At 47.0% G+C, this 140,987-nt stretch overlaps 7 protein-coding genes and 1 long non-coding RNA gene across 12 annotated transcripts; 6 read left to right on the top strand and 2 right to left on the bottom strand.

Moving 5' to 3' along the window:
• Nucleotides 1-9,742: 9,742 nt before the first annotated feature.
• LOC115078568 (olfactory receptor 5V1-like) lies at nucleotides 9,743-10,690 on the top strand. Its single transcript, XM_029581497.1, has one exon. The coding sequence runs from the start codon at nucleotides 9,743-9,745 to the stop codon at nucleotides 10,688-10,690; it is 948 nt and encodes a 315-aa protein (XP_029437357.1).
• Nucleotides 10,691-21,321: 10,631 nt separating this feature from the next.
• On the top strand, nucleotides 21,322-33,414 carry LOC115078239 (dnaJ homolog subfamily A member 4-like). Of its 3 annotated transcripts, none has more exons than XM_029581029.1 (8): nucleotides 21,322-21,468; nucleotides 25,931-26,074; nucleotides 26,297-26,477; nucleotides 26,576-26,680; nucleotides 30,088-30,315; nucleotides 31,204-31,434; nucleotides 32,307-32,407; nucleotides 33,024-33,414. In XM_029581029.1, the coding sequence occupies exons 2-8, from the start codon at nucleotides 25,943-25,945 to the stop codon at nucleotides 33,237-33,239; spliced, it is 1,194 nt and encodes a 397-aa protein (XP_029436889.1). In that variant the 5' UTR covers nucleotides 21,322-21,468; nucleotides 25,931-25,942; the 3' UTR covers nucleotides 33,240-33,414. The 3 variants fall into 3 exon arrangements, with proteins under 3 accessions (XP_029436889.1, XP_029436887.1, XP_029436888.1); XM_029581027.1 differs by lacking the exon at nucleotides 21,322-21,468 and adding an exon at nucleotides 21,596-22,256; XM_029581028.1 differs by lacking the exon at nucleotides 21,322-21,468 and adding an exon at nucleotides 22,265-22,708.
• A 3,317-nt stretch (nucleotides 33,415-36,731) lies between these two features.
• On the bottom strand, nucleotides 36,732-41,352 carry LOC115078755. Of its 2 annotated transcripts, none has more exons than XR_003853141.1 (3): nucleotides 40,685-41,352; nucleotides 38,501-39,549; nucleotides 36,732-37,116 (listed from the first exon to the last, which is right to left on the bottom strand). It is a non-coding gene; the product is annotated as an uncharacterized LOC115078755 (long non-coding RNA). The 2 variants fall into 2 exon arrangements; XR_003853140.1 differs by having other exon boundaries at nucleotides 39,459-39,549; nucleotides 40,685-41,344.
• A 127-nt stretch (nucleotides 41,353-41,479) lies between these two features.
• CCNB1IP1 (cyclin B1 interacting protein 1) lies at nucleotides 41,480-53,190 on the top strand. The gene is made up of 3 exons (XM_029581559.1): nucleotides 41,480-42,699; nucleotides 50,632-50,965; nucleotides 52,149-53,190. The coding sequence occupies exons 1-3, from the start codon at nucleotides 42,403-42,405 to the stop codon at nucleotides 52,340-52,342; spliced, it is 825 nt and encodes a 274-aa protein (XP_029437419.1). The 5' UTR covers nucleotides 41,480-42,402; the 3' UTR covers nucleotides 52,343-53,190.
• Nucleotides 53,191-55,269: 2,079 nt separating this feature from the next.
• Nucleotides 55,270-67,086, top strand: TTC5 (tetratricopeptide repeat domain 5). Of its 2 annotated transcripts, XM_029581161.1 has the most exons (10): nucleotides 55,276-55,472; nucleotides 56,122-56,254; nucleotides 56,838-57,049; nucleotides 57,320-57,470; nucleotides 57,633-57,724; nucleotides 58,129-58,185; nucleotides 61,601-61,747; nucleotides 62,227-62,441; nucleotides 62,994-63,135; nucleotides 66,180-67,086. In XM_029581161.1, the coding sequence occupies exons 1-10, from the start codon at nucleotides 55,431-55,433 to the stop codon at nucleotides 66,297-66,299; spliced, it is 1,311 nt and encodes a 436-aa protein (XP_029437021.1). In that variant the 5' UTR covers nucleotides 55,276-55,430; the 3' UTR covers nucleotides 66,300-67,086. The 2 variants fall into 2 exon arrangements, with proteins under 2 accessions (XP_029437023.1, XP_029437021.1); XM_029581163.1 differs by lacking the exon at nucleotides 66,180-67,086 and having other exon boundaries at nucleotides 55,270-55,472; nucleotides 62,227-62,480; nucleotides 62,994-63,127.
• Nucleotides 67,087-70,087: 3,001 nt separating this feature from the next.
• Nucleotides 70,088-105,027, bottom strand: LOC115078567 (olfactory receptor 1052-like). Its single transcript, XM_029581496.1, has 3 exons — nucleotides 104,854-105,027; nucleotides 94,532-94,719; nucleotides 70,088-71,081 (listed from the first exon to the last, which is right to left on the bottom strand). The coding sequence occupies exon 3, from the start codon at nucleotides 71,048-71,050 to the stop codon at nucleotides 70,088-70,090; it is 963 nt and encodes a 320-aa protein (XP_029437356.1). The 5' UTR covers nucleotides 71,051-71,081; nucleotides 94,532-94,719; nucleotides 104,854-105,027.
• Nucleotides 92,903-93,844, top strand: LOC115078566 (olfactory receptor 5V1-like). Its single transcript, XM_029581494.1, has one exon. It carries the CDS (start codon nucleotides 92,903-92,905, stop codon nucleotides 93,842-93,844), a length of 942 nt encoding a protein of 313 aa, XP_029437354.1.
• On the top strand, nucleotides 105,017-130,681 carry LPCAT4 (lysophosphatidylcholine acyltransferase 4). The gene is made up of 14 exons (XM_029581160.1): nucleotides 105,017-105,298; nucleotides 112,956-113,098; nucleotides 113,859-114,076; nucleotides 114,697-114,809; nucleotides 115,085-115,145; nucleotides 115,452-115,510; nucleotides 116,147-116,181; nucleotides 118,576-118,630; nucleotides 118,751-118,833; nucleotides 118,921-119,046; nucleotides 125,923-126,064; nucleotides 126,526-126,624; nucleotides 126,731-126,896; nucleotides 127,337-130,681. The coding sequence occupies exons 1-14, from the start codon at nucleotides 105,188-105,190 to the stop codon at nucleotides 127,549-127,551; spliced, it is 1,626 nt and encodes a 541-aa protein (XP_029437020.1). The 5' UTR covers nucleotides 105,017-105,187; the 3' UTR covers nucleotides 127,552-130,681.
• The last annotated feature ends 10,306 nt before the right edge of the window (nucleotides 130,682-140,987 follow it).

Below are 140,987 nucleotides of genomic sequence, written 5' to 3'. Positions count from 1 at the left end.
GATCACATTCTGATAGTGCTTCTGTTATTATATGTTAAAGCCCCTTTCATGGATTTTGTATCCTTGGGGACATGATTTCATTTCATGATTTGTGGCTAATGAGTTGCTTACTTCCATGGTTTGGGTTGTCTCTTCTCTGGGCTTCTCCCATATTAACCAGGATGATAAGATCTGCCAGTGACACCCATGAACAAACACAGGTGAGAAGGATAAAATAATAAGAACTGGAGCTAAGGAGGCCAGGGGGAAAAAAATGGAATTTTGTCATTGGCACAGCTTTTTTACTTTCCATGTGCAGAGAGGTCTGGCGGATATGTTAAGGTCCATGGGAGGAGATTAAGGAGTAGACTCAGCCAGTGCCAGGCAGACATCACTCAATTTGTGCCAAGGAGGATGAGGGGGGTTCCCCCATGTGGTGCTGGGACCCTGAGCAAATTGCCCCACTTGCCACCCCTCCCTCCCCTCCAAAAAATGGACCTTTCTCATGAAGAGCCAGAAAAGGCTGCTGATTTCTCCAGAAAAATAACCTGGAATTGGACACCGGATGGTTTTATAGGTTACTTGGGGTTCAGTGGTGAAAAATTAAGAAAATCTAGTGTTTGAAGTGAACTCACTTTGCCAGGCTGAACGCTCCACTTCCTGTCCTTCAGGTAAAAAGCTGGGGTTTTATTCTTTATCTTGAAGGTGATATTCTTGGCAATGATTCTGCAGCAAGATATTTTGCATGGAAGGAAAACACACAGTCGCCGATTATTCAAAAGCTTTTGTGTGCTTAACTTTGGAGTTTCACACACAAAAGCTGAGTTGCGAATATTCTCCACCTCCCCCCCCCCCCCCCGACAAACAGATACATTTAAGGTGAATTTTAAAAGCCTGGCGCATGCCACAACCAGGAGATATGCGCACAAATCTGGCTGGCGCGCGTGGAGCGGATTTTAAAAGCTGCCCGCTATGCGCACAAATGAAAAGTTGCAAAAAAAAGGCGGGGAATCAGCGTTCTTGGATTTCACCTTGAAATTAGCATGTAAATACTTAGACGCACAGGCACGCTCTAGGGTCCCCGCCACGTGACTTTACTTCTGCTATGATGGTGTGTAAGTCATAAAACAAAAAATTATTACAAACAATATACCCGTGTATTTCAATGAAATTTGTGTTCAATTTTTATTCTTTAACAAACTTTTAAAAACATAAAACATCATCTATTTATATCAACCATACACACCACATTCACTCATACAACAATAAACTATTAAAATCTGACAATACAAACTTGTTACACTTTAACAATACTATTGCAACATTCCCTAATTTACAATGTAAGCATACTCCTCATTTATTGAATACCCCAATTTCTACCTCTGTTACATTTAACACAAGTTTCCTTTACTATTGTAAACAATCATTTGTAATTGGAATTCCTCATTAAATTACCATTATTATTTTCATGTTTCATAAATTGCATTCCAACACAATCAATATTACAATTTCTTTACTTGCATCCCATTTGAGTTCCTTATTAAGTTGCTGTTCTCATTTTCATGAAATTCATAACTTATATCCCAACATAATCGATATTACAATTTCTTTGATTTCAAAGAAATTGTTGGGATACAATTTCTTTGATTTTGTTGGGATACAATTTCTTTGATTTCACCCGGACCCGTACATCCTTTAATTGACACATTTCATAAGTTGGTTTTGAGAGACGTACAATCATTGGAGCATGACAACAACAAATTTTGCAATAATTTAAATCAAAAAGCACGCTCTGCTCTCCATTCGATGGCCAAAAATCATGATTACATTATTAAACAGGCTGACAAGGGTGGCTCAGTGGTTATATTAAATAGAGAGGACTACATCAATGAAATCAAAAGACAAATACAAGATGAAACTACATACATCAAATTGACAGTTAATCCAGCAATCCAGTTACAGAGACACATCAAAAAATTAATTGATTTAGGTAAACAAACAGGTTTTTTGACAGACAAAGAGTACAATTTTTTGAATGTAAAACACCCTAGAACACCCACAATATATGTACTGCCAAAAGTACATAAAACATTAATCAATCCGCCAGGAAGGCCAATAATTTCATCTAACGAATCTTTATTAGAACCGCTTTCACAATTCACTGACTGTTTTTTGAGAGATTTTGTATCTAATAGTGCATCTTACATTAGAGACACATCTCATTTCTTGAATTTGATTCAAAATCTGTCTGTTAACATTACAGATCTATGGTTTGTTACCTTAGACATTAAATCATTATACACTTCAATTCCGCAAGAAGAAGCCTTAAGAGTAATCAAATTATATCTTGATAAACGTTTCAGACCTCATCGGGTACCCAGCGATTTTTTGTTACAACTGGCTTCCATAGCTCTCAAAAAGAATTTTTTCATATTTCAGGGAAGATATTACCAACAAATCTCCGGAACGGCCATGGGTGCAACAATGGCCCCTACCATTGCAAATCTTTTCATGACAGAATTCGAACAAGAGTGGATTTACCATTCACCGTTTGGTTCCAAAATTGTATTTTACAAACGTTACATAGACGATATTTTCATTTTGTGGAGCGGTATTGAACAAGAACTACACTCCTTTGAGAAATGGATCAACACTTGTGACGAGAACATACAATTTGTATTAAATTACAACTTTGTTGAAATTTCCTTTTTGGATGTTTTATTGAAAAAAACGGAAGATGGTGGAATCATCACCAGTGTATTCAAAAAATCTACCAATCGCAACACCATGTTGCACTTTGACAGTGCACATCCCATGCCATTGAAGAATAGCCTTCCTTTTTCTCAATTTTTGAGATACAAAAGGAACTGTTCAAATACTGCATTATATAGACAACAATCAGAAAAGCTCAAATTGGATTTGAAGAACAGAGGCTATCCTAACAAATGTATTAAAACAGGATTTAAACGTGCACTGTATTATGATCGAGATGCGCTACTCACACCACAATCTAGATCCCAAGATGAGAATATGATCACGTGTGTAACCCAATACTCTCCTTGGTCACGCAAAATCATACAAGCTATGCGTCATCATTGGTTCCTGATTAAAATGATACCAGGCATGCAAAACATGGAATTTCGAGCAGCTTATTCAAGATCACAAAATTTGAGGGAAATTTTAAGTCCGTCCACGTTGAAAGATATTGAACATTCTCAAACAATAGATGGCACAATACCATCGGGCCATTTCAAATGTGGACACTGCAAAATTTGTGATCAAACACTAGAAATGAAGGAGTATATCTGTACACGTACACAATACAGATACAAAATGTACAATTTCACCACATGTCAGACAGATCATGTAATATATATCATAAGATGTCCATGTAACAAAATGTACGTGGGACAGACAACGAGACCATTTAAATTAAGGATAGGTGAACACAAAAGCTGTCTGAAGAACAAAAAAACATCTGCTCCAATAGTGATGCATTGCATGCAGGAAAACCATGATATTAAAGAGCTGAGATGGTTTGTATTAGAACACATCAAACGTGACACAAGGGGAGGTGATAGAGAGAGATTATTGTACAAAAAAGAGCAAGAATGGATTTTCAAATTAAGATCTGAAGAACCCGATGGCTTGAATTCTAAAATAGAATGGAATAGTCTCATCCATTGAATCATCTTTAACTGTCAAATCCATTACCAAACAATTCATTTTTTCACAACAAAAAAGTTAACATATGACGGAGTGTATTGAGTATACTATTTAAGATCTTTATTGACAAGCAGCAAGTGTAACATTGCAACAATACGTATGGCATTGATAGCATAGCACAACGTCAGCACGTTGGCAGCTTGCATTTGAGAACACCTATTGGTGATTTTCTAAGCCAATCAGTAGCTTAAATCTAGCGCGGCCATTTTTGAAAACAATTTCAGTCTGAACCCGACCACAGTAGAAGGAGTTTTTCTCTAAAAATCGTAAGTGACTTTAAATCTGTTTTCATGCAACATTCGCTTTCTAAACAGGCAAATAATTTTTAATCATTTGTTGCTTAACTTTAGAGTCCGCCCTGAAGCAGCGTTTTTTGCGAAACGCCGGCCGCGTTGGCGGCGGTTGTCAGACCCTTCGGGTCCCATTCACGGCAGAACAAAGTGAATAAACTGCAAGCGTCTGCGATCATCAAATCTTCTAATACAAGATAAGTGTTCTGCCGTCCATAAACATTGTCGGGACACAAAATTTCATGAGAGACGGAGTGAATCATACCGTCCGTCCCGCAAATTAATTGTAAGACTGAAATTTCATAGTTGAAGTCGCATTACTCATATGGTTGTAGAAAATTTCGCACCAAAAAATTTTTTGGCATGAAGCCATTGAATCAGTCTGAAACAGTTTCATCAGTGAACATTGTGGTTCACTCATACAAAATCATTGAGTGGTCTATTGAATGTTGCCAACTTATTTGAATATCAACATTGTTACTTTTTGAGACAATTGTCTGGCTGAGTGAAAGTTCAGTCACTTGGTTTCATTTACGTTATCAATTTGCTGAACAGCAACACTATGTTTGCCTCTAGGAGACATGTTTGTCCACATAAATAGCTCTTCAGACAAGAGGCAATATAACATAACAGACTCTCAATAATTAAAGTGAATTTAGTCAAATTTTATTATCAATTTAAAACATCTAATTGATGTAGAATCACAATGTTGCTAGACTGGTGCTAACAGACATCAATTTTATAAAATATTTAATAATAAAAAACAAAAAGTGTATAGTTACAATAAAAGCAATTTTAAATAAAATAGATAAAATTAAAAATAGAGAATATAAGACCGATGATTGGACCAATTGGCCTTCAGAAGTTTCTGTTAATTCAGATCTCTTGCCAATACTGAGGTCTTATCTCTATAGTTAAATCAAATTACGTAATTTTTAGTTTATTCTCTGATAATATCATACCATTTTTTGCGGCTTACATTACATAGCCAGTTATTGTATTGCCTTGATTGTTTACTAGCTATATCCCTATTTTGTTGTTTGTTTCAGGTTATTTTATAACATGCACGCATATACGCATGTATGTTATAAAATGGCCACATCTCTGGGTGCGGGCCGACGAATGCACACACATGTGCGCCTGTGTGCCTCAAAGTTATGTGCGTAACTTTATCTGAGTATATTCAGCGGGGGCTGGTGCACGTCCTGCCAAATACCTGGGTCAGGTTCTGTGCATAACTTTCCCTGGATAATGCCACTCGCCTTGTCACTGATGATTTATTTTTCCCTTTCATGCCAGATTCAAAGTCCTATCTGTGGGTTAACAGCACCACCAGGTGACCACTGCCAAGACTGCAGCTCGTCTTTACTCTGGATTATACCTTCTGAAAGATGCAATGGGAACTTTAATTTTCCTTGTTTAAAAACAAAACAAAACACAAAAACATCAAATCGAAGGTAATGGATACTGTCTTGGAAGCAAAGATACTAAAACCTAGATGTTCATTTTATTATGTGCTATTTGTTAGACTGACACATTTTTTTCAGATGGTGTATGCTTTTTCCTCCACATTTTATTTATTTATTTATTTATTTATTTATTTAAGGTTTTTATATACCGGCAATCATGAGGACATATCTTGCTGGTTTACATGAAACGGGGTGCATTAAATAAATACATCAAACTAAAACTGTGGTGATCGAAGGAAACAGTTACAATTAACAAGGGTCACAGAACTTGGAGAAGAAGGAAGAGATAGGAAAGAATAACTGGTTAGACAAAATACAAATTAAATTAATTAAATACTATGTACAAATGGTATTGTTAATGGTTGAATGTTTTGGGGAGTCCTTGGATTGTGTCATTAGATTGTGTCTGGGAAAGCTTGCTTGAATAACCAAGTCTTAAGTCCTTTCCTAAAAGTTAGGAGGCATGGTTCTAGTCTGAGATCTGTAGGAATGGAATTCCATAGAGAAGGGCCAGCTGTGGAGGTGGCCCGATCTCTGAGGGTAATGTGTCTGGTCGTTTTCGTGGGAGGAACTTGGAGGGCACCTCTGTAAACTTCTCTGGTAGGTCTTGTCGAATTGTATGCTTGGAGGGGGATTTGAAGATCGAGGGAGATGCGTTGATGTATAGTTTTGAAGATGACACACATGGCTTTATACATGATACGGAAGTATACGGGTAGCCAATGTAGCTCTTTCAGGATGGGAGTTATGTGGTCTCTCTTTTTTGCGCCTGTTAGTAGTCGGGCTGCTGAATTTTGAACCATCTGTAATGGTTTGGAATAGGATGAGGGCAGACCTAGCAATAGGGAATTGCAATAGTCTAATTTTGAGAAGATGACTGCTTGGATGATCGTTCTGAAGTCTTGAGCATGGAAGAGAGGTCTTATCCTTTTCAGGACATGGAGTTTATAGAAACAGTCTTTGGTTGTTTTGTTGATATGTGCTTTGAAGTTTAGCCGGTTGTCTATTATCACTCCTAAGTCTCTAACTTGTGAGGTAGGTAGGTTGGTAGGAAGAGAAGAGTTAGAGCTATTGTTCTCAGGAGAGATGAGTAGGATTTCTGTCTTGGAGGAGTTTAAGATGAGGTGAAGGCTGTTGAGTAGTTGTTTGATTTTCAGGTGGCATGATTCCCAGAAGTCAAGAGTTTTAGAGTATGTGTCTTTGATGGGGATGATGATTTGAATATCATCTGCGTATAGGAAATACTTTAGATTGAGGTCGGTGAGAAGTTGGCAGAGAGGAAGAAGGTAAATATTGAAAAGAGTCGGAGATAATGAAGAACCTTGCGGGACTCCTATGACGGCGTCAAATCTTGAAGATTCCTTGTTTTGGAGTCTAACTTTGTAGCCTCTGTTGTTGAGGAAGGTTTTGAACCAGGATAGGACAGTGCCGCTGATTCCTATGGACGACAGCTGGTTTAGGAGGATGGCGTGGTTGACCGTGTCAAACGCTGCGGATAGGTCTAATAAGATCAATAGGAAAGAGTTTCCTTTGTCGAGGCCCAATAAGATAAGGTCTGTCAACGAGGTGAGGAGGGATTCTGTGCCTCGATTTTTTCGGAAGCCGTGTTGTGGGGTGAAGAGAAGATTGTTGTCTTCGATGAAATCTGAAAGTTGAGAGTTCACTAGTTTTTCCATGATCTTGGCAATGAATGGGAGGTTAGCGATGGGGCGGAAGTTGTTGGGGTCCTTCGGGTCAAGGTTAGGTTTCTTTAGGAGCGGTGAGATTGAGGCCATTTTGAGATCATCTGGGAAGGTTCCTTGGGCTAGGGAGCAATTGATGATATTTGTCAATGATGTGGCTATTGTGTCTGGAATAGATAGAAGTAGTTTGGAGGGGATGTGGTCTGCAGGATGAGACGAGGGTTTCATTCTTTTCAGGATGGCTTGTATCTCAATGGAAGAGATGGGTTCAACGGTGTTTAAGCTGACATTTTTGTAGGCAGGTTGTTGATATGTCTGGAGGGCGGCGGTGTCGGGAGGCAGTTGTGTTAGGAGATTGGTGATTTTATTTTGGAAAAACTGAGCAAGTTCTTCAGCTTTGGATTGAGCCATGTTGCCGGGGATTTCTCGCGGTAAGGCTTGGGTGAGGCTGGAGACATAAGTGAAGAGGGCTTTGGCGTCAAAGACCAGGTTGTGAATCTTAGATGCATAATAGTCTTTTTTTGACTTTGAGGTGAGGGATTTGTACTGGTATAGAATAGATTTGTATGAGGAGATAGTGGAGTCGCAAGGGGTTTTACGCCAGATTGCTTCTTTTTTTCTTAAACTTTGTTTTAGTTTTCTGAGTTCAATGGTGAACCAAGGTTGTCTGCTGACGGCATTGGTGTGAGATTTTTTTGTTGTTGAAGGACAGAGCTTATTAGCTATATTTTCTGTTATGTTGTTCCAGGAGCGAATGGCAGTGTTCGGGTCGGTGAAGTCTAATAATGGGAGCTGTGAGACCAACTGGGTGTTAAGGTCTTCTAGGGAGCATCGCCTCTTGTAGTGGAATGAAGGTGAGGGGATGTTAGGAGTGTTGGATTCTTTCAGCGCGAAGGAGGTAGAGATGAGAGTGTGGTCTGACCATGGAACCTTTTTGTTCTTCAGATTGGATGTAGTCGTAATGCCTTTATTGACGAAAATCAAGTCCAGAGTGTGACCCGCTTTGTGTGTGGGTTCGTTGACTAGTTGTTGGAATCCCATAGCAGACAGGGCTGAGAGGAGGGTTACGCAGCTGTTAGATGGAGAAGGAATGTCTATGTGCAGATTGAAATCACCTAAGATGATTGCTGGAGTATCCAAGTTGATGAGCATGGTGGTGATTTCAAGAATGGGGGAGACATCGGATTCTAGGAGCCCTGGGGGGGCGTAGACAAGAAGGATTTGAAGATTTTGTGAGGTAAAGAAGCCGACTTCCAGTTTTGAGTTAGAGCTGTACGGATGTTGGGAGAAGTTAAGGCTTTTTTTGGTGGCCAGAAGGATTCCACCTCCTCTTTTTTTCAGTCTCGGGAGTGAGAAGACATCATAGGTCTGTGTAGGTAATTGGTTTATTAAAGCCGTATCTGAGGGCTTAAGCCATGTTTCGGTTACTGCGCAAATATCTGGTTTGGCGTCGGTGAGGTAATCATTGAAAATTAGGGATTTTTTTTGTTAGGGATTGTGCATTGAAAAGAGAGAGTGAGAAGAGGGAGAGGCCTAAAAGCTGGGTGATAGGTGTAATCAAGATGGGGGTGAGGGTTTTTAAGTTATTGTGAAGGGCTCGTCTGGTAGATATTCTCTTAGATGGGAGGCGGTGTTGTAAAATTGGTATTGGAAGAACTAGAGACATTGTGGGTTGTTGGATAGCTGGCGCAGTGGGTGGGCGGATGGTAGAAGGGAGGAAAGCCTGGAATTAGGAGATAAATAATTAGTTGGTTAGGGCTCTGGATGAGTACAGATATGAGTACAGATATGAGTACACATATGCCCTGTTTTTAAAAATGTCCTCTCCAGAGTTCTCAAAAGGTTCCACATTTTCAGGGCAGGTTTATCCAGGCTTGACTTCAACCCCATTGCATTCGGAATTTGTAGTTTGGTTTCCCTGTTGAGTTCCTTAAGAAAAAGTGGTCTATTTTAGACTGATATGAACTAAACCCACCTAGCGGTGGGACCAGTTTTCAATACAAGCTTACTTCCTGCTTCAAAAGAGAATCAAGAACAAAGACCTAACAAAACCAAGACTACAAGTCTATGAATGAAGGTGATACAACCAGTCTGTTGTGAAAAACATGGAGTCTGTTGAAAACCCTGTATGTCTTAGTCTCCTCTTCAACTGTCTGTCTTGTATCCATGCTTTACATGTATCAGTGTGATACTTGCATGGGGCTCTGAGGAAGATCCACTCTTCAACTCTCTGTGCTGTATTCATGCTGTAGGTGAAGCCATGCAATGCTGTGGAAGCAATCAGCACAGCAGCTCCTCCCCTGATTTTCTTGCTATAGGTTCATAAAGATGGGCATGGCTTAGCAAGAGGTGCCTTCAAACACTTTATAAATACTAACATATCCTCCTCTGGAAATGAAATGTATATAATGGAATTGGAAAAAAATAAAGGCTCTGAAAATGATTTTGTCTAGCAATGACTCTTGCTTAAGAGGAACTGAAGTCAGTTTTGCTTTTTTTTTTTTTTAATTGGTATTCACCATATCATGGCCTGTTGCTCTCATTCTTGTGAATGTCTTTCTTTCTCCAGCAACCAGAGAGTGTGAACATCAAGTCTATGGCCAACACCAACCTCACTGTTGTGACTGAGTTCATCATGGCAGGCTTTGATGACATTCCCGCCCCATCAATGTTTCTCTTTGTGCTCTTGCTGGTCATCTACACAGTGACCCTGGGGGGGAATCTGTTCATCTTCATCATCATCAGGACAGATCAACATCTCCATACCCCCATGTGCTTCTTTCTGAGCCACTTGTCCTTCCTGGATATCTGCTACATCTCTGCTACAGTGCCAAAAATGTTAGAGGTCCTCGTCTCTAAGCAGAAGGCCATTTCCTACATTGGCTGTGCTCTCCAGCTCTACTTCATAATTTTGTTTGAAAGCACAGAGTGCTACCTACTTGCTGTGATGGCCTACGATCGCTACATCGCCATCTCTGACCCTCTGCGCTACTCAACCATCATGAGCCCTCGGCTGTGCCATCAGCTGACGATGTTTTCCTGGATAGTGGGGGTTATTAATGCTTTCATCCAAACCAGACTCACCTTCCAGATACCTTTCTGTGGCCCCAACCATGTCAACCACTTCTTCTGTGACATCCCGCCCTTGCTGCAACTGTCCTGTTCCGACACCTCCCTCAATGAACTGGTGCTCTATGCTGTGGGAGGTGTATTTGTGGGCCTGGGTCCCTTCCTCTTCATCTTAGTCTCCTATGGCTTCATCCTGGCTACCATCTTGAGGATGAGCTCAGCCAAGGGCAGGCAGAAGGCCTTCTCCACTTGTGCTTCCCACGTCATAGTGTTAACTGTCTTTTACGGTGTTGGGAGCTTCACCTATATGAGGCCCAGAGCCAGCTACTCCCTGGACAGGGACAAATTGGTGTCAGCCTTCTATAACATCATTACACCCATGCTCAACCCCATCATTTATAGCTTGAGGAATGGGGAGATAAAGAGTGCACTTAAGGATGCTCTCAGGAGACAGGTGAAGGCCATTAAGAATTAAGGAACCCAGAAGTTGTCTATGTTCCTACTGGTTGGAGAGATGGAGGGCACTGGGGGTCATCTGCACTTTAAAAAAAATGAGCTGATGGATTAAAGCAGATATAGGCCCCCAACAATCCTACAGTGGTCCATTCCTGCTCTCTTTCTGAAAGTCCCAAGGACCAAGGCTTCAGAAATCTCTGCGATACAATTCTTGTGGTGGTTACACCCCAAATCTTCCAAAATGAGCATCTGTGAATTTGAATCCCAAAATCGTTTTACCTTCAAACACAGCTAAGGTTGCTGCAGGTCCCTATCTACTTGGCCTATTTACTCATCTCATCCCTCACTGCCTTATTGCTGTCACAGGCCTATTCCCTTAATATCCAATCAGCAGCAACAACTGGAGACTCAGGGATAAGTTTTCCAAAGTCATGCATGGCAGTGGGGCATTTAAAGAGAAATCCATGTGCATAAAGGGAGCGGTCAGACAGACACCTGATTCATTTTCACAGGCAGGCGAGAAGTCACTCATCATGGGCACCTGAAGACAAAGTCCATAAAAGTGCATGGGACTGGAGGCATGACCTCACCTAGGACACCCTGAGCTCACGCATCTAAAGACAGCATATGCTTGGCCCATGAGCCTACATCAAGTATTTAAGCATCTGACTTTGCAGCCCATGTAAACATTCAGTCTGATATTCCAATAAAGGTTTTAGATGTCTGATATGGCTCTGAAATCCACTCCTGTTTAATCTTACGCATGTAACATTGAGCGTATATGTTCTATGACTTATCTTTGAAAAATTACCATTCTGTGACATAACAAAAGCGATCCAATTACTCTGACGACAGAATTTAAATTGTTAGCTTTATAGGGCAGGTTTTGTAATCCCATCAGTTCTCTTTGGCAATGCTGTGAATGCTAATAAATAAGATTTTGCTTATTTTAAAAGTTGCACAAAAGAGTTATATTTAAAAATATTGAGTCTACAAGATTTTCAAGAGCAGAATGGTCCTGAAAGTCATCCTCTTCAGAGTTGGCTTTTCTTCTTCCTCCTCCTGTCTGTCTTTCTTCCTCTCCATCACTCTCTCCCTCTCCCTCTCTAATCACCTCTAGTTCACCTGACCCAGTATCCCAGTGTCTCAATACATGGATGATGGCACAAAGAAGAGGGATTTCGTTTTGCAAGGAACCGAGTAACCTTTTTGGGATGGGGAAGTTTTTTCCAAAAGGACAGGCTCCACCTTAGCCAGGGTTCAACCAGGCTGCGGGTGTTAACCTTTAAAAATGAGATAGAGCAGCTTTTAAATAATAACAAGGGGGAAATCAGACAGTTGCTCAGCAGTGCATGGTTCGGAGGGAGGATACTAATGAAACCAGAGAGTTAGGGCATCCCGACAGAGAGCTTTCAATAAAAGCACGTGCCTATAAGTAAAGAAGCACTTGAGTTAAAAAGGGTCCAAATTATCCCTGTCCACTGCTAAGCAGGTTGTTAATACAAACAAAAAATGTCTGTTTGCCAATGCCGAAGTCTAAAAAGTTAGATGGGAGAGTTAGAGTGTTAGCACTGAATGATGAGATCGACTTAACTGGCATCTCAGAGACCTGCTGGAAGGAGGACAACCAACAGGGCAAATTATATCAACTTGGTGGGGGGGGGGGGGGGTTGCACTTTATATTTAGGATGACAGGATAAAGATCATGCAGGAAACATAGGGGGTCATTTTCAAAAGGATTTACACGTGTAAATGCACTTTTCACATGTATGTGGGCTTTTGAAAATTGCTACAATACATGCCATTGAATTGTCTATAGGCTTTACACGTGTAAATGCACTTCACACATGTAAATGGATTTTGAACATTACTATGACAGTATGTAACATTTACATGTGTAACGCCTTTGAAAATGACCCCTTTACGAGTAGAAATCCCATGTGTGCTGGGGAACAGTATAAAGATAGGCCAAAATGATCAGATGGACAATAAAATGCTTAATAAATTTGGCAGAACAGTAATAATGGGAGATTTTGATTACCCCCAATATTGACTGGGTAAACTGTAACATTTTACTTACAAGTAACTTTTAGAAAGTGTGCGAGTGTGCCCATAAATGCACATATTGGACACCCTGTACCATTTAAAATATCCCTACTGTGTGTATGTGTGCACTCACAAGTGACTGGCTGGGGGAGAGAGAGAGAGAGACTTTTTTAAAAGGTTCTCTTTTAAAGAGCCAATCTGACACTCCCTGCTCCTTGTTCTTTGTAATTTCCTCCTTTGCCGAATTAATTATAAAGCGGTGTGATGTGTCCCATGAACATCGGTATATTAAACGTTCCTAAATAAATAAATAAATAAATATCCCATTGTAAGAGGGGCACTTTCAACTCAGGGTGGATGGGGGGGAGCCTTGCATCCTAGGTAGACCCCTCTCTCCCCCCTCCACCCCCCCACCGGGATGCCTCTGGTCCAAAATCTCCAGACCTGCGCCTCATCGGACCAGTAGTAAAGTTACCTGCTCATCCTGGCCCGTGTTGCCATGGTCAACCTTGCAAAATTCAGAGGTTATGTGTGTATGTCTTGGCCCCATTCCCCACCCATTTTGTGCCCACTTATTCTTGATACACACACAGGTAATGTACGCGTGTGGTTCTTGGCTTCTTAAAACTCGTATTGCTCACAGGCAGCCCACATATGCATGTATGGGGTCATTTTTTGCGCACACGCCGCTTTTAAAATCTACCTGATAGAGAGGTAAAATTCCTGGATGGAATAAATGCTATATGGAACAAGTTTCCCGGATCTCCAGGGGCGATCCGGGAAACTACAGACCGGTTAGCCTGACTTCAGTGCCAGGAAAAATAGTGGAAAGTGTTCTAAACATCAAAATCACAGAACATATAGAAAGACCTGGTTTAATGGAACAAAGTCAGCATGGCTTTACCCAGGGCAAGTCTTGCCTCATAAATCTGCTTCACTTTTTTGAAGGAGTTAATAAACATGTGGATAAAGTTGAACCGGTAGATGTGGTATATTTGGATTTTCAGAAGGCGTTTGACAAAGTTCCTCATGAGAGGCTTCTAGGAAAAGTAAAAAGTCATGGGATAGGTGGCGATGTCCTTTCGTGGATTGCAAACTGGCTAAAAGACAGGAAACAGGGAGTAGGATTAAATGGACAATTTTCTCAGTGGAAGGGAGTGGACAGTGGAGTGCCTCAGGGATCTGTATTGGGACCCTTACTGTTCAATATATTTATAAATGATCTGGAAAGAAATACGACGAGTGAGATAATCAAATTTGCAGATGACACAAAATTGTTCAGAGTAGTTAAATCACAAGCAGATTGTGATAAATTGCAGGAACACCTTGTGAGAATGGAAAATTGGGCATCCAAATGGCAGATGAAATTTAATGTGGATAAGTGCAAGGTGATGCATATAGGGAAAAATAACCCATGCTATAATTACACAATGTTGGGTTCCATATTAGGTGCTACAACCCAAGAAAGAGATCTAGGCGTCATAGTGGATAACACATTGAAATCGTCGGTGCAGTATGCTGCGGCAGTCAAAAAAGCAAACAGAATGTTGGGAATTATTAGAAAGGGAATGGTGAATAAAACGGAAAATATCATAATGCCTCTGTATCGCTCCATGGTGAGGCTGCACCTTGAATACTGTGTACATTTCTAGTCGCCGCATCTCAAAAAAGATATAATTGCGATGGAGAAGGTACAGAGAAGGGCTACCAAAATGATAAGGGGAATGGAACAGCTCCCCTATGAGGAAAGACTAAAGAGGTTAGGACTTTTCAGCTTGGAGAAGAGACGGCTGAGGGGGGATATGATAGAGATGTTTAAAATCATGAGAGGTCTAGAACGGGTAGATGTGAATCGGTTATTTACTCTTTCGGATAGTAGAAAGACTAGGGGGCACTCCATGAAGTTAGCATGTGGCACATTTAAAACTAATCGGAGAAAGTTCTTTTTTACTCCACGCACAATTAAACTCTGGAATTTGTTGCCAGAGAATGTGGTTAGTGCAGTTAGTATAGCTGTGTTTAAAAAAGGATTGGATAAGTTCTTAGAGGAGAAGTCCATTACCTGCTATTAAGTTCACTTAGAGAATAGCCACTGCCATTAACAATGGTAACATGAAATAGACTTAGTTTTTGGGTACTTGCCAGGTTCTTATGGCCTGGATTGGCCACTGTTGGAAACAGGATGCTGGGCTTGATGGACCCTTGGTCTGACCCAGTATGGCATTTTCTTATGTTCTTAAGTGGTTCAGGAACCGACAAGAGAGGGAGCTATTTTAAATCTAATTCTTATTGGAGCGCAAGATTTGGTGTGAGATGTAACGGTGGTGGGGCCACTTGGCTATAGTGAATATAATATGATCAAATTTGACTTAATCGCTGGAAGGGGGACAATAAGTAAATCTACAGCTGTAGCACTAAAATTTCAAAAGGGAGACTTTGATAAAATGACAAAAATAGGAGAAAACTGAAAGTGCCGCTTTAGAGGTTAAAAGTTTATAACAGGTGTGGACATTTTTAAAAAATACACAATGAAGTGTGGAACGATGGGCAAACACACTAATATGAACACACTCCAACAGGTGTATAGCAAAATCAATTGCAAAGGTCCATGTAAAACAAACCAGAAAAAAACAATTTAAACAGGAAAAGTTCAATAATTCCAAAATGTCAAATCTTTATTGAAATGTCAGTCCCCCGACCTGGACCGTGTTTTGCAAGGGCTACATCGGGAGGGATCAATTACATGTGGTAAAATAAAGCAGCATTACATTCTTGAGAAATGTGTCTGCGAAAACAAAATCGATTGAAAAATTGTTAGTACCAAAGAGAATGGCATGGCTACAGAGGCAACTGTAAAAACACAAGGAAATACACACCTCATTAGATACATCAAGGGGAATTTCCAGAGGATAATTTGGGGGGTTAAACCAATTACCTGAAATAACACATCATTCAAGTTAAAACAAATGTGAAAGGTAAACGATAGCTCAAATGGAAACCAGAAGAGAACTTTCAATTGGAAAAGCACCGTTCTAATGTGTGTGAAGAAGGATGTTAAATTGTAGAAAACAATGGCAGTAAGAAGCAGGTTGATCAAAATCACTGCATCTCCTATAAAGAGAGGATCAATGGGACATAGAGAGAAGAAAAGTGAGCGTGGTATTTTATTTTAAATACCATCCTAGAAGCACAGACCAGATGTATTCCTCACCTTAAAAATGGTGGAAGGAAGGCTAAATGACTGCCAGCATGGTTAAAAGGTGAGGTGAGAGAGGTTATTTTAGCTAAAAGAACTTCCTTCAAAAATTGGATCCATCTGAAGAAAACAGGAAAAAGCATAAGCATTGTCAAGTTAAATGCAAGACATTGATAAGACAGGCTAAGAGAGACTTTGATGAAAAGAAGTTGGCCATAGAGGCTTCTATTTATTCTATGCATTACCAAATTGGGTTACAAGACAAGCTGGTGTCAAGGAGGACTGAGCAGATCTTGATGTATTATCACAATCTTGATTATTCACAATATCTATTTATTTAAGTCATCCTTCTCATATTATATTATTTAACCGACTACTTGCAGAATATTTACGCTACCAAAGTTCCTTGTAAAATGTGAACACGAACAATGTTATAATAATATTATATGTTTGTTAAATACTATTGTTACTTTCACTGTTCCTTGTAATAATGTTCAATAGTTGATTGTTATTGTTCTATGTTCTATGTAAAAAACCCCAGTCTAATCTCCCAGACCAGGGCAACCTTTTCGTTACTTGTAAACCGGACTGATTTGTATTGCATACAGGAATTCCGGTATATAAAAATTAAAAATAAATAAATAAAATAAAAATGTAACAGAAGCTCTGGGTATTCTCACATTAACCTGAGAAGCGTTAAGACATAGAAACATAGAAACATAGAAATGACGGCAGAAGAAGACCAAATGGCCCATCCAGTCTGCCCAGCAAGCTTCACATTTTTCTCATACTTATCTGTTTCTCTTAGCTCTTTGGTTCTATTTCTCTTCCACCCCCACCATTAATGTAGAGAGCAGTGATGGAGCTGCAACCAAGTGAAATATCAAGCTTGATTAGTTATGGGTAGTAGGGGAAGTAACCGCCGCAATAAGCAAGCTACACCCATGCTTATTTGTTTTACCCAGACTGTGTTATTCAGCCCTTATTGGTTGTTTTTCTTCTCCCCTGCCGTTGAAGCAGGGAGCTATGTTGGATATGCGTGTAGTATCAGTTTTTCTTCTCCCCTGCCGTTGAAGCAGAGAGCTATGCTGGATATGCGTGAAGTATCAGTTTTTCTTCTCCCCTGCCGTTGAAGCAGGATATGCATTGAAAGTGAAGTATCAGGCTTATTTGGTTTGGGGTAGTAACCGCCGTAACAAGCCAGCTACTCCCCGCTTTGTGAGTGCGAATCCTTTTTTCTTCTCCCCTGCCGTTGAAGCAGAGAGCTATGCTGGATATGCGTGAAGTATCAGTTTTTCTTCTCCCCTGCCGTTGAAGCAGAGAGCTATGCTGGATATGCGTGAAGTATCAGTTTTTCTTCTCCCCTGCCGTTGAAGCAGAGAGCTATGCTGGATATGCGTGAAGTATCAGTTTTTCTTCTCCCCTGCCATTGAAGCAGGGAGCTATGCTGGATATGCGTGAAGTATCAGTTTTTCTTCTCCCCTGCCGTTGAAGCAGAGAGCTATGCTGGATATGCGTGAAGTATCAGTTTTTCTTCTCCCCTGCCGTTGAAGCAGAGAGCTATGCTGGATATGCATTGAAAGTGAAGTATCAGGCTTATTTGGTTTGGGGTAGTAACCGCCGTAACAAGCCAGCTACTCCCCACTTTGTGAGTGCGAATCCTTTTTTCCACATTTCCTCTTGCTGTTGTAGCTTAGAGCGATGTTGGAGTCACAGTAACCATGTGTATGTTTATTGAATAAGGGTATTGACTCCAGGCAGTAGCCGTCATTCTGGCTAGCCACCCACTCTTTATTGACGGCCTCTTGATTTTATGGATCCACAGTGTTTTAATGGATCCACAGACTGAGATTTTCTGGTTAGAAACTTCTCCCTGGCCAGAAAACATGTTTTAAAACTAAGAAGCAGGGAAGATTTTCTCAAAATGTCTGCAGAAGTGAAAAGTTTAGGAGTCATTATTGCTTCAAATCTTTCTATGGCAAATCAGATGCAGGGAAGGACAGAAAGAGCTTCTTCTTGTGTACGTCCGACAAAGCAACTTTGTCTGGAACTTTACCCACAGGATTTAAGGGCAGTGAAGCAAGCTACAGTATTATCACATGTTGAATACTGCAATGCCATCTATGTAGGGCTCCCAAAAAAGGCTGCTGGGAGGGGCTGAAAATTGTACAAAATATGGCCACCAAACTATTACTGGCAGTAAACGATGGAAGAGAGTCTCACTTCTGCTTAATGCCCTGCATAGGCTTCTGGTGGCCTCTCCAATCCAATTTAAAATTTTATCTCTAGATTTTGGCTCACTAGAGGAAATGAGTCCGTCTTGTCTAAGAGGTAAAATTACCCGCTGTGCATCAGGGGGGATGCTATGTTCCAGCCAGGGTAAATATATCTGAAAATTCTGTCAGTTAAGACAATTCTTAAGGCCAGGTCCAGGAAATGATGTTTTTCTGGAATGGCCCCCCTTCTATGGAATGCAATGCCAGTGAAAACTTGGTTGTTTAAGCAGTTAGAAGGCTAATAAATCCACTTTAAACCATGGATTTTTAGTCTAGAGATTATCATATTTATATTATGGCAGGGAGATTCATGGAATGACTTATGGGAGGGGCATTCATATACACTTGGTTTAAGAGTATAATTTATTGGGTTTAATGTAGCTGCAAGCGCTTATTGTATGCTTTTAAAACAGAGTAATTAGTGTTTTATGATTTTCCTTGTGAATTTTCTGATTTTATTATCATTGTATGTTCATGTATTTAATGACTGCTGTAATTCATTGTAATCTCCTTTGAAGGGGATTCCAGCCATAGAAGGCAGACTATAAATTCTGAAATCAGATTACATTAATGTTGTGCTGTCTCAGCGGACATTGGCAGGAGTGATGTTAGCCAGGACAGGTTACCACTCTGTTGGGATGCATTTCAATGTGCCCGCTATTATCTGAAGAACACAATTAATCTGGACAGCTACTTGGTTTCTGTCTTTGTCCCTTGCTTCTCCACCAATAGGGGACCCTTTGTGCTTGCCCCTTTGCCTTTTTTTAGTCACGATGTCTCCGTGTCTACATCCGTGTGTCTAGGCTGAGGGATTATTCTGAATCAATGGAACTGGGAATGCTGATGCTGAAATGAGGCAAAAATAAATTTAAGGTTAAGAAGCTCATTTTTCAAAGTTTGTGTGATAAGATTGTAGAATTCCCTCATAGCATCTGAACCCAAGAAGGCATGGGGGTCAAGCACAGGGAACTTTTAAAAAAATAAATATATTTATATAATTGTTAAAACTGAGAAAATCATGTACAGATCAATGTATAAAGAACATAAGCAAATTAATATTTCTGTTCCAAAGGCAATCTAAATCTAATGCACTATAGGGGGGAACCCACACAAGATGAGAAGAGAACAATTTAAGACAAATTATTAGTCAAAGTAACCCAGGATGACTAACTATGCTCCGAGACTAAATCATTCTCCCATAGAGGATGTAGCTCACCTCTGGGTCTCATAATCCCAATCTTGCACTTCCTCCTGTCATTACTCTATCTAAAAAAAGGTTTTGTCATTCTCTTTTACCGTATTAGCAATTTTCTTTCTTTCCATTTGTGTCTTTACTCTCCTGACTACATTCCCAGCATCTCTTAGTTTCCTCCAGATATTGTTGCCTGCATTCCTCTTGTAGTTTAGGAATGCTAACCTACTTTCCTTCACATTTTTAGAAAACCACAGTGGCCTCTTTTTCTTTTTCCCTTTATTACTTTCCTAAAGAAATGATGAGTTGCTTTTATAGTATCTCCTTTCGGTTTTGCTTACTGTTCCTCTACTTCCCCTAGCTTATCCTTTTAGCAAAGTTAGCTTATCTGAAATCAGCTGACAGGAATGGCATTTATTGCATAAGATGATATTGTTTGAGTTTTTTTTAATTGTTTTCTTTTAAAGGTTACATTTTTTGGCTCCAACCAGATTGCACACTCTATGAGTCCATGGACACTAACCTCACCATCTTAAGGGAATTTATTATCACGAGTTTCAATAACATTCCAGCCCTGCCTATGCTCTTCACTGTCTTTCTGGGAATCTACATAGTGACAGTGGGGGAAACCTGCTTATCCTCAACAGTATTTAAGGAGCAAAATAGAGGCATTATGACGTTCTCCGTTTTATTTGCTATTCCCTTCCTAATGATTCCTAACATTCTGTTTGCTTTTTTGACTGTCACAGTTCACTGAGCTGACGATTTCAATGTAATATCAACTACGAAGACCAGATATTTTTCCTGGATGGTAATGCCTATTATGGAACCCAATATTGTGTAACTACAGGATGGGTTATTTTTCCCTATATGCATCACCTTGCATTTGTCCACATTAAATTTCGGTCGCCCAATCTTCCAGCCTCGCAAGGTCCTCCTGCAATTTTTCACAATCTGCATGATTTGAATAATTTTGTGTCATCTGCAAATTTAATCACCTCACTTGTTGTATCCCTTTCGAGATCATTTATAAATATATTAAAAAGCACCGGTCCAAGTACAGATCCCTGAGGCACTCCACTGTTTACCCTTTTCCACTGAGAAAATTGACCATTTAATCCTACTCTCTGTTTCCTGTCTTTTAAGCAGTTTGTAATCCATGAAAGGACTTCGCCTCCTATCCCATGACTTTTTAGTTGTTTTTAGAAGCCTCTCATGGGGGACTTTGTCAAACGCCTTCTGAAAATCCAAATACACTGCATCTACCGGTTCACCTTAACCCCTTCAAAAAATGAAGATTTATGAGGCAAACTTCCTATGGGCAAATCTATGCTGCTTGTGTTCCATTACACCACGTCTATCTATATGTTCTGTCATTTTGTTCTTTGTAATACCGTAGTTTCCACAATTTTTCCAGGCGCTGAAGTCAGGAGTCACTAGATACAGGTTTGCCTTATCCTCCTTGCCTGTATCATTTTGTTGCAGGCCAGCCACAAGCAAGGACAGGAACCAGAGGCTTTTTGTTTTACACAAGCCATCAGTGAAAATTTGCAATTTGTTACATGGTTTCATTGGACACTCACTGATAGTGAATTTAGGATACTTTTGTGGTTGTTGTTGCTGCTGTTTTTGATTAATTAATTTGACGTGAACACTCGGACTGAGGGTTATAAATGAAGGAAATAAATAAACCCCAAACATTTCTACTGATACTATTACACTGGGATTAAAAACGAGAATTCCCGCCGGATTCAAGCACCTCCCCGCCACTCTCGCCCGCTTCCGCTTCGATTTGCTCTTTCCCCTTCCTCCGCGCCAAGCCTGAAACACAAACGACACCGCCCCGCCCCGAGGCTTGAAACGCAGTCCTTCCCGCCCTTTGAAAGACTGTCGTCACCGGGCTCTGAAGGCCTCAGGGCGAGGTTTGGCACGCAAACAATCGCTGTCTCCTTCACTACCGCGCCTAAGTGGCTTCCGAAGCGAGGCTTGAAACGCAGGAACTTCTGCCGGCCGGCCCACCTGGATGGCCGGCAGCCCGGCGGTTGCCCATGACAACGGCCGAGGCGGTACGCAGCTTTTCTGGAAAGGTCGGCGGAAGTTTCTGGTGTTTCTGACGTCACGGAGATAAGGGGCGGGGCGGGACAGAAAGTTCTGGTCAGGGTAGCAGAGTATAAATAAGGGAGGCGGGGGCGGGGGGGTTTGCCGCAGTTAGGGAAAGCGGGCGGTGGCAGCGGGAGTGCAGGGTCGGCGCTGATACTGCAGGGCGGGATCAGCGCGGGGGAGGAGTTAGAGAGCGTCGGGAAGGGAGAGGGGCAGCAGAGCCGTGGGGCGCGCTGCTGGTACCACAGAGGGAGGTCACAGAGCAGCCGCGCGCAGGAAAGACAGGGGGAAGTTCGGAGAGCAACAGCTGGGGGTGGGGAAGAAAGAGAGGGAGGGGATAGTGACCATCTCGCAAAGGGAGAGCAGCCAGGGGAGGAGAGAGTGTCTCTGAAAAGTAGTATTAACATTGTAGGGGTGAGAGAGACAAATACAAACCGCACTCTCTGGAAGTTGAGGATCATAGAGCATCCAGTGGTGCATTGCAGGAGCTTCTTGGGAAAACAGCTAGGGCAGGAAGTGTGTGAGAGGCAGAGGAGGAATACTGCTCCCTCTACAGAGGGTCCCAAGAGGGGGCAGCCAAGGTTGTTGGGTGGGAGTAGAATAACACCAGGGGCTCCTGCTTCCAGTGACAGACTTCTGCAGCCTAGGAAATAGCCCATAGAGCCACTGTAGACAATAAAAGGCTACCCCCAGAAGACTGGTGGCCTGGGAGAAGCCAGAGAGAAAAGCCAGAGCTGTGCCAGCTTTAAAAACAGATTTCAGAGGTAGCCTACAGGTAAGATATGGGCATCTGCAGAAGAAACAACCATCTGTGGAATGACAGAGAGACCATCTTGTCTGTGCAGTAGTGCTGTATGGGATCTCAAAGGACCAAGAAGGGACCATCCTTAGACCTTAATGTTTGATCTTGGCCAGAAGACTGAGAAGCATGACATCTTTCCAATCCTAGGTCGTGAAGCTACAAAAGATGGTGTTGAAGAATGATTCCTTAGTGCTGAGCTATCCTCCTGCTTCATACCCCATCAAACAAAACTAGGCCTTCCTAATGTGATGCCCACTTTCCTCGTTGCGCACATTCTGGATCCAGAACTGACTTGGAAGCCTCCCTAGAGCAGGCTCCATGGGTCTTCATGTTGTTGGTGACTGGTGTCTCCACTGGGGAAGAAGGTGTTGGTTGGATGCTCACTTTACCCAGGAAAACAAACGGGAGTGTGAACAGGACTGGCTGTATGTACAACTATATGCAGGTTTATTAGACTATATGATTATAATCCTTTGTACATGGCTTTACAATGCTAACAGGATATCAAAAGGCATACTTATCTACAAGAGAGCAAGAACATTTTATATTTAGTTATGGGGGGGCCCAAAGGTATACCACCATATAGGAGGGACCTCTTGTGTTTCCTTCCCCTTTTAACATAGTAATGATGGCAGCCTAAATGGACCATTCAGTCTGCCCAGCAAGTTTCTTAAGGTAGTAAGTGTCAAATCCATGATAAAATTACTGCTAGCTACATTTTTATAATGCTGCTTGAAGATGCTTTGCTTTTGGACTTGGTTATATAAGCAGTCCTGCGCTTTTCCCTTGTCTACGTATCAGTACCTCGGAGTATAAAAGTCAGGGCCCAGTGTTGGCTTTCATCTGAATATGATTCCCCTTTCCCCCCCCCCCCTTCCTGAAGTGGAGAGTGATATTGCAGTTGTGTCAAAATCATGAAAGCTAATTTAAGGGAAGTAATTCCCATGGCTTCTGTTAAGATTATGCACACTCTTCTTAATTTCCATCTCTAGCCTTGGGATCCACAGTGTTTTTCCCATGCCTTTTTTAATTCATCTACTGTTTTCGTCATCACCACCTCTTCTTGAAGGGCACTCAGGCATTCACTTCCTTTGCCATAAGGAAATATTTCCTGACGTTGGTTCTGAGCCCCTATTTCTGACCCCCTATTTCTACTGATTTCTTTCCAACGACAAAGGTTCGAAGTTTATGCATCATTAAAACCTTTGTTATCTGAACGTCTATACCATATCTCCCATGCACCTCGCTTCCAGGGTATACATACTCAGATCCTTCAGCCTTTCCTCATAAGTCTTGCAATACAAACCCGACACCATTTTGGTTGTGCTTTTCTGAACTGACTGCAGCCTGTCTCTATCCTTTTTGAGATACGGGCTCCAGAACTGAACACTACTCCAGGTGAGGCCTCGCCTTAGAGCTGTACAAGGGCATCACCACCTCCTTTTTCTTACTGGTTATTCCTCTCTGCAGCCCAGCATTCTTCTGGCTTTAGCTATCGCCTTGTCACTTTGTGTCATCTTTAGATCACAAGACACTATCACCTCACGGTCTCTCCAGTCCATGCATATCAGTCTTTCACCCCCTGTCACATACAGCTTTTTTGGATTACCGCACCCCAGGTGCATTCTACACTTCTTGGCATTGAAGCTCAGCTGCCAAATCTTTGACTGATTCTTCAAGCTTTCTTAAATCACTCTTCATTCTTTCTACTCCATCAGGCGTGCTCACTCTGCTGCAGAGCTTAGTATCATCTGCAAACAGACAACTTTACCTTCTATCCCTTCCACAATGTTGCTCACGAAGATATTGAAGAGCTGATCCCAAAATTAATCTTTGTGGCACTCCGCTTAACATTTCTCTCTTCGGAGTAGCTTCCATTTACCGTTACAGTCTCCTGTCAGTCAACCAGTTTGTAGTCCCCTCCACCGCCTTGGCAACCACTCCTAAGCTTCTCGTTTTATTCACAAGACTCCAGTGCGGGACTATATCAAAAGCTTTGCTGAAATCTAAGTAGATTACATCGACCGCTCTTCCTTGAGCCAATTCTCTAGTCATCCAATCAAAATAATCAAGCAGAATTGTCTGACAGGTGAATCCATGCTGTCTTGTGTCAGGCAACTTACTGGATTGAAGATTGTTTACAATCCTTTCCTTCAGCAGATTTTCCTAGCTCTTCCCATACATCCTCTTTTCAATGGGCCTTCTCCAAGGTTGTCTTTAGTGAACATTGAACTGAAGTATTTGTCTAATATGTGTCATTTCTTCTTCTCTCTCCACACGTTGATCCTTGTCACCTTTCTAGTTCACTTTGGGCCTCCCTTCTTTCTCTGAAAAAGGTTTTGTCACCTTGCGTAACCAATTTTGGCCATCCTTTCTTCTGCCTGACGTTTTGCTTTCTTGATTTCTTTCCTAGTCTCCCTCAGTTTCACCAGATATTCTTCCCTGTGTTCCTCTTTTAGGGATCCTTTGTACTTGAATGCTGTTCTTTTTGCCTTTATCTTTTCAGCCAAATCCTTTGAGAAGCAGATAGGTTTCTTTTTCCTCTTACTCTTGTTTACTTTTCTAACATAATATGTTGTCTTTGTAATAACTCCTTTTAACTTGGCCCACTGTTGCACCTCACCCATGTTCTCCCAATCATCTGGTTCTTCCTCCAGGTACATCCCCACTTTGTCAAAGTCTGTATTTTTGAAATTCAAAACTTGGATCTTCATGTGACTTCTCTGTATTTTATTTGACATTTCAAACCATACCATCCTATTAGTGGTGTTCAGATGGGCACCTACCTGGATATTAGATACAACCATACCAGTGAGCACTAGATTGGAGTATTGCACCCTCTCTCGTGGGTTCCATTACCATTTGTTTGAGCAGAGCCCCTTGAAGTGCATCCACTGTACATCAACTTGCAGATTCTGCAGAATTGGCTACTGATATCATTTGTTGGGGAAAACATAACTAATTGATACCCAGTGATATTAGAGGTCCTTATTCACTCTTATCCAGCCTGACCCCAGCACACATGATTCCATCCTTTCATTGCTGCCCCAGTTATTTGCCCCCTCTTCAGCTTGATTCCAATTTTCTCAGCCCCCCTATTCCACCTTGCAAAACCTGACCCAAGCATTCCTTCTCCCCTTTCGACCTGTCTCTTGGGCTCCTGATCTGGCTGCCCTTCAGCTCGCTATGCCAGGCTGCCCATCTCCCAGAATTTTTCCTATCCAGCCTTTGCCTGCGACTCTGTTCCTGGCTGCCTGCTGCCTCTGGAACCTATCTCAGTCCTACAGCCATTGTCCCCAGTGGCCAGGGCAGTGAGCTTGCCTGGAGTGTCTACAAGCAGGATGTGCATGCATGAGATGCATCCCTTTGTGTATAGTTCCAAATTAAGAGTCCTTCTCATGCTTTTAGATTTGAGAGTACATGCATACATTCTGCAGTATTCCAGTGCACTTGGGAGGCTGGTGGGGTGCACATACACATCCCACCTTAAACATACCCTATTTGCTTAGTCATACCAGATAGTGTTCTGTAGTGGGGAATATTCAAACTTCACCAGTTACCTTTCGGTAAGGTGAAGGAGCTGATGGGAAGAATGCATGGCTTGCAGTGTCTCCAATTTGTCTTTGGTTTTTTTTTCTGCAACTCAGAGCCAGTGAAAAATGGTGAAGGAGACGGCATATTATGACATCCTGGGGGTGAAGCCTAATGCTTCCGCAGAGGAAATCAAGAAGGCCTACAGGAAGTTAGCTCTGAAATATCACCCTGATAAGAACCCCAATGAGGGAGAGAAGGTAAGGAGGTGCTAGCAAAGTTCCTTTTACCTTCTTGTGCTTTGCGATTTATTCCTAGCACCTCCTGAGCGTCATCGTTCTTAGCAGCTGGACGGTATCAGAATTTTGTAAAGAGTGGAGAAAGCAAATCAGAAGTGGAAGAGGTGAAAAAAGGATTCAGATGGGGGATATTTGTGAATTTGAATGTTGTATTTGCAGCTGAGGATTTGTTTCTTTGTCCAGTTCAAGCTCATATCGCAGGCCTATGAGGTTCTCTCAGACTCCAAGAAGCGGAACTTGTATGATGAGGGGGGTGAACAAGCCATCAAAGAAGGCGGCCTGACTGGAGGGCATTTCTCCTCTCCCATGGACATCTTTGACATGTTCTTTGGTGGAGGCGGGCGGATGAACCGAGAAAAGAGAGGTACGGTGTGGAAGGTGATGGGCCATGAAATGGAGGGATAAGGATATAGAACAGATGAGTAACTTATAATGACAAACTCAAATCTTTTTTTTTTTTAGGCAAAAATGTGGTGCATCAGCTGTCTATGTCACTGGAGGATGTGTACAATGGTGCTACAAGGAAGCTGGCTCTGCACAAGAATGTTATCTGTACAAAGTGTGAAGGTAAAGGCAGAGGACAATCTCATGGCAGGAATATTCTGTTCTTCCTTTTCATCCAGGCAAGCCAATGGGTTGTGCACGCCAACCAGCAGGTGAAGCCTGAGAACAAAGACGAGATGTCATCACCCTTGTATAGCTCTGCTCAGGCACCAGCTAGCCAGTTTCGTTCAGTCTCTGGCAGGTGGTGGACAGATATCCGGGCTTGTGGATCGTGGCCTGCCTGGATTGAACAGGCCAGTTTGACTGTGGTGAAAGCAGTAGCTCATTCCCTCAGATGAGTGAGAACCAATCTCAGGGGACTAGCAAAAATTAAAGGACAGGAGTGAAGTGAGGTCTGCAGCCCTAGCCCTTCTCCAGGTAGCAGAAGGGTAAGGAGGCCTTGGGTTCAGCCCTGCTGCATAGTCCTCTGTCAGGTCCTGCTTTATGTTCTCTCCCTGTCTCTCTTATTTTGTTGGTTTTGTCTATGGAAAGTTTATTGAAGGAAAAAAAATGCACGTGGAACACTGCTGGGAGCAGGTGCTGGCACAGTCTTTTGCAGGCCAGGCAGCACTGTGCGATTTCAGGAGGGCTGCGGGGCTAATTTTAGAACCAGTAAAGTTCCAGTGGCAAAGCAACTTGTGGCAGACGCCATTTTGATTGGCAGGAAATACCAACTGACATGTTTGCTCAGCTTTTAGAGGAAGAGAGAAGCGTGACATAGCATGGGGGGAGCAGCACAGGAAGAAGCTTCGTATCTGCACAGCATGCCATATGAGGGTCCTTAGTTCCAGGAGGTCCCCCAGTGTGTGTCTGCCCAGGGGGATGTCTCTACAGGGGAGTTTGTCCCTGCAGGGACCTCAGAGGCCTCCATTTTACAGGCAGAAGTTGTGACGGAAACTCCTACAAGAGCAGTTGTAGAGTCTTCCCCTCCTCCTCTCCTGTCAATCCCCTCAGGAGTGGTCTCCGAGAGGGTTTTGTTTACCCCGGGGTTGGATCTTTCTGCCATTTTGTGAGTGGAATGTAAGGGTCTCCAGGCCTTCTTTCAGGGATAAGAAGCTCCCCAGGTAGAGGCTAGGGCTCGCCCGCTTCAGAAGTCTCTCTCAGGACCTAGAAACTGCTCCAGGGAGTCCTTTTCTCCTTCCAGGAGAAGAAGAGGAAGCAAATGCAGGGAGAAAAAGGCAAGGACAGGGTCTTTCAGAAGACTCAGATAGGGAGTCAGAATCCTGGGGATGGGGATGGGGATCCTGACTATCCATTATTGGAAGAGGAGGATATTCCCCCAGATATGCTGTGGCTTATTTACAAGGATGAGATGTTTGGTTTAATTTTACAGATCTTGAAAGCCCATGGGTGTGTGAGGAGATCTTGCCAGCAGCGGCCAAAGATCTGAAATGGACCCTATAATGATGATCTTGCGCAAGGCATCTGGTTTTTCCCTCAGCAGGAGGCTGTCCAGGAGCTGATAAACTTTGAGTGGAGCGCACCTGAGGCTAATTTTAAAGGAGGTTGCTCCTTAGCGGGATTGTATTCTATGGACCCTAAAGCGAGGGAGCAACTCTGGCTTCCTAAGGTGGATGCATTAGTCTGTGCTGTGACGAAGTGGACCACCATTCTAGTGGAAGGAGGTGCGGCTTTAAAAGACGCTCAAGATCAGAAGATTGAGGCTATTTTGAAATAGGCTTTTGAGGCAATGGCCGTGAATCTTCATATCTCCGCTTGCTGTTGTATGGTGCCCAGGGCTGGGTTACAGTTAGCCCAGGAAGCTCTGGGAGAGAATAACCCATAACGAGCCAGGAGCTGCCTTCCCGGTGGATGCTGGCTATGATTTGGCACGCACGGTTGCTCCCGATGGCTCCTGTGGCTGTGGAACTGGTCTGCTGATATTTCAAAATCGACCCTACAAAGTTACCTTTTAAGGGGCGCTTGTTTGGGGAGGAGTTAGAAGACGGTGGATTGATGGGAAGAGACAAAATTTCCAGGGTTACTGGAGAATAAGAAGTCAGCTCCCTGGTTTTCTCAAGCCAAGGGGTGATTTCGGAGCTCTTAGCATTTTTGCTTCTCCAGAGGTTCAAAGTCGGACTTCTTGGGCATTTGGGAGATATCTGTTCTTTCGGCCAAGGGAGTAAAACACCTTAGACCTCCCTTACGTTGCCCGATTCCCTTGTGGGATTTGAATCTGGTTCTCCTTTATGGCGAGTCCGACTTTTCATCCTCTCCGGGGTATTTCCTTGCAGTTACTGACTCTGAAGACTGTGTTTTTAGTCTCTTTGTTCTGCAAGGTGGATTTCAGAAATGCAAGTCTTGTTGTGCAGAGATCCTGTTTTTGATTATCACTTAAGAGAAGGTGCAGATTTGGACGGTGCCTGCCTTTCTTCTGAAGGTAGTTTTAGAGTTTCACTTAAACCAGTCGGTTGTGTTACAATCTTTGACCTAGGATATGGATGGTCAGGAATACAGGAAAGTGCGGCTGTTGGGTGTGTGGCAGCACTTGTTCGTAACCTCCAGATAATACAATAAGTTGGATCGGCTTTTTGTTCTTCACCGGCGGGGGGGAGGCAGCTTCTCGGGGCACAATGGTTCGTTGGATTAAGGAAGTAGTGTTAGCAGCTTATGTGGATTCCGGGAAGCCTCTTTCAAGACAAGTCAGAGCACATTCAACCTGGGCTCAGGCGATTTCCTGGGCAGAATTGCATGTAGAACGCCAACGTGGTGGTCTTTACATACGTTTTTCAGGTATTACCGACTGGATGTGGTGGTGCCGGAGGATTCTGCCTTTGCTAGGGCAGAGCTGCTTGGGCTTCAGGCAGCCTTCCACCCTTATCATTGGTCCATTCCCACTGGTGTGGTCTGGCTTGCCTAAATGAAGAGGAAGGTGAAATTACTTATTTCCTGATAATTGCTTTAATTTCCTTGCAAGGAAAGGAAATTAAAGGCAAGCCAGTCCAGCTTGCTTGCCTGGGGCTGCGTTGCTAGATCTTTGTCCAGAAAGGAATGAGGTTCCCGGATCTTTCATGCAGCTGGACTCCCACAAATTCGGTGAGTTCTGTTGTTTTAAGATACTCTGCTTGTCCTAAGGGACTATTGTTTGTGGAGCTGAGTCCAGTGTTTTTTGTTTAAAAAAAAAAAATCCACAAAGTTAAGTTGAATAGGTTTGTAGGATGCGATGATATTGGTAATGTTTTGTGGTTAGTGTCCAGGCTTTGCTTTTGGAGAAATTCTGGCTGATGCCTGAGCAGAGCTATATGAAGGTGACATCAGTGAGTCTTTGTTCTGGTTGGCGTGCACAACCCATTGGTGTGGACTGGCTTGCTTTATTTCCAGGAAAGGAAATTATCAGGTAAGACACAATCTCACAATCTACGCAGGTCTTGAAGTGATTTTGTTTTCTTGTCTTATGCTATATATATATATTTTTTTTAAACCATCCCCAGGGCGTGGTGGGAAGAAAGGAGCTGTGGAGAAATGCTCCAACTGCAAGGGCCGGGGTATCCAGGTCCATATCCAACAGCTGGGGCCTGGCATGGTGCAGCAGATTCAGAGCATGTGTCCAGACTGCCAGGGGCAGGGGGAAATCATCAGCCCTAAGGACCGCTGCAAAGCCTGTAATGGCAAGAAAGTGCTGAAAGAGAAGAAGATCCTGGAGGTGCACATTGACAAAGGTGAGGTCTGGTTCCTGAGTCTCAGCATGCTACTGCAGCTCCAAGCAAGGACGTCGAGCTGGACTCGGATGGGATCATGTGCTTAACATTGAATTTGAAGGCTCTAACCCGTTTTTGTGGTCATCTAATTCTAGTGTCAGATGCTTAATTTGCACTCTGAACATTTAATGTGCATTGTTTGGAAGAAATGGAGGTGGCAGCTTGTAGGAAAAATAAGGCTGTAGAACCAGAGCCAGGGTTTACATGTAAGAACCGCAGAAGACTGCTCCTCCAGAGCTAATGCACTCCTTATCATACATTAGAAACATATCCTGGGGTTTGGTGCCAGGAACCTTCATTTACACCTACCCAGGGATTTTTGTCCTGGTTTAGATCTACTTTCAACTTTAGGCAACAGTTCTCAGCCAGGAGTCATGCACCAGGGCTTCCCTGCAACCATGGACCCTAATTTGGACCACAAAGCAATCATTCAATGACTGGAATTCCATTCCCCCCTTCCCATGTTATGAATGCTGCCCCTGCAACATCCGGCTGATCCAGGGAGCAGAAGATCTGAGCTGATAATCCTACCTAGAACCCTTTCAGTGCTTGACATGTATCAGTGTGACACCTCAGCCTACCGATCAGCATGGCTGGCCGTGTGCGTCCCTAAGTTTAAGCATGGTGGTAGCAGCAGGAGTAGATAAGTTATAAGTTTGCAATTACTGTCTATGCACTGTATGTAGTAATTTCTGTATGTCAAAGGGTAACTCCAGGTTTTGTTGTGTCACCGGGTTTGCACGACAGATCCTATTAAATATAATAGTGCAAACCGAGGACTCTGCCAACCATTTCTTTGTTACCAACTAGCAAAGGTGGGTATTCTAACCATTGTTCCTTGTGTGGCAGGGATGAAGGATGGACAGAAGATAGTGTTCCATGGAGAAGGGGATCAGGAACCAGGGCTGGATCCTGGGGATGTCATCATAGTGTTGGAGCAGCGAGACCACGAAACATTCCAGCGGCAGGGTCAGAACCTGATCATGAAGATAGAGTTGCAGCTGGTGGAGGCACTGTGTGGTTTCCGGAAACTCATCCCCACGCTAGACCAGCGTATGCTGGTGATAACTTCCAGGGCAGGTATGCCCCCTCCTGAGTGGGAGCTGGAGGAGGGATGCTTAGAGAGACCTCTTATTTTTTTATTTGTGAAAGGGGGAGCCAGTTTCATGTCCTTTCCTTTCTGAACTCACAGCCAGAAACCCTCTCCCCTCCTCACAGGTCTCCCAGCAAGCCTTCTCTCTCCACTGCAATCTGGCCTAAATTCAGCTGCATGGCTTACCTTTCGCCAAAGTCGCTATGCTCACATATAATCCCTCTTCTGAAGTCACCGCAATCAGTTCAAGCTCCTCTCTCTCGCCTACAAATGCTTCACTCTGCAGCACCTCACTACCTCGCCTCTTACCTCTCTGCTCTTTGGAGAAGTCACTCCTATCTGTGCTCTTCTCCTCTACCGCCAGTTCCCCATGCTGGGCTGTGTGCTTGGAGTAGTCTTCCTGAACGGGTGCATCCTGCTCTCTTCTTGCTGTGTGTAAATCTTGTGCCTGTCTACGTTTAGCCTTATTAATTTTTTTTCTTTTTGACCATTGTCTTGCTTTATGAAATACCAAGTCTCTTGTCCTGTATTGTCTTAATAGATAGTCCCTGCTCAATAGAGCTTACAATCTTTCCATGTTTTCATAGTGCTGAGTATATTGTATAGCGCTACAGAAATGTTGAGCAGTAAAGGAAAACAGGGAACCATAATCATGCAACAAATGTTTTTCTAATTGGAGAATTTTGCAGATTCTGTGGCTGTAGAAAGACCCCTGTGGGGGGGGGGAGGGAGGGAAGAATTCCTGGCGGCAGCAGCCGTTGGTGGCTCTGTACCACGTCCTGCCTTTTCATGGAGCTCAGGGACTTTGCATGTGTGCACTTCCCCTGCTGACCTTTGCCTTCCTTTTCGTTCTGGGCAGGTGAAGTGGTGAAGAATGGGGACCTAAAGTGTATCATGAATGAGGGTGTGCCCCTGCTGAAGGACCCCTTTGAGAAAGGGCTCTTGATCCTGCAGTTCTTTGTAAGTTCCTTTGACCTCCAGCTGGCTCACTTTTTCTCCTTGTCCTACCCACCTTCTAAATAGTAAAACAGTATCCCAGGCACTGGGAGCCCAGACAGAAGCCCAAAATCTAGTGGGAGCGGTGCTTCCCAGACTCTCGTCCAGTATGACAGCTTTAACCCACAATTTAGAAGACATCAGACCCCAACCAAAACAAAGAGCAGAAGTAACCTCTCCTCCAGCAGCCATCGGCATGGGGTCGGTAGTGGCACCTGACTCGACTCTCTGCAGGAGAAGGGGTGGAGGGCTGCGTGTACATTTACTGCTGTTGGAATGTAGGTTTTGGGTGGAAGGGTAAGCACATCTGTTTCTTGTGAACCCACACGAGCAACCTTTAGGCCCTGAGTGGAATTGGACACCACAGCCCGGCACCCATGTTAGGGGTGGGAGGCATAGGAGGCCTGAATTGTGAAGGAAGGAGACTAGGCCTACTCTTGTCCACTCTGAATCTTCCCTACCAATGTATTTTGGAAGCTGCAGTGCTGATGGTAAATAGGACTCCAAATCCCACTGCACTGTGGCTTGAGTTGCCTGAAATTGGCCTACCACTTCCTTGCTTTTTTTCTCTCGATCCTAGGTGCAGTTCCCAGAGCACTTCTGGCTTCCACCAACCAGACTGGCCCAGCTGGAGGACCTGCTCCCTCCACGGGAAGAGGTGCTAGTTACTGATGACATGGAACAAGTGGACTTGGTGGAATTTGACCCCAGTACCCGAAGCCCAAGTTATGGGAGGGAGGCCTATGAGGAGGACGACCACCACCCCAGAGCTGGGGTGCAGTGTCAGACATCCTGAGTGGAGCACCTGACATGTTCCATGTCTGGCTATGGCTGCTGTGCGTTATGTGCTGTCTGCATGTCAAGGTTGGGTGGAGGGCTGCTGAGGGGGATGTTAATTGTACAGTTGTTTTTTTGCCTATTTATTGGTATTTAAGGTAAATAAAGATTCTGTTAGGGGTTTTTCCTTCTTACTCTTTTTCTCTCACTGCCTGCCTCCGGGCGTGTCTTTACAATATCCAGTCTCCATTTTGTTTTTCTTTTAATGGATGTGATGGAAAACCCACCTCTTTCCTGTTTTATACCACACATCAGTCCAGACAAGGGCATTTGCATAGCTACTAACAGAGCGACAGAGAAAAGCTTTTCAAGCACTGCTACTTAACAGAGAGTGCCAGCTGCAGTCCTTCAGTATTTCTCTCTGCAGCAGATGGTAGACGTGCAAACCTGCAGTCTGAATTTAGTTTAAAAAAAAATAGAGTTTAGAGAAGAAAAGAAGCGAAGACAGGTGCTGCCAGAAGTGTCAAATTCCCAACATTCTGTTTGCTTTTTTGACTGCTGCAGCACACTGAGCCGACGATTTCAATGTGTTATCCACTACGACACCTAGATCTCTTTCCTGGGTTGTAGCACCTAATATGGAACCCAACATTGTGTAATTATAGCAAGGGTTATTTTTCCCTATATGCATCACCTTGCACTTATCCACATTAAATTTCATCTGCCATTTGGATGCCCAATTTTCCAGTCTCACAAGGTCTTCCTGCAATTTATCACAATCTGCTTGTGATTTAACTACTCTGAATAATTTTGTGTCATCTGCAAATTTGCTTATCTTACTCGATTTCTTTCCAGATCATTTAAAATATATTGAAAAGTAAGGGTCCCAATACAGATCCCTGAGGCACTCCACTGTCCACTCCCACATTTGTTTTCTTCAAGGTGGTTGCTGAGACGGGAGTGTACAATTTTCTCGATTTTGGCAATGAAGGGTAGGTTTGAAATGGGTCGGTAATTCAGTGGATTTTCTGGATCAAGGTTGCTCTTTTTTAGAATGGGTTAATAATTGCTGATTTTAGGCATTCTGGGTAGTTTCCTTCAGTGAGGGATAGGTTTACAATGTCAGTTAAAATTTTAGTTATTGAAGATTCAAGATTTTTAATCGTCGTTATGTGAATGGGGTCAAAAGGGTGTTTAGCTGGGTTCATTTTTTTTTATAATTGTTTGGATTTCCAGTGATGATGCAGTTTCAAAGCTGGGCCAACTTAAAGTATGAGAGTTTTGTATTTTCAGGTCTTGCAAGTTGCTGTTGAGGTTGTTATTTATGAGGCTTTTGATTTTTTTCATTAAAGAATTCTGCAAATTTGTTACTTGTGATCTTGGCTGTTGAAGATAACTGGTCATCATTGAATGATTTGGTTAGGCTTTTTACTATAGTGAAGAGCATCTTTGGGTGATGTTGGTATTTGTTTATTTTATTTGAGTAGAAGTCTTTTTTTGTTTTATGATGAGTTTTTTGTATTCTGCTAGTTGTGCTCTGTATGCATTAAGTAGAGTGGATGATTTATTGTTGTTCCTCCAGGTTTTCTCTTTTTTTTTTTTTTTTTCTGAGTTCACGTTTGGCAGATCTGATGTTTTCATTGTACCATTGGTTCTGATGTTTTGGGTTTTTTATTTTCTTTATCATGGGGTTTATCTTATCTACTACTGTTTTAGTGATGGAGATCCAGGAAGAAGTTGCTTTCTCTGCATTTGATAGATCTAAGTTAGTTAGTTCTGTTTGTAAGCATTCTTGAAGTGTTTCGATGTGAAATGGTAGTCTGTATGTGAAGGATTTAGGTGGGTTTTTTATTGTAGAAAATTTACGGTTTGAATATACATTTGCGTGGATTAGAGAGTGATCAGACCAGAGTATCTTGGTCATCTTTGTTTGGTGGTTATTCCATATATTGGTACTTATGAAGACGAGGTCAAGTGTGTGACCGGCTTTGTGCGTTGGGCCATTGATGATTTGGCTGAGACCTATTGATGTGTGCGTCGATGATTGAGGAACATGTGGGGGATGGTATCTATGCGTATGTTGAAGTCATACACTAAGATGAAGGTTTGTTGATGGATATTTTTGTCAAGAAGAATTCAATGAGTGGTGAGCGGTTCCGATCCAGAGTATTGAGGAGGCAGTATATTAGACAGATTTGTAGTTTTGGTGAGTCAAATAGTGCGATTTCCAGAGGGATGTAGTTATTAGTTGGGAGCAATTTCATCTGTAGGTTTTTGGTTTTTTTTATGAGTAGTATTAGGCCTCCGCCTTTCTTTTTTGGTCTGGGAATTGAGAAGGTTTTGTAGAAAGGGTTGTTGATTTGGTTGATTAGTACTGTGTCTGTGTTTTTTATCCATGTTTCCGTGATTGCTATGAAGTCTGGCTTGTCATCTTGAAGGAAGGCATTGATGATGGGAATTTTCTTTATTATGGATTGTGCATTAAAAAGCATAAATGATAGTGTTAAGTAGCTGCTGTATGTTTTTGTTGTTGTGAGTTAAGGTAGAATGTTGGTATTTGTTTTTTTTATTTCATGCTTATGTCTTTTTTTTATTTCTAATTTCAAATCATTGCTGTGGTTCTTGCTGTAGTCAGGGGGTTGAGGATTTGTCATTTCTTGGGTAGTTTTTGAAGAAAGTTTTATGATGAATTAGTGCTTATTAATGTTTGCACTAAGGGGTGCACAAAGGGGAGTGCCCCGTGGTCACGACAGATTTAAACGGTCTGTGGCTTGAGCCGATGACATTGGGGGGGGGGGGGGGGTTGGGGGGGGGGGCGCAGGCCTTCCGATCGCGGCTGTCCCTGGTTTTTAAATTTTTTTTAAAGGTACTTGCCTTCTTTTCTTTTTGTACCTTTTTTTTTTCCTTTCCCTGTGGTGCCGGGCTTGGGACTCATTGTGGCTCGGGTCTTGGTGGTCGCGACCCCATGCAAAGGAGCTTCACCTATTAGACGTGCATTGGGTCCTATTGTGGTATCTCAAGGTGACAAAAGACTTTTGTAGGTCAGACAATCTTCGTTTTGTTCAGTGGCCCAAAGAAGGGTTAAAAAGCAGCTAAGAGCATGATTGCAAGATGGTTGAAGGAGGCGTTTCGTTTTGGCCTATATGTGTAAGCGTTGGTCTATTGTGGAAGGATTGTGGGCGCATTCTACTAGGGCACAGGCAGCCTTCTGCGTGGAGTGTCAGTTGGTTTCTTGGTAGATTTGTCGAGCAGTGACTTGGTCTTCTTTGCAAGCTTTTACTAAACATTACTGTTTGGATGTTAGGGCCCCAGAAGAGAGGTGTGCTGGATGTGGGTCTTTTGGGTTCCTACCCAGTTTAGAGGGGCTTGAATACATCCTACTTGTCTGGACTGATCCGGGGTATAAACAGCAAAAGAAAACTTTGGTCTAACGACAACATGGAGCATGTCCATATCCACTTTAGACAAACACTAGTCATACCCAGTCTGTAAACAGTCTAGTGCTGGAGAAACTAGAGCCAGTTGATTTTTTAATAGGTCAGGATTTCAAATTGAAGCAAATACACTTAGAGCCCAGGGTCCTTTGCAAAGGCAGCCCTTAAAAGAATGATTACACAGGATTCAGATACAATGGATTTACTCTCTCCAAAGCCTGATCACACTCCCAAGCCTCTTTTCCAGTAGAAGACATTTCCACTCTCTCCTTCCCCTCATCTTAGAATGTTCTGGAATATCAAACCCGAGTCACCATGGATGGAAGGAGATGGGAAGGGCAAGGAGGCAAAAGATCTTCTATGAAGGATTCCATGCCAGCAAGTCCCAGGAGATGTCCCAGACAGAAAGAAGAGATTCAGGAAATGTTGCTCATAAAGGAAGTGGGACCTACAGACTTCCACCTAAAAGAATCAATGGAAAAGAACACCACAAATGATTAAATTATTCCTCCTCTTCGTGGCAGCACAAAAAAAAGTCAAAAGCTAAGCCATTGCTAGGTTTCAATCCTGTCTAAATAATTTCCTGGAGGCCATTAAGTCAAACCGCAGAGCCATCTGGTCCCTGCACATTACGCACAGTTAAAAAAAAATAAAATAAATTAACCCCACAACGCAGATAAACATATAAATAAACTAAAGTGCACCAGCGGGACCAAGCTACAGTTAATTTTTTTTTTTTACTTCTGTTTCCCTGGTTATTTTCTCCACAAGGAGCTGATTAGAAGACATGGGACCTTCTCTAGAGCCAACAATTAACAAGATTATGCAGCTGATGATTAAAATGTGTGTTCTCTCAGGATGGAGGGGTGTGACGGAAGAGAAGAAACACTGATTACAGCAATTAAAATTAACAACTTCCTTGGAGAATAACAAACTTTAATGCAATAAAAAAACCTGCCTGCAAAACATTCAAATCCCCTAGATCCTGCCTTCCTCTCCATCCAAGGAAATGAATCATTTTCTTTTGTCTCAGTTCTAATAGGTGGCTCTGTCACCAACTGCTGGGTGTGCCCCTAGGAAAGTCACTTTACCACATGTGCTTCATTTCTAATCCCTACTTCTGTCACAGACGCTCTGTATATTGTGGCTGAGGAGGCACTTTATCTTCTAGTGCCTCACTTACAATCATTTACTCCAATATTTAATCTCCCTGTGACTCAGCCACTTAAATTTTATTTAAAATTTCTTATTAACCATTTTCCCAGTCCTATAGAAACTGGACAAAGCATGCACAAGTCATTTAAAAAATACATTAACGTTATGTTATGTGTGTTAAACTTTTGTTTTATATCTTTACATCCATCAGTAATCTCAAACATCTTACATACAGGTACAGTTTTGAATGCAGTATGGTCCAAATATGGTCAATTTTTTTTTTTTTAACTTCCACAATATGTTCTAAGTAACTTGAGAAATATGTTTATCCATAGATAACTGAGTTCATAGGGGCTCCTAACTCTTTAGCCATTAAGTTTGGATCCCAATTTATAAACAGACTCAAATTCCAAATGAATAATTTCACTCTAGTAGTTGCTTCCAAAGGCTCATTATGATATCAAAATATACTGTTGGGCATTCCACCCCATAGGTGGATGTGTGTGTTTGCATTCCAAATTATTAAAATTCCTCATTGATCCTTCAGCAGCATCCTGCTTCCCCTTTCCAGCAAGTTAAATGCCAAATGTATATGAAAGATGCACAAATGGACTGCAGCCAGGCTTGAAGCCTTGAGGGCTGGCCCTACTCCTCACAAATGACAAACTTGTTCTAGCAGCGGCAGCCTTACGTCAGGACAAACGAGACGATCATCCAGGGCCCCCATAGTCTTTGAACTAAAGTCCAACTTGCTTATAGGTCATCAAAATTAAGCCCCTAAAGGGCACCACATGACTCTCGCACCTGAGGCCACAATAATCCTGCAGCCACCCACGGAGGAGTTTACCCCCAGGGTCTCAATGGGGGTCACAGTTTTAGTTTCTCTTAAGAAATATGCAAGACCAAAAATGGGCCCAACTCGGTCTATTTTGTTGCAAGTCGGAGCCGTCTCTGATCCCGTGGGTTCATCCTTCAGCTGCCTGTATTGCACTCATATACTTTGCATGCCTTGACGAAGATGGACTTTTCAGCAGCCCGTGCTGTATTTCTGCTCTAGCTGTATCAGAGCGAAGCCCGCAGGGGGCTGGGATGAAGATGCGCTCTCCCGCTTTCCCGGCTGCATGCATACTCCTGTTAGATCGGTGCGATGCCTGCACGGAATGGTCCAGGAGGTGGGGGGAAAGGCAGCTTCTGACCATGTGCAGCTCAGTGGGCAACCTCGAGTGCAGCTGAACGATGGAAGCTTTATCCAACTTTATAAACGCCGTCACCTCGGGAAACCGAAATAACAGTAAAAAAAAAAAAAAAAAAAAAAAGGAGGACCGCAGAAAACGAGAATCCCCTCGCCCTATCCCAGCACCTCCCAGTCTCATTTTGATTTTCCACCTGTACTACGCGCTCCAGGGTTGCCAGGTTTTCATGAAAGAATAAGTAATTTTTTTCCAAAAAAAACACAAGCCCAAAAAACGTGAAATTGAAACACCAATTTCTGTGAGTCGCATAGATGACAAAGGAGCTTAACTTTTTGCATGTTGCAGAAGGTCTGCATGATGTGCACGAATGTCACACTTAAAGTTTGCACATACTGAATCCATGCTTTTAGTTCACATTCCTCTTCCCATGCTTAGCAGTATCTTTTAGTTCCTTACTTTAGCTATAGTAAATCAAATCCATTTAGTAGTGTAGCAGCCAATGATGGAAACAGTAGGTATGGACAGGCTTTCTTACAAAGGTGATTTGCTGCAGGGAGAAGAAATGAGAAAAAAAATTAAATGAAATAATTTTATTTATCGTGTTTTGTATACAGTCATTCGGTCTCACCATCAGAATGGTTTACAGTAATAGTGAAAAAGTTAGATAAACATCACAATATATTGTCTTAAAGTCAGTTTACAGTTTTGGGATTTGTGTGTTAGTTATTACATATAACATGTACTAAAGCATAGGTTGGGGTTACAAGCTAACAGGCCGATACAGTGTCCTGTGCGCATGATACAGTAAAACAATATTTAAATTAGGGCCTGCGGTAAAAAGAGGCGCTAGGGACACTAACACGTCCCTAGCGCCTCTTTTTGGACAGGAGCGGCAGCTGTCAGTGGGTTTGACAGCCGACGTTCAATTTTGCCGGCGTCTGTTCTCGAGCCCGCCGATAGCCATGGGTTCGGAAACCGGACGCCGGCAAAATTGAGCGTCCGGTTTTCAACCCGCGAGCCGCGGGCTGATTTTAATTTTTTTTAACTTTTGGGATCTCCGACTTAATATCACCATGATATTAAGTCAGAGGGTGTACAGAAAAGCAGAAATTAACACCTACTTTTGGGTAGGCGCACTAATTTCTTAAAGTAAAATGTGCGGCTTGGCTGCACATTTTACTTACTGTATCGCACGGGAATGACTAATAGGGCCATCAACATGCATTTGCATGTTGCGGGCGCTATTAGTCTCGGGGGGGGGGGGCTGTGTGTGGGGGGGGGGGGTTGGACACACGTTTTTGAAGCGCTATTACCCCTTACTGAATAAGGGGTAAAGCTAGCGCATCCAAATGCCGGTTAACAGTGCATTCCAGCTTGTAAGGAAGAAAGGTGGGTTTGTAACTAGATTGAGTTATATAGTTAAGTCAGTATAAAACATGTTTGCTATGTACAAAGTATACTTAAGAGTGATGTAGAACAAATTAAAAAAAAAGAACACCAGCCCCACACACTGATTCCCCCCTCTGAGCACATCCCTGGCCCCCACATACTGATTCCCCCCCTCCCAGCACATCTCTGCCCCCTAAAACACGTCTTCAATCCCCCCACACTCATTATCCCCTCCCCCCACACTCACTCCTCCCCTCCTGATACCTGGTTGTAGCCAGCTGAGTGCTACACACCTTTCACCATTCAGGTCTGCAGTTGCACAGAAACGTCTTGGTCACCCACCACGCTTGTTGCAATGCCATGCCGAGTCTGCCCACGCTCCTGTGAATATTTGCAGCTCCGGGTGACTTACTGCTGCAATGCCATGCCGAGTCTGCCCACGCTCCTGTGAATGCTTGCAGCTCCGGGTGACTTACTGCTGCAATGCCATGCCGAGTCTGCCCACGCTCCTGTGAATGCTTGCAGCTCCGGGTGACTTACTGCTGCAATGCCATGCCGAGTCTGCCCCACGCTCCTGTGAATGCTTGCAGCTCCGGGTGACTTACTGCTGCAATGCCATGCCGAGTCTGCCCACGCTCCTGTGAATGCTTGCAGCTCCGGGTGACTTACTGCTGCAATGCCATGCCGAGTCTGCCCACGCTCCTGTGAATATTTGCAGCTCCGGGTGACTTACTGCTGCAATAGATTAGGGTGCGCCTACTATGGACAGGCCTCACCGGCAGCAGCAGCCAATCACTGCACTATCAGAGCACAAGTCCCGCCCACCAGCAGGAAAAAACGCCCAATTACAAGCAATCCGCGAATCGGAAAAAAAAAAACCAAACAAAAACGCGAATGACTAGAAAAAAAAGCCCAATCTCGCGGGAAATAAACGAGGTTGGCAACACTGCGACCCGCTCGCAGCTTGAAAGCCTCGCTTTCACCCGACCCCGCCTCCTTCCTTACGATACTAAACTCCGCCCAATTTCCCCCGCCCCCGCCATCCGTCTGGGAAAGCGATTGGCTAAAAAAAGAAAGCTGAAGCCCTGCCCGCTCCATCCTTTCCCGTTTCCTCCCCAGTCTACATCAGAATCTACGGGGGCCGAGGCGCTTCCGCGAGCCCTGCCCCTCCTCCGAACGCTTGTCCGGCCTTGGTGGGCGGGCACAGGCGGCAAGACTGTGGCCCGCACATGCGCGTTTCTTCCACTTGAATATCCCAACGGCCGTTTTATTTTAATTTTTTCCTCCTCCCCCCAAGGGCGGGTTTTGGTTTTTTTTCCCGCGCTTTTATTAATATTTCGTTGAACTATTTCGAATTCCGTCAGGAATTTTTGTCTGGGGAAATTTAACAAAGAAATTACTTTTTCTGTATTTCGAACTTTTGCCTTTTTTGTGGGTGGGGAGGGTGAGAAAGACTTGGACCTTGCTTCTTGTTCTTCACCCGAGGGGTATCCAATATTTTGTCAGTTTAATTTGAAAATAAAAAATACTTGGCCGTTGACATGCCCATATAGGTTATATTTTATTCAGCTAAACAAATCCTCAAAAAAACGTTTTCAATTAGGAAAACTGAGGTGGGGATAAAATTAATGAAAGACGTATCATTTTATTAAAAAGGAATAAGTGGCAGTTGTTTTATTTTCTCTTTTTCTGCTACAGCCAAAGCCTTGGTAGTCACCCCCCTTTTTTGGGTGGTGGTGTTGGGGTATTGAGGTGGTCAGGGCTGTGATTTCCAGGGTTACTGAGAGTTCGACGTAGGGTCAACCTGCGGCCATTACTGGGGAGTTTGTGGGGACGCAGGCCTGGGTCACTTAAAAGACGGGCACAGGGTCCAAGTGCTGCCATTCCGGTTTTTTATTTCTTTATTTTTTCGTGTGGGGAAGTTACGAGTTTGGGCGGGGGTCACCGGGAGTTTGATGTGCGTGCGGGCCCAGTTGGGCGCCATTTTGAGCTTCTTCCGCCCTGCTGCCTGATGGCCGCCTGCGAAGACCTGTTGCTCTGCAACTACCGCAAGTGCCGGGTGAAGCTGTCGGGCTACGCCTGGGTCACGGCCTGCTCGCACGTCTTCTGCGACCAGCATGGCAGCGGCGAATTCAGCCGCTCGCCGGCCGTCTGCCCCGCCTGCAACAGTGCCTTGTCCGGCAAGCTGGACATTGTCCGGACTGAGCTCAGCCCTTCTGAGGAGTACAAGGCCATGGTGCTGGCGGGCCTGCGGCCAGAGGTCATCCTGGACATCAGCTCCAGGGGCTTGGCCTTCTGGACCTACCAGGTAAAAGCGTTAAACCTATGCACCTCCTGCAAGTTATGACTGCCACTGAGAGCAAAACCAGTCAGCTGTCGCCTTGGGTGGTGAAAATGTACATGAATGATGGGGTTAGAGGACAATAACGCTAGATTGTTGTCTTGAGGGCACAGAAAGACTTTTTAGAACCTTACAAGCCATTTTCTGTGCTAATAAACTGCTTTTTTAGGTCTTAGCCTACGAGACAGCATAGCGATAGAGACTATAGCGGCAAACTGTCAGTCTGTGGCCTAATATACGGACTGATTTCTTTAGGGGACACTCACATTGTTGCTTTGGGGGTCTTACCATACAAGCAGTTACTACTTCTCAAGGCAACATGGCTGGTTCCTCTTATACAGTCCCGTCATATTTCTTGGCAGTCACGCAATAAGCTAATTTAAAGGTACCTGAGCAGGTTCCCTCCTTGGAGACAATATGCTGGGAGTTACATTTGAATAGCATCTTTGGAGTGCTTAGCAGTTACCTCTGCTGTCAAATAATAGCACACTATGGGACCTCCTAACTTCATACAAATGCAAGAAGGTTTGTGGGGGGGGGTTTTTCCATTTTTTGAGCAAAAATGCTTCTGCTGTGGAGCTTGTAGGCAGAGATATTGGGGGGGATTTATAAGAACCGCCATACTGGGTCACACTAAAAGTCCATCAAGCCCAGTATCTGCTTTCCAGCTATGGACAATCTAGGTCTCACGCACCTGGCATAGGTTCATTAGTGGACAAAAAGTGGATTCTTTGGAGGTTGTGATTGGACAGCATAAATACTCTCCAAAAAAAGATGTACAAGAGTTTGTGAGACCTCAAAGGTATCTTCTACATGATCCTGAAAGCTCCTCATCTTTGGTAATGTATTTGTTAGTCCAATAAAAGGCAGAGCAAGGATCTCCAGATATTGGGGTCTTTTGGAGGACTACGACAGAGGACATGCCCAAGGGAGCTGCCAGCTTGGGTAACAGATTAGGAACAGTAGGAGCTGAAAAAGATCCCTAGTGGTATATGCCCAGCCCTAAAAGTGTATGTTTCAAGTCGGCAGTGCTACCAATCACTAATGCATTGCTAGGAGATAGAGCTGGGCCAGGAACAATCTGTGCATATTGTGGATCTAAAAACCTGGCTTTCCCTGTACGTACCAGGATCAGTCCAGGACACCTGGGTTGTGACTCCGCACCAGTAGATGGAGACAGACTAAAACTTGTGGGCGGAGCATATATGCCCCTGTGCCAGTCACAGCCCCTCAGTCTTACTCTGTCTCCAGTAGGTGGTGCAGGTCTGGTCACAGCCCTGTCGGGCCTGATTCTGTGTGGTTAGTCAGGTTCGCTTTTGTGGTTGATTTTATTAGGCCTACCTTGGTTTTTTTCTTCAAATTGGGTTTTATTTAATCTTGTTTAATTCTAGTCCCAGTTGCCCTGCCTCCCTGGGGAGTTGAGAGGTCCTGAGGGGACTACCCTCCCCAGGTTGAGGCCGCTGCTAGGGTTGAGGACCCGGCTGGACTAGTAGCAGCGTCAGGGGTGACACCGGGGAGCCCGGTTCACTCACCCCTGCAGGACATAGGGCTTTTCAGCACCTGGGACAGCGTTTTTTCTTATTTAAAAAAAAAAAAAAAAAGTGTTTTTACTTTTGTTTTCAGTCGGCTCTCCGTTCCCTGGCGTTGCGCTCCGTTCCGCTCGAGGGGGGGCGTCTTCGGCAGGGGGGAGGTCGCCGATTTTCGCCGCGTTGAATTTCTGTGTTTATTCGGCGTCCCTCAGTGCTTTTCGGCGCGTCTTTGGTTTCCCGCGGTTTTTTGCAGGGCCGCGCGGCTCGCAGTGCAGGGCCTGCGACTCGGCGCGCGCGCGTCTCTCCCGGGACGGGCTTTGCTCGGCCTGCGTCCCGGGAGACGAGGGATCGTCGGCGGCTCCTCGGGGGGCCCGTTCCCGGGTCGCGCGATCGCCGTCGCAAGGGGGGGGTCCCCCTGATAGGCCTCCTGACCCGTTCCTGGTCAGCGCGGGGAATGGCGGCCATTTTGTCTACCGGCCGGGTAGCTTCGCGGGGAAACGGTGGGGGCCTCGGTTTTACCTCCTACGCTTTCCCCGCAGCGGGGTGCAGCGGTGGAGGTCCCTTCAGAGGGGCCCCAGTCCCGGGGGCATTCGGAAAGCGACGCAACGGATTCGGGCAAGTTTTCTGAAGATTTGGCGCTTTTGCTGCGCCGTTATAAGCGCAGCAAGCGCAGACGGGGGGACGCCTCGCGTTCAAGGGTCCACCGGTCCCCGCCGCAGAAGAAGATGGCAAGGAGGGTGGCGAAGACCACCCAGAGAGCGGCCTGGGGCAAACGGCTTCCCCGAGGGGTGCCGCAGAACTCGGATTCCGAAGATACCTCCGGGGCGGACACAGAGGCCTCCGAGGAGCCCCTGCCTGGGGCCGGGACGGCAGCAGCAGATGGCTCGGCGCAGCCCAGTACAGGTAAAGGAGCGCAGGCCGTCGACGGGGATGACCCCAAGGTGGTGCGTCTGTTCCGCAGAGAGGAACTGTCGCCACTCATTCCGGCCATTCTCCAGGAGCTGGGGATTGAGGCTCCTCCGGTGGTGGTCCGCCAGGAGGCAAATATGGATCCTGTTCTGATTGGGTTCACAGGGCCGGCGGTCGTTTTTCATTTTTTCGTCCACGGATATCCTCTTCAAGGAATGGGATACTCCGGAGTTAGGTCTGAAGGTCAGCAAGGCCATGGACAAACTTTACCCTTTGCCGGAGGACGCGCTAGAGCTCCTCCGACTCCCAAAGGTGGATTCGGCAGTGTCAGCTGTCACGAAGAGGTCTACCATCCCGGTCACGGGAGCGACAGCCCTCCGGGATATTCAAGACCGTACGTTGGAGGTTCAACTCAAAATATTTTTGAGGTTTCTGCCCTAGGGGTGCGTGCCGCCAGTTGCACAAATTTTGCTATGCGTGCTAGTCTGCGCTGGACTCAAGTCCTGCAGGCGAATGCGGGTCTCTCTTCAGAGGAGGCTTCCCAAGCTGACAGATTGGAGGCGGCCATTGCCTATGGCGCGGATGCATTCCATGATCTTTTGCGCACCTCAGCTAGGTCCATGGTGGCAGCGGTGTCGGCACGTCGTCTCCTTTGGCTGCGCAATTGGGCAGCGGATGGCTCTTCCAAGGCTCACCTCGGGGCTTTTGCCTTTTAAGGGGACATTGCTGTTCGGCAAGGAGTTGGACGATTTGATGGTTTACCTGGGGGAGAACCGAGCGTTTAAGCTGCCGGAGGATAGGACCCGGTCGAGATTTTCCTTTTCAGGCAGAGCCCGGTTCAGGGGGCCCAGGAAGTCTAGGCCACAAAGATCCTCTGGACCCTAGGCCGTCTTCCTCTCGGTACACCCGGTGGCAGCAGTCCTTTCGGGGCAAACGTTTTGGCCGGCAAGGAGGGGCCCCGTCGGGTGCGGGGTCCAAGCCTTCGCAATGAAGTTCGGCCGGCCCATCCCTCGTCGCGTCCTCGGCACGCTGTTCCAAACGTGGGGACGCGTCTATCCTTATTCCTCGAGGAATGGGCCAGCGTGACATCGGATCAATGGGTCCTCGACGTGATAAAACATGGCTACGAGTTAGATTTGGCTCGCATCCCAACGGACAAATTCCTGGTCTCACCCTGCAAGGATCCCAAGAAGAAGGCGGCGGTGCTAGATACCATCCAAAGACTAGAAAGACTGGGAGCCATCTCGCCGGTTCCGGCCGCTCAGTACGGCAAGGGCCGGTACTCCATTTACTTCTTAGTCCCCAAGAGAGACGGCACTTCCGCCCAATTCTGGATCTGAAAGGAGTCAACAGATGCCTTCGAGTCCCTCACTTCAAAATGGAGACCCTTCGGTCAGTGATCGCGTCAGTGCGTCCCGGCGAATTCCTGGCGTCCCTAGATCTCACAGAAGCATACCTTCATGTGGAAATTCAACCAGCGTTTCAGCGGTTTCTGAGGTTTGGCATTCTGGGCAGGCACTTCCAGTTCCGGGCGCTTCCGTTCGGCCTGGCGACAGCGCCTCGGACATTCACGAAAGTGATGGTGGTCGTGGTGGCGCAGTTGCGGCGGGAAGGCCTGCTGGTTCACCCTTACCTCGACGATTGGCTGAGCCGGGCGAAGTCTCAGAGTCTGTGTCGGCAGGCGGTGGCCAGGGTGTTACAGCTCTTGCAGTCCCTGGGCTGGGTGGTCAACTTCAACAAGAGTTATCTCGAACCCTCTCAGTCCTTGGAATATCTTGGAGCCCTGTTCGACACGTAGCGAGGCAGTGTGATTCTCTCGCAGGACCGGATATGCAAACTGCAGTCTCAGGTGCTACGTTTTTTGTCGCTACACCGGCCACGAGTCTGCGATTACCTGACGGTTCTGGGGTCTATGGCATCCAAGCTGGCGTTAGTCCCTTGGGCGTTCGCTCATCTATGGCCGCTGCAGTCCTCATTGCTTTCCCGCTGGAAACCGGTTTCCGAGGATTTCTATCTACCTCTACCTCTCGAGGGGCAGGCGTGATCCAGCCTGAGCTGGAAGTCGGTTCAGGGTCTGTGGTCAGAGTCGCAGACCCGGTGGTCTATCAACCGGCTGGAGACCAGAGCGGTCCGTCTGGCGCTGCAAGCTTTTCTACCCCTCGTGCGCGGACAGGCGGTCCGGGTATGGTCGGACAACGCTACCACCGTGGCTTACATCAATCGCCAGGGAGGGACAAGAAGTCCTCTAGTGGCGGAGGAGGCGCGGCTCTTGATACTCTGGGCAGAACGGCATCTCAGCCATCTCGTGGCTTCCCACGTAGTGGGAATCGACAACGTCCAGGCGGATTTTCTCAGTCGTCACCGCTTGGATCCCGGAGAGTGGGAGTTGGCGGACGAGGCGTTTCTCTTCATTCGCCGGACTTGGGGAATGCCCCACATGGATCTGATGGCCACCTGGCACGACGCGAAGGCTCCGCGATTTTACAGTCGACGTCGCGAAAGGGGAGCAGAAGGAGTCGACGCGTTGGTGCTTCCCTGGCCGGTGGATGTGCTTCTCTATGTGTTCCCACCGTGGCCCATGATCGGAAAGATCCTACGGCGCATAGAATTGCATCCATCCAATGTGATCATGGTGGCGCCGGAGTGGCCACGCCGTCCGTGGTTTGCGGACCTGGTCCAGCTGTCAGTGGCCGCACCCCTTCGTCTACAGGGATTCCCGGGGTTCCTTCGTCAAGGCCCCGTCTGTTTGGAGGATGTGGCTCACTTTTGTCTCGCAGCATGGTTTTGAGAGGTATCGGTTTGAAGAGAAAAGGCTATTCGGATGCGGTCGTTGCTACGTTGCTGAGATCCAGAAAACAGTCTACGTCCCTAGCTTATGTTCGGGTCTGGGTAGTTTTTGAGGAATGGTGCATGGAGTGGGGCCTAGACCCCACTTCCGCTTCTATTCCCGATATTCTGGCTTTTTTTCCAGGCGGGGCTCGCCGAAGGTTTAGCGTGTAATTCCCTTCGGGTTCAAGTGGCGGCGCTTGGCTGTTTGCGTGGTAAGGTCCGGGGGATCTCTCTGGCTCTCCACCCGGATATCTCCCACTTTCTTAGGGGGGCTAAGCACCTCCGTCCTCCGTTGCGGCCCCCTTGCCCGTCTTGGAACCTCAACTGGGTACTCTCAGCCTTATGCTCAGTGCCGTTTTGAGCCCCTGAAACGTTCTACGCTCAAGGATTTCACCTTGAAGACCGTATTCCTAGTGGCGATTGCATCGGCCCGTCGTGTTTTCAGAATTACAGGCGCTGTCCTGTAGGGAGACCTTCTTGCTCATCTCCGATTCGGTGGTCTCCTTGCGGACGGTTACCTCCTTCCTTCCTAAGGTCGTGTCGTCGTTCCATTTGAATCAGTCAATTGAACTTCCCGCTTTCTCGGTTGCGGAGTCTTCGGACCCGAAAACAAAAGACTTGAGAAAACTAAATGTGCGGAGGTCCCGGCTTCGCTATCTGGAGGTTACTAATCCGTTTCGGGTGACGGATCATCTGTTTGTGTTAACTTCGGGTCCAAAGAAAGGTGCTGCGGCGTCCCGCACGACAATTGCCCGTTGGCTCAAGGAAGCCATTGGTTCTGCGTACATTCTGTGCGGAAAATCGCCGCCGGTGGGTCTTCGGGCTCATTCGACACGCTTTGCAGGGCGGATACCTGGAAGTCGTTGCATACCTTCATTAAACATTGCCGGTTGGATGTTCAGGCTACTGAAGCTGGGGGTTTTGGAGAGAGGGTACTCCGAGCGGGACTCTCTGCTTCCCACCCTCAGTAAGTTAGCTCTGGTACATCCCAGGTGTCCTGGACTGATCCTGGTACGTACAGGGAAAGGAAAATTAGTTTCTTACCTGATAATTTTCGTTCCTGTAGTACCAAGGATCAGTCCAGGATCCCGCCCGCAGTGTTGCGTTATAGTAACGGAGAGTCCGCTCATTATTGTGTTTTTCAGTACGCTGATCCATTCGCTCTCCCGGTTGGGGAGTCTGGTTCCTGTAGGGGTGTTGGTTTTCTTTTCCCTACCAAGTTGTATGGTTAGCTATGGTTGCCTTTTGGCTTTTGTCTACTTTGACATTACGTATGACTGAGGGGCTGTGACTGGCACAGGGGCATATATGCTCCGCCCACAAGTTTTAGTCTGTCTCCATCTACTGGTGCGGAGTCACAACCCAGGTGTCCTGGACTGATCCTTGGTACTACAGGAACGAAAATTATCAGGTAAGAAACTAATTTTCCTTTTTAATTGTGCCTCCATAAGTTCTAGTTAATGTTTCGGTTTTATTTTAGCGCTCTATAATTTTAGGATAACCGATTATGTCTATAATTATCTTACTGTTCTTAGCTCAAATTAATGTATTTTATTGACATTAGTACTTATTTTATATTTCTTTGTTAATTTTAGTACCGTTTTAGAATTATACATTGTTCTCTTAACTGTTTAATAGTATTTATTAGGGATGTGAATCAGGTCCAGAATCATAATCGTGGGATTGGGATCGGAATCATAGCCATTTTTTTATCGGCTGTGACCAATCCTGATCCCGATAAACTCACCCCGACCCCTAAAATCAAATTCTATAGAATCCCCCCACCCTCCCGAGCCCCCAAAACGTTCTTTAAGTACCTGGTGGTCCAGCGGCCCTCCCAAAAAAAAAAACTTTTTTAAAGTACCTGGTGGTCTAGCGGGGATCCTGGGAGTGATCTCCCGCTCTCGGGCTGTCGGCTGCCCCTGTCACATGGTAGGAGCTATGGACGGACGGCGCCATCTTTAAACATGGCGCGGGCCATCCATTGCTCCTAACATGTGACAGGGGCCGGCCAATGGCACCGGTAGCCCCTGTCACATGGTAAGGGCAAAGGGCCATCAGCGCCATTTTGTTTACTGGCAGCCGACAGCCCGAGAGCGGGAGATCGCTCCCGGGAACCCCGCTAGAACACCAGGTACTTTAAAAAAAGTTTTGGGGGGGTCGGGAGGGTGGGGGATGCTAAACAATTAGATTCAAAGGGTTGGGGATGGGTTTGGGATGTGTTCCCTTTGTCCCCTCCCCCCAAACAGATACGAAAACCACACGAACCATTCGTGGGGTTTCCTATCTGTTTCGGGGGGGGCTTCGATATCTGATGAATTTTGAAATATCGTACCGATATTTCAAATCGTCAGAAAAACGATTCACATCCCTAGTATTTATTCACTGTTTTATGTTTACTCATTGTAAACTGATGTGTTGGATTTTCTGATATGTCGGTATATAAAAAGTAATAAACTATAAAACATTACAGTTTGCAAAAAATCCATGATTAATATGGTTCCTAGAGTTCTGCCCTAAGGGACTGGAAGGAAAGAAGAAAGAGGAACAGAGAGGGGGACTGGAAAGAAGTAACAAAGGCATCAAGATGTTCTCTTGACCTCTTCTGAGGTTTATTTTGTCTCCCTGGCAGGTGTACCAGGAGCGGCTGTATCAGGAGTATACTTACAGTAAGGCCGAAGGCCACCTGAAGCAGATGGAGAAGGTGTATACCCAGCAGGTGCAGAGCAAGGACATGGAGCTCACAGCCATGAAGGGGGAGGTCACTTCCCTGAAGAAGGTGCTGGAGGAATACAAGAAGAAGTACAGCGAGGTATCTGAGAGACTCATGGAGAGGAACCGCCAGTACCAGAAGCTGCAGGGCCTCTATGACAGCCTCAGGCTGCGGAGCATCGCTGCAAGCAACCAGGAGTCTGACGAAAACAATTGTGCAGCACATCAACCACGAGTCTTCGGCTTCCCACTAGGTGAGAAAGAAGAGGTCACCTAATGACGTGACAACCCCCCCCCCCCCCCTCCAGTAAACACAGATTTGAAACTACCTCAGTTGTGTGCATCCACGCTTCTGATGATGCTCCTCATTTGGATCCTTCTGGCTCTGAGTTGATTAAGGCAGTGTTTTGCACACTTAACCAATCTGGCGTTCAGGATATCCATAATGAATATACATTAGAAAGATTTGCATACATCAGAGGCCCAATTTCTACAAGTCTGTCTCAGGCATATCCTCACTTTTAATTTAACTCAGGTATATTATGTACATACTGTTATATCTATAGTTCTGTCTCTTAAAATTCTTGCCTAGGTCACCTTCAACCCCCCAAGTTTTTCCAGACCCCTGTTACATGTAACTTTATACTTTCCCTCTTCTGTTGCAATATATTTTATCTCCCTGTTATCTGTAAACTGATGTGATATGCCTATGAACGTCGGTATATAAAAGTTTTTAAATATTTATTGTCTGTATCCAAAAACCAGACTGATTAGGTGTGCCTCCAGAACCGAGTTGGGAAATGTTGGATAAGGGAATTCTGCTTAGAAGTATATTGTACCTATTGTTGGGGTTGCCAGTGGCTCTAAGTCACCTTGAACTAAATGAACTAGTTCTATTTTTACTCTGTTCCATCTATGGGATTATCCAGACAAATGGCAGCTAGAAATCCATAGAGGTAATGAAACAAATAGCCTGGCACCATTTTATAACCTTTCTCCTTCATGATCCTAGAATTGGTATTGCATTATATCTAAGCAGGTCATTGCAGCATGCACTGTCCCGTGTCCTCCAAGAACTCGTTCAGCCTCCTTTTCAGTGGGTCCATACATATGGTTAGGGTAGCTTTCTCTGGAAGTACCTTCTGCAGTGTTAGCCTTCTAAAAAGCTCATTCCTTTCAAGATACTGAAGCCTGCATTTTTCTGGTCTCGGATAGTCTTTCTCCTCTCTTTTGTTTTCTTAACTGCCTGGTAGTAAAAATGAGGCCTCTTCTGATATCTTTCTGTTTAATTAAAAAAAAAATCTATTTATAGACACTCGATATTCTGCCTTTTACCAAGAATGGCCTCAAGGTGGATTACAACTATTTTAACAGTATTATTTGAAAAGGTAATCTCATCCATAACAGATATGGGTGTCTTTCCATCATTTCTCTCAGGAAACACGGTCAAGTTCCCTGCTGACATGACTCCCAAGAGGTCGGGTGAAGGAGACTTCCACGCCAGGCTCTTCTGCTCCTCCCCTGCACCGGCTGAGGTTGGCAACAGCTTCTTCAACTTCTCCTCACCGAACCGAGAGGTGGAGCAGTCGCATCCTGTAGCCAGACAGCCTTTCAAAGTGCTGAGAATGTGACACACAGACCCTTTCCTAGACGCTGGGGATACTTTAAGGCCGTAGCATTGACTGTCAGCCTGATAAACCTGATGACTCTCCCCATTTCAGCAAACCAAGGAATTCATTTATTTTCCTTTAAACCAGGCCATATAGCCCTGAAATAATCAACTAAGATGAAACTCTGTATTCTTGAATATCCTTGAAGGTGTGCGATCCGTAAAATGATGTTGGTAGTATGTGTGTCTCTATAGAAGTAAATGTCTCTGGGCCTAAGGTGGGTCCCACTGCTAGAGCAGGGAGTGCAGGTATGGGTAAGGGGATATCTCTCCAGACCCCACTACTGGAGGGGGAGTGTGTGTGTGAGACCACAGCCGTAAATGTTGCATGTAGAATGCTGCTGTCTCCTTGTAGACCAGCCCCTCTTCATGAATAGCGGTGTGGGCTGGCAGCCATCGGGGTTCGAGAACAGGACACCCTAGGTTTATCTTTCTGCCCTGTGACCAAATTTCATGCTGATGTATTTGGAAATGGCTTGTATATGTCCTTCTTTGCACTTAGAAAATACAAGAAACTGAAACATTACCTAGATTTTGCTCTAACTGCGTAGCATGGAGAAGTGCCACCGTGTTAGGGCGATTTGTGTGCTACAGAGGGTGAAATATTGTGATATCTGGACAATAAAATCTGAGTTAAAAAGATGTCTCTGAATTGGGAGGAAGTGCCAGTAGTGGGTAATACCTGTTGTGTTTTGTGGTGTGTTTTAATTTGTTTTGGTCTTTTGGCATTGATCAAACTCATCCAGAGGACAGAGGCATCTAAGTTGTGTTTTATGTTCAAAAATTAAAGTCCTGTATTTAAAACCTTGATTCTTGCTGTTGTCATAGTCTTTTTTTCCAGTAGAAAGAATATTCAGTAAAACACAATTGTGCGAGGGCTCACTCAAAAGAGTTTAAGATTTTATTTTCTTCCCGTTCCCTACCATGTTGTTATCATGTCTTTCGATAAAGCTTGTGCAAACTTTAGCTTATTTACTGCTGTTTCAGCCATGAAAGGGTTTGTTACAGGGAGTTCAATGGTTTGACAATGGCCAGCATCTGCCCCACTAAAAGTATACATGGGCTTCCACAGTACAGGCACATATAGGCAGTTTGGAGAGTGCATTTAGGTCAGGAGAGTCATATAACATAGTAGCACAGTAATGATGGCAGACAAGGACCAAATGGTCCATCCAGTCTGCCCAGTAAGCTTCTTATGGTAGCATCTGCCACACTGTGTAGGTAACCCCCAGGTTTCTCCTAAGGGTAGCAACGGCCGCTCTGTGCAGTTATCCCCAAGCCTTATGATAACCCATAAAAACTTTACTTCTAGCTTGCTTGAAAAATCATACAGTGCTGCTTGATGTGCTTTGGATATGGACTTGGCTGTAGAAGCCGTCCTGTGCTTTTTCCCTTATGTCTGCATAACAGTACCCTAGACCGTAAAAGTCAGGGCCCGAGTCGGTTGTCGAGTGAATCCAATTCCTTTTCCCCGCCCGCCGACAGCGATGTTGCATTTGCATGAAAGGCCTCAAGGCTTATTGGTTAAGGGTAGTAATCCCATGCCTTCTGTTCAGGTTAGTAACTCCTGCTCTGTATAATTACTTTCCTTATTTCTTTCTTTGTCTCCCTCGTTTTTAAGATACTCATTCCTGTGTTCCCTGTTTTGGGATTATTTATACTTCTTGAAAGCTCTTCTTTTTGCTTTCATTTTTTCAGCCACCTCTTTTTAAGAACCAGATCGTTTTCTTTTTCCTCTTGTTTACTTTTCTAACGTATGGATTTGTTGCCTTTGTAATAGCTCCTTTTAACTTGGCCCACTGTTCCACCTCACCCATTTCCTCCCAGTCTTCCAGTTCTTCCTCCAGGTACGTCACCATTTTGACAAAATCTGTATTTGTGAAATTCAAAACTCGGGTCTTTGACTTCTCTGTATCCTCTTCGCTATATCGAACCACACCATCTGATGATCACTGGTGCTCAGATGAGCCCCTACCCGAACGTTAGAAACCCTATCAGCATTAGTGAGCACTAGGCTGAGTATCTCACCCTCCCTCGTGGGCTCCATTACCATTTGTTTGAGCAGAGCCCCTTGCAGGGCATCCACTATCTCTCTACTTCTTGTAGATTGTGCACAAGGGATGCTGCACTCCACATCCAGCAGATTAAGATCTCCAATGAGCATCACTTCTCCATAAAAGATGGATGCGTGCAGCGAACGGCATGCGTGGGATTTTCAAAAGCATGCACGCTTTTTAGGTAGCGCGGCTTTGAAACTTCACTGCAAGAGTGTGCGGTAAAAGTTCCCACATACTTTGCAAATGTATTTATTTATTATTTAATAAAACATTTGTTTATCGGTTTATTGATTAAAAATTGCCCAAAGCCATGAACAGAAATTTAACACATGCATTCAAATTCATGGGATATTCAAAATATGCCCCCCAACTAGGAGGCTGCCATGTCCCCTTAAATCATCTTTTAAGTGCACACAATCGAATTTGCATACTAAAAATACCAGAAGCAACTCTAGCAAAAGCAGAGAGAGTCGCAGGGGCTAAAAATATTGGAGACTCCCACAAAGTGCAGAGGCTGAAAATAGCAGGGGAGACTCTAGCAAAAATGTGAGCACAGGGGCTGAACAGAAACTCTACAAAAGCTGAAAGTACCATGGCAGTCCCCAGGAACATACAAAAAGTGCAGGGGCTGAACATTTCTAGGGAAAGACCAGCAAAATGCAGAGACGGCAGGGCTGAGAATACCAGGGGAGATCCCTGGACCATGCAGACAGCGCAGGGTTCTGAAAATACTGGAGGATACTCCCAGGAAATACAGAGTGCGCGGAAGCTGAAAACAGCAGGGCAGACTCTAGCACAGGGGCTGCAAACCGACTGGAGAGGACCCCGGAACCTGCAGAGAAGGCAGGGGCTGAAACCAGCAAAATGCGGAGAGAGCAGGTGCAGGAGGAGCTTGCAGTGCAACGCACGGTGCCTGCTGTTCCCCCTCCCTGCCGCTAGAGGCCCCTGCAGCGCTGCCTTCCCTGCCCAGATCCGGGGCGGAGCAGCTGAGCCATGGCTGCTGAATCCGAGGCGGAGGTTACCCGGAGGCTGCAGGTACCGGCGCCGTCCCGCCTGGCCTTAGCAGGGGGCGGGGGACCCGGGGCCTGAGCGACAATGACAGGGCCCGTGCGCAGCTGGAAGGAGGGGGGCCAAGCCCTAGCCAAAGGCGATGTGTATGGGGGAGGGGGCGGGTGCCTTAGTCTCTGTCCCCTGCCCGTGGGGGGGTGCAAGGAGACAGATGCTGGCAGATGTTACTCCCAGCCCAAAACGGCTATGGTTTATTAAGCTAGCAAAATCAATGTCGTCCCCCCCCGTAACAGATGCAGGGGGCTGAGAAATGCAAAAGCATCACCCTTCACCTCTCTTTTTTTTTCAGTTCTGATTTTAATTGTTCCTTGGACAAGATATTTGAATATTCTTGTAAAGTTTTTTGGCTAGCACTGGCCGTGTTTATGTGGGTGGGGAGGCTGCACGTAATATAAAGCTGCAAGTTTACATTAGGAGTAGCTCCTCTACTACCGAAAACCGTACGAAGAAAAGGCAAGAATTACAAGTGAATGAATGCAATGGAAGGAATTCGTTAGATTTTTTTTTTTATTCTGATCTTTTCCTTTTGGGTGGATTTCAGGAGGAGGGGGATGGATGGAAGGGACAGAGACACAATTTGACAATTCATTTGCCCTCCCCCCCCCCGTCCTGGCAGGAGCTGGTGGCGGGGCTGTACCGATTCCGGGACACCTACTTTGAAACGCACAGCGTGGAGCAGGCGGCGAGGAAACCGCGGGACGTGGTGGAGGAGATGGAGAGGACGCTGAGGGAGCTGGAGGGGGCCGAAGGTAAGCGTGGAGGGTGCCCCGGGAATATTTTTCCTGTTTCCTGCCCAAAGGCCGCTGGCAAAGAACGCTTTATACATACACACACGACGGGATGGGTCATCTTTTCAGGATGAAACCATTCTGGGGGGGCCAGACAATTTAGACTCGCTGTAGTTCTAGTTGATCCCCGGGTGCAGTCTGACATACCCTCCCCAGATAATCTTACTAGGAGAAAGAGAAACAGGCGAGATGCTGGTGAAGAAGCGTCCACGACGGGCCGGACGGAGCGTGGGTGGAGAAGCTCAGGGACCACGCGTCTGAGGCCCTGGTTTGTTAGGTCTGCGGGTAGAGCTGGGGTGGTGACGAGGCACCCCGGGGCGCCTACAGCCCTGGTAACTCCCTCTCTCCTCTTGACAGCAGGGCTGGCGTTTCTGAAACCGGGTCCACGCAGAAGGAAAGCATAGCAGGTGGCACGTGGACCGTCAGCCCAATCCTTAAATCTTACGTGAACAATATAACGTAATAAATATCTGGCAGGCTTTCTCTCTCTCTCCTTCCCTACCTCTGGCCCTCTTGTCTGTCTCTCCCGCCCTTCCGATTCCAGGTTGCGCGAAGCACAGGGCCCCCTACCTGATGCTGAAGGGGAAGACGCTGAACGTGACAGCGGACTACAGCCCCCAGGCGGAGGAGGCCCTCTCCAGGGCCGTCAAGCTGGACCCGGAGCTGGTGGAGGGCTGGAACCAGCTGGGGGAGGTGTACTGGAAGAAAGGTGACGTTGGGGCAGCCCGGACCTGCTTCTCAGGAGCGCTCAACCACGTGAGTGCCCACGGCCAGGCAGAGACCAGGGACCGGGGGAGGGGGTGGGGGGTCGCGGTGCCGGCTGGACGTTCGGTTCACTTGATCCCAGGGGGCTAGCGTGACCTCGCAAGGCTTGCAGGCTTCAGATGGGGGGGTCTCCCGGCACTGCTTAAAAATATTTAATGTTCGTGAAAAGAAAACAAAAAAAAAAAAAGGAGTGGATTATTTTGACCGGATCGTTTATTCCGCAGAAAGCGCCCGTTTCTTCTTACCCCGTTCTCGTCTCAGTGCAGGAACAAGGTGTCTCTCCGGAACCTCTCCATGGTGCTGCGCCAGCTGCCCTGCCAGGACCCCGAGGAGCGCGCCCGGAACGTGGCCGACAGCGTCGCGCACGCCAAGGAGGCCGTGCAGATGGACGTGCAGGACGGCGCCTCCTGGTGTGAGTCCTGCTCCCGCCACCCTGGGAAGATGGGGGAGGGGGGGGGGGCGCCACCGTGCACCATGGCTGCCTGCGGTGAGGCAGAGGCAGCCTCCTGACGAAGAGACTGGTGAGGTGGCCTAATCCCTGCCCTCCCCCCCCCTCTCTCTCTCTGCCTCTCAGATATTTTGGGGAACGCCTTCCTCTCGCTGTTCTTCAACAGCGGACAGAGCCCTCGGATCTCCCAGCAGGCGCTGAGCGCCTACGCCCGGGCGGTGAGTGCTTCCTGCGCGATGCCTTAACTCGCTGCTCACAAACACACACGCGTGCGCGCATTGCCAGCAACGGTGACTGGCGCACGCGTGCCGCGTCTTACAGCCGCCGGCTTCTGTCCTCTGTCTCTCTCGCCCTCGCGTGAGAAGCGCACGCGACCACTGATTGCAGCGCTCGGCGCCGGGCACACGTGCCATGCACGGGCGATCCCACATCAGATCAGGTGGAGGCTTGTGCCTCTGGGCCCGGAGAGTTTCCATTTCAGCACAGAGCCTGCGTGAGGGGAGAGGAAGGAGCTGGGGGGGGGGGGGTCCTGGTACCAGCCTCTCTTGTACGAGCCCAGTCTTGCGCGGATTCAGGATCTGTGGTGTTTTTCTGATTTCTTCCTCCCTTCCCTTCACCGCAGGAGAAAGCAGACTGTACCGCAGCTTGTAACCCGGACCTGCACCTCAACAGAGCCACGGTAAGAGAGAAGCGCCTTCTCCTCCTCCTCCTCGGCAGAGCCTCCATCCCCAGACACCTTTCCTAAGCCGGACCTCTACCTCAGCAGAGCCTCAGTGGAAGAGGATCTGCCTCTGTTTGCAAAACCCTTCCAGGGCAAGGGAAGCAGATAAGCGACATTCCTGTTCGTACCCCAGATCAGTCCAGACAAGTGGGTTTTGCATCCCTACCGACCGATGGAGGCAGAGGATAAAAACTGCTGCCTTACCGAGAGAGCTTCACCTACTGCGTCTTTCAGTACCCAGAGTCTGGGATTGTGGGTCCCGGGTTCTATGGTGTCCACGCTGGAGGTGGTCCCGTGGGTGTTTGCTCGCACGCGGCCTCTCCAGAGGGGGCCTTTATCCCATTGGAATCTGCTGACAGAGGAGTTTCAGCTTCCCTTACTACTTCGGGGGAGTCCAGGCCCAGTCTCTTGTGGTGGCTGTCGCGTCCCAGTTTGGAGAGAGGAGTGGAGCTGGAGGTCACAGACTGGGTGGTAGTGGCCACAGATGCCAGCCTCGGGTTGGGGGGGGGGGGGTCAAGAACAGACGGCCCAAGGTTAGTGTTCGCCAAGGGAAGCGTCCCGGTCGATCACCCGATTGGAAACACGGCGGTTCGCAGGGCGTTACTTGCTTTCCTTCTGCGCATTCAGGGTCACGCAGTGCGAGTATTCTCGGGCAGTGCAACAACGGTGGCGGGACAAAGAGTTGTCTAGTGCCTCAGGAGGCCCAGGAGTTGTTTGTCTGGGCTAGCGGCATCTCACATGGCCGGAGTGGACAATGTGCAAGCAGCAGCTGGATCCGGGGGAATAGGAGTTGTCAGCGGAGGCCTTTGCCCTCTTCCGGGACAGGTGGGGCAAGCCTCAGTTGGGTTTCATGGCGTCTCGAGGAAATGCTAAGGTTTTTCAGTCCCAGGAGGAAGTTCGGCTCTGAAGGGACCAACAACCCTGGTTCAGCTTTGGCCAACGAGACTTCTACTGTACGTGTTTTCCCCTGTGGCCTCTTGCAGGTCGAGTGTTGCGTCGTATTGAGCAACATCTGGGAAGAATGATTGTTGCGGCGCCGGAGTGGCCGTGCCGTCTGTGGTTTGCGGGTCTGGTTCCGCTGGCAATAGATGGTCCCATCCGATGAGGTTACCTGCAGGGTTTGCTGCGTCAGGGGCCCATTTTTTTTTGGAGTGGGTGGGTCACTTTTGTCTAACGGCTTGCCTTTTCAGAGGAGGTGTTTTTGCTTAAAAGGGCATTTGGAGCCAGTGATTGCCACTTTGCTTCAGATTAGGAGGCCGTCCACTTCTCTGGCGTTTATCCGAGTGTGGAGAGTGAGTCATGGTGTTTGGAGAACGATCTTGAGCCTTTGCAGGTGGACTTTTCTCAGGTCGGCATTTTTTTGCAAGACGAATTAGCAAAGGGATTGGCCTATAATTCGTTCCGAACACGGGGTAGCAGCTTGGGCTGTTTTTTGAGGGAAGCTCCAGAGGGAGGCCATTGGCGTCTCCTCCGGACATCGTGTGTTTTCTTAAGGGGGCGAAGCACTTGTGCCCGCTGGTTCGTAGGATGTGGCCATCGTGGAACCTTAATCTGGATCTTCGGACGCTCTGTGGATCTCCCTTTGAACCACTGAGAAGGGCGCCTTTGAAGGATCTCACCTTGAAGACCATTTTCTTGGTGGTGATTTGTTCAGCTAGGCGGATTTCAGAGCTTCAGGCCTTGTCATGCAGAGATCCTTTTCTACGGTTTCAGACGACGGAGTATCGTTGCATACGGTTCCTTCCTTTTTTTTGGCCGAAGGTCGTATCCTCATTGCAGACAGTGGACTTGCCGGCTTATCCACCCCTGACCTCGGATATGCCGCATGTGAAGGAGCTTCACTTGTTGGATGTTCGTTGGGCTCTGCTGCGATATCTTAAGGTCACCAATGACTTTCGGAGGTTGGATCATCTTTTTGTTTTGTTCAGTAGAGCAAGGAAAGGATGTAAAGCTTCTAAGAGCGTGATTGCGCGATGGTTGAAGGAAGCGATTTTTTTTTTTCGGCCTATCTCTGTAAGGGTTGATCGGTTCCAGAGAGTGCATTCTACCAGGACGCAGGCAGCCTCCTGGGTGGAGTGTCAGCTGGTATCTCCGCAGGAGGTTTGTCGGGCGGTGACGTGGTCTTCCCTGCTCACTTTTACTAAACATTACAGCCTGGATGTTTGGAGAAAGTGTGTTGGAAGCGGGTCTTTCAGCCCACCCAGTGTAGAGGGGCTTAGGTGCATCCCACTAGTACGGACTGATCCTGGGGTATGAACACGAAAAGAAAATTGGTTCTTACCTGCTAATTTTCATTCCTGGGATATCACAGGTCAGTCCAGAGGCCCATTCCCTGCTTCTGGATGCTGATACTGCTCTATTTTCAAAGATTGTATATATGTTAAACAGTTAGGGTTGGAAGTTTTCATTTTTCTTGTTGGAGATGTTGGGGTTCCAGGTTTGAAGGAGGCTCCAACTTTGATTCTCTGCTTGCCCCAGATGGAAATCATTTGGATTTTGGGGCATAGACATCTTGGCTTGGGTTCAAGTCAATACTGAGGGACTGCAGGTGGTGCTCTCGGTTATGTAGCAGTGCCTGAAAAGTTTTTATTCTCTGCCGCCATCTGCTGGTAGGGTTGCAAAATCCACTTGTCTGGACTGATCTAAGTATTCCAGGAATGAAAATTAGCAGGTGAGAAGCAATTTTCCTTTCAGTGTATTAGGAAAAGAGAGAGAGTGTGTGGGAGAGAGAGAGAAAGTGTGTGGGAGAGAGAGAGAAAGTGTGTGTGTGTGAGAGAGAGAGTGTGTGTGTGAGAGAGAGAGTGTGTGTGTGTGTGTGTGTGAGAGAGAGAGAGAAAGTGTGTGTGTGTGTAAAAACACCCTAATATTGAATAATATATAAAAGCAGAAAAATAATTTACAATGTATGTCTTTTCACGATTAGAGAGCTGGATAAACAAACTCCAAGCCTTCTTATGACTGTAAGAGAGGAATGTTGGCAGGGTGAGGGAGGCAATGCACAAGAAAGCTGAAGATGAGAGAATGCAACTCCGAGGTCCTGGAGGGGCTGACACCATTGTTTGTTTAGAGATGATGATAAACTCTTAACTGCCTCTGTTGAGGTGCTGCCTTCATTTTGTCCTCTCCATGAGTTTTTAACCCTTTAGTATTTGATTACCTTTCCCAAGCAATGTTTGTTTTGGACCAGAGGGCCCTTGCTTTCTTGCAGTGAGAAGGCTTCTGCTCCTGCCCCCGCCTTTGCTTTATCTATTAATAAGATGTCAGTAGGTGGACGGAAGGGGCGTGCACCTCTTATGTCAGTAAGAGGGGTGCAGCCTTGCTTGCATGCTGACGTGTATATTTTTCCTGTCTCTGTGGGGTCACATTTTCACAGCTGTATAAATACGAGGAGAGTTATCAGGAAGCACTGGAGGGCTTCTCACGAGCGAAACTGCTGGATCCTGCATGGCCAGAGCCAAAGCTTCGAGAGCAGCAGCTACTGGACTTTTTGGAGAGGCTGACGGGGCATCTAGATAACAAGGTATGAGGCGGGGAGATGCAGCCAGTCATCCAGGACAGGCAGAACATAATACAGGTGACATCTCTTACAGCGTAAGAGGCATCAGCCGAAGCAGCTGCTAACATACAGCAGGGTAGACACTGGGGAAAGGGGCAACAGACAGACAGGACAGACAGAACATAATACAGGTGACATCTCTTACAGCGTAAGAGGCATCAGCCGAAGCAGCTGCTAACATACTGCAGGGTAGACACTGGGGAAAGGGGCAACAGACAGACAGGACAGACAGAACATAATACAGGTCACATCTCTTACAGCGTAAGAGGCATCAGCTGAAGCAGCTGCTAACATACTGCAGGGTAGACACTGGGGAAAGGGGCAACAGACAGACAGGGCAGAATGAGCTGCTCTGTCAGCATGTCTTATGCTATAAGATGTCACATGAAGCAGCCCCTCACAGTACCACATGAACTATCATGTGACTTCCTCCCAACGTACAGGGAAAAGTGAAGGCCAAGAAACTGCAGAGCATGCTGGGAAGCCTGCGGCCCTCTCTGCTAGGCCCCTGCGGAGATGGGCGATACCAGGGCACCTCGGGTCAGAAGGTCACCCTGGAGCAGAGGCCGCTGAGCGCCCTGAAGCCTGGGGTTAACACGGGCGTAGTGGTGCTGGGCCGGGTCGTCTTCAGCCTCACGACAGAAGAGAAAGTGCCATTGTGAGTGACTCTGCTCTCTCACCCCGTCTCTGTCCTCCTGTAAGTCCACCTCGGATCACCCTCGTCCCGTCTGCCTTTGCCCCATTCTCATCTCTTTGTCTTGTTTTTTTATTTTTTTTTTTGCATGAACGTCTCCTTCATAGAAACATAAAACATGACGACAGATAAGGATCCTGCGGCCCTGTGTCCATCACCCTCTCTGAGTCTACCCCCTTTCACCCTCGTCCCATGACCCCTCGTTCTGCAGCCTCCTTTCTGTTGATACCTTGGAGGGATTTAAATGTCCCTCTCATCTCTCCCGTATCCTGCCAGAGTGTACGTGGCTAGATCGTTAAGTCTGTGCCCCCTCAGTCTGGGGTCTCCAGAATTATATGCAATACTCGAAAAGAAGCAGTGTCCCTTCCTTTCCGCTGCTGCCTAATCCTCTCCCTGTTGTAAGGTTCACTGATAAATTCCTGGGAGAGAATAAAATAAGAGCTGCAAACAAAGCTCCCTGCCCGCGGGTAACTCAGGCTGACGTCTCGCGTGACTGCGTTTTCTCTTCCCCCTCAGCACCTTTGGCCTGGTGGACTCGGAGGGCTGCTGTTTGGCTGTGATGGTTTATAACATGGTGGAGAGCTGGGGAGTTCTCATCGGGGACTCTGTGGCTGTCCCCGAGCCTCAGCTCAAGCAGCAAGAGATCCGCAGAGAAAAGGTGAGGAATCCCTGCGGCACCCCGAAACCCTGCCTCTTAACATGCACACGTATGCACACACAGAGAGACGTACACACACACAGAGAGATGTATGCACTCGCATGCACACACAGACACGTACGCACACGCGTGCACACGCACACACAGAGACACTTACGCACACGCGTGCACACGCACATACAGACGTACATACTCACATGCAGGCACACACAGAGACGTACGCACTCGCATGCAGACACACACGTCCAGACACGCACACAAAGAGACGTGCACACACACACAGCCACACCCTCAGTCCTGCCCTACAGTGCCCCCTGCTATACCTACATAAGAAATGCTATACTGGGTCAGACCAGAGGTCCCTCGGACATGGCCAATCCATGTCACACGTGCCCGGCAGGGTCCTAAAGAGCAGATCCAGGGATAAGCAGTGGCTTTTCCAAGCCTGCATGGCTAATAATGGTTTATGGACGTTTTCCTCCAGGAACCTGTTTAAGCTCTTTTTAAACCTCACTGTGCTACCTGCTTTCACCACTTCCTTCCATAGTGTAATTGTTGACCGAGTTTAGTTTTAAATGCGCTACCTGTCACCTTTGAGTGACCCCTAGTCCTAGTGAGGTCCGTGTTCAAAGCACGTTCAGCGCTGTTCAGCCGGATAAGCGGGGACTTAGGCAGTTAAGTAGCGACTGCTGAATACGTGCCCACGTTCAGCGGCTGCCGCTTAGCAGTGTAAGCCCCTTATTACGGGTAAAAGGTTAGCCGCATAAGGTGTGGGCAGGTCGGGGCAGAGCGAATTAACCATACGACTTGTGCGGCTTCCTGTTCGTACCCTGGGTCAGTCTGGACGAGTGGGTTTATGCCTCCCTTCCAGCAGATGGAGGCGCTGCTACATAACCCAGAGTGGCAGCTGCCGTCCCTCGGTATTTCTCTGTCTCCAGCAGAGGGTAGAGAATGTAAAACCTGCAGTCTGGAGTTGTTGGAAGGAGAAGATTTGGATAGGAAGAGGATTCGGCTCCCCGAGGTGTTGGATTCCTTCGAGGGCCCTCCCTCGGGTGGAGCGGGGGGGGGGGGGGAGGGGGTTGGTGAGCCCCCGTCAGGACTCGGCCCTGGTCCTCTCTCCCCCTCTGGGCCCCTCACACCCTCGGAGGGCCTGGCTCCTCAGCACCTGCTCTCCAGAAGCAGGGGACTACTCCTTTCCCCATTTCTTTCTGGCCTGTCTCTTAAAAAAAAAACTAAGAAGAGAGATTTGGAGCAGGGAGAGCGGCAGCCGCGGGCCTGAGGAGCGGGTAAGGGTTTTGTTTTCTGGAGGAGGGAGCGGGCCGAATTGCCTGCCTTCGTGGGAGTCTCAGCAGCGAGAGCCATCGCGTTGGCACGGTTTATTTTTACGCCTGACCGCGTCTGCAGGCCCGACCGCCCTGACGCGCCGGCTCCCTTGCAGCGCGACAAACGTTGTTGCGGCTGCGGTTTTAGGCAAGCTCGCCTCGACGCGGCCTCGTTTGGCTGCGAATGTTCCTCGGGGGGGGGGGGGGAGACAGGACCTCGGCAGGATCCCCTGGGGGGGGGGGGGAGTGGCGAGAAGGTGCAGGCGGCTGGGACGGCTCTGGAGGCCCCGGGGGGTGGGGGGGGGGATCAGAGGAGCCGGCTCTGGAGGCCCCAGGGGATGGGGGGGGATCAGAGGAGCCGGCGGGCATTTTGGCAGCACATGGAGAAGTGCCGGCTGCCATTTCTGAGCCCCGGGACTCCCCTCCCACCCTTTTTTCCCGGTTGGAAAGGACCCTGCTGGTGGCAGGGGACGGGGAGGGGCTCGGGAGGGAGCAGGTCAGGACTCTTCCTCCTCGGACCCGGAGGCGTTTTCCATGGGTTTTGTACTTCTCCTCCCTAAGGCTTATTTAGCCAGGAAGGAGTTAGGGGCAAAGAGGCCCTTGCCTGAGAAGTCCCGGACGGCCAAAACGGCGAGGGGGCCGGTGGAGTCCGGAGGGATCCTGTGCATGTTGGATGAGGCCCGGAGGAGGACGATTCATCAGGATGCGGTTCCGGTCACAGAAGGAGGTGACCCATGAGTGGGTCCGGCTGTTCTGGAGGGAGGAACTGGGTCCGTTGATTCCCCGGTGCTGGAGGAGCTCAGGATTAAGGCCACCCAGGAAGACTCGGACAAGGAAGGGGTGAACCCGGAATAGAGGGGCTTGGGTACATCCCACTCGTCTGGACCGATCCGGCGTACAAACAGGGAAAGGATCAGTCCAGAGGACCCGTCCTCTTCTGACGAAGGACTTCCTCGCTTCTGGAGATGGCTGAGCTGACTGTGCTGGCATCTGATCTTCTCGGAGTAGTGAGAAGTGTACATAGCTTGGTAGAGTTTTTGTGTTAAATCAAGGGGGCTCCAACTTAAGTCTCTGTTCGCCCAAGGGTTGTTGGGGTAGGTTAAGGTAGACGCCTTGGCTTGGGTACAGGTCAATACTGAGGGGACTGCAGGTGGCGCTCTTGGTTATGTAGCAGTGCCTCAGAGTTTTGTTCTCTGTCTCCATCTGCTGGTAGGGAGGTATAAACCCACCCACCTGGATGATCCGTGGTGCTTCAGGAATGAAAATTAGCAGGTAAGAGCCAATTTTCCTTTAGCCGCATAAGTTGTGCCATAGAGCAGGTCTAACCTTAGATGGTTAGACTTATCCGGCTAAGCGCTCAGGCATAGGCGTATATTCAGCAGCATAGCCCCGCCACTGAACGGACCTTGCCACTTAACCGGATAAGTTATTTAACCGGCCAGCTCTGAATATTGACCCCTGTGCTATTTGAAAGCGTAAACAACCGCTCCCTATTTACCCGTTCCACCGCATCCAAGATTTCATAAACCTCTATCATAAGGGCCACGAAATCTTTTCTGAGGGGTGGGGCAACCAGATCTGCGCACAGCACCCAAGGCGCGGTCACACCGTGGTTTGACGCGGGCGGTAAGATATCCTCTGTTTTGTGCACCTCACTCCTGCCCTGCTGCTTTATGATTATTCTCTGCTTTGTCTCTCTCTCTCTCTCTCTCCCCCCTCCAGACCTTCTCCTTCCGTAGCCTGCGAGTGGAGAGCCCCCTCCTGCTCGTGGTGAACGGCAAAGCTCAGGGCCCTGGGTGCCAGGCCTCCGCCACAGTGGTGTACAGCCCGCAGAGCGAATGACACAAGAAATCCTCCTCCTCTCCCTCTCACCGGAGCGCACGGGAGGGACGAGTGCGTCGCTGCGGGGGGGGGGGGCATTCAAGCCAGCTCCTGCCCCGGGAGGGGAGTCTGATCCCTCACCTCTCCGGGGTTAGTAAGACGTTTACCTGGATGAAACTTGACTTGGGAGAGGGGGACTGAGACGAAGGTGTGAGGGGACAGGAGTCAAGGACAGAAATTAGGAAAAAATACAAAGAGAAGCCTCTTGCTGTTTCTCTTACTTCCTCGCTCATCCTGGGTCTCCTTCTCCCTCTTCCTTTCCGTACTCTCTCCGCACCCCTCCTTCTTTCCTGTTCTCTCTCCCTCCTTTTCCTGTTTCTTCAGTCTGTGGCCTTTGCCCGAGCCTCCTCTCTTGTCTTTCCACCAGAAATGTTTCGGGGGCGGGAGGTGCATTTCAGACCCAGTGCTCGCTTCCCCGCGTCCTCCAGCCTCCTGATCCGTGTAGTTCCTGCTCCTTCGGCATTGCAAGGCCGGGGGAGCGTCAGAAAATCCGGGACCCGAACCGAAGTCTCCCCCCTCTCCAGGAATAGGGGGTGACCAGGCGGCTCTGCAGGTTTGAGGGAGGTCGCGCCCCCTAGGCCTGGATTCCCCACCCCCCTCCGGAAAATACTGACAATGTTTTTTGTTGTCCCCTCCTCCGCGTATTTATGAGAGAGGAGAATTTTCTCCCCTCTGTTTGATATTTATTTTTATAGTTTGTATACATGGACTCAGCCTTTATACTTTGCATTAAAAACCTGAAGCTGTAGCCCTTCGAGGTCTCTCTCTCTCTCTGCCGATGCGGATTCAGGAAACCTTGACAGGATAACAAAGTGAAAGGAAAATCTGAAGTATGGAAGAGGAATACCAGAGATGATTCCCAGGTTCTGGTGCCGGTCCGGGTTCCGGTTCATACCCAGATCAGTCCAGACCAGTGGGGTTACGCATCCCTACCAGCAGATGGAGGCAGAGAGGCTCTGCTACATAACCCAGAGCGCTACCTGCAGTCCCTCCGTATTTCTCTGTCTCCAGCAGATGGTAGAGGTGCAGTCCTGCAGTCTGACTGGTTTTAGTTAAAATTAAAAAGAAAGAAAGAATTTTGGATTTGACTGGTTGCTCCCTGAGGTGTTAGGTACCTTGGTGGGCCATCCCTCAGGTGGAGCTGGACGACCGGGGGGGTGGTAACCCCTGCCTATTTGTAGCTCTTTGATGCCGGAGGCCTTGTGAGCTAGGGGACTGGCTCCCTCGTGGCCTCCAAAGCCGCCTGCTGTCGTCCCCATAAAGGGAAGTATTCTTGCTTTTTGTTGCTTTGATTAAGCGATTAGAAGCAGGAAACCAGGAACTTTGCACTCTGGAAGGCCGTCCAGCGGCAGGGCGCTTTCGCAGTGGGGGCAGATAGGGAGGGGTAAGCCCGTGTCTGTTTTCTCTACTGGGGGATCCCACATTTAAAACAAATCAGAGAAAATTCTTTTTCACTTAGTGCACAATTAAGCTCTGGAATTCATTGCTGGAGGATGTGGTTAAGGCAGTTAGCATGATTTTGGTTAGCTGGTGCGCACAGCACTGACCGGGCGCTGAGAGCCGGAGGGTTCATTTCTAGAATAACCAGAGCCTGCACATCCCCAGAATGTGTGGTCCTGTCTGCCAGGCCCTTTCTCTTAATTAGTGTGTCCCTTTATTGTTAGGGACTTGCTGAGCATTTTATTTACAGAAAGAAAGTCAAGGTGAAAGCAGACACATCTATAGGGGCAAATGACAGATTTACGGATTATCCCTTTTATTAGTAGAAATTTTGGTAATTGGTTACAAATGAGCAGACTATTTACATCCATATCCAGTGACATCAGTGATCTAATGTTGATTGGGAATGGGTAAAACCCTCTCCCAGTTCCCCAGTCTGTGCTACCAGTTAAGAGTTTAAGGGATGCAGGCATCAAGAGCAGAGCAGTTTAAAGACGATCTTGTAGCTGTCCCAGGCTGTGAAAGTCACCCAACTCTACTGCTGGCTTAATTCATCACCGCTCTGGATGGCCCTAGGTCTTTTCTCATGGCTGCTAATTCGTGTTTACAATTCCGTGTCCTTCCTCAGGACAACCAGTCCCTCTCGGTTCACGCCTCGCGTGCAATCTGGGTTGAAAATTGACCATTGTCTCTTGGGCACGGCAGTCAGGAAACCTTGCTGCAGGGGCCAAGATTTGAGGCTGAGTCTGCAAACTACAGTTCGCCGCACTCCGAGGGCCCTTGTGTCCTCAAAACCAGACGTCAACTTTCTTTGTCTCTCTCAAGGGTTTAAGCTGGCCCCACCTGGCCATGGAGAAGAAGGACAGAGCCCCCTCCCAGGCCCTAGCTCCACCCACCTCTAGCCCTCTGTCTCTTACCCCCCATCTGCCAGTTGCTCATGGGGCAGGGGTGATTCCCGGTCTGTGCACCAAAATGGCACTGGCCTGGGGTCCCCGGTGTGACTGGGGCTCATGCTCGTCCTGTAAATAACCACTGGATGGGGGTAAGAGGCTGGGGGCGGGGAGTGGAGAGAGGGCCTGGGAGGGGTTTTTACAATTTCTTTGTTGCGGAGGTGGGGATTAGGGGCTGGACCCAACATGGTCTGTGGGGCTGAATTGAGTTCTTGGTTATAATTTCGCTTGCAACTAACTTAGGGTCTGCGTGATCTCCGCACAGAGCCCTGCTGCTCAAGGCTGGCCCATGCTGGAACCTTCCCTCTGATCTCCAGAGCCCTGCACCCATCTCGCCCTGTGCCAGAAACAGGATTCGCAGATTCCAGCCCTTGCAGCCCATGGCTTCTGCGGTCCATGGTGTTAGGGGTACATCCGGTTGCACCTCTTTATACAGCGTTATTGAGGGAAGAGGGGCACCGCAATACGCTTATTGCAATGTATTTATTTTTTTCAGATTAGACCAAAATGGTCACCAGAGTTGAATCCAGAAACTTCCAGGGAAACTTGGGAGGAGAAAAATGCAAACACATTTGCACAGGGGCTTGCAACAGAGGGGTCCTTAGAAGACGTGCATGGAGGGTGGGAGACTTGAAGGGTGAAGGAAGGAATGCAAAATATGCACAGATATTTTTTTCTAATTGCCCAAAGCTAATTGACTTCAGATTTTGTTGGTGGAAGCAATCGAGAAAATTGTAAATAAAAAAGGTTAGATCCAGATAGAAAGCCATGAGCTCATATTCTGGGAGCTGGAGCAACGTCTGATAAGAACTGAGTCCCTGTCTGCTGTCCGCCGTGTCCCTCCAGCATGGGCATATCCGGGTATCATGAGACATGGAGGGAGGAGAACTCTGGTAATGATTTACTCAGATGAGATCAGGCCAGGCTGAGCACAGACAGCCAAATGCTTTGATAGCAAACCCAAAGACATTTGTCTGTGTCTTGACTAGATGGCAAGCTTCATGGAACAGGGACTGTCTCTAATGTGTTTCTATACAGTGCTATGCACGTCTGATGATACCACAGAAATGACCAGTAGTAGCAGCAGTAGATTTATTTTGAAAAATCAGGACATCACAAGGCTAAAGCAGACCTCCATTAACATCAGAGTTAATTATTTCTATGGTACCTCTACTAGGGCAGCCATGTAGATACATTAACTAATTCTTATTTTTAAGCAACATGACTGTTAAACACTCCTCTGCTATCATATGAACCTCAGTAGTGCAGTGTGGGGGCAGACAGATGGTCCATCAAACCCAGCATCCTGTCTTCAACAATGGCCAGTCTGGGACACTGGGAAGAAATATCCAATAGATCTTAATGGGGAAATGCATTCTTTATCAATAGTCTGACTGTCCTGCTTATGCCTTTCAATGCCTGCTTCACATCCCTGTTCCTCAGGCTGTAGATTAGAGGATTCACCATGGGCATCCCCACCCCATAGAGCAGGGGGATCAGGCGGTCCTTCTCCTGAGAGTAACTGGAGGTGGGACGGAGGTAGGTGAAGAAGGCAGTGCCATAGGAGAGGCAGACAACAGTGAGGTGGGACCCACAGGAGGAGAAGGTTTTCCGCTTCCCCTCTGCTGAGTGGATTCTCAAGATGGCACCAACGATGAAGACGTAGGAGATGAGAGTGATCAAGAAGGAGCCCAGGCCCAGGACACCACTGGCCATGAAGAGTGTCAGCACATTGGCTAAGGTGTCCACACAGGATAATGCCAGCAGCGGAGGAAGGTCACAGAAATACTGGTTGATGAAGCCAGGGCCACAGAAAATGATCTTCGACATGCCCACAGCATGCACAAGGGAGTTGAGAAAGCCACCCAGCCATGGCCCAATGGAGAGCCGCACGCAGAACTTCAGGTTCATCACGAGGTGATAGCGCAGCGGGTTGCACACTGCTACATAGCGGTCATATGCCATGACAGTCAACAAGAGAAATTCTGTAGTGGCAAAAGAGAGAAAGAAGTACATCTGGGTGATACAGCCGGCCACAGAGATGGTCTTTTGGGTGGAGGAAAGATTCTGGAGGATCTTGGGCACGGTGACAGAAGAGTAGCAGATATCCAGGCAGGAGAGCTGGCAGAGAAAGAAATACATAGGGGTGTGGAGGCGAGGGTCCAAACCAACCGCCGTGATGATGATCAGGTTCCCTGTTAGGGTCACCACATAAACGAGGAAGAAAAGGAGGAAGAGGAGGGTCTTCTCTTCCAGAGATCGCACAAAATCCAGGAGAATGAACTCTTTCAGCAAGGTTTCGTTCCTCTTCGCTATGTCCATGGCTTTGTTTTACAATGAATACCTGCAACAACTAAAAGTGAAAAGAAAGAATGATAAAGCAAGAGAGCATCTTTGTTTGTTTGTTTGTTTATTAAAATGTCTTTATCGCTTTGTGCGTACGCTCTAAGCAATATACAAAATAATCATAATCAACAAATAAAAAATAAATTAATAAACAGCAGAAAAATCATACAATAATCAGAATTGTAAGGAAACAGTCATGATGGACATAAATCGAAATGAAAACTTACTTATTCAGGAAACTGTTAGGTTTTTGTTTTTTTTAAAGCACTCCACAAGGCTCCATAACACAGGAGAAGCTACCAAATTTGGAAGGACTCGTCAACTAAACGCGTGCTTAAACAGGAAAACCTTTTAAAGCTGTTTAAAAAAATTTTTGGCACTCGAGTCTGAAGGACATGGGAAAGGAATTCCAATGCCTAGGGGCGGCTACGGAAAAAGCAGAGTCTCTTGCAGGTGACAGTCTTGATGTTTTTATTGAAGACACCTCAAGTAGGCCCCCTCTCCTGAGATCCAAGATTCCTAGTCGGCTGGTAAACCCGTAGCGGTGAGTTTACCCAAGGAAATGCAGAGGCGCTAAGCAATTTGTGGGTCATAAGTAGGATCTTTGAATGGACTCTGTAACGCACCGGAAACCATTCAAGAAGAATTCAGGTCGGCGCAATGTGATCAGTGCGTTTCGCTCTGCTATAATTAATTGAGAAGAAGCTGGAGAGGAGAACTGCTGTCTGCTCAGGCTGTGATCATCGGTGCTGTGTGAAGGAGACCTGCCTCCTGTGATCCTGGATGCAGTGTAAAGGAGACCTGTCTGCATACGGTTTAAATGCTAGTAAACCTTGCTGCAATGTTTATGATGTATAAGAGGTTATAGTAAATGAAGGCAGATAAAGACCCAAATGGTCCATCTAGTCTGCCTAGCAAAATGTTTAGGGTAGAAACTGCTGCTCCTTTCCAGTTACCCCCATGCAGAAATGTTACACCTGCACTTACCATGGGTTACCCCGTTTCGTCCGTGGTGCATGGAAGAGCAGAATCCTTTTGTTGTGCCTGCTGCTGCTTCCAAAGAAAGGATGGGTGACATTATGATAATTATCACCCAAGAGCAGGGGATTAGAACTCGGGCACAGATGAAGATTGTTGTACCCCATTCTGGGTGACACTGAATAAGTAAGTGACTCCCCCCCCGGGTCACATATAGATAAAGAGACTGTATCACAGTACGTGACAGCTCTCACGATGGTTAACCACTCTCCTGTGTACTGTCAGATCTCCCCGTCAGTCTATGGCAGAGTTTGGCGTTGGGGGGGATAGGCCAGAGACATTCATGGAAGGATCTCCTGTCCCTACTACAGAGTAGTTTGCCGTAGTAGAGAATGGAGAATGTTCTAGTTTCGTTCACGTTTCTTTAAGGGCATGGTAATTTGGTTGTGCCAGCAGAGATTGGAGCAGAATTTACTTATAGAAAGCTTCAGATCTAGCACCGGGTCCACAAAGTGCTGAGCTGCTGCCTAGGTGCCCAGCTCCCCGGCTACACCGCTGTGCTCAAAGAACCAGGAGGAGGCTCGGGAAATGCGAAGCTGCAGGAGACAGTTCTGGGAAGCAAGAGGAGGCTCGGGAAATGTGAAGCTGCAGGAGACAGTTCTGGGAAGCAGGAGGAGGCTCGGGAAATGTGAAGCTGCAGGAGACAGTTCTGGGAAGCAGAGGTCAGAGGAGAAATTGTGAGGCCGGTAGAGATCTGTTTTGTGATTTGAGCCCTGGGAACTCCCAGCCCGGTGTTGTAAACCAGGAGAGGTGCTGATGGCCTGGAGAACTGGAGAGCTTGCTGGACTGCAGCTGCACACATCTGGGGCCTCTGCTTGGGAGAATCCCTGTCTGGACTTTTATCTCCTCTAACCCTGGGATGTTTACGGCTGGCATTTGATAGGTCGCATATTTATACCGATCCTAGCAGTCTATGCATTTATTATGTACATAATTTCAGGCAGAGGTACATTCTGAAACAGACACACCACAAAATAACAAAACAAAACAAAAAGAAAGAGAACAAATTCAGATATTCAGACAGAACTGGAGCATAATAAATAAAGAATTTGCAGATCGGAGAGAACCAGACAGTAGTTATTAAAATAAATCACTGCTCCTAAGCCTGCCGTCTCACACTTCCTGACCGTTCAATAATCCCGAACAGGTGCTGGTGCAGCTTCCCCCAGGAAAGGAGCTCGGGAGCTAAACAAAGATCTGAAGGGGAGGAACCCTGCTGAGATCTCAGGGGTAACAGGGACCCAAAGTCCGGAGAGGTAAAGTGGCTTCAAAAGCTAAACACGTTTCTGACCTGCAGGAGATAGCCAGCGTGAACTCTCCAGCGAGGGAGTGAGCTGACCGTAGTGACCTGCAGGAGATAGCCAGCGTGAACTCTCCAGCGAGGGAGTGAGCTGACCGTAGTGACCTGCAGGAGATAGCCAGTGTGAACTCTCCAGCGAGGGAGTGAGCTGACCATAGTGACCTGCAGGAGAAAGCCAGCGTGAACTCTCCAGTGAGGGAGTGAGCTGACCATAGTGACCTGCAGGAGCTAGCCAGCGTGAGCTCTCCAGTGAGGGAGTGAGCTGACCATAGTGACCTGCAGGAGAAAGCCAGCGTGAACTCTCCAGCGAGGGAGTGAGCTGACCATAGTGACCTGCAGGAGAAAGCGTGAACTCTCCAGTGAGGGAGTGAGCTGACCATAGTGACCTGCAGGAGCTAGCCAGCGTGAGCTCTCCAGTGAGGGAGTGAGCTGACCATAGTGACCTGCAGGAGAAAGCCAGCGTGAACTCTCCAGCGAGGGAGTGAGCTGACCATAGTGACCTGCAGGAGAAAGCGTGAACTCTCCAGCGAGGGAGTGAGCTGACCATAGTGACCTGCAGGAGCTAGCCAGCGTGAGCTCTCCAGTGAGGGAGTGAGCTGACCATAGTGACCTGCAGGAGAAAGCCAGCGTGAGCTCTCCAGTGAGGGAGTGAGCTGACCATAGTGACCTGCAGGAGATAGCCAGCGTGAGCTCTCCAGTGAGGGAGTGAGCTGACCATAGTGACCTGCAGGAGAAAGCCAGCGTGAGCTCTCCAGTGAGGGACTGAGCTGACCATAAGCCTCTGCTGCTGCGTTCTGTGAGACCTGTAAATGCTGAGGACAGGACTAATGCAGATCCTGGGATTGCAGGGAGGGCCGAAGGGGAGCCGAGAAGAAGACATTTCCGCCAGTGTGGAAGGTTGGGCAGACACAGCAAGCTTGCAGTCAGTTGTGGTTCCAAGAGTTAATTTCTATTCCTTTATTCAGCATTTCTATTCCTGTCCTACATGGGACCTTTAAGGACAATTTATCCAAAGTGCCCCGACTTCTGGAGCTCGCCCTTTAATTTCTACTTACAGTTTCATCTGTAAACCCCAACTAGTACGGTAAGTTTGGTTTAGGCGGTTTATAAAACTTTAAACAAATACCTTCATTCACCAAACGTTTGTAATTCTCCTGGGCAGCTCGAGTCTAAATATGCAACGACTTGAGGGTCATTCGCCTATACGATGGCACTGAACCCCTGATCTTGAATGACGGTGGCTGATGGGGGCCAAATACAAATTAAAAAGAGGTGGTGCCTGTATAGAGAGCCCGGAGCAGCAGAGAAAGAGTCAAGCCCAGCTGAAGCTGGACGATTCGGGGCTGGTGGTGTGCAAGGCTGCACTCCTGTCCAGGGACCTCTGCTTTCGGTCCGGTGTCACTGCCTGAGGCAACAAGGGCCGCTTCGGTGCCAGCAGCTCGCCGGGAGCCTGAATGCCGAGGACGAAGCAAGGCTGCTCAGCTCGCCCACCCACAACCTTTTCAACGACCCAAGTCACAGGCGGTGATGACTTGGTACAGTTGGACTCCAAGCGTTCCTGAGATTCGTGCTTGGCTTAAGTGAAGCACCATAGCCATTGGGACAAACGGGCATTCACTGGAGAAGCCAGAAAGTGTGGAAGACCCAGGTCTGCTTCTTAACTAATTTAGTGGGTAATGGGGTCTAGAGGAGACCTACTCAGCCCCATCACTTCTAGAACCACGAACAACTGGGGACTATTTCTCCAGGTCAACACAATTATCTCCTGAAAAATGACTAAGATCAGAAGACAAAAACTCATTTTGGATCTTGGAAACTTTTCCTTTCAAAAAAAAAAAAAAAGTCAGCAAGTAGCTCGGCTGAGCATGTAGATTGTCCACGGCCATTTCTTTAGCAACTATTAGCAAAATTAGTAACCAGCTTGAATAAACCGCTTAGGATGGATTATCTGAGTGCTTAATCTGCTCGGATAAGTCCTTTATCTTTGTTTGCTTGATTTCCTGCATAAGCAGATTGAGAAGCCAATTTACAAAGGCTGCTAATATTGGAGAAGAGCCAGTCAAGAAGTTAGTTTTTTCAATTAGGGGAAGAGAGTACCGTACCCTAGAAGCTACTAGATCTAGACATAGACAGTAAACAGTTTTGTGTCTTTATCTAAGTTGTTTTTTTTTCCCAGAGCAAAGGAAATTAGAACATAAGAAGAGCCATGCTGAGTCCTGTGTGTGTGAGGGGAGTTTGCCAGCAGTTTCAGTGACATCATTCAGAATCTAAATTCTCAAACCATGGCAGCCAACCCAAGGTGCACCCCAGCACTTAACCCCACTCCCCTTGGTGAAGACCCCCCCCCCACACCTCTGATTTGGTCAATGCCTCCATCCTTCTCATCTCAGCGGGAACAGCTGTCTGCAGCTGCCTTCATCTGAAACAGAGAAGAAGGCTGAGGCTCCAGCCAGCTCCAAAACCCATTTTGATGCCAACCAAGTTGAGCAGCCTCTCCCCTGTCTCTCCCTCCCTCCCAAGCCTTGCCGTGTGCCAGTTTCCCTACCTGTGCAGGATGGAAATGCAGGGCAAATTCTTCCTTCCATCCCATGTTCGGTTCCCCTGCCCTCTTTATCTGCTGCTCCCACACTCGCTCAGGCCCCTTAGCATGATGTGTCTCTCCCTGTGGACGTGCGCTCCCCGCTAGGTGTGAGCCACCGCGGTGACAGCCGAATCTCTAACGATTCAGCCTCTCCTAAATCCGAGGGGAGTGACTATTAAAAAAAAAAAAAAAAGCTCGGATAATTGGAACCTGTTTTATTACATTCAAAGGGCGTTATTAAAAGAGAGAAAGAACAACGTTCAGACAACCTTTCCCACTGGTACTCAAAGGGCTATTTCACTTTGCATTCTTGCTCATGGTGCAGCTCCCTCTGAACTGGGTAAAAAGTCTGAGGAAAGAGCAGGTCTCCTTTAATGCCTCGTGTGATTATTCCAGCCTAAGGACAGGGCAGGTGTCCTTTAGCAGCCTGGGAAAATAATGACATAGGTATGGCAGTCTCTACATAATGGCACTCTATATAACGACACATATATGGCCATCTGTACATAATAATGACATAGGTATGGCAGTCTCTACATAATAACGACACAAATATGGCAAGCTCTACATAATAACACAGGTATGGCAGTCTCTACATTATAACGACATATATACAGGTATGGCAGTCTCATAATGACGCATATAAAGCTACATAATGACACAGGTATGGCAGTCTACATAACACATATACGGCAATCTCTACATAATAACGACATAGGTATAGCAGTCTCTACATTATAACGACGTATATATAGCTACATAATAACGACATAGTTATGGCAATCTACATAATGACATATACACAGTAGTCTCTACATAATAACACATATACAGCAATCTACATAATAATGACATAGGTATGGCAGTGTCTACATAATGACATACTGCAATCTACGTAACGACACATATGGCAATCTCTACATAATAATGATGCACATACGGCAATCTCCACATAATAACGACATAGGTATGGCAGTCTCTACATAATAATGACACAGGTATGGCAGTCTACATAATGACACATATATGGCAATCTCCACATAATAACGACATAGGTACGGCAGTCTCTACATAATAATGATGCATATACAGCAATCTCTACATAATAGACACAGGTACAGCAGCCTCTATATGCCGCAAATATTTTTGTTTTGCAGCTGAAATATCTATTCTTTCAATAGACAATATCCTGCAGATCCCCATTTACTCTCCAGAGAGTAAAACTCTATAGGTGTGGATCCTGTACCATTTTAAGTAGTCATTTAAGAAGGTGGCTACTAAAATGGTCAGTGGTCTTCATTGTAAAACATATGGAGATGGATTTAAAGATCAAACCTGTGTACCCTAGAGGAAAGGTGAGGTAGGGGAGATATGATAGAGATATTCAAATATCTCAAAGGTTTCCATGCACAGGAGGGGAGCCTCTTTCAGTGGAAAGGAGGTTCTCCATAAGAACATGCCATACTGGGTCAGACCAAGGGTCCATCAAGCCCAGTATCCTGTTTCCAACAGTGGCCAATCCAGGCCTTAAGAACCTGGCAAGTACCCAAAAACTAAGTCTATTCCATGCAACCATTGCTAATGGCAGTGGCTATTTTCTAAGTGAACTTAATAGCAGGTAATGGACTTCTCCTCCAAGAACTTATCCAATCCTTTTTTAAACCCAGCTATACTAACTGCACTAACCACATCCTCTGGCAACAAATTCCAGAGTTTAATTGTGCGTTGAGTAAAAAAGAACTTTCTCCGATTAGTTTTAAATGTGCCCCATGCTAACTTCATGGAGTGCCCCCTAGTCTTTCTATTATCCGAAAGAGTAAAAAACCGATTCACATCTACCCGTTCTAGACATCTCATGAGTTTAAACACCTCTATCATATCCCCCCCCTCAGCTGTCTCTTCTCCAAGCTGAAAAGTCCTAACCTCTTTAGTCTTTCCTCATAGGGGAGCTGTTCCATTCCCCTTATCATTTTGGTCGCCCTTCTCTGTACCTTCTCCATCGCAATTATATCCTTTTTGAGATGTGGTGACCAGAATTGTACACAGTATTCAAGGTGGGGTCTCACTATGGAGCAATACAGAGGCATTATGACAGTGCTGAAAATTCCTGGATTGGGATTAAAAAAAAAAACATACAGAAAAATTCAAAAAATGTGATTTAGAAATAAAATTGTGTGAAGGTGGATGATAGAGAAGACCGGCTGGTTTTGTTTATAAACACAGTGACTGGCTTGCTGACACCTTCATGGAGGCTATTTGTAATATTAATATTTGCATTCCATTTTTTGATTACTAGATTATTGCTTGGGTAACCTAGCTGACTCTATTTTCTATTGTGGTAATTGAAGCCTCCCATTATTACCGCACTACCAATTTGGTTAGCTTCCCTAATTTCTCTTAGCATTTCACTATCAGTCTCACCATCTAGAATGAGGGGTCATGGGATGAGAGTGAAAGGGGGTAGAATCAGGAGTAACCTTAGGAAATATTTCTTTACAGAAAGCATGGTGGATGCATGGAACGGCCTCCCAGTGGATGTGGTGGACAGGATCTGAATTCAAGAAAGCATGGGATAAATACAGGGGATCTCTGAGAGAGTGTGGAGCTGAGCGGTTGGGTGGATGGGTAGATAAGTTGGGCTATAATTTGATCTTTTTCTGCCATCATGTTTCTCTGTAGCTCCTCCCTCTCTGCAGAGTACCAGAATCTTTTTCTATTTTTTTTCGTAGGCTATGACAAATATCTTTTTGGGTGCATTTTTCCCTTGGTCCAAATGCTTGCTTTTGCAGGGCTTTCATATTCGGCCATCCCTGTGCGAGGGAGCTTTCCCAGTCACTAGGAGCATCCCCATGAATTGTTGTAGTTCGGGACAGTAGGAGGAGTTTGGTAATGGGGATTCCTCCCACCTTTGTGGGGATAAAGCTTGACTGGGGAATAAGATTTTCTGGAGCATGTTCAAAGCCTCAGTTTAGGCAAGTTGGAGTGCAGAGTGAGAGAAGAGAGAAGGGGTTTGGAGATTCACCCAGACTCTCAATTGAAGAGTTTTGACTTGTTGGCGTTTTTCCATTGGACCGGTCTGAAGGGAAGGGTTTCGCCCCATTGCCCTAAGGAGATCTTTTTTTTTTTTCCCAAGCGTGCAGTAAAAGCGAGGGTAGAGAGAAACATAGCAACCTTGCAGTTTTTGAAAGTTGGAAAACCCATTGCGGATCCTTTTCCACTTGTCTCTTGGCCGGTGTTGGCGTTATCTGCTAGCACTGGGAGGATATTTATTTATTTATTTAAAAATATTTCTATACCGTCTTTACAAACAGTGTTTAATCAAAACGGTTTACAAATATCAAATAAAATAAAGATAAAACTAATAAAACTAAAAGTAAGGGTTACTTAAAGATAACTTAGTTATAGAAGATATAAAAATTACAAAAATTGTTCATTAACATAAAATAAAATTAAAATAAAATAGGTAATTTAAACAAATCAGTAAACAAGTGGAAAGAATCGGGATCAGGTGCCAAAACTGGGAATATGATGCATTATTTGGTGGGTGGTATATGAAATGCAATTTGAAATAAATGTGTTTTTAAAGATTTTTTGAATTGTTTGGAGTTGGATATGGATCTGATGGAATCTGGTAATGAATTCCATAAAATGGGACCTATGACTGAAAAAGCTCTTTTTCTGGTAATATCTAAACGGGCTTGTCGAGGTGATGGGATATCAAGAAGATTTTTGTCCATTGACCTTAGGTGTCTGGTAGGTTTGTAAATGCGGAGGATGGTGCATAAAGTAACTGAGTTAGGGGTATGAATGAGAGAGTGTATAATGGATAGAATTTTAAACTGTATTCTGTATTTGACTGGTAACCAATGTAAAGATTGAAGTATTGGGGTGATATGATTTTTTTTTGAAGAATTTGTTAGGATACGTGCTGCTGCATTTTGGATTAATTAAAGAGAATGAAGTGTGTTTTCTGGGAGACCTATGTATAGAGAATTACAGTAATCCAGTCCGGAGAAGATGAGTGATTGAAGAATAGTCCGAAAGTCATGAAAGAAAAGTAGAGGACGTAGACGTTTTAAGAGTTGAAGTTTGTAGAAAGAATTCCTAGTTAGTACAGATATATGCTGTTTTAAAGAAAGGTCTGTATTGATAGTTATGCCTAAGTTTTTTGCGGATTTTGATATGGGGATAGTTGTTCCATTGAATATAAGTTGAGAAGGGGGGCCTATAGATGAATCAGTTATTGATGAAAGGTGAACTATTTCTGTTTTATTTGGATTTAATTTCAAACGGTTGTGGGAAAGCCAGGTATCGATGGTTGTGAGATATAATGATACTAAAGATAATGTATGGGACCAGGAGATGTTATATGGCACCATGAATTGTATATCGTCAGCATAGATTTTGAATTTTATGTTTAGTGAGGCTAATATGTGACAGAGAGGTAACAGATAGATATTGAAAAGAATAGGAGATAAAGATAGGAGATAAAGATATCTTTTCAAGGGATGAAGGTGCAAGAGCAGGAAGGGAAGTAAGGAGAACAAGGATGGACAAAGAGACCTTGTGTTTCGTTTCGATTATTTGCTGTATGCTGATTCTTATTTTTGTGATCTTGGCTTGGATCCTCTTCTTTAAATTCCAGTAAAGACCAGCTTTTATTTGAACACCAGTTTCAGACTCCGGAATTTCTATTGGCCCTTTCCCGCCCCCTGGCCCGTACACTAATTGGGACATGAAAGGGAATGGATGGACCTTGGTTTGCTTCATGGTTTCTGCCTGTGGTGTTGATTTTTGCATCCCTGCTCTTATTTTTTGCCATCTAGCATCTTTTATTTATTTATTTCTATTTATTTAAGAATTTTTATATATTGTCTTTAGCAAATAAATTTGAACAAAAACTTTTACAACATTGAGCATAAAAATAATAAATACTAAACTTTCATAAAATGAAAATAAAATAAATAAAAATAAAAGTATGAATAAAATTACATAACATGTCAATATCAATATTACTAATATCCTTATACCTAAAGATATTAAAATAAAATTAAGTTAACTTTAAATTTAACAAACATAAAAGACAGAAAAAGTAGAGAGGCCCCAGAAGAGAAATTGTCCTCCCCATCTGGACTGGATCCCAGACCTGTAGCACCCCTGGCTGATAAAGTGTTGCACTCAGGGGTGGAACCCTTGTCCTGGAACAGCACAGGGATTGCCCCAGGGGGCGGAGCACAGAGGGAGACAGAGGCAGAGTCGAGCTTCACCACTGGAAACCCGAGGTCCCCCCGGGAGGAGCCTTTAGGGACCCGGGCCGCTTGGACTTAGGTGGACCTCACAGGGTCTCCAAGAGAAATGGAAGTCCAATGTGCCCACAGGAACTAGGGGAGCGCTGTAGGGTTCGAGACTGGAGACAGGAGGCAGCAGAGAGACCCAGAACAGGGATGGTTATGACAAGGCGAGAAACAGAGCCAGGAACTAAGACGTGGTCAGGCAAGCAAGGTCAAGTCCAGGTATCGGTCCGAGGAGTGGTCAACGAAGCAAGGGTCAAGAGCCAGAGGTCCAATGGGTACTAGAACAAGCTGAGGTCTTTGGCAGGTGGCAGGTAGGCAGGTCAGGAACAAGCTGAGGTCTTTGGCAGGTGGCAGGTAGGCAGGCAGGTCAGGAACAAGTTGAGGTCTTTGGCAGGTGGCAGGTAGGCAGGCAGGTCAGGAACAAGTTGAGGTCTTTGGCAGGCAGGCAGGTCAGGAACAGGCTGAGGTCTTTACCAGAAGGCAGTCCAAGGTAAGACCAGGGAGATGAACAGACGAACAAGCAGGACTAGGAATCAGGAACAACAAGAACAGAACTGGAACGAAGGATCCCGGAACAGACTAGGAACAAGCAAGCAAGAACATGCAGTGACAATCTCAGGAACAAAACGACCCGATTGCCAAGGCAAGGAAGTGAAGGCAATCACTTCCTTATATCGGGGGTTCAATCAGGGCGCGCCGTGGAGCTAGGCCCCGCCCTGGTTTCTACTTCAGCGCGGCTGGTCCGCGCGTGCGCACCTGGGGGCGTGGTTAGGCAGGCTGATGGCGCCGGCGTGAGGCCTGGCGCGACGCAGGAGGCCCGGCCGTCGTCACCGCGGGACGCCGCGGCCTCGCTGGGCTAGCTAGGGCCGCGAGGGAGGCAGTGCTGGAACTTGGCCCGGAGGTGAGCAGTCCCCTGCGCGGGTTGTCTGCGGGCGGGGCGCGTAACATAAAGCACCAGAACGGGGGACCCGCTGCACCTGAATTTCCGCTGGCTCTGTCCATCGGCCGTTCTCTTCCTGTAAGAGGGGAGCTGTATAAATATTATTCCTTCTGCCATAAAAATTCAGCTTACACCTCCCTCCTCCTTTTTTGTTTTCTTTCCAGAAAGCGCTTCATGGAAAGAAAAGAGTTTTATATTCCGAGCAGAGGAAGGAAGGAAGCAGAGCTCTCGGGCACTCTGGCCCTGCGGCGCCCTGCCCGAACCTCCCTCACTGGTTTCCTGTTGCTCTGGGGGCCCCGCGGGGCCGGTCAGTGCACGAGGGGCCCCACGCTGGTTTTGCTTTGCTGCTGATGCTTTTGTTAGTGGGGCCCAGCACCGTGACATGGGGGGTGGGGGGGGGGATGCTGTGAGAGGCGGCACATCTGGATTTAGGAGTGCAGTGGTGACGACATTCCGGCACCCATAAACATTTGGTGCAGGAGACAATATCTTACGTTACCTGTATCCAAATCCTGGGTACAGAATCCGCAACCACATAGCAGTTTTGGTCTCTGGAGGGCAAAAAAGACAATCTTCTGGCTATTGGAAGCAGAGATATTTGGCTGGGAAATTAAACCACTATTTAAGGCATGTAGAGACTGCTATACGTGTGTTGTTATTTTCTCAGGCTGGGATTGGTGTGTGGAGTGTTAAAGGAGACCTGCTCTGTCCTCAAAGTTGGAATCGGTGTGTGCAGTGTTAAAGGAGACCTGCTCTGTCCTCAAGCTTGGATCAATGTCTGCAGTGTTAAAGGAGACCTGTTCGATCCTCAAGTTTGGATCAATATATGCAGTGTTAAAGGAGACCTGCCCTGTCCTCAGGCTGGGATCAGAGCATCCAGAGTTAAAGGAGGCTGGAATCAGTGTGTGCAGTGGTAAAGGAGACCTGCTCTGTCCTCAAGCTTGGATCAATGTCTGCAGTGTTAAAGGAGACCTGCTCTGTCCTCAAGCTTGGATCAATGTCTGCAGTGTTAAAGGAGACCTGCCCTGTCCTCAGGCTGGGATCAGAGCATCCAGAGTTAAAGGAGGCTGGAATCAATGGGTCCAGTGCTAAAAGAGACCTGCTCTGTCCTCAGGCTGGGATCAGAGCAACCAGGATTAAAGGAGGCTGGAATCAGTGTGTGCAGTGTTAAAGGAGACCTGGCCTGTCCTTAGGCTGGAATAATCACACGAGGCATTAAAGGAGACCTGCTCTTTCTTCAGACTTTTTACCCAGACCAGAGGGAGCTGCACCATGAGCAAGAATGCAAAGTGAAATAGCACTTTGAGTGCCAGTGGGAAAGGTTGTCTGAACGCTGTTCTTTCTTACCTTTAATAACGCCCTTTGAATGTTAATAATAAAATAGACTCCAATTATCCTAGCTTTTTTTCTTTTATAATCGCTCCCCTTGGATTTAGGAGAGGCTGAATCGTTAGAGATTTGGCTGTCACCAGGGTGGCTCACACCTAGCGGGGAGTGCGTGCCCACAGTGGGAGAGACATATCATGCTAAGGGGCCTGAGCGAGTGTGGGAGCAGCAGATAAAGAGGGCAGGGGAACCGAACATGGGACGGAAAGAGGCCTTCACCAACACCCTGACATTTCCACCCTGCACAGGTAGGGAAACCGGCACACGGCAAGGCTTGGGAGGGAGGGAGAGACAGGGGAAGAGGCTGCTCCAGCCGGGGCTCCTCAACTTGGTTGGCATCAAAGTGGATTTAGGGCAGGGGTGGGCAGTTGTGGTCCTTGAGAGCCTCCGACCTTTCTGGTTTTCAGGATATCCCTAATAAATATGCACATGTGTGCATGCAAAGCTATCTTATGCATATTCATTAGGGATGTCCTGAAAGCCAGAGGACTGGAATTGCACAGCCCCGGTTCAGGTGCTGGCTGGAGACTCCCTTACTCCACTCTTTTAGAAAGATGAGAAGGAAGGAGGCATTGGCTTAAGGGTGGGGGGAATGGTATTAGAAATGAAATTCTGAATATTGGCACATTCCTCTCCCCCTCCTCAAGCCCATCCCACCACCCAAATCTGTGCCCTTCAGCAAGATGCTTAACCTCCCAATGAAACAGAATTAGCAACACATTTTGAAACATGAATTTTACAAAAAGGCAAAAACATTATGATCCCCCACTTTTTTCTGTTATTTGTTATTTTATTCTGATGGGATAATTTTGTATTTTTGAAGCTCAGTTGCTCCTGTTTAGTTGCTCCTGTCCTTAACAATTAACATAAAGCTAGGTTAATGGTACTGCTGTGCTGATCATCATCAGAACCCTGTGCTGGAGTCGCATCGATACACGTAAAGCAGGAATACAGCACGAACAACCAAAGAATGAATCTCCATCAGAGCCCCATGCAGGGACCCACTGACGCGTGTAAAGCAGGAATACAGCACGAACAACCAAAGGATGAATCTCCATCAGAGCCCCATGCAGGGACCCACTGACGCATGTAAAGCAGGAATACAGCACGAACAACCAAAGAATGAATCTCCATCAGAGCCCCATGCACGGACCCACTGACGCGTGTAAAGCAGGAATACAGCACGAACAACCAAAGAATGAATCTCCATCAGAGCCCCATGCAGGGACCCACTGACGCATGTAAAGCAGGAATACAGCACGAACAACCAAAGAATGAATCTCCATCAGAGCCCCATGCAGGGACCCACTGACGCATGTAAAGCAGGAATACAGCACGAACAACCAAAGAATGAATCTCCATCAGAGCCCCATGCAGGGACCCACTGACGCATGTAAAGCAGGAATACAGCACGAACAACCAAAGAGCAGATCTTCACTGCAGCCCCAAGCAGGGGTCACGCCGACACATGTAAAGCAGGAATACAGCACTGAGAGCTGAAAAGAGAACTCAGTCAAGGAGAACTTTAAAAAAACAGAGGGTGAGGGCAAACTGTACCTTTTTTATTCACAACACATTCTCTGAACCATATTGGAAATAAAACATTGGAGGAAAAGAGAAATAGGAAGAAATGAAGATAAGGAAGAGGAATCGTTGCTGGTGCCTGTCTCCAGTTCCAGAGCCTCTGGGAGGGGGATGTTGGAATCCTGTGCATTCTGCACCGCAGGAATATTTCACACCAAGGAAGGTGGGGCTTTAAGGAGAATCTTTGCCAGGGGGCTGTAAGGAAGGCTGCAGAAGGATCTGTGCTTGGAATGCAGTTATTTCATATGTTTATCACTGATCTAGTGGGACGTCCAGCAATATTATCCTTTTTGTGCATAACACCAGGAAGAAAAGCAGAGCCATGAGGCCCTTGTAGTCTGCTCAGTTTATTTCCTGATGCAGTGCTACAGACCCCCGTTTATCTCAGGCATTCCCTTCATTTCTTTGCAACTAGAGATCCTCTGTGCCTATCCCCAGCTCTACCCCTCACTCCTCCACCTCTGAGGATCCTCGCTGCTTGTCCCAGGCTTTACCCCTCACTCCCCCACCTCTGAGGATCCTCGCTGCTTGTCCCAGGCTTTACCCCTCACTCCCCCACCTCTGAGGATCCTCGCTGCTTGTCCCAGGCTTTACCCCTCACTCCCCCACCTCTGAGGATCCTCTGTGCTTATCCCAGGCTTTACCCCTCACTCCCCCACCTCTGAGGATCCTCTGAACTTATCCCAGGCTTTACCCCTCACTCCTCCACCTCTGAGGATCCTCTGTGCTTATCCCAGGCTTTACCCCTCACTCCCCCACCTCTGAGGATCCTCTGAACTTATCCCAGGCTTTACCCCTCACTCCTCCACCTCTGAGGATCATCTGTGCCCGTCCCAGGCTTTACCCCTCACTCCCCCACCTCTGAGGATCCTCTGTGCCCATCCCCAGCTCTACCCCTCACTCCTCCACCTCTGAGGATCCTCGCTGCTTGTCCCAGGATTTCTTGAATTGTGTTGCTGTTTTTGTCACCATCACCTGCCCTGGGAGCCGGTTGCATCATGAACTCTTATTCCAGATTTAAAACAAATTAAAGAAAATATTACGTCAGTCAGCCCACAATTAAGTTGTGGAATTTTTTGCTGGGGGATGTGGTCAAGGCTAATACTGTGGACAGGTCCATTAGCCATCATTATTCGGGCAGCCTTGGGGATCGTTATCTCTTATCCTAGGAGTGAGCAAGAGTGATCATTGCTTTTTTTTTTTTTTTTTCAGTTACTTTGGCAAAGCCAAATCAGCAAGGGCGATGTGGTTGTTATATGAATAAGAGACAAGTTAGATCTAAGTTTGGGCTGGAGGATTTTAAGCAGGAGTGCAAAGTTAGGTTAGAAAGGGTTGAGCTCGAGATGAGATCAGCCACTGATTAGTGGATTCGTGGAGCACTTCACTTATTGAAGCTGATAGCCATTTTAGCACCACTAAGAGATCTTAAAAGGTCGCCGTGCTCACAGGATTTATGCATTCTCTGGCGGCGGGAGGTTGGAAAGTTGGAAAGGCGACGGAGAGAGAGCTACTTGGGAAGATGACCTTAGACAGTGGGACCAAGCTTGCTTGCAAATGTACCGCTTGCGTGGTCAAGAATGTTTCAGAAAAGGTCACTGCGGCCTTGAACTGTCCTAGGGAATTGTGTCCCGCCAGTTAAGAGGTTATTAAGGCAGCCTGACTCATTTGATGCGATAGCTACTCAGCAGACAATCCATTGAAAAGGATAAGTTAAGGTGACGCGCTGAAGTAACTTGCTTCTGTGATAGGGCTTTTGAGATCGACTCGCTCGCCTTTAGATCCGTCTCCGAGAGATGCTTTTTTTTTTTACACTTCTTCATTCGCCGGTGAATAAATCCCTTGAAGAGGGAGTTGTGCCACATTCGTTTTCAGACCGGGTCAGAAAGATGAGGCTCTGTTCTTGCACATAGCGTCCAATTACCGCCCAGCACCAAACCCACTAACCTTGAGGAAAAGTTTAGAAACCTGTACTTTTAATCAGCTTCTGCAATTTAAGGGCGATTACGCGGTTCTACATGGCTGGCAATGCAGTTTCAGCAGGACGCATGGGACAGGTTAGTGCTTTTAGCAGATTTTTTTTTTTTTTTTTTGTGAAATGGATAAAGGCGGAACTGGAGTTTTGGTCCAGTTGGATCTCACCGCGCCCTTTCACTCTGTAGACCATGGGTTGCTGCTGGTTAGATTTGCACAAGCAGGTATAGGAAGATCAATATTTTCCTGGTTTCAATCGTATTTAACTGGTAAGAACCAGTGCGTCCAATTGAGAGGTAAATTATCGGATTGGACCTTGATCATCTCCGGTGTTCCCCAGGCTTCAGTTTAGCCCCTGTCTTGTTTAATATCCATCTACAGCCATTGTGTGAAGTTTTGTCTCAGCTGGGGGTATTTTCTTCTTGTTTATGCTGATGACCTTCAATTCTATATTTCTTGTTCAAAAGAGTAATTCTGATGGAAAACTTCTTTTTAAGAAATGTATGGCAACAGTGGAGACCTGGCTAAAAGCCCACATGCCAATGCTTAATGTTGCAAAACCCTCCCTATTATGAGTAGGTAGAGATGAACTGGACTACAGGTCTTCACTGCAATATGGAGGATCACAAACTCTGATGTTGAATGTGGCCCAAATTTTATTTTATTTTTTTAGATTTTTGTCTTTATAAACTCTGATTAAACATGTGGTAAAATCGACGTTCAAGACGAAACTGTAAAGACCCTTTAAATGGCTGTCCTACAGCTTTATTATATGAACAGTTAGACTATTGTAACAGCTTCTATATCGGGCTGCCTCGAAAATATTTAATGGCATTACGATTGATTCAGCATGCTGCGGCTTGCATGTTATCATGCATGGCCTCCACTGGATTCTGCTTGGATTAACAAGTAGATTCAAAATTGTGTTTTGGTGCACAAAGTATAGTATGGGACTATAAATTGCAGCAACACAATTATGTGCATTTTCATACTTTGCTTCAATGAACTGGAATACATTAAGAACATAAGACATGCCATACTGGGTCAGACCAAGGGTCCATCAAGCCCAGCATCCTGTTTCTAACAGTGGCCAATCCACGTCACAAGTACCTGGCAAGTACCCAAACATTAAAGAGATCCCATCCTTCTAATGCTGCCAACAAGCAGTGGCTATTCCCTATTGATAAATACCAGTTTATGGACTTATCCTCCAGGAACCTATCCAAACCTTTTTTAAACCCAGCTACAGTAAGTGCCTTAACCATATCTTCTGGCAACGAATTCCAGAGCTTGTGTGTTGAATGAAAAATAATTTTCTCCGATTAGTTTTAAATGTACCTGCTTGCTAACTTCATGGAGTGCTCCCTAGTCCTTCTATTATTCGAAAGAGTAAATAATGGATTCACATTTACCCATTCAAGTCCTTTTATGATTTTGTATACATCTATCATAGCCCCCCTCGGCCGTCTCTTCTCCAAGCTGAACAGCCCTAACCTCTTCAGCCTTTCCTCATAGGGGAGCTGTTCCATCCCCTTTATCATTTTGGTTGCCCTCCTCTGTACCTTCTCCATCGCAATTATACCTTTTTTGAGATGCGGCGACCAGAATTGTGCACAGTATTCAAGGTGCGGTCTCACCATGGAGCGATACAGAGGCATTATGACATTTTCCGTTCTATTCACCATTCCCTTCCTAATAATTCCTAACATTCTGTTTGCTCTTTTGACTGCTGCAGCACACTGAGCCAACGATTTCAATGTGTTATCCACTATGATGCCTAGATCTTTTTCCTGGGAGGTAGCTCCTAATATGGAACCTAACATCTTGTAACTACAGCAAGGGTTATTTTTCCCTATATGCAACACCTTGCACTTGTCCACATTAAATTTCATCTGCCATTTGGATGCCCAATCTTCCAATTTGACAAGGTCCTCCTGCAATGTTTCACAATCTGCTTGTGATTTAACTACTCTGAATAATTTTGTATCATTTGCAAATTTGATCATTTTACTCATCATACTCTTTTCCAGATCATTTATAAATATATTAAAAAGCACTGATCTAAGTACAGATCATTGAGGCACTCCACTGTTTACCCTTTTCCACTGAGAAAACTGATAATTTAATCCTACTATCTGTTTCCTGTCTTTTAACCAGTTTGCAATCCACGAAAGGACATCTCCTCCTATCCCATGACACTTTAGTTTACTTAGAAACCTTTCATGAGACTTTTAGTACTGCACTTAGAGAGGGATATGAAAATATTTTGAAAAAAGATGAAGGCAATATATTTCTCTGAAGCATATGGATAATAATAATGATTTAAAAAAAAATCATTTTATTGCTTAAAACCTAAGTGATTTACAAAAGAACACCCATAATAAAATACAAACAAAAACAGCAAAACAGAACAAAAATCAGAAAACAAAGATCTGTGTACTCAGCCAAATGCCTGTTTAAATAAGGCATTTAGTTGTGTTGTATTATGATTCATGTGTTACACTCCGCTGGCCGGGAGCGCTAGAGGGTGAGGTTGGTCTCTGAGTGGTCCTTCGACTATTCCACGCCCTTTCGGACTTGCCGCTGGGTAGCGACAGAGGCGGCAGGCTGGACAGGAGACGAGGGCGGACTAGGACTGAAGCTTGAAGGCTGAGATGAAGACTTCAGGACTCAGGAGTGGAACACAAGGCATTGACAACAGGAGCGAAAGACATCAGGACATCAAGAAAGGCGAGCGGATGGAAGCTCATCCATAGAAGGCATCTGGAACTAGAGTAGATGGAGGCTCAGGGCATCAGAAACATCTGAGGCAAGGATATCTCTTACGGACCTTGGGAAATCCAGATGAGACAAAAAGGACTTGGAAGACTTGGACGAAGACAGGTGTGCACTGTTCCTCAGGGTGCCCTACACAGCCCACCACAGGGCAGACCCACGGGGCTGGTCACAGACCACCCTATCCTCTGCGTGCCCTACACAGGCTAAGGAGGCTGGTCACGGACCACGCAGGAGCGCGGCAGGCTCAGGGAAGGAGTCCAACTGACCAAGACTCCAATGACCGGAAACAGGAACTGGATGAAACGGATTTACCCTCGAGGTGGCTATCTGGAGAACTTGAAGAGCTGGAACATCAAAGGAACTGACATCAGGAAGATCAGGAACGTAAGACCTCTAGCCATCTAGAACGTCAGATCTTCTGGAACACCAGGACAACAGAGATGGAGGATGTCGGGAACATCAGGACCTCAGAGACGGAGGACATCTGGAATATCAGGACATCAGAGACAGAACGAAGAGGGATGCTTTGTAACACTGGAACACCAAGCAAGAGCAGGAACATGGAGTCCAAGAGGAAGGAGAAACTCCTCAGAAGACTGGCTCGTTGAGAAGGCACTGGAGGAATGACTGAAGAGCCCTTAAGTAGGACTATAGAGGGAGGCTCCCAGATGATGTCATCAGGTGGGGCCAGGAGGACCCCACCCCCGCTGTCCCTTTAACAAGGGAAGAGAGCTGCGGGCCTGCCCCATAGGAGCAGTGAGGAAGTCTGCAGGACCCTGGACAGCAGCCTTGCAGATGCTGAAGCAGGGAGGAGCCAGAACTGCCGCGCAGGCCCCATTGAAGGCAGAGCAAGGCAGCATCCCTGCCGCTGTGGAGCATGCCTCCAGGCCTGTCAGGAGGCAGCGTGGACGGTGGCTCTAGACCGTGAAGAGGACGCCAAAGTCTGCGGCTCCTGCTGCGGTGAAGAAGCAGCATGGCAGTGCGGGGGCGGCTTCCAGCACGGCCGGGGAAGGTCCGGGCAGCTGCGGCCTCTGGGCCGCATCGCAGCATCGTGTTTTGTGTTATGTATTGTTTGATTTTATTATATATATTTGATGTGTATTGTATATTGAACAATGTGAAAGTTGCAGATAATAAGACTTTTAAATAAATAAAACAGATCTCCCCATTGGGTACTTCCAAGTGACCTGGACTGGTGAGACAGGAAGCTGGTGTTAGACTCCATGGGTCTTATGGCACTTCTTATATTTTAAATTCTTTTCTCCTGGAACTGATTTGCCTCTTGTGCATTATTCAGATACTTGAATTAATCGCCGGCCCATCAGTCACACACACAAAAAATATTAATACCTGGGTTTCTTGGTGGAATCAGGGGAGTAGGGGGAGATGAAAACTGTCCAGAGCTCGCTCTTGAAACACAGGACAATCAAGACCCAGTACTACACAGAATGTGCAATTCCCCAAAACAATATTTTTTACTGGTAGATAAAGGCACAGAAATGTTTACTGTCTCTTTATAACAAAAGCTTGTACAGTTAGTTACACTTCTTGATTCCTTTCTTGTAAACCAAATTCTTCTCGGCTGGTGCTTCTCCAAACCTCTCAGCTCACAGCCCTAAATGTCCCAGGGTTAGAGGAGAAAAGGTCCACGCAGTGACTCCCCGAACCGGAGGCTCCAGATGTGTGCAGCTGCTGCTCAGCAACCTGTCTAGTTTTCTCAGGCTGTAAGCGCGTCTCTCAGTTTAGAACACTGCACTGGGAGGTCCCTTGGGTCAAATGGTTCTGTACTGCACTCATCCTCCTCTGATTTTTGCTTCCCACACCTATCTCCTGCAATGGTTGGAGGTCTCAAACTGGAGAATGATGCTTCTGCAGCTGGAGGGAAAGGGAGTTTACGTTTCACGAGCCTCGTCCTGAAGCAAGGCAGGGGAGCTGGGGCACTTTCTCCTCTCTACACAGGAGCTCAGCACTTTACCTCCTCTTCCTTCAGGGGCCCTGTGCTAGATCTAAAACATTCTCCTCATGAGCTCTGTACCAATTCCTGCTGGCACAGCCAAGCTACCACGCCTTTATAGAAAAGTGAACAAAACTAGAATATTCTCTACATTAGGGAAGATGTTTACTTTTTATCAGAGCAAATTATTCTGCAGTAGGAACAGGAGATCCTTCCATGAATGTCTCTGGCCTATCCCCCTAACGCCAAACTCTGCCATAGTGTAAATACACAGCAGGACTGCTGAGACTGATGGGGAGATCTGACAGCACACAGGAGAGAGGTTAACCATCGTGAGAGCTGTCACGTACTGTGATACAGTCTCTTTATCTCTCTGTTCCTCAACTCTAATCCCCGGCTCTATCATCAACTCTCTGTGTGTGACCCTGGGAGAGTCACTTTATCTCCCTGTGCCTCAGCTCTAATCCCCGGCTCTGTCACTGACTCTCTGTGTGTGACCCTGGGGGAGTCGTTTTATCTCCCTGTGCCTCAGCTCTAATCCCCGGCTCTGTCATCAACTCTCAGTGTGACCCTGGGGGAGTCGCTTTATGTATTCATTCATTCCTCACTTTTCCAAACATTAATTTTTCATTCAGAGTGGAGCACAACACACTTTCTGCCTGAGTTCTAATCCCCTGTATTTTTGTGATAATTATTATAATGTCATACATCCTTTCTTTGGAGGCCATAATGGGCATGTCAAAAGAATTCTGTGATGCCATGCACCACTGATCATGGCTGTATATTTGGTTCCCAGGTACAAATTGAGAACTTAACCTCCTATAAATCACAAACATCACAAAAAGGTTTACAAAACTTAAATGTAATGCAGACAGATTTCCTTTACCCTGTACACAGGATCATAGCCTGAACAGAAGGCAGGTCTCCTTTAAACACACTCTCTTGCAACATCGATCTTCCTTTTTGCTGTATTTGCTGTAGGTGTTTCTGTAACATGAAGCCATGGACATGGGTAGGAGGAATCAAAGCTTGCTGACTGAGTTCATTCTCCTGGATTTTGTGCGATCTCTGGAAGAGAAGACCCTCCTCTTCCTCCTTTTCTTCCTCGTTTATGTGGTGACCCTAACAGGGAACCTGACCATCATCATGGCGGTTGGCTTGGATCCTCGCCTCCACACCCCTATGTACTTCTTTCTCTGCCAGCTCTCCTGCCTGGATATCTGCTACTCTTCCGTCACCGTGCCCAAGATCCTCCAGAATCTTTCCTCCACCCAAAAGACCATCTCTGTGGCCGGCTGTATCACCCAGATGTACTTCTTTCTCTCTTTTGCCACTACAGAATTTCTCTTGTTGACTGTCATGGCATATGACCGCTATGTAGCAGTGTGCAACCCGCTGCGCTATCACCTCGTGATGAACCTGAAGTTCTGCGTGCGGCTCTCCATTGGGCCATGGCTGGCTAGCTTTCTGATCTCCCTTTTGCATGCTGTGGGCATGTCGAAGATCATTTTCTGTGGCCCTGGCTTCATCAACCAGTATTTCTGTGACCTTCCTCCGCTGCTGGCATTATCCTGTGTGGACACCTTAGCCAATGTGCTGACAGTCTTCATGGTCAATGGAGTTATGGGCCTGGGCTCCTTGTCAGTCACCCTCATCTCCTATGTCTACATCGTTGGTACCATCCTGAAGATCCAATCAGCAGAGGGGAAGCGGAAAACCTTCTCCTCCTGTGGGTCCCACCTCACTGTTGTCTGCCTCTCCTATGCCACGGCCTTCTTCACCTACCTCCGTCCCACCTCCAGTTACTCTCAGGAGAAGGACCGCCTGATCCCCCTGCTCTATGGGGTGGGGATGCCCATGGTGAATCCCCTAATCTACAGCCTGAGGAACAGGGATGTGAAACGGGCACTGAAGAAAGGCATAGGTATAAGACTAATTTCTTAGAGGAGGGGACTGCATTGAGAGAAAATGAATTTCCCCTTTAGGATCTGTTGTGTACTTGATATTTATTTATATTTTATTTACTCAGACTTCTATTTCACTTCTTCCTCAATGTTCAAAGTGGATTACACAATGCATACATAATTATTAAAACAACAGTAAAACACACATAAAACATAAACGATAATGCAATGCACTGAATTACAAAGAAGCTGTTCGTTTCAGAGGACATAGATGAAACTGAAAATACCTGTGCAAATTATCTCTCCTTTGTGATGTCCTGATCCTTCAAAACAAATCTACTGCCTTAAATGCCTTGTTACCAATACCCTTGTTTTATGTAACTTGTCTCCTGTTAATACTGTTCTATGTAATACCATGTTTTCATGTGTCGGTAGATTTAAAAAAAAACTTTAAATAAATAAATAAATACTGCTGCTACCGCTAGTCATTTCTATAGTGCTGCCAGACATACACAGCACTGTACAGATGCAGAGACGAGATAGGCCCTGCTCCATGGAGCTTACCATCTCGTTGGCATACAGACCAAGAGAAATGTCTTTGGGTTTGCTCCGAAACCATGTGGCTGTTGGCAGTCTGTGCTCAGCCTGGCCTGATCCCATCTGAGTAAATATTTACAACTGAATTAATTACCAGAGTTCTCCTCCCTCCCTCCATGTCTCAGGATACCTGGATATGCTCATGCTGGAGGGACACGGCGGTGGGTCAGCAGGCAGGGGCCGTCGTCCTCACTTCTCATCAGACGTTGCTCCAGCTCCCAGAATATGTCAGACTGCATAGCTCATGGCTTTCTATCTGGATCTAACCTTTGTTTCCCCTTTATATTACAATGTACTCTATTGCTTACACCACCAAATCTGCAATTAAAAAAAATAGATGTGGAGATTTAGCAATCAGTCTCCTCCTGCCCCACCCCCCATGCATTTCTTGTAAGGACTTCTATGCGTTTTATGTAAATTGAAATCTTTTCTTTCCACAGATTTTCATACCATTCTTCAAGCTTTCATTTTGACAAGTTTAGATTATGGCACTGGGCTCCATCTAGGGCTCCTTGCACTGATGCTAAAAGCTCTGCAGATAGTCCAATACAGCCTCTTGGATCCGGACACTCTTTTGAGGGAACATATCACCCCTGAAAGTGCTGATCCATGAGGATGTTAGTCCAAGACAAAAACTCCTGTCGGATATCCTCTTCACTATCGGTTGAACTTAATGTAATTACAAAAGCAGAGTTTTATGTTGTTTATGCTTTGGTATTATTTAATTTTTCATGGATTTTTTTTTTTTGTTACTTGCCTATAATGATAGATAGGTGAGCTAGGCATTTCTTAAATAAATAAGTAAAACGAATACATAAATAAAGTGTGTGCTTGCATGTCTCTCTTCCCAGGAATCCCTAGAAATTTCTGACAGCCATTTTGGTCTAATCTGAAAAAATAATAAATAAATTACAACATACATATTGCAGAGTACCTCCTCCGACAATAACGCTGTATAAAGAGGTGCAACCAGACGTACCCCTAACACCATGGACCGCAGAAGCCATGGGCTGCAAGGGCTGGAATCTGCGAATCCTGTTTCTGGCACAGGGCGAGATGGTTGCAGGGCTCTGGAGATCAGAGGGAAGATTCCAGCATGGGCCAGCCTTGAGCAGCAGGGCTCTGTTCGGACATCACGCAGACCCTAAGTTAGTTATATTCAAAGTTATTACTATGAACTCAGTTATGCACCACAGATGATCCCCGGCCATGTCCTGCCACTAAACTGTGAACAAAAAAATGTTCAAAACCCTCCTGGATACTCTCTCCAACCACAGGGCAATCACTCCTGCCCTGTTAGTGCTCTATTTTAGAATAGCACTGGTGCTGCTGCCATTTCGTTGTACAGACTGGGGATGGTTCCTGCCCCATGAACAACCACCAGATGGGTAAGAGACTGGGGGAGGGGGAGGGCTGGGGAGAGGTCTCTATATTTCTGTTTTTTTGTGGTGGGGAAGCAGTGCTTAGATCCTCAAAAGAGCCAAGGAAACTTAAGTGTGATCTACTAGCTGAGCAGGCCCTTGGCATTCAGATTGCGGTGATCTGGGATTCACAGACTCACTTCAAACCTTGGCTGCGCCGCGAGCTTTGTTGACTGTCAGTAAGTTGTGGTTGGTGCTCTGCCTGGGGTTCTGACAATCAAATTTAAGATTGTCAGTTTTAAACTGGGAATCCACATGACGGGAGCGCCGAGGAGAACTCAGCGTAGCAAGGAACTTGGCATGAGACAAGACACTCGATTGTAAACACTAAGGGGCCCGATACAGCAAAGTGTGCCCAGCCTAGCATGTGACTGGACAGGTGTTTTGGCTGCACTAGACTAGCACCTGATGCAAAAGGGACATTAGCACATCCAAAACCCAAACAAATGCAGAGCTGATTCCACCCATCACATGTAAATTTCATGTAGATGAGGCTATTAACTCTTACCCCCCCCCCATGCAGAAAATCACAGGGCGCCCAGCGCACACGTTTTAATACAGCAAATTTAACTGCAGCGTTGGAGGTGGCGTAAAGTCAATCTGTGAATCAAGGGCTCAGGAGAAATTAAAAAGTTCTGAACTCTGTGGTTCCTCCTACTTAGTATCGTCGTGCCACTCAAATTTACTGCTTGCTGTGTTGAAAAATAAATGTATATTGGCTTGATTTAAAAAAAAAAAAAAAAAAGATTCTTCTGGACACACACTTTAGATGCCCATAGCAAGGGCCACTTAGCTATGGGCGTCTTCAGCAACCTCAGCAAACCTGGGCCGGAAGAAGCGGGATGAAAACGGGCCCTCGTATCGAGCGCCTGTTGCACTATTGGTCGCCCGATGCATTTGAGCGCTAGGCACAATCAATTCTCCCCTAGTGCCCCTCATTTAAACCCTGCATCGGGCGCCCAGGGCCCGCGGCTGCTCGCACATTGGGGAAAACCCTCTGTTTTCAACGCGGCGCGTCTTGTTGCATCAGCCCCTGAGACTCCTGGAAGTGGGAGCCATAAGAAAAGAACGAGTGAGGAGGAGGAGGAGGAGGAGGAAGCCTCCTTCCCTTCACATGGGCCTGGCAGCCCTCCCCGCACGGGATGGGTCACTGGAACAGGTCTGGCTGACAATCAACCCAACTCCCTGTTACTATCTTCACGGATATCTCAGGAGGGTCTGTCTCTTAACCAGGAGGATTCCCTTCCTCCTTCACAGCCTGACTGGGATTGGATGGAGGTGGGGGAGCAGGGACCCAAAAATGATTGGGAGTGGTTTTTGCTCCTACCCCCTAACCTCACCTCCCAAAAAAACAACCAGGACTAGAACCTTGCCCAATGTAGAGTTTTTTTCAGCAAATATGTAACAGGCACACAGGCCGATTCAGAAAAACACGCGGGAGAGCTGGCGAACGCCCGCTCTCCCGGCATGCGCACAGGTCACTCTCCTGGGCGCGTGATTCAGGAGGGTGGCCTATGCAAATGAGGGCCCACGGTAAAAAGAGGCGCTAGGGACACTAGCGCATCCCTAGCTCCTCTTTTTTGATGGAAGCGGTGGCTGTCAGCGAGTTTGACAGCCGACGCTCAATTTTGCCGGCGTCGGTTCTCAAACCTCAAACGCCTCTTCAGCGGCGACCTTTCTCCACGCCAGCTCACCGCTGGGGCTCGCGCGGTCGGGGCAAGAGCCCCCTCCGTTTCCTCCCGGCCTTGTCCGCCCGCTCGTCCTCCTGGGAAACCGCGTGGAGGCCCGAAACCGCACCCCCAGAGTCCTGCCAGCCAATCGGAAGCTTGCAGAGGCCGTGACGGCCACGAACTGCGCCAAGGCGCACCAGGCATCACGCGCATGAAGGAGTGCGACCTAAGGGGCCTGCCCCTTAGTGCGCCCCTTCGTGCGTCCACTTTGTGCCCCCAAGCTAGTCTCCCCCCACCTAACTCTGGTGGCTGCAATCACCAATGTCATCGCTCTACGGTATTGGTTTCCTACCCAGAGACACCATTGACCATCAGAGCATACGGCCTCTATTGTTATCACCATACTTCGTGCTTTATATGTTGTAATTGTACACTACATCACCCTACTCATTCCACTGAATACTGTACTATCTGGTGATACTCAGCTAAATACTGTAACTTTTCTCCCATTGAAATATTTCTAAGTGACAACACCCCCTCTACTCTTCACCCTGCCTACCAAACTCTTCTCTCTGCCTCCAGTCCTGCTCCCTCCCTTTTGTACCTGCACCATCATGATAAACTTCCCTATCCCCCATATTCACCACCTACCCCACAGTCTCCCCTTTCTCCCTCATACCAATCCGCCAGCTCAGCGCAAATCCCTCCTCCCCATCCTCACCTCCCCCTTGACTCAGCTATTAGGACTCACAACCCTCTCAATTGTTCTGTTCAACGTGCAATCTCTATCCAAAAAAACCCCCATACGCAACAATCTCCTGAAAGACTGCAAGCCTGACATCTGCGCAGTCACAGAAACCTGGCTCAAGGACTCTGACATCGTCCTATTAAATCAGCTCCCTACACCCTCCTACGACATATTCACCATACCCAGACCCAAAAAAAGAGATGGAGGCCTCCTCCTAGCAGTAAAAAAGCACCTTAAACTCAGACACATAAGCATTGACACCCCACCCAAATTTGAACTAGGCCTGTTCAAATCACCGGAAATCCAAATCTGCCTTGTCTACACACCCCCAGGCCTCCTAGAGCACAACCCATCCCCTATAATAGAATTCATATCTGAAAACATTAATATCGAAACTCCAGCTGTCATACTACCTCTCCTCCTCCTGCGACACCTTCCTTAACTCACTCCAGGCCATCGGCTTTAGTCAGCTCATCTCTGCCCCTACTCATAAAGCCGGACACACTTTAGACCTTATATTCGTTAACTCAAGCATCCTCTCTCCCAATACCCCCTCCTGCACCCCCATACCCTGGTCAGATTAATGCCCAGCTAACCATAAACGCCCTGAACACCAGAACTACCTCCCTCAGTAACACCATCATCTTCAGAAAACCTTGCCCCTCTGAGGACCTAATCGCAGCACTCTCCAACTCCCTGTCTAAACTAGACTGCACCTCCCCTGAAGCTGCCCTCAACTCATGCAACAAACTCACCCTTGACATAGCAAACGAACTATGTCCCCTCATCAACCGAGACCTACACCCTACACAAAAAAAATAGAAATCCATGGTACACATCAGAATTAAAGACAATGAAAAACAATCTCAGACTGAGAGAAAGAAACTGGCGCAAGAACCTCTCCCTGCAACTAGCAGCCATGTACAAATCCAGCCTGCACACGTACAGACTCGCCACTCTTAAAATGAAACAAGACTTCTATGCATCCAAAATTCACGAATACATGTACAACCCTAAAGCACTTTTCTCTTATGTATCTGACCTCACTAAGTCTTCACCGCCTGCCATCTCTGACAACAAAGCCACCAGTAAATGTGAAGAACTTGCCCTATTTTTCCATAATAAAATAGCAAACATCCTCCTAAGATTCCCTGTCATCTCACCTCCCATGCCCATCATCCCGACCATTGCCAATGCCCATCTAAACTCCCTTGACCTTACCTCTTCTAAAGAAATTGGATCTATCCTTAAAAAAATTAAACCAGCATCCCACCCTACAGATACCATCCCCACAAAAGCACTCCTAACCATTCCCAACACCATCGCTAAATCCTTAGCTGACATCATCATCTGCTCCATATCCCTTGGTACAGTCCCTGACACCCTCAAGCATGCAGTTGTCAAACCCCTCATCAAAAAATCCTCCTTGGGCCCAAAAGACCCCGCAAACTACCGCCCCATTTCCAATTTTCCATTTATCGCTAAAATCATGGAAAAGGTGGTCAACTCACAACTCATGGACTACCTTGACGATAACAACATTCTCCACCCCGCTCAATTTGGTTTTCGTAAACACCTAAATTCAGAAACCCTCCTACTCACTCTCTCTGACGCCCTTCTCATAGGCATTGATCAAGGCCACAGCTACTTCCTCGCCTTCCTCGACATCTCTGCAGCGTTCGACACAATAAGTCACAACCTCCTATCTCGACTCACCGACATTGGCATTTCTGGCACAACCCTCCTTTGGTCTACATCATACCTTGCCAACAGAAAATTCTCTGTCAAAATAGGCATCTCAGAATCCACTCGCTACTCCCTCACCCAAGGAGTTCCACAAGGCTCATCCCTCTCCTCCACCCTATTCAATATATACCTCCTGCCACTCTGCCACCTCCTAACCGACCTGGGCCTCAAATTTTACATCTACGCTGATGATGTACAAATCATCATCCCGATACAAGACTATCTCAGAATCACTAAAAATCTGGGAGAAATGTCTCAACTCCATAAACACCTCACTCACAAATCTCCACCTTGCTCTGAACTCCTCCAAGACTGAGCTGCTTCTCATATCCAACCATCAAAGCCCTAAGCCTTCACTCTCAAGTGACCCAGCCTTCAATTCTATTGCCTCTCAACCCTGTGTACGAAACCTTGGAGTACTAATTGACCAATCTCTAAACATGAAAAAACACATCAACAAAGTCCTAAAGGAAGGTTTCTACAAGCTCAACGTCTTGAAAAAGCTCAAACCGCTTCTCCACACCCATGACTTCGCACAGTCATTCAGGCAACCCTCTCATCCAAACTTGACTACTGCAACTCCCTTTTTCTTGGTCTCCCCTACTCCCCCATAAAACCACTCCAAATGCTGCAGAACGCTGTAGCTAGAACCATCACCCATGCCCACAAATATGATCACATCACCCCCATCCTCAAAGACCTTCATTGGCTCCCTATCCCTTCACGCATCCTCTTCAAAACCCTTACCATTATTCATAAATCCATTTACACACATAATTCTAACAGGCTTGACAAGCCATTCCACTTCATACAATCCAGCCGTCCCACTTGAACTAGCCGCAATGTCATGCTCCATATCCCTTCCCTCAAAAAGTCACCTATCCTCCACAAGAGATCAAGCCCTGTCTATTGCAGGCTCCGCCCGCTGGAACACATTACCTGTGAACCTCCGCCTTGAGCCCTGCACCATCAAATTAAAAAAAAAAAATTTAAAAGACCTGGCTCTTCAAGCAGGCATACCCAGATTAGGACCCTCTTCCTCAGCTCATCCCATCTGTTCCCTCTAATCCACCAAAAATCTTATTATGACATTACCATGTAATTATGTAATCATATTATTTTCTCTGCAGTTTTTGTTGTTATGACATTACCATGTAATGATGTAATCATGTTATTTTCTCTGTAGTTTTGTTCCTTTCCATTCGCCTTCCTTTAATTATTTCTTTAGTTTTTTTAGCCTCTGTTATCCCACCCCCTTCCCTGTTTTATGTAATTTCTATCTTCAGTTTGGATGTAAACCGATATGATGTACCCACTAATATCGGTATAGAAAAGCCTCTAAATAAAATAAATAAACCCGCTGACAGCCACGGGTTCAGAAACCGAACGCTGGCAAAATTGATTGTCTGGTTTTCAACCCGCGAGCCGCTGGCTGATTTTAAATGTTTTGTTTTTTTTAATTATTTTAACTTTTAGGACCTCCGACTTAATATCACCATGATATTAAGTTGGAGGGTGCACAGAAAAGCAATTTTACTGCTTTTCTGTGCACTTCCCCGATGCCGGCAGAAATTAACGCAAACCTTTGGGTAGGCGCTAATTTCTTATTTATTTTATATTTATTTTTAATTTTTATATACCGAAGTTCTTGTAGGGACTACAAATCAATCCGGTTTACATAAAACGAAGAACTGCTCAACAGAGAGCGGAGCTTTACCTGGAACCGAGGAACATATGGAACAGTATAACTGATTGACAATTTAACATAGTGCTAAATAAAGTAATAATAGTTTAACTGGAAATAAATAAAGCAATATAATATTTTATAAAGACAGTTTAACTGTTTAACGTATCAATAAATATAAATATAAGCAATGCCAAATATATATATAAAATATAGTAAATTTTTGAGCTTAACGGTAATTGTCCAGTAGCAGATTCTAAAATTAGTACTTGATGCCGTGTTCATAATTAGGGTAATTAGGATACTTAGGAATTGTGAAGTCTGTTCGTCACCGTAAAATTAATCGTCTGGGAAAGCTTGTTGGAAGAGAAATGTCTTCAATCTTTTTTTGAATTCTTGATGACTGGGTTCTAGTCTAAGATCTGGGGGAAGCATATTCCACTGGTGAGGGCCTGCTGAAGATAGCGCTCGTTTGCTCAATGATGATTTAATTTGTGGAGCCTGCAATGTTCCTCTGTATGCGCTTCTGATTGGTCTGGAGGAGGTGTGTGGTTGTAGTTGAGAGCTTAATGAGATGGGAGCTAGTTTATTTGTCGCTTTGTGGATGATAGTGAGTACCTTATAGAGTATCCTTTGTTTAATGGGGAGCCAATGTAAGTTCCGAAGGATTGGGGTGATATGATCTTTTTTGTTGGTGCTAGTTAGAATTCTAGCCGCTGAATTTAAAGTAAAATGTGCGGCTTGGCTGCACATTTTACTTTCTGTATCGCGCGGGAATAACTAATAGGGCCATCAACAGGGCACTATTAGTTTCGGGGGGGGGGGGGGGGGGGGTTGGATGCGCATTTTCAACGCGCTATTACCCCTTACTAAATAAGGAGTAGAGCCAGCGCGTTGACAACGCATGTCCAAACGCGGGGTAACAGTGTCAGCCCGACACTCAGCCCTGATTCCTTCTACAAAAACAGAGACAAAAGAGATGTGCAGGAGAACATTTTTGCAGCTTTTCCATATTACTAACAGATGTATACAGCATGGTACAGATGTACCTAAGAGACAAGAACTTAAGTTAAAGTCTGCAAGGATAAGGGAAGGGCAAATTTGCGGTAGGAACCCAGAGCATCCGCTGTTCCCTCGATTGGTCAGAAGATGGCGGCAGAACACCACTTGTGACCTCCTCTTCTGAAAGAGAGAGGAGCCAGAAATTACCCAAGAAGGAAAGCTTGAGTCAAACCCCCTTCCTTCCCACCTCCTGCAGCCCGGTGCCCCTCCTGGCCCCCCCCCCCAATCTCTCCCTCTGCTGGCTAGCTGGCTGCAGGTCTCTGCATTGCTAAACCATTCAGCTCCTTTCCTATCACCCTCACCCCTAGCCCCCGCAGAACACTTAGGACTGAAATAACCTGAGTTACTGGAGATCTTTGTCCTCTGGTAACCCCTGGAGAGGTTGCACCTCCCCCTCACAATGTAATCTGACACCCCTCTCGCTCCTCCTCGTTACCCTCCACCCCTCAACCATGGCAAGTAGGGCACCAGGTCCACCCGGTTCTGGTTCTTCCCCATTTTGTGCCGTGCAGCAGGAGAGCCTGGACTGGAGCAGAGATCGCTGCCAAGCCTAGGGAGATGCCTCGGCTCTCAACCTGTGGGTGAAAAGGATGAACGAAGCACTGGTCCGGACGCAGTCCCTGGCCTGGACCCAGACACAAGAGCGGTGCCCTCCCTGCCCCAAGGCGAGATGTGTGACACTATCAGCAGACAAACACACCACAAACAGCAGAGGCCTTCACATGATCACTGGGAGGCCTGCATGGGGCTCTGAGGAAGATCTGTTCTTCAGCTGTCTGTGCTGTATTCATGCTTTACATGTATCAGTGTAACACCTGCATGAGGCTCTGAGGAAGATCTGCTCTTCAGCTGTCCATGCTGCATTCACATTGTAGGTGTTTCAGTGTGATGCCTACAAGAGGCTTTGATGAAGATCCACTTTTCAGCCATCTCACTGAATTCATTGAGCTGCAGATATGGGAAATGCCATGGAGGCGGGGGGAATGTGTGTGCTAGAATTGTAATTAATTCAATGTAATACATTTGACTTTGTTGAATTAAATCATTGAGTTTTGTCCAATACCTGTGGAACCTATGTATTTTTAGTTTCACTAAATACAGCAGAATGTGATATGAAACGGGGGTATTCTGTTGCACACATTGTATCGGTGTATACTTTGTGGGGGTATTTTGTTGCACACATTGTATCAGTGTATACTCTGCAATTATAACTTGTACTTTTATGTTTAGGCATAGTTGTAGGCCTTGCATTTTATCATATCAATGTTTGTACGAACGTATGGTATGCGTGTGAGATGGGTTATATGTCTTTAACCGGCATTTGTTAGGTTAGGGCGATGAGCATTCTAGCCGCTATTGAGCTCATGTTATAAAACTCATGTATGTTATATGATAATAAGGTGAAGCATAGCTAATAAAGAGTATTTTATTGTGTTAAGAGTTAATAATTCCCTTTCTTTTTGTTTTGGATCTATGAAATGGGGCAGCAGTCTATGTTGGGTTGTGACCTGGAGGGTGGAGGAGAGGCAGGATCCTGGCGTGGAAGCCACATGTTTTGCAAATCTGCCAAAGACTTCCAGGCCGTGGATTGCCCAATGCTGGACCTCACCCTCGAGACGGGCACGGCCCTTTGCAGGTACCGAGCAGCACCCAGAACCGGTTCCTCTGCTGCCTCGCATGCTTTCTCGGGTGCAGCGTTTCGCTGACTGGACGGACAGGTTTTTCCAGGTCAGGGTGACGGACTGAGGCGAGCCTGCTGGGTTTGGACAGTGCTAGGGCAGTGAAGGTGAGAGGGAGGCCTCCAGTCTCCCCCCTGGGCCTAGACCTCAGGTTTCCTCTCCAGAACCGGTACCCAGAGTCTGACCCCCGTGAGGTGGGCAGGCAGTACCTAGGCGAGGCTTTTAGACTGGGCCCAGTCCATTTTCCGGGCCGTGACCCGGGGACGAAAGCGGGCAGACGGTCCAAAAGGCCTTGAGGCCAAGCTGGCGAGCACGGCCGCCTAAGGGGCCCGCTTGGGCCGTAAGGGGGGGTGGGGGGGGGTTACAAACGAGCTCGAGCTAAAAGTTGGAGAGGGCGGGGCCGAGGCGCTTGGGCCGGAGCCCTTTTCTGGGGTTGGCTTACGACATCGCTGCAGGCCCGGCAGAGGGGCCCCCCCCGGCCTCGGCCTTCCTTTCGGGCCTCCCTCCGGCAGCTTTCCCTCGCGGCTCCTTCATTCCCCGGCGCCGCTTCGCGGGTCGCACGCGCCCCTCGCCACACTTTCCGTTACGGCGCGCGCGCGCGCCGGGAGCCCGTTTCTTCCGGCAGGGGCGGGCCCAGCTCCGCCCCCCGCTCCGCCCCCTCCCAGGGCCGGGCCTCGCGCGCTCTCTCTCTCTGGCGTTCGCCCCTCCGGAGCGGGAGAGCGAAGCCGCCATTGCCCGCGGGAGGAGGAGGAGGAGGAGGAGGGGGGCCCGGGACCATGAAGAGAAGGGAGGAGGACGACGACGAAGATGAAGAAGAGGAAGAGGGGCCCCCGCCCAACCCCTTCATTCATGAGCTGCATCTGAGGGGAGTCTGGCAGCACCTGAAGGTGAGGAGGAGCATCCCGAAAAGACGGGCGGGCCTCTCCCCTCCGCAGCGTCGCTAGCTCGGGTGGTTATTGCCCCTGCTTTTCCTTCCTGCCCCCTCCGCACCTTCTCTATCTCTGCTTCTTCCTGCTGCCCCTCTCTCTCCTCCTAGCAGTTCCTGTATCTCTGGTCATTGCCCCTGCTTTTCCTTCCTGCCCCTCTCTCTCCTCCTAGCAGTTCCTGTATCTCTGGTTATTGCCCCTGCTTTCCCTCTCCCTGCCCCTCTCTCTCCTCCTAGCAGTTCCTGTATCTCTGATTATTGCCCCTGCTTTCCCTCTCCCTGCCCCTCTCAGCAGTTCCTGTATCTCTCTTATTGCCCCTGCTTGCCCTCTCCCTGCCCCTCTCTTTCCCCCCTCAGCAGTTCCTGTATCTCTCTTATTGCCCCTGCTTGCCCTCTCCCTGCCCCTCTCAGCAGTTCCTGTATCTCTCTTATTGCCCCTGCTTGCCCTCTCCCTGCCCCTCTCTTTCCCCCCTCAGCAGTTCCTGTATCTCTGATTATTGCCCCTGCTTTCCCGCTCCCTGCCCCTCTCTTTCCCCCCTCAGCAGTTCCTGTATCTCTGGTTATTGCCCCTGCTTTTCCTTCCTGCCCCTCTCTCTCCTCCTAGCAGTTCCTGTATCTCTGATTATTGCCCCTGCTTTTCCTCTCCCTGCCCCTCTCTCTCCTCTCAGCAGTTCCTGTATCTCTGGTTATTGCCCCTGCTTTACCTCTCCCTGCCCCTCTCTTTCCCCCCTCAGCAGTTCCTGTATCTCTGGTTATTGCCCCTGCTTTTCCTTCCTGCCCCTCTCTCTCCTCCTAGCAGTTCCTGTATCTCTGATTATTGCCCCTGCTTTTCCTCTCCCTGCCCCTCTCAGCAGTTCCTGTATCTCTCTTATTGCCCCTGCTTGCCCTCTCCCTGCCCCTCTCTTTCCCCCCTCAGCAGTTCCTGTATCTCTGGTTATTGCCCCTGCTTTTCCTTCCTGCCCCTCTCTCTCCTCCTAGCAGTTCCTGTATCTCTGATTATTGCCCCTGCTTTCCCTCTCCCTGCCCCTCTCAGCAGTTCCTGTATCTCTCTTATTGCCCCTGCTTGCCCTCTCCCTGCCCCTCTCTTTCCCCCCTCAGCAGTTCCTGTATCTCTGATTATTGCCCCTGCTTTCCCTCTCCCTCCTCTCAGCAGTTCCTGTATCTCTGGTTATTGCCCTTGCTTTTTTCCATAGCCTTTCTTCCTATTTTCCTGACTCTTGTTTCCTGCCATCCCTCACAGGGTTAAAGATCTGAGAGGGCCGTTCCCTCTTCCCTTCTCTCAGAAATGCCTTCTTGCCTCTCCTTTCCTTGCGTTTATTTGTAAACTACTTTGATTTATTGTTTGAAAAGTGGTATAACAAAAATCATTAAACCAATGTTTGGGGCTCAGCCTTCAGCACCTCAGCTGCCGCCTCTTTCCTGTAACCCAATCCCAGGCGAAAACTGATTGGTGCTGGTTCCCCTCAGCTGAGGAGGAGGAGGACCCACCAGTCATGGCTGAGAGGCACAACTCCCGAAATGGAAGGCTTAACTGCATTCCTGTCCCTTCTGTATCACTGTATCTCATGGCGCAGGGGATACAGACCATTCCCAGGCATTATTATCCCTTCTATGTCAGTGTATCTCATGGCGCAGGGGATACAGACCATTCCCAGGCATTATTATCCCTTCTATGTCAGTGTATCACATGGAGCAGGGGATACAGACCATCCCCAGGCATTATTATCCCTTCTATGTCAGTGTATCTCATGGCGCAGGGGATACAGACCATTCCCAGGCATTATTATCCCTTCTATGTCAGTGTATCACATGGAGCAGGGGATACAGACCATCCCCAGGCATTATTATCCCTTCTATGTCAGTGTATCACACGGTGCACGGGATACAGACCATCCCCAGGCATTATTATCCCTTCTATGTCAGTGTATCTCATGGCGCAGGGGATACTGACCATCCCCAGGCATTATTATCCCTTCTATGTCAGTGTATCTCATGGCGCAGGGGATACAGACCATCCCCAGGCATTATTATCCCTTCTATGTCAGTGTATCTCATGGCGCAGGGGATACTGACCATCCCCAGGCATTATTATCCCTTCTATGTCAGTGTATCTCATGGCGCAGGGGATACAGACCATTCCCAGGCATTATTATCCCTTCTATGTCAGTGTATCACACGGTGCACGGGATACAGACCATCCCCAGGCATTATTATCCCTTCTATGTCAGTGTATCTCATGGCGCAGGGGATACTGACCATCCCCAGGCATTATTATCCCTTCTATGTCAGTGTATCTCATGGCGCAGGGGATACTGACCATCCCCAGGCATTATTATCCCTTCTATGTCAGTGTATCTCATGGCGCAGGGGATACTGACCATCCCCAGGCATTATTATCCCTTCTGTATCACTGTATCACACGGCGCAGGGATACAGAACATCCCCGGGCATTATTATCCCTTCTATGTCACTGTATCACACGGCGCAGGGGATACAGACCATCCCCGGGCATTATTATCCCTTCTATCTCACTATATCACATGGCGCAGGGGATACAGACCATCCCCAGGCATTATTATCCCTTCTATGTCCGTGTATCACACGGTGCAGGGGATACAGATCATTCCCAGGCATTTCCATCCTTTCTGTCTCACTGTATCACACGGCGCAGGGGTACAGACCATCCCCGGACATTTCCATCCTTTCTATCCTACTGTATCTCACAGTGCAGGGAATATGGTCCACCCTTAGGTGTTTCTGCCCCTTTTGTCTGATTATCACATGGTGCAGAGATTACAGACCACCCCAAGGTGTTTCAGTCCCTTTACACCGTCTCAGGGTAGTGGATGTGAAGTCGGTGGCACTTCTATTCCTGATTTATTCCAAGTTTGCTCTGGGGATCTGGTCTGCTGCATTTCCAAGCCTTCCTCTTACGGTGTCCTATCCATCTCTCCTCCTGTGATCCTACAGGTACCGGCTGAGCAGAGAGAAGGCCTTTGCTCAGCTTTGCAAGGCCCCCTGCCCCAGCATAGCACATTTAGAGGGGTGATAACATTTCCCCAGCATCAGCCTGGGAAGGGAAGCTTATCTCCACTGTATACCAGGGCGCTGATAACGACTGCACGGATCCTTATATGCTCCCTCTCTCTCCCCTTCCTCTAGCTGCATTTTCTCTCTCTCTTTTTCTCCTCGCTCCCCCAGTCAGCACAGAGAAACAGTCACTGGGCGGGTAGAGTAGGTGACAGTTCTTTCCCCCAAGAGCTTACATACCAAGATTTGAGTTTCTCCTGGGTCTACAGGCTTGAGTTTCTATAGATTAGTTCCCCAGTCTGATTACCCATATCTGTGCTGCAGCGCTGATAAGCAGACAGTTTATCTGTGCTATAAAAGAGCTTTGGCAGAATCCTGAGGCCACAGCTTGGATGATGAAGCGGGGTTGCTCGCTTGTCGCAGTGAGGATACAGTCATCATTTGTGTTGAGACCTGGACTTACAAAAGCAGCACTGGCTTGTTTATTCACGATATCATCTGTGTGGGGCTATGGGTTTTTTTTGGGTTTTTTTTTGAGAGGGGGCTGTCTTCTTTCTAGGTCTCCTCTCTTTTTTAATGTGTCTATTTATTTTTACATTTTTTTTTTAATAAAAGGTGTTCAGAGCCTCTTTTGAGCTGTCCATGCTGTGTTCATTCTTTATGCATTATCAGTGCAATGTCTGCATGAGGCTCCGATGAAGATCTGCTCATCAGCCATCTGTGCTGTATTCATGCTTTGTATATGAAATGGGGAAGTACCTGGAGGAAGAATTAAAAGGCTGGGAGAACAAGAGAGATGTGGATCAACAATGGACCAATCTAAAAGGAGCAATTACCAAGGCAACTAATCTATATGTTAGAAAAGTAAAGAAAAGCAAAAGAAAAATGAAACCTATCTGGTTCTCAAAGGAGGTGGCTGACAAAATAAAGGCTAAAAGAACAGAGTTCAAGAAATATAAAAGATCCCAAAGGGAGGCGCACAAAGAAGAATATCTGGTAGAACTGAGGGAGACGAAGAAATTAATCAAGACAGCAAAAAGTCAAGCGGAAGAGAGGATTGCCAAGGAGGTAAAGAGTGGTAACAAAACATTTTTCAGATACATCAGTGAAAAAAGAAAAGTTCAAAGTGGTATAGTGAAATTGAAAGGTGGAAAGGATCAATGTGTGGAGAGAGATGAAGAAATGGCAGAAATATTAAACAAATACTTCAGTTCTGTGTTCACTAAAGAGGACCCTGGAGAAGGACCGTCACTAGTTAACAAGAAACTGGAGGGGAGGGGAGTAGATGTAACTCCATTTACAGAAGAGAATGTATGGGAAGAGCTGGAGAAACTGAAAGTGGACAAAGCCATGGGGCCTGATGAAGTTCATCCCAGGATACTGAGGGAGCTCAGAGATGTGCTGGCGGGTCCGCTGTGTGACCTGTTCAATAGATCCCTAGAAACGGGAGTGGTGCTGAGTGACTGGAGAAGAGCGTTGGTGGTCCACTTCACAAGAGTGGGAACAGAGAAGAGGCTGGTAACTACAGACCAGTTAGCCTCACTTCAGTCAATGTTGAAAGAGAAAATAGTGAACTATCTACAGTCAGGAGAATTGATGGACCAGAGGCAGCATGGATTCACCAGGGGAAGATCCTGTCAGACAAATCTGATAGACTTTTTTGACTGGGTAACCAAGGAATTGGATCAAGGAAGAGCACTCGATGTCATCTACTTGGATTTCAGCAAAGCTTTTGATATGGTCCCGCACAGGAGACTGGTGAATAAAATGAGAAGCTTAGGAATGAGTGCCGAGGTGATGGCCTGGATTTCAAACTGGTTGACTGACAGAAGACAATGTGTGATGGTAAATGGAACTCTCTCTGAAGAGAGAGCGGTTTTAAGCGGTGTACCGCAAGGATCGGTGTTGGGACCGGTCCTGTTCAATATCTTTGTGAGCGACATTACGGACGGGATAGAAGGTAAGGTTTGTCTTTTTGCAGATGACACTAAGATCTGCAACAGAGTGGACACGCCGGAAGGAGTGGAGAGAATGAGACTGGATTTAAGGAAGCTGGAAGAGTGGTCGAAGATATGGCAGCTGAGATTCAATGCCAAGAAGTGCAGAGTCATGCATATGGGGAGTGGAAATCCGAATGAACTGTATTCGATGGGGGGAGAAAGGCTGATGTGCAAGGAGCAGGAGAGAGACCTTGGGGTGATAGTGTCTAATGATCTGAAGTCGGTGAAACAATGTGACAAGGCGATAGCTAAAGCCAGAAGAATGCTGGGCTACATAGAGAGAGGGATATCGAGTAAGAAAAGGGAAGTGATTATCTCCTTGTACAGGTCCTTGGTGAGGCCTCACCTGGAGTACTGTGTTCAGTTCTGGAGACCGTATCTCCGAAGAGACAGAGACAAGATGGAGGCGATCCAGAGAAGGGCGACCAAAAGGGTGAATGGTCTTCATCGAATGACTTATGAGGAGAGATTGAAGAATCTAAATATGTACACCCTGGAGGAAAGGAGGAGCAGAGGTGACAAGATACAGACTTTCAGATACTTGAAAGGTTTTAATGATCCAAAGACAACAACAAACCTTTTCCGTCGGAAAAATATCAGCAGAACCAGGGGTCACGATTTGAAGCTCCAGGGAGGAAGATTCAGAACCAATGTCAGGAAGTATTTCTTTACAGAGAGGGTGGTGGATGCCTGGAATGCCCTTCCGGAAGAAGTGGTGAAGACCAGATCTGTGAAGGACTTCAAAGGGGCGTGGGATAAACACTGTGGATCCATAAAGTCTAGAGGACATGAATGAAGAGTGGGTGGCTCGTGAGAATGACGGCTACTGTCTGGAGATAATACCCTTATTCAATAAACATACACAGGGTTAATGCGACTCCAACATTGCTGTAAGCTTCAACGGCAAGAGGAAACGTGGAAAAAGATTTGCATTCACAAAAAAAAGCGGGGAGTAGCTTGCTTGTTATGGCGGTTACTACCCCAAACCAAATAAGCCTGGTACTTCACTTTCAATGCATATCCAGCAAAACTCTCTGCTTCAACGGCAGGGGGAATGAAGAAAAGTGGATCTATATACAGACAACAACCAACAAGGTCTGAATTATTTAGTCTGGGTAAACAAATAAGCATGGGTATAGCTTGCTTATTGCAGCGGTTACTACCCCTAACTAATTAAGCTAGATATTTCACTTAGAGGCGGTTCCAACACTGCTCTCTCCATTAATGGCGGGGGTGGAAGGGAAATAGAATCAAAAGGTTACTACGAGCCAAGAGTAACAGATAAGTATGAGAAAATAAAAGTGCAAAACTTGCTGGGCAGACTGGATGGGCCGTTTGGTCCTCTTCTGCCGTCATTTCTATGTTTCCAGGTTTCTATATCAGTGCAATACCTGCATGGAGCTCTTATAATCTGCTCTTCAGCTGTCTGTGCTGTATTCAGGCTTTACATGTATCAGTGTGATGCCTGCATGGGTCTATGATGATCTGCTCTTCAGCTATCCATGCTGTATTCATGCTTTATGTGGATCAGTGCAGTACTTGCATGGCATAGCAGGGCTTTGATGACAATCAGCACAGCAATGTCACAGTTGACATTTTCTTAACAGTGGGAGCAGCTGAGCAGGAGGAGCCTTTGAATACTTTACCTCCTGAGAAATGAAGCAATTCTCTTACAGTAACTAAAAAGAGTTGCAAGAACGATCGTGGGCAAGAAACGGTCTGAGCAGATCTCCCCCCGTCTCTGAGGCACTGACTCCGGCTATGAATTGTTTTGTGTTCCCACGATTCCAAGCTCTTTTGCTCACAGCTAAGGGATCCGCTGGCGAGGATATGTTCCAGCGCAGATGCTGAAACCCTGCTGGCCGGAGCGATCTGCGCACGCGCGCCCCTGCCCAGGGATACGTGTGTGTGTGTTCTGCTGCAAGAATCGCAGGCTTTAAACATGCGGCTTGTCGAACCAGCCTTTCAGGATTTGCATGTACATTTCAAGAGTCTGGTCCCGCCCTCTTCCCAGAAAAGTGGGACTCTGGTTTACGTTGTAAAATGCAAATATCAAAATGGTTTAAGTTGCAAAAAGCAATAAAATATATCAAATATGATTAAGTAGGAGAAGAGGGCATTAGTGGGGGGTGGGGAAGGTGCCCCTCATATTAGATACACTGTGGGCCTATTTTATTATTTTAGATATGCGTATCATTTTATGAATTGGACCTGTATCTTTATTATGATACATTGTACTACATGGCTTACCCTAAACTCTCTTCGCATTGTCACTTGGATGATGAAACATGGAATAAAGGGGCCGGCAACTCCGATCCTTCAGCACCGCAAGCCGCTCGGGTTTTCATGCTAGCCACAACAGAGGCAGTGCGTGCAAATGCATCTCATGAATATTCAGTGTGGATATCCTGAAAGCCCGAGTGGCTTGCGGCACTTGAGGACTGGAATCGCCTGTCCCTGGTGAAACAAATTAAACCGGGTTTGGCAGTGCATGCTGGGATTTGTAGTTGTTAATGTGGGACTGTTCCAGATGCTCATGGTGCTTCCTCTCTTTTTTTTTTTTTTTTTCCCCTCTCTCTCCCACCTCAGTTCTATGTCCTAGGGGTGCTGCTCTTCCCCCTCCGTATCTTCCTCGCCACCTTCTTCCTCTTCCTCACATGGCCCTTCGCTGTCCTGCGAGTGGTGGGCCTGACGGAGGAGGAGCTTCGAGAGCCGATCACACACCGGAGAAGGTGAGCGTGGGTGAGACAGTGCGAGAGTTGTAGGAAGACGGGAAATCCCATGGCGCGAGGGCCACTCCTGGTTCTACCGCCCTACCCGTTTAAAAAAAAAAAAAAAAAAAAGCAACAGCGCACTCCCCATCCACAGGCCTGGCCATGATGATATGGGATTGCCATGAATTCAAGAGATGCTCACAGTGGGGGATGGGAGGTAGGGGGAAAAACAAGACGGTCACTCATCATGCATGATAGGGCAGGAGTGGCCAACGCCAGTCCTCGAGAGCCACAAACAGGCCTGGTTTCAGGATATCCACAATGAATATGCATGAGATAGATCTGCATACAGCGGAGGCAGTGCATGCAAATAGATTTCATGCATATTCATTGTGGATATTATGAAAACCCAACCTATTTGTGACTCTCTTTGAGGATCGGAGTTGGCCACCACTATCACAGAGGGGGGGGGGGGGGAGGGGGAGAGGGAGAGTCACTCGTCATTGGGAGGGGAAAAGAGACAGTTGCCATGGGGGGGAAGAGAGAATCACCATGGGGTGAGGGCAGAGATAGGGAGTTGCTCGTCATGTCAGTAGAGAGAGAGTCACCATCAGGAGGTGGGGAGAGTGACAGTAACTTAGAACTGAGAGTCACCCACCATGAAGGGGGGCGGGAGGGAGAAGCAATTATCTATCATAGGGAAAATAAGAGCCAATCGCCAGCTTTGGAGGATGTGGAACAGCCAATCACATCTCTCTCTCGACCCCCTTTTTCACAGATTCTTCCACCACATGATCCACGTCCTCAGCCGCTTGATGTTTTTCTTCTCGGGCTTCTACCGGATAAAGATCAAAGGTCGGAGGGCATCGAGCCTGGAGGCCCCCATCCTGCTGGCCGCCCCTCACTCCACCTTCTTTGACACTCTGGTCTTGGTGCCCTGCGACCTTCCCCCGGTGGTGTCCCGTGTGGAGAATCTCGCCATTCCTGTCATCGGAGGTGAGCGGGGGGGGCGCATGAATGACATCACTTCCTGGGGCGGGGGGGGAGGAGGATGCACGGCGCCAGCCTGGATGCAGACTGCTATAAAAGCCCAAAGCCACGGGCACAAGCGTGGGTGCGCTGTACGGTGCCTCTGAAGCTGTACACCAAGTGCTTTCAGCTCTGAACGATTCACGGGAGGATGCACCCCAGCGGTGCCCTGAGGTGGGACAGGCAGACAAAAAGCGTTGCCTCCCAGTGTCCGAGGTCCAGGATTGGTTTCCTCCCTCCCTCCCCTAGAGGACTCAGGCTGAGAGGTTCCCTGGGCTCCCCCCATCATATTCCTGAAAGCCCGGCCTCATGGCCTCACAGCAGGGAAAAAAGAGCCCTACGTATACACAACACACACTCCCCCTGCCTGACCCTTCCTACACGTGCAGAAATGTAACACAACAAGAGAGGCCTGCGATAACGAGTTTGTCAGGCCTCTGGGGCTGCACGGTTTGGAAAATTCACCCTGGTTTTTAATGTGGGCAAGGGTCGGAGGGGAAGAGGGAGCTTTTGCCTTACCAGGTAAGGCGGGGGTGTGTGACCTGTTTTTTTTCTCTCTTGTCCTCTCTTCCTCCCACCGAACGCAGCGCTGCTCCGCTTCAATCAGTCCATCCTGGTGTCACGGCACGACCCGACCTCCCGGAAGAAGGTGGTGGAGGAGGTGACGAGGAGGACCAGGTCCGGGGGAAAGTGGCCGCAGGTGAGCTCCCCTGCCACCACGGACGTTAACCTCCACCCAGCACTATTAGCGAAGCGTCCCACAACCGCTGAAGTAGTTACCGTTGAAGGGCTGAGATCCTCATCATCCCTCCCCCCCTCACATCTCCTTTTCTTTTTCCTCCATGTCTGTCTCTCTCTCTCTCTCTCTCTCTCTGCCTCTCTGCCTATTGTGCCATCTTGCACTGCCTTTTCCCTCATCCCTCACTTTGCCTCTTATTTTGTGACCTTTTATTTTTCTCTTCTCTCGCCTCACAGGTCCTGTTTTATCCGGAGGGCACCACGGCCAATGGGAAGGTCCTGCTTAAATTTAAACCAGGTATGATCCCTGGAGCAGTGACCACAGTGAGAGTGCGCGTGTGACGGTGTGGCATGTCTTGGTCTGTAACATCTGTAGGCCTCACACACAGCTGTGGAGAGGGAAGGATTTTCTGGAAGAAGACCCAATTGTCCTCCTTCACACCTGCTCCCAGAATACCTTGCTCTCCAGAACACACCCCTCCTTCTCATCTACTCCCAGAATGCTTTGCTCCCCAGGACACACCCTCTGTCACGTGCTCCCAGAATGCCTTGCTTTATGGGATACACGCTTTCTCACCTGCTTTTCTATATTGATTTTTGGTAGGTGCCTTCATCGCTGGGGTCCCTGTACAGCCCATCCTGATCAGATACCCCAACAAACTGGTGAGTGGTGATGTAATTGTGGTGGTGATGACATCACCGTGCCCTTCAGCAGCTTTGAAGCTTCCAATGACGACATGAAGTAGCTACTGGACTCCTGGTCTTGTCCTCATAGCTGGACTCGCAGAATCTTTCCCGGATGATGCCGTCATCATCATTAGTTTGTTTTGCCCAGTCCAAAACAGTGATGTCCTTATCAGGGCTGACCACCTCATGCCTAGTGATGTCATCAGCGACAGCCATATTTCTCATATCATCCTCACAACACAGCCTGACTCGCTCCTGGTTGTCTCATCAAAAAGATGGCAGTGTTTTTGATGATGTCATCAGAGTGAGACTTTCAAATTGCCAGCAGTGTCACCGGAGTGAGGCGCTCCTACTTGATGCAGTTTCTCCAAGAATGCCAGGAATTACAAGTCACATAGATGGCTCAGAGATGCTTAAGTTACTCGATCTGGGGCTGGCTCAGCCCAGAGCCGCCTTGTTGTCTGAAGTGAAAGTTCTAGGCTGGTACAATAACGCAGTCTGATAGCGCATTTCTGTGGCTGGGGGAGGCATGGGATGGGGATGGGGAGGTAGCTGTGCCTGTATAAAAAGGTTCAGTGATTGAATTGATTGATCTTGTATTTTGTTTTGCAGCCTGCCACCACCTGGACATGGAAAGGAAATGGAGTGTAAGTCTGTCTGTCTGTCTGTCTTTTCCCTCTGTTTCTTGAAGAAGCCCCTTTAGGGAAACCACGTGCAGGTCTCAGAAGCAGTGATGCTTTCTTTCTCAAACTAGTTCAGGATAATACTGTCAAAGACGTTTCAATAACTCTCACGACTTCAGAGTACATATGGGGGGGGGGGGGGGGCGGTATCCATATTGAGTCTGAGCATCAGGAAATGCATCACAGATGCACACAAGGCACACGGCCAATCAGGTCCCGGTGTGTTGTGATGTCGTTAGCAACTCCCCCCCCCCCCCTCTCTCTCTGGCTAAGATGGCTACTCCCAGGGAAGCACAGGAGGCAGTAGGATTGAGCAAAGGGAAATCTTGCCTTACCAATCTACCTGAATGGAAGGTGTTCATGTGCTTAGGGGTGAGCCAGCTGATTATAGTTATTTGGAATTTCACACGAGAGACTCTTGGAAATTAAGAGGTTTTGGGATAGGATGCGATGCCTTATTGTGAATTGGAAACGGGGTAGGACTCCATGGAGACAGATCAGTACTGGGACTTGTGCTGTTTAATATATTCATAAACGATCTAGAAAAGGGAAAGAATTTGCAGATGAATCAAAATTATTCATAGTTGTTTAAAACAGCAGTGGATTGTGTAGAGAATTGCAGAAAGACCTTGCGAGACCGGGAGACTGGGCATCTCAGTGGCAGATGAAATATAATGCAGACAAGTGCAAAGTGATGCATATAGTGAAAAATAATAATCCGGACCATAGGTACACGATGCTGGGCTCTGTATTAGCAGTCAGCACTCAGGGGAAAGGACCTCAGAGTCCTTGTGTACTCAGTGATATTAGAAGCGGTGTGTAAAGGAATATCACGATGCCTCTGTATCGATTGCACCTTGGGCAGCTCTGGTCGCTGCATCTCACGGAAAGGCCTAACGGAACTGGAAAGGGGGCTGGGACACCTCTCCTGTGATGAGAGGCTGTGCAGGCTGGGGCTCTTCAGATCGGAGAAGAGACGGCTGAGAAGGGGACAGGATAGAAGTTTGTGAAATCATGAGTGGAGCGGAGCGGGTAAATAAAGGACGGTTATTTACCCTTTCAGATAGTATAAGAACAAGGGGACCTTCCCTGAAACCAACCGGTAGCAGGGTGAAAGCCAATCGGAGAGAGCATTTTTTCCTGGAGGATGTAGACAAGGCATCTAGCACAGCCGGGTTTAAGAGGGGCTTGAAGCCGGGTAGAACGGAGAGAGCTGCTGCATATCTGTGGGCGTCAGGGACGGGAAGCAGATCTGCCGGGTACTGGCCATGGTCAGAGACAGGAAGCTAGGCCCCATGGACCTCTGGCCTGACTCGGCGTGGCGCACCTTATGTTCTTAACGGTGTAATAACTGAAACGTTAAGGATGTGCAGCCTCAAAACCCAAAGTTTGGTTCAGTTTTTCTGTTTTTGTTCAATTCATTTAATGTTTTGTTTTGGGTTGGTTTGTTTTTTTGGTTCAGTTTGTTTTGCAAACTGAAAAACATAAAACAAGGAAAGACCCCCAAAGCAAAACAAAAAATCAAACTGTTAAAAAAAAAATAATAAATAAATTCCAGGCCTCCAGCATCCCTGGTTGACTTTCATGGGCCAAAGAACTGCCCTGGGGCAGGTCTGGTGCCGAGGCCTAGACCCGGAAGCAGGGCTTAGGTCCTGGGCCTGCCTGGACTGGGCCATAGCTGGGCCCTTGTCAAGTGTTAGGGCCAGAAAGTTCCTACCCTGGCCCCCCCCCCCCTTCTCAGAATAGGAGCTGTGCCCATTTCTTCCTGCCTGGGTCCTGGCATTTAAAAAAAAATAAGCACTGTCTGCTTGGGAACGGTGCCAAGGTGACATCACTTAGCCACCTTCCTCCGCTGCGGCCACCGCCATTCCACATTTCTATGGCTTATACACTGGAGGAAGGCGACAAGGTGATGACACCTTAACACCGTCCTCAGGCAGGTGCCACCGCTTTTAAAACATCAGAAGCAGAGTGAGAGCAACCGGGCATGGCTCCTGCTCGTTTTCCCCCTGGATCTGGGAAAGGGGGGGGGGGGGGTGCGAGGAGGCCAGGGTGGGAGCTCTCCGGCCCCTGCCCACTCCATGCAGACTCCAGGGCTAGGCTTGGCACTGGCCTGCCAGAGGCCGCCCTCCCCTCTACCCCCCTCCCCCTTGTTTTCTTTTTACTGAAAAAAATAAGAATATACCCCCAAAATGTTGGGGTCTTTTCGTCAGAGGCTAATTTCAGTTCGTTCCATTTGGAAGAAACCAAAAACGGCCTCATTCGTTGCATTTGTTGAAAATGATTGCTCACCCATAGAGAGAAGTGGGGGAGGGCAGAGACGTAGGATATTAATCTTCTTTCCTTCCTGTTGTGCAGTTTTAAAGTCATGTGGCTCAGCATGTCCCAGCTGTACCTCAACGTGGAGTATGAGGTATGCATGAGAACATCTCTGCCTCTCCCAGTCCTACAACCCCCGTTCGTTCTTTTTTTTTTTTTTTTTTTTTTTTTAGAATAATTGGATAATAATTCCATTTGTCTGCTCTTTCTCCAGTTCCTGCCGGTGTACCACCCGAGCGAGGCGGAGAAAGCAGACCCGACGCTGTATGCAAGCGGGGTGCAGCGGGTCATGGCAGGGTGAGGTGAAGGGGCTATGCGCCCTGTCGGAGAGTGCTTTGTGACAAATTCACACCCCCCTCCCAATAACATGCCTCTCTTTCTTAGGGAACTGGGAGTCCCAGCCACAGATTACGAACTCATTGGTGACATGCCTGTGAGCCCCATCGGGCAGCTCAAGGTCGCTCTGGAACTGGGGCTTTGGGAGCTGGGCAAACTCCTGAAGAAGACGAGGTAACGTATCCTGCCCCCATGTCCCTGGGGCAGTCATTGTATGTAGCTGTGCCTCAGTTCTAATGCCCTGCTTTGTCTCTGTGTGTGACCCTGGGGGAGTCACTTTATCTCCCTGTGCCTCAGCTCTAATCCCCAGCTCTGTCACTGACTCTGTGTGTGACCCTGGGGGAGTCACTTTATTTATTATTTATTTATTAAAGGCTTTTATATACCGACTTTCTTGATACAAATCAAATCAACTCGGTTTACATCGAACTAAGCAGTAACTATAACCAACCAATCAACAAGAGACAATTTGAAGGAGCATAAAGTTACATTATAACAAGGATGCCTTAACTGGGAGTAGCTGACAAAACAGCAAGGAAGGCTGCTTAATAAAGCCGTGGGAGCAGAAATACACAATAAGCAGCCAAATGTCCAATCTGTGTTTATTATGTTGAGACAAAATATGTGCAAATGAGCCCGACTCTGGCCCAGTTTCGCCCTCCTTCAGTAGGGCTGCATCAGGGGCTAAAAACATCCAATAAATCACAATAAATAATAATAAAATAAATTGAACACTAATAAAAACATATAATAAGCAACATTTAAAATAAACATATAAAATGGTAACATGGATGTGTGTGGTGTAAAAATAAAACCAGCAAAATAAATATAATAAATACATAAAAGTGACTATCACCTTCACCTCCAAACAATTAAAATGATAACATAGATATGTGTAATATGAGCATAAAAACAGCAGAATAAAAATTACAAAATATAATAAATACAGAAAAGTGGATATTGCCTTTACCTACACTGAATAGGTACATATGAATTATACTTCTATGTTAGTACTATGACTACGTGACTACAAAAAAAGGGGAGAGTAAATTGGCTATAGATTGAAATGCTCACCACGTATATGAACTGTATTAAGTGAAAATAGAAAAGGGGGAAGAAAATTATATTCAGATACGGGGAATGTGCGCTGTGTCAAAGTAGGTTAACTAAAAATATTGCTTACTCTTTGCATATGTGATTGCTATATCTTCATCAATTGACGTGTATAACCTATGAGCGATACCTATGGAAATCATATAGAAACATTCAATGTAAGAACAAAATTATGCAAAAGACAGATTTACATAGAAACATAGAAACATAGAAATGACGGCAGAAGAAGACCGAATGGCCCATCCAGTCTGCCCAGCAAGCCTCACACATTTTTTCTCTCATTCTTATCTGTTACTCTTAGCTCCTTGTTCTATTCCCCTTCCACCCCCACCATTAATGTAGAGAGCAGTGATGGAGCTGCATGCAAGTGAAATATCTAGCTTGATTAGTTAGGGGTAGTAGGGGCAGTAACCGCCGCGATAAGCAAGCTACACCCATGCTTATTTGTTTTACCTAGACTATGTTGTACAGCTCTTGTTGGTTTTTTTTTTTTTTTTCTTCTCCCCTGCTGTAGAAGCAGAGAGCCATGCTGGATATGCATTGAAAGTGAAGTATCAGGCACATTTGGTTGGGGTAGTAACCGCCGTAACAAGCCAGCTACTCCTCGCTTTGTGATTGCGAATCCTTTTTTTTTCTTCACCCCTGTCGTTGAAGCTATGCAGGATATGCGTGAAGCATCAGGTTTTTTTTTTGTTTTTTTTTTCCCCCTGCCCTTGAAGCAGAGAGCTATGCTGGAAATGCGTGATGTATCAGTCTTTCTCCCATGCCGATGCAGGAGAGAACCATGCTGGATATGCATGGAAAGTGAAGTATCAGGCACATTTGGTTTGGGGTAGTAACTGCCGTAACAAGCCAGCTACTCCCCGCGTTTTGAGTGCGAACCCTTTTTCTTCTCCTTTGCCGTTGTAGCAGAGAGCTCTGCTGGATGTGTGAAGTATCAGTTATTCTTCTCCCCTGTCATTGAAGCAGAGAGCTATGCTGTATATGCATTGAAAGTGAAGTATCAGGCATATTTGGTTTGGGGTAGTAACCGCCGTAACAAGCCAGCTACTCCCCTCTTTATGAGTGCAAATCCTTTTTTCCATTACCTCTTGCTGTTGAAGCTTAGAGCGATGTAGGAGTCACAGTAAGCATGTGTATGTTTATTTAGTAAGGGTATTGTGTCAATAGCCATCATTCTGGCGAGTCACCCACTCTTCATTGGTGGCCTCTTGACTTTATGGATCCGCAGTGTTTATCCCACGCCCCTTTGAAGTCTTTCACAGTTCTGGTCTTCACCACTTCCTCCGGAAGGGCATTCCAGGCATCCACCACCCTCTCCGTGAAGAAATACTTCCTGACATTGGTTCTGAATCTTCCTCCCTGGAGCCTCAAATCGTGACCCCTGGTTCTGCTGATTATTTTCCTACGGAAGAGGTTTGTCGTTGTTTTTGGATCATTAAAACCTTTCAAGTATCTGAAAGTCTGTATCATATCACCTCTGCTCCTCCTCTCCTCCAGGGTGTACATATTTAGATTCTTCAATCTCTCCTCGTACGTCATCCTATGAAGATCCTCCACCTTCCTGGTCGCCCTTCTCTGTACCGCTTCCATCTTGTCTTTGTCTTTTTGTAGATACGGTCTCCAGAACTGAACACAGTACTCCAGGTGAGGCCTCACCAAGGACCTGTACAAGGGAATAATCACTTCCCTTTTCTTACTCGATATTCGTCTCTCTATGCAGCCCAGCATTCTTCTGGCTTTTGCTATCGCCTTGTCGCATTGTTTCGCTGTCTTCACATCATTAGACACTATCACCCCAAGGTCCCTCTCCTGCTCCGTGCTCATCAGCCTTTCCCCCCCCCATCGAGTACAGTTCATTCGGATTTCCACTCCCCATATGCATGACTTTGCACTTCTTGGCATTGAATCTCAGCTGCCATATCTTCGACCACTCTTCCAGTTTCCTTAGATCCCGTCTCATTCTCTCCACTCCTTCTGGCGTGTCCACTCTGTTGCAGATCTTAGTGTCATCCGCAAAAAGACAAACCTTACCTTCTATCCTGTCTGCAATGTCGCTCACAAAGATATTGAACAGGACCGGTCCCAACACCGATCCTTGCGGCACACCACTTAAAACCGCTCTCTCTTCAGAGAAGGCTCCATTTACCATCACACATTGTTTTCTGTCCGTCAACCAATTTGCAATCCAGGTCACCACATCGGCACTCACTCCCAAGCTTCTCGTTTTATTCACCAGTCTCCTGTGCGGAACCGTATCAAAAGCTTTGCTGAAATCCAAGTAGATGACATCTAGTGCTCTTCCTTGATCCAATTCCTTGGTTACCCAGTCAAAAAAGTCAATCAAATTTGTCTGACAGGATCTTCCCCTGGTGAATCCATGCTGCCTCTGGTCCATCAATTCTCCAGACTGTAGATAGTTGACTATTCTCTCTTTCAGCAGTGACTCCATTACTTTTCCCACCACCGAAGTGAGGCTAACCGGTCTGTAGTTGCCTGCCTCTTCCCTGTTCCCACTCTTGTGAAGCGGGACCACCACCGCTCTTCTCCAATCACTCGGCACCACTCCCGTTTCTAGGGATCTATTGAACAGGTCACACAGCGGACCCGCCAGAACATCTCTGAGCTCCCTCAATATCCTTGGATGAATCCCATCAGGCCCCATGGCTTTGTCCACTTTCAGGTTCTTTAGTTCTTCCCACACATTTTCTACTGTAAAAGGATTTTCATCTATTCCCCTTCCCTCCAGTTTCTTGTTTAGAGATGGTCCTTCTCCAGGGTCTTCTTTAGTGAACACAGAGCTGAAGTATTCGTTTAATATTTCTGCCATTTCTTCGTCTCCCTCCACACATTGATCATTTCCACCTTTCAATTTCACTATACCACTTTGGACCTTTCTCTTTTCGCTGATGTATCTGAAAAATGTTTTGTCACCATTTTTTATCTCCTTGGCAATCCTCTCTTCCGCTTGACTCTTTGCCAACTTGATTAATTTCTTTGTCTCCCTCAGTTGATACAAATATTCTTCTTTGTGCTCCTCCCTTTGGGATCCTTTATATTTCTTGAATGCTGTTCTTTTAGCTTTAATTTTGTCAGCCACCTCCATTGAGAACCAGATAGGTTTCAGTTTTCTTTTGCTTTTCTTTACATTTCTAACATATAGAGCAGTTGCCTTGGTGATTGCTCCTTTTAGATTGGTCCACTGCTGATCCACATCTCTCTCGTTCTCCCATCCTTTAAGTTCTTCCTCCAGGTAGTTCCCCATTTCCTCAAAGTCTGTGTTTTTGAACTGTAAAACTCGGGTCTTTGTGGTTCTTTTCCCTATTATTTTAGTGATATTAAACCATACCGTTTGATGATCACTGCTGCTGAGGTGGGCGCCCACATGGACATCTGAGACATTATCTGCATTAGTGAGCACTAAGTCGAGTATAGCTCCTTCTCTCGTGGGTTCCAACACCATTTGTTTGAACAAAGATACTTGCATGGCATCCACTATCGCTCTACTATTTTTAGTTTCTGCTTGATTTGTTGTGTCAATGGATCCAAAAATAGAAAAAAACTGTAATTAAGTATCCCAAAGGGACAGTGAACAAAAAAACTAAAACCATTAGCATTTTATACTTGGACTGTAAGTTTTGAAAACTGTTTTAATGAGAAATTATTTGGAAAAAATTTCAACAGTAGATTGAAAACTCAAACCCCGTAGAGCAGTATGAAGTATGCTCGGACCAAGTTAAGTCTAACAATCCTAATGACTACAAACTAGTAAAGTGCAAACTTTTTAACATAACGACATGGTGTGCTGATTCGGGCTGTCAGACTTAACTGGGAGTAGGAAATAAGAAAGGGAGAATGAAGATAAATTACTATATACAAGAGAGTATGGGAGGGAGGCAAGGAGCCGTCCTCATGATAACTTGTACGCGTGATTTAGCGTTTGTTTATTTAAATAATTGCTGGAACAATTCTAAGTCAGGCTGTTGGGCTAGTGGCGGGGAAGGCTCGGCAGAACAGCCATGTCTTTAGTTTCTTTTTAAAAGTTAGTAGACAAGTTTCCTGCCTGAGGTCCGGAGGCATGGCGTTCCAGATGGAGGGACCTGTGATAGAGAATGTCCGGTCTCTGATGTTTGAGTGGTGCACAACTTTGATTGGAGGAACATGTAAGGATCCCTTGTAGGCATCCCTTAAGGGTCTGGCCATTGAGTGCAATTTGAGAGGGTGTAGCAGATCAAGAGGGGTCTGATGGTGAATATTTTTGTGGATAATTGTGAGTGATTTATGGAGAATCCTGAAGTTTACCGGGAGCCAGTGAAGATCTTTTAGAATGGGGGAGAGATGCGCTCTCCGATTGGTATTCGTCAACATTCTCGCCGTTGCATTTTGGAGCAACTGGAGGGGTTTTATAGTAGAAGCCGGGAGACCTTGCAAAATGGAATTGCCGTAGTCGATCTTGGAAAACAGAATGGCTTGGAGGACAGATCTGAAATCATAATGGAATAGGAGCGGTTTAAGTTTTTTGAGTACTTGTAACTTGTAGAAGCACTTCTTTGTAGTGTGTTTTATAAATTGCTTTAGGTTCAAGTGACTATCAATAATGACTCCAAGATCTCTAGCATGGGATATTTGTATGTTGGCTTGCAGTTGGCGTTGGAAGGGACTGCCTTCTGGAGTGATTAGCAATAGTTCTGTCTTGGAAGTATTGAGCACCAGGTTGAGGCTTGAGAGGTGATGGTTGATCGTTTGCAGGTGAGAGTTCCATAACCTGAGTGTTGAGTCCAGTGAATTGGATATTGGGATTAAAATTTGAACATCGTCTGCGTATATATAGAATTTAAGTTTTAGATTTGAGAGTAAGTGGCAGAGAGGGAGTATGTAGATGTTAAACAGGGTGGGAGATAAGGAGGAGCCCTGGGGGACTCCGAATGGGGCGTTAGTGTGAGAGGATTCCTTGTTATTGATTTTAATCTTATAGCCTCTATTGTTAAGGAAGGAGTCGAACCATCTAAGAGCTGATCCTGCAATTCCTATGTCTGATAGCCGGTTTAGTAGGGTATTGTGATTTACAGTATTGAAAGCTGCAGAGATGTCGAGGAGAGCTAAGAGGAACCACTGTCCTTTATCAAAGCCAATGTAAACATGATCAAGGAGTGAGATGAGGAGGGTTTCAGTATTGTGTTCTTTTCGGAAACCGTATTGTGACGGGTGTAGAATATTATGGTCTTCTAGATAATTTGAAAGTTGCTTATTTACGATTTTCTCCATGATCTTAGCTACAAACGGGAGATTTGATATGGGGCGATAGTTGTTGAGGTCGTCCAGGTTTGGTTTTTTGAGTATGGGTTTGAGGGTGGCCAATTTGAGAGCATCCGGGAATATTCCTTGTGAGAGGGAACAATTGATAATATCAGCTAGATATTTGGAGATGTATTCTGGTATGAGAATCAGAAATTTGGAAGGTATTTGGTCTAGAGGGTGGGTCGAAGGTTTCATTCTTTTTATCACTTTATCCCCCTGTGCCTCACCTCTAATCCCCAGCTCTATCACTGACTGTCTGTGTGTGACCCTGGGGGAGTCACTTTATCTCTCTGTACCTCAGCTCTAATCCCCGGCTCTGTCACTGACTGTCTGTGTGTGCCCCGGGGGGAGTCACTTTATCTCCCTGTGCCTCAGCTCTAATCCCCGGCTCTGTCACTGACTGTCTGTGTGTGACCCTGGGGGAGTCACTTTATCCCCCTGTGCCTCAGCTCTAATCCCCGGCTCTGTCACCGACTCTCTGTGTGTGACCCGGAGGGTGGGGGTGTCACTTTATCATCTGCAGTATTGCTTCCTTTCTGAGGATTGTAGGCAGGAAATTGCTGGGTGGGGGGAACAGGAGGCAGGGATTAAAGGATGGAGAGCGTTTGTAATCTTCCTTTTGCCTCTCGGAATTGGTAGGTGCTTCTCGGTGATGGCAGAGAGCTGTGGGGAACTGTCTGTGGAGGGAAAAGATCGGAAGCTTTCCTCGGAGGAGTTTGCAGTCCGGCTGAACCTGACAGACTCTGCCATTGCCTCCAAGGTGTTCAGCTACTTCCAGAAGGTAGGCAGGAGTCTGTACATCCCCATCTTCTTTGCCTCACATGTCAAGTTTCCCCATCCGTAACTTGCATGCGGCGAAACGTCTAGGCCAGGCCACCTCTGTATCATCCAGTCAGGCTGCCATGTTAACAGCCCCGCCTTTAATGCCTTAAAGAAAAAAGATAATTGACAAAAATACACTTGCCAGGCAGTCAGAAAGCAGCTGGCTCATGAAAACTTCAGCCAGTCAGTCTCGTACTGAAGAAGAGGGAGTTTTGGGGTGAAACACATCTGTGCCTGGGTACTTGCAATGCATTGATGCATATAACATAGCTTTTATATGTTCAAAACTATAAGCAATGATGTTTTAGAAATGGATGGCTGACATCCTGAGCTCATTCTCAGCTCGCTGGCACATGTTTAGCCTATGAAACCATACTGTGGTATTTGAATATCTTAACCCTCTCTGTCTCCTGGCTTTAGGATGCTGGCGGCTGCGTGGATTTTCATGAGGTTATACTGGCGCTGGCCGCCCTAGACCCAGCGAGAAAGGCGAAGGATGTAGCGAAGCTAGCCTTTAAGGTAGTTTGTGTGTGTGTGTGTGTGTGTGTGTGTCTCTCTCCCTCTTTCTGCTGGTCATTCTCCCCCCTCCCTTCCTCTCAAACGTTCTCCCCCTCCCTTCCCCTAGCTCTTTGCGGAGACACAGCAGGAGAGTGGTGAGGGCGAGGGGCCGCGTTTATACGAAGACGGATTTTCTGCCATTCTCCGCTGCCTCCTGGGGATCTCCCACCCGGACAGTGCCAAAGTGTTTGCTGAGATCTGTGAAAGAGACGGTGCAGCAGGATTATCAAAAGGTAGGAAACCTTAACCTCTTCCCCTCCTAAACACATATTCACCAGCATCCCTTTGCTCTGCCCTTCCCCCTCCATTCATCGATCCAAGACCTTCTATCAGCAAACTGTCAACTAAAGGGAAAGGCAGCAAGGTCTCCTACTACAGGACTACAGGTCCCAGAATGCTCAGGGATGGGGAGAAGCAGGACTCTGTGTCCCAGGATGCACTAAGATTGGCGAGTGGAATATTAGAAAGCAGGACTGCAGCTCCCAGGATGCATTGGGATGGAGGAAGGGTTGCGGACCAGCAGGACTACGTGTCCCAGGATGCACTTGGGGGGGGGAGGCGGAGAAGGGTCGCAGGAAAGCAGGACTGCAGCTCCCAGGACGCGAGCTCACTCCTCAGCACCGACCATTTCTCTGCCTCACGCCTGTCCTCCTCTCTCTTCCCTTCTTCACAGACGGATTCCTCAGCTTCTCCCTGCGCCACCCCAGCTACCGCCAGCTCTTCCGCTACTACCTGCAGCCCCCGGCGAGGTCCAGGAAGCGCGGCCGCCACCCGCAGGGGCCCGAGGCGCCCACCTCCGCCTGTAGCCCGCCATGGCCAAACGGGACCTGCGCCCAAACTGCTCGCCTAGAGAATGGGCGGAGCCCTGGCCATCACAAAGCGGACTGAGCTTGCGTCGCCATGAAAGGGGGGGGGGAAGGACCCAAAGGCAGAGCTGTCCTGGCGTTGGTGCTGCTGCCCCCCCCCGCACTCAGGGCTTTGAAGACGCAGGCCAAGACGGGTTCTAAGCATCAGATGGTGCAGCTTTCACCTTTTTGCTTTGGTCGGACGTTTTGCTGGGTGCATCTTTCATTTTCTTTTATAACACAATGATAAAATCTATCTGTATCTCTATAGATATGGATTGATATATAGATAGATAGATATAATATTTTTGTAAAGTGATTTGTGTTTTGCGTGCTGCTGAATTCTGTGTCTGTGGGGGATCCTGCCAGAGATTTTGGTTGGCAGGGGGGGGGTGGGGGGAAAGATACTTGGCGCGGGTCAGTCTGCTTCCAATAAATGATTTTCCGTTCGGGGGGGGGGGGGGAGGGGGGTGGAGCCTAAATGAAAAACCACTTTCCTGCTGGGTTTGCAATCTTCGCCTCCCCCCTCTCCATTTCTTTATTTAAAATGCTGAAACGACCCTCCCTCCTCTGCCCCGTTGCATCCGTTGTATCGCCAGAGCGCCACGTTCCCGGGGGAGGCTGCACAGCTCCATTTTGTTGTTAAATATTTATCGTGTTTGGGGTTTTTGCTTTTTTTAAACTCTGTTATGAAATCATGGCGTAAGGGTGAAAAATCAAGGGTTTTGAGGGGGTGGGGACGACTTTTCACGTGGCATCCTTAATTGTGAAGAAACCCGCCCCCAAGAAAAAGGGTCTTTACAAAAAAATGTGTGTGGTTTTTTTCCCCCATTTGCACTATCTGGAATTTTACTAGGAAGAGAGAAAAATGCCAGAAATTTGAAGGTGGGGAAGTGCACTGGGCTCGAGTGAAAGCAGAAACTGCAGCTGGAAGCGGGTCTGCGCTATGTGAGGAGCCCCCGCCATGTCTCTGCTGGCTCCCCCTCCCCACCTCCTTATTCGTTTCGCGGGAGGTAGGACGGGGGTAGGGAGGGACTTTTCCTGGCACTTAGGAGGTTTTATTATTAATTTAAAACAGGAACAGAGAAACCTGGACTTTATGTAGGAGATGGACGGAACTGCTTTATTGTAAGCGAGGAGGTGCTGTGCCTTGTGGTACCTCCTCAGGCAGAAGCTTTGTGGTTGGGCCCTTATCCCCTGGACATGCACTCTTACATGATGAAAGGCATGGAGTGCTGTGGGGGAGCAGGAAAGGGCTGGGGGACTTAACCCTCTCCCGCCAACCCTCCGCTTGTCACCTCCCATCACAGACCCGTTTACGCTGTCTCTCCGTACTTGCTGCGGTCTTTTTAAATCGCCAAACTGGTTTGAGGGCTCTGCAAGAGGGGCCCATGCGTGGCTGCTGCAGGCACCGGGAGAGCTGGGCTTTACGAGATCGCTGTGGTACTGCTTGCGCGTGGGTGCGATGCTCAGCTGCGGACCTGCACAATTATAGGCTGCTTTAGTCCCTGCAAAGAGGCGATGGAAGAGGAAGCTCGGGCTGCGTTCTGTGCGGGTATTAAAGTCCTCCTCTGGTGCTTCTAGTCCCAGTCCTCACCTGAAGGGATCGTTCTTTCCCAGGAACGCCTCTCCCCAGCAGGAAATGTTTAATCATAGTGTACAGAACACCCCTGAGCTTCCTCTTCTACTGCCCTCCTGCAGCAAGAGAACGAAGGAGCGGCATGTGTTCGGGAAAAACCGCGCAGCTCTGTGCTGGAGGTGTCTGAGCAGAGATGAGCACGCGTTGGGCCTCCATGAACGGGCTCATTTTTCCATGGAGACGTCTGCCAGCGGAAGGAAATTGAAAGTTGTTTCTGATTTTAGTACTGTGCACTGACAATCCATCCTTTCCTTTTTAATTTGGTGCTGGACGCTGTTCCTCCCGCTCCTGGGCTGTGCTGACATGTGTTAAAGGGGGATGATATTTTTTGGATGAATTGAACCCATTAGGGGCTGAGTGTAACTCCTTGGTCGAGAGACGAAGGACACTTGAGAGATTTCAGGATATCTTTGTTTTTACTGGAAAAAGATGGGAGCCCTGAATCCCAGAATCCTTTGGGTGTCTGGCAAGTGTAAGGTGGTGGTGGGGGGAGGAGGTGTGAATTTGTCTGCAGAGACCTGAAATCTTATTAATCAGTAATGGATGTCCTCTAACTCCAGTGTGTCCAGGTGGCCTGTGCAGATGATGGCACTTTTAATTCTTTTTTTTTTTTTAAACTGCTGTTTAAAGATCTTAAAAGGATCCCTGTTAATGTCCCCCTCCCCACAGCGTCAAATGAATGCCACATGTCCAGTCCACCCTGCCCCTTCTATAGCAGTGCATTGTGGGAGTCATTGTTCCTTACTCCCCCTCTGCTAGAAATCAGGACAACAGCGCCATAAGGCATTGGATTAGGGGTGGAGGGAACACAAGAACTACAGAGAAAGTGACATCATGGCAGACCAGGACCATAGTCCCCAGAATGCTCTATGATGGGGGGGGGAGGGAAAGAGGAGTTAACTCCAGGACTACAGGTCCCAGAATGCACTGAGGTGGGGTGGGGCCAGTCATAGATAACCAGAACCCTGACTGACTCCCAGAGTGTAGCATCTCCAACCTACTGCTGATGGGTTACTGTGGGCCTGAACACTGAGAGCAGGGCATTATGGGAACAGTAGTTCTGTGGGTGCCAAGTCTGGCTGCCTGGAGATAGTTTCCACTTGCAGCATGTTGCTTTACACCAGGCTCAACAAGACAATTCCGGGTCATCAGCTATGGGCTGAACCGGGTTTTGCTTTATGGGGTGGGTTCATTTGGTCTATGAACCTATTTCAAGGTATTTTCCCCCAAAATCGACAAAGGCCTCCCTCACATACAGTCAGGTAGTCTATGAAAAAAGGGCAGGAAACTATGACCCCCAGAATGCACTGTCTCAGCCCGGCTCCCGAGGAGCGGGAGCCTTGAGCTGAGCATCCTTTATAAGCAGTGCCTTTGTTGTACACACTCCTCTGTCTCATAGCTTGAAGGAAAAAGTAATTCTATTTATTTATGCCTTTCTGTACACAATGCTTTGTCTTTTTTTTGTATTATAAGCACTCATTGGTTTATTCTAATGGGTGCTATCAATAAACAGAAGTATAGTTTTACAACTGGAGCTGTGTTTGGGTCATTGTATTAATTCCATTAAGAGTGCAAGCTTTCCTCGCACAAACTGCCAGGGACAGATCATAGTAACGTGGAGAATGAGCTGTTGACCCTCCAGTCTTCCCATCACACTGCTGAGAATACATCCCAGCTGTCATCCATAGAAGCTTCAGCACTTTTATGATGTTATTCCTTATCCATGTTGGAATATAGTTGTGATGGAGAAGGTACAAAGAAAGGTGACCAAAATGATAAAGGGGTTAGAACAGCTCCCCTATGAGGAAAGGCTGAAGAGGTTAGGGCTGTTAAGCTTGGAGAAGAGATGGCTGAGGGGGGGATATGATAGTCTTTAAGATCATGAGAGGTCTAGAATGGGTAAATGTAAATGGTTACTTACTCTCTCGGACAATAGAAGGACTAGGTACTCCATGAAGTTAGCAAGTAGCACATTTAAAACTAATCGGAGAGAATTCTTTTTCACTCAACGCACAATTAAACTCTGGAATTTGTTGCCAGAGGATGTGGTTAGTGCAGTTAGTGTAGCTGGGTTTAAAAAAGGATTGGATACGTTCTTGGAGGAGAAGTCCATTAACTGCTATTAATCAAGGTGACTTAGAAAATAGCCACTGCTATTACTAGCATGGGATAGACTTAGTATCTGGGTAGTTGCAGCCTGCATTGGCCACTGTTGGAAACAGGATGCTGGGCTTGATGGACCCTTGGTCTGCCCCAATATGGCAATTTCTTATTGTCTGTGGTTTCCAACTATCCTGGAAATGTGAGTATACAAGTACCCCTACTTAACCCAACACCCAGCTCTTACCACCAATCTTAAATAGCTACCAAACCTAGCAAGGCTATTGTCCAAGTACCCAATCACAATGCTCAACAGTCCTTGCCCACTAGCTACCTCCCTTGCATCTATTCAGGTGATTTCTGGGCAGCTGACTTACCCTACCTCACAGCCTGCAGTCTTACTTGCTCATGTTTTGTTTATCCTTGCCTTACTTTCTTAGTGGCACCTCTCTCCTTGACTCCTCTCTAGGGAGTGAAGGGGGTGGTGTTTTCAGTCTGCCTACCTCTGTATCAAGTTTCTCACAGGACAAGCAGGATGGTAGTCCTCACATATGGGTGACATCATCAGGATGGAGCCCAATCACGGAAAACTTCTGTCAAAGTTTCCAGAACTTTGATTGGCCCCTACTAGGCATGCCCAGCATGGCACTAACCCCGCAGCCAGCAGGGGTCCCCCTTCAGTCTTCTTTTTTCCGCGCAGCAGTAGCCTCGCAGTTTAGGAGCTCTGAAGAGATTCCTCACGGAGTTTGGCCCTTGCGGCCTACCTGCCGTCGACTGTACCGCAGCTCGATTTTTTTCAATGGCCATAGCGTCGGGGTTCCGTCTGTGCCCGGACTTTACTCACACCATGTCTATCACAGACCCCCATGGAGTCTGTGTAATGTGTTTAGGCCATGAGCATAATTCCTGACTTGCACCAAATGTGCCCTCATGACACCAAAAGGTCGCAAAGACAGAATGGAGAATATGGAACTCCTCTTCCGTGCTCAGACCCCGACTCTGTCCATTGCATCGACGTCATCGGAATCGGCACTGTCGACTTCGCACCAGCATCGACCACCGACTGCTGACCGACCGCCATCAACGTCTTCACGGCCATCGACACCCGCTACTCCCCCTCAGGATCGAGGAGATCGCAGGGAGAAACATCGGCATCGCAAGACTCGCACTGTCGAGGGAGCAGTGTCATCGACCTCGCCACCGTCGAAGAAGCCCCGTCCAGGAAAGGCACCGACCATTCCTGCAACCGGGTCTTCAAGGCCACCCTCACCCGATTGGGGTTTGGGAGTTGCGATTCCGCCTGTTAAGGTGGTCCCTCTGCCTCCCTCTTCTGTTCCGGAGCCGGGGCTGCTTGCTCCAGGTCTCCGAGAAGAACTGGACCGGCTGGTTCAGGAGGCCATCGACAAGGTGATGCAACGTCTCCAGGTTCCTCCGGCACAGATTGTGGAACCTGTCATCTACCCGATTCCGGCAGCGCTGGCACCGCTGCTATCCAGGATGGAGGTGCTGATGGCTGCCCTTCCACCGATGGATCCCAGGTCTCCAATGGCTCCGATGCCCTCCCTGATGACTGCTTCATTGGGAGGAGAAACACCGTTCCACATTCCTCCATCGGGAGTTTTGCCTCAGCCATCGATGCCAATACGTCCCTCGCCACCGATTCATCCATCAGTGCCGATACGTCCATCGGCACCATCGATGCCTGCACCGATGCCTTCCATGCCATCATCGGTGCCTCCGGCGATTCCTTCGATTTTTTTCGGAGCCTCACCCGGGGCTTTCAGTTATCCAACCCCCTTCTCGTCCTACAGGACAGTCTGCTGATCCTTATGACACTTGGGGTGATGATACTTCAACAGACACCGATGACTTACCTTCACCACCTTCTCCTGCTGAAAGTAGAAAGCGTTCTTCTCCAGAGGACCTCTCATTCATACATTTTGTGAAGGATATGTCTGAGTTGGTTCCTTTTCAACTTCAGATGGAACAGGATGACAGGCACCAAATGATGGAGTTACTATAATTTCTGGATGCCCCCAAGGTAATCACCTCTATTCCCATTCATCAAGTACTTCTTGATCTCCTCAAAAAGAACTGGGAAAATCCTGGATCAATTGCTCCAGTTCACAGGAAGGCTGACACTACTTATTTAGTTCAGTCAGCCCCAGGCTTTCAAAAATCCCAGCTCGACCACCACTCAGTTGTGATAGAGTGGGCTCAAAAAAGGGCAAAAAGGTCAAAACATCTCTCATCCACCCCACCTGCTAAGGAACAAAAGTTCCTAGACAACATTGGTCGAGTGTTTCAAGGAGCCATGCTCATCTCCTGAATTGCTGCCTACCAGCTTTATATGACCCAGTATAATAGAGTGTGGTGATTTGAGCCAGAGGTGAGTCTCTGTGCTATAAAACTTTGGTTGGTCTCCTTAAGGGGTGAAGGTTATGTTGCAGGAAGGAAACTACATTTCCCAGATGCCCTGGTAGTCAGCCCCAGGAAGGGTTGGGGGCAGGGAAACAAAGAGGCGGTGTCTTCCTAGGGTGGGGGTAGTCTATCTCACATAAAGAGAAGAACCCTCCAGAAGAGGGTTCTGGAGGGTTCTTCTGGTAGAACTGATGGAGACAAAGAAATTAATCAAGATGGCAAAAAGTCAAGTGGAAGAGAGGATTGCCAAGGAGGTAAAGAGTGGTAACAAAACATTTTTCAGATACATAAGTGAAAAGAGAAAAGTTCAAAGTGGTATATTGAAATTGAAAGGTGGAAAGGATCAATGTGTGGAGAGAGACGAAGAAATGGCAGAAATATTAAATGAATACTTCAGTTCTGTGTTCACTAAAGAGGACCCTGGAGAAGGACCGTCACTAGTTAACAAGAAATTGGAGGGGATTGGAGTAGATGTAACTCCATTTACAGTAGAAAATGTATGGGAAGAGCTGGTGAAACTGAAAGTGGACAAAGCCATGGGGCCTGATGAAGTTCATCCCAGAATACTGAGGGAGCTCAGAGATGTGCTGGCGGGTCCGCTGTGTGACCTGTTCAATAGATCCCTAGAAACGGGAGTGGTGCCGAGTGATTGGAGGAGAGCGGTGGTGATCCCGCTTCACAAGAGTGGGAACAGAGAAGAGGCTGGTAACTACAGACCGGTTAGCCTCACTTCAGTCACTGTTGAAAGAGAGAATAGTGAACCATCTACAGTCGGGAGAATTACTGGACCAGAGGCAGCATGGATTCACCAGGGGAAGATCCTGTCAGACAAATCTGATTGACTTTTTTGACTGGGTAACCAAGGAATTGGATCAAGGAAGAGCACTCGATGTCATCTACTTGGATTTCAGCAAAGCTTTTGACACTGTCCCGCACAGGAGACTGGTGAATAAAATGAGAAGCTTAGGAGTGAGTGCCGAGGTGGTGGCCTGGATTGCAAACTGGTTGACGGACAAAAGACAATGTGTGATGGTAAATGGAACTCTCTCTGATGAGAGAGTGGTTTTAAGCGGTGTACCGCAGGGATCGGTGTTGGGACCGGTCCTTTTCAATATCTTTGTGAGCGACATTGCGGAAGGGATAGAAGGTAAGGTATGTCTTTTTGCGGATGACACTAAGATCTGCAACAGAGTGGACACGCCGGAAGGAGTGGAGAGAATGAGACGGGATTTAAGGAAGCTGGAAGAGTGGTCGAAGATATGGCAGCTGAGATTCAATGCCAAGAAGTGCAGAGTCATGCATATGGGGCGTGGAAATCCGAATGAACTGTATTCGATGGGGGGAGAAAGGCTGATGTGCACGGAGCAGGAGAGAGACCTTGGGGTGATGGTGTCTAATGATCTGAAGTCGGCGAAACAATGTGACAAGGCGATAGCTAAAGCCAGAAGAATGCTGGGCTGCATAGAGAGAGGAATATCGAGTAAGAAAAGGGAAGTGATTATCCCCTTGTACAAGTCCTTGGTGAGACCTCACCTGGAGTATTGTGTTCAGTTCTGGAGACCGTATTTCCAAAGAGACAGAGACAAGATGGAGGCGGTCCAGAGAAGGGCAACCAAAAAGGTGGAAGGTCTTCATCAAATGACTTATGAGGAGAGATTGAAGAATCTAAATATGTGCACCCTGGAGGAAAGGAGGAGCAGAGGTGATATGATACAGACTTTCAGATACTTGAAAGGTTTTAATGATCCAAAGACAATGACAAACCTTTTCCGTAGGAAAAAAATCAGCAGAACCAGGGGTCACGATTTGAAGCTCCAGGGAGGAAGATTCAGAACCAATGTCAGGAAGTATTTCTTCACAGAGAGGGTGGTGGATGCCTGGAATGCCCTTCTGGAGGAAATAGTGAAGACCAGAACTGTGAAGGACTTCAAAGGGGCGTGGGATAAACACTGTGGATCCATAAAGTCAAGAGGCCGTCAATGAAGAGTGGGTGGCTCGCCAGAATGACGGCTACTGCCTGGAGATAATACCCTTATTCAATAAACATACACATGGTTACTGTGACTCCAACATCGCTCTAAGCTTCAACAGCAAGAGGAAATGTGGAAAAAAGGATTTGCACTCACAAAGCGGGGAGTAGCTGGCTTGTTACAGCGGTTACTACCCCAAACCAAATAAGCCTGATACTTCACTTTCAATGCATATCCAGCATAGCTCTCTGCTTCAACGGCAGGGGAGAAGAAAAACTGATACTTCACGCATAACCAGCACAGCTCTCTGCTTCAACGGCAGGGGAGAAGAAAAACTGATACTTCACGCATATCCAGACAGCTCTCTGCTTCAACGGCAGGGGAGAAGAAAAACGGATACTTCACGCATATCCAGCACAGCTCTCTGCTTCAACGGCAGGGGAGAAGAAAAACAACCAATAAGGGCTGAATAACATAGTCTGGGTAAAACAAATAAGCATGGGTGTAGCTTGCTTATTGCGGCGGTTACTACCCCTAACTAATCAAGCTAGATATTTCACTTGGATGTAGCTCCATCGTTGCTCTCTACATTAATGGTGGGGGTGGAAGGGAAATAGAACCAAAGAGCTAAGAGAAACAGATAAGTATGAGAAAAAAAAAATGTGTGAAGCTTGCTGGGCAGACTGGATGGGCCGTTTGGTCTTCTTCTGCCGTCATTTCTATGTAAGAGGAGAGCTCAATGGAAGGCGAGGAGAATGGAGAGGCTGAAGCAGAAGGAGAACAGTGCCCAGGCCCACCTTTATTCTAAAGCTAAGTCGGCTCTCAGAAATCTCTTTCCCTTTTACTTCTGTGCAGCAGTTTGGGTGAATAAGAGTTGCTAGCACTGCTATGGGGTTAATTAGAGGGGCTAGCTCTTATTACTGAAGACGCACAGCTAGAGGGTTTTATTGGAATGTTGAAGGCACTTATTTTGGTGGTTGGGAACCAAGGGAGAAGGGCTGTGAAGTAAAAGAAATGTTTTTGGAGTTAACAGCACTAGTAGCCGTGCAAAAAAGGCTTGTTACATTAAGCTACGGCAGCTGTTGAGAGTGTAATTAGGGCCATGTAGCTGGCCTAGGGAGTCTCTCTTTTAATGGGGTTTTTCAGTACTACTTTATAGCTGGAAGAACTAGGAGTTATGGTTGCATTAAACCAGCTTTGCCTGCAGGTATGTTGGAGGAAAGCCTAGTAGAGCACAGGGAAGGAGCTGGCTGTTTTATGTTAACAAAGCCTTGGTTTAAAAAGGGGGGGAACCCAAGGTCACATTGATTGGGGGAAGTGTATTTCAGGCAGTACTTACATGTTGTGTGTGACTTCTCTGCTGTGAAGTTGGTTTCAATAAACTTCAGAGTCCTATTATGAAGGTACTTCCTGGGTGTAATATCTTATTTTAAGTTATGGCAAATGGGTGCTATGCCGGGAAGGTGACCACGACTTCCAGTAGGGAATGAGTACAGATCAGTCTCAATTCCCTAGCTTTAGGAGGGCCTTCCTATATAAGTAACTTTAACCAATAGCTCCCTTGACTAAAGGTTACACTGTCAGCATTACTCGCAGGAGAAACTTCAGTGTTGACTTGGCTACAAAGGAATCTGCTGTAGCAGTCCTTGAGAGGAAGCCTCCAAGCCTGAAGTCACCCCAAGGACCTGCCACTAGGGGCGCCACACCGCGCCACAAGGGTCATCTTTAAACAGATACAGGACTTCTCAGAGTCCCTGCCTGAACAATTCCAAGATCAGCTACTAACCCTTGTAAACAAGGGATTTGAGGTGGGAAAACATGAGATTCGAACATCTTATGACATATTCAACACCTCTACCAGAGTGTCTGCAGCTGCCATTTCAGCAGGACGGTGGGCCTGGCTCAAATCTTCTGACCTTCGCCCAGAAGTGCAAGACCGGTTATCCAACCTACCGTGTGTAGGAGATAATCTGTTCGGTGAACAGATCAACGAATGGTGGCTGAATTAAAAGATCATCATGAGACCCTTAAACAGCTCTCTTCGATGCCTTCAGACTTCTCCTCAAGACAACCCTTCAGGAAAGACTCTAAGAAGTTGTTCTACCGTCCAAGGAAGGCCTATCCACCACCAGCAAGGTCCCGTACTACGAGACCTTATCAAAAGCCTCAACCTCGCCAAGTCCGAAAGCAAAAACCACAAGCAGCTCCCTAACCAGGACCTGCTTCAGGTTTTTGACTTCCGCTTGGAGAGCAGCAGCCAGATTCCTCTGCCAAGCATACCAGTGGGAGGTCGATTGTGCCACTTTCACAACATGTGGTAGTCAATCACAACCGACCAATGGGTATTGGCAATCATTGCTCAGGGCTACCATCTAAACTTTCTCGCCCTACCGCCGGACTCCCCACCTCTGCAGATGTGGGGAATGTCCGACCACTCCATTCTTCTGGATCAAGAGGTCTCCCTTCTTCTCCAGTCGAGCAATAGAACCCGTTCCGCACTTGCAGCAAGGGCTAGGGTTCTATTCCCGGTACTTTCTGATCCCCAAAAAATCGGGGGGTGTTCATCCAATCCTGGACCTATGTGCTTTCAACAAGTACCTCCAGAGGGAGAAGTTCAAAATGGTAACCTTGGGATCGCTTCTACCTCTTCTACAAAGAGGAGACTGGCTCTGCTCTCTGGACCTCCAAGACGAATATACACACATTGTGAAAACTCCAACTCATCGCAAATACCTGAGGTTTTTAGTAGGCCCCAAGTACTATCAATAGAGAGTGCTTCCGTTCGGCCTGGTGTCAGCACCCCGAGTCTTTACCAAATGTCTCGTAGTGGTCGCCGCTTTCCTCAGAAAAGAAGGTATTCACGTCTACCCCTATCTGGACGACTGGTTAATCAGGGCTCCAACCCAGCAAGCTGCTCGGTCGTCCCTCGATTTGACTCTACACACTCTAATTTCACCAAGATTTACTCCTATTTAGTCCCATCTCAAACTTTGTCATTCATTGGGGCAGACTTGGACACCTTGCAGGCAAAAGCTTTTTTACCTCAACAACGAGCGTTAACTCTCGTGTCTCTCGCTCACCACTTGCAGTCTCAGAATACTGCGACTGCACGCCAATTTCTCGTCCTCCTGGGACACATGGCGTCCTCAGTCCATGTCACACCAATGGCCTGCTTGGCCATGAGACTCATGCATTGGACTCTGAGGTCACAATGGATTCAAGCTGGTGGAAGAATCAGAACAATCTCCTCCACGGACTGCCCTTTCATGTGCCAGATGCTCAAGTCATTCTCACCAGCGAAGCTTCCAACCTCGGCGGGGGGAGCCCATGTGGCCGATCTGCAGACACAAGGATCTTGGTCTCCAGAGGAAGCCAACAACCAGATAAATTTCCTGGAGCTTCGAGCAATGCGATATGCTCTCAGGGCATTTCAGGATTGCCTTCCCAATCAAGTCATCCTGATTCATAGGGACAACCAAATGGCCATGTGGTACATCAAGAAGCAGGGAGGCACGGGCTCCTTCCTTCTGTGTCAGGAAACTGCGCAGATTTGGGCGGAAGCTCTCTCCCACTCCATGTACCTCAGAGCCACCTACTTGCTGGGAGTGGACAATGTTCATGCAGACAAGCTGAGTCGCGTCTTCCAACCGCACGAGTGGTCTCTCAACCCCTTGGTAGCGAACTTCATCTTCCGACAATGGGGATATCCTCAGACAGACTACTTTGCGTCCCCTTAAAACCCCAAAGTGGACAATTACTGCTCCCTAATTTGCAGCAAACGCTCTCAGCCCCGAGATGCATTCTCCCTCTCATGGGCAACCAGTCTGCTTTATGCATTCCCTCCACTTCCTCTCCTCTTGAAGACTCTCGTGAAGCTATGTCAGGACAAGGGAACCATGATCCTGATAGCACTTCACTGGCCACGCCAAGTGTAGTTTCCCATACTCCAGGATCTCTCCATCCGCAGGCACATTCCCTTGGGAAAGGACCCACTCCTGATCACTCAAAACGACGGGTGCCTTGCCATCCCAATCTTCAAACCTTGTCCCTGACGGCATGGATGTTGAAAGGTTAATCCTTCAACCACTTAACATTTCAGATTCTGTTTCCCGTGTCTTGATTGCTTCACGAAAACCTTCCACGAGAAGATTTTACTCCTATAAATGGAAAAGGTACACTTCATGGTGCACCTCTCAGTCCCTTGATCCCTTTTCCTGTCCAATCCCAAGGTTTTTGGACTATCTCTGGCATCTGTCAGAGTCGGGTCTCAAAACATCTTCCATCAGAATGCATGTCAGTGCGGTAGCCACCTTCCATAAAGGTGTCGGGGATGTCCCTATCTCCGTACAACCCCTTGTAACATGTTTTCTGAAGGGCTTGCTCCACATCAAGCCTCCTTTTCGTCCTCTGGCCCCTTCTTGGGACCTTAATCTGGTTCTCGGTCGGCTCATGAAACCACCATTTGAGCCTCTTCATTCCTGTGACCTTAAATATCTCACATGGAAAGTGATTTTCCTTTTAGCTATCACTTCAGCTCGCAGGGTTAGTGAGTTACAGGCCCTAGTTACCTATCCGCCTTACACTAAACTCCTGCAGGACAGGGTGGTACTCTGCACTCACCCTAAGTTTTTACCTAAGGTAGTTTTGGAGTTTCACATTAATCAATCCATCATACTACCTACCTTCTTTCCCAGGCTCCATTCCAATCCAGGGGAACAGGCTCTTCATACCATTGACTGTAAACGGGCTCTAGCTTTCTATCTAGACCATACAGTTGCCCACAGGAAGAGCACTCAGTTATTCGACTTTCCATCCCAACAAATTAGGGCAATCTGTGGGTAAGAAGACTCTCTCCTGCTGGTTGGCGGACTGCATATCTTTTTGCTATCAGCAAGCAGGCGTTCCTTTTCAAGACTGTGTTAAAGCACACTCTGTGAGGGCCATGGCAACTTCAGTAGCACACCTACGATCGGTGCCGCTTCCTGACATTTGCAGGGCTGCCACCTGGAGTTCTCTCCATACTTTCGCAGCCCACTATTGCTTGGACAAAGCCGGAAGACAAGATTCCATCTTCGGCCAGTCTGTCCTGCGTAACCTATTTCCAACACCCTTCAGTCTGCCCGGTGGGGTTCAGGATGCCCTCTACCAAATTCCACCCCAGTTGTTGTGCCTGTTGCACGCCGTTGGGTACATTTGGTGCATGTTTGGACATCCTCAGCTCAGTACTCACCCATATGTGAGGACTACCGTCCTGCTTGTCCTGTGAGAAAGCAAATGTTGCTTACCTGTAACAGGTGTTCTCACAGGACAGCAGGATGTTAGTCCTCAGGAAACCCACCCTCCGCCCTT

This window comes from Rhinatrema bivittatum, chromosome 16 (assembly GCF_901001135.1).
Source record: "Rhinatrema bivittatum chromosome 16, aRhiBiv1.1, whole genome shotgun sequence".
Taxonomy (NCBI): Eukaryota; Metazoa; Chordata; class Amphibia; order Gymnophiona; family Rhinatrematidae; genus Rhinatrema; species Rhinatrema bivittatum.
This window is presented reverse-complemented; position numbering and strand designations above follow the sequence as displayed.

Excerpts from the sequence above, each read along its gene's own strand:
- LOC115078567 (XM_029581496.1), bottom strand. The coding sequence starts at position 71,050 with ATGGACATAGCGAAGAGGAACGAAACCTTGCTGAAAGAGTTCATTCTC.
- LPCAT4 (XM_029581160.1), top strand. The coding sequence starts at position 105,188 with ATGAAGAGAAGGGAGGAGGACGACGACGAAGATGAAGAAGAGGAAGAG. Across the intron at positions 116,182-118,575 it reads ACATGGAAAGGAAATGGAGT|TTTTAAAGTCATGTGGCTCA; the intron begins GTAAGTCTGTCT and ends CCTGTTGTGCAG. Across the intron at positions 126,897-127,336 it reads TGCAGCAGGATTATCAAAAG|ACGGATTCCTCAGCTTCTCC; the intron begins GTAGGAAACCTT and ends CCTTCTTCACAG.
- LOC115078568 (XM_029581497.1), top strand. The coding sequence starts at position 9,743 with ATGGCCAACACCAACCTCACTGTTGTGACTGAGTTCATCATGGCAGGC.
- LOC115078566 (XM_029581494.1), top strand. The coding sequence starts at position 92,903 with ATGGACATGGGTAGGAGGAATCAAAGCTTGCTGACTGAGTTCATTCTC.
- CCNB1IP1 (XM_029581559.1), top strand. The coding sequence starts at position 42,403 with ATGGCCGCCTGCGAAGACCTGTTGCTCTGCAACTACCGCAAGTGCCGG. Across the intron at positions 42,700-50,631 it reads TGGCCTTCTGGACCTACCAG|GTGTACCAGGAGCGGCTGTA; the intron begins GTAAAAGCGTTA and ends TCTCCCTGGCAG. Across the intron at positions 50,966-52,148 it reads AGTCTTCGGCTTCCCACTAG|GAAACACGGTCAAGTTCCCT; the intron begins GTGAGAAAGAAG and ends CATTTCTCTCAG.
- LOC115078239 (XM_029581029.1), top strand. The coding sequence starts at position 25,943 with ATGGTGAAGGAGACGGCATATTATGACATCCTGGGGGTGAAGCCTAAT. Across the intron at positions 26,478-26,575 it reads GATGAACCGAGAAAAGAGAG|GCAAAAATGTGGTGCATCAG; the intron begins GTACGGTGTGGA and ends TTTTTTTTTTAG. Across the intron at positions 26,681-30,087 it reads TATCTGTACAAAGTGTGAAG|GGCGTGGTGGGAAGAAAGGA; the intron begins GTAAAGGCAGAG and ends AACCATCCCCAG.
- TTC5 (XM_029581161.1), top strand. The coding sequence starts at position 55,431 with ATGGCTGCTGAATCCGAGGCGGAGGTTACCCGGAGGCTGCAG. Across the intron at positions 62,442-62,993 it reads ACAGAAGAGAAAGTGCCATT|CACCTTTGGCCTGGTGGACT; the intron begins GTGAGTGACTCT and ends CTTCCCCCTCAG. Across the intron at positions 63,136-66,179 it reads AAGAGATCCGCAGAGAAAAG|ACCTTCTCCTTCCGTAGCCT; the intron begins GTGAGGAATCCC and ends TCCCCCCTCCAG.